General features: G+C 35.8%; 10 protein-coding genes and 4 pseudogenes across 10 annotated transcripts in view; 6 read left to right on the forward strand and 8 right to left on the reverse strand.

The window, feature by feature from the left end:
* Positions 1-21,485: 21,485 nt before the first annotated feature.
* On the forward strand, positions 21,486-23,278 carry LOC132170154 (uncharacterized). The gene is made up of 7 exons (XM_088514317.1): positions 21,486-21,750; positions 21,872-22,113; positions 22,209-22,361; positions 22,571-22,663; positions 22,739-22,843; positions 22,950-23,218; positions 23,269-23,278. The coding sequence occupies exons 1-7, from the start codon at positions 21,498-21,500 to the stop codon at positions 23,276-23,278; spliced, it is 1,125 nt and encodes a 374-aa protein (XP_088370443.1). The 5' UTR covers positions 21,486-21,497.
* A 787-nt stretch (positions 23,279-24,065) lies between these two features.
* LOC148586762 (ATP-dependent 6-phosphofructokinase 5, chloroplastic-like) lies at positions 24,066-25,117 on the forward strand. Its single transcript, XM_088514133.1, has 4 exons — positions 24,066-24,111; positions 24,361-24,477; positions 24,553-24,657; positions 24,874-25,117. The coding sequence occupies exons 1-4, from the start codon at positions 24,073-24,075 to the stop codon at positions 25,009-25,011; spliced, it is 399 nt and encodes a 132-aa protein (XP_088370259.1). The 5' UTR covers positions 24,066-24,072; the 3' UTR covers positions 25,012-25,117.
* A 1,274-nt stretch (positions 25,118-26,391) lies between these two features.
* Positions 26,392-32,597, reverse strand: LOC132174701 (phospholipase D beta 1-like). Its single transcript, XM_088514150.1, has 10 exons — positions 31,641-32,597; positions 31,153-31,272; positions 29,874-30,071; positions 28,413-28,640; positions 28,233-28,307; positions 27,987-28,134; positions 27,732-27,880; positions 27,057-27,233; positions 26,774-26,971; positions 26,392-26,685 (listed from the first exon to the last, which is right to left on the reverse strand). The coding sequence occupies exons 1-10, from the start codon at positions 32,595-32,597 to the stop codon at positions 26,392-26,394; spliced, it is 2,544 nt and encodes an 847-aa protein (XP_088370276.1).
* Positions 32,598-54,510: 21,913 nt separating this feature from the next.
* Positions 54,511-56,919, forward strand: LOC132174367 (L-type lectin-domain containing receptor kinase VIII.2-like). The gene is made up of 3 exons (XM_059586034.2): positions 54,511-55,672; positions 55,930-56,077; positions 56,277-56,919. Exons 1-3 carry the CDS (start codon positions 54,511-54,513, stop codon positions 56,917-56,919), a joined length of 1,953 nt encoding a protein of 650 aa, XP_059442017.2.
* A 3,207-nt stretch (positions 56,920-60,126) lies between these two features.
* Positions 60,127-66,692, forward strand: LOC132175732 (phospholipase D beta 1). Its single transcript, XM_059587758.2, has 10 exons — positions 60,127-61,177; positions 61,643-61,759; positions 62,332-62,526; positions 62,919-63,167; positions 63,276-63,344; positions 63,448-63,595; positions 64,334-64,482; positions 64,618-64,794; positions 64,921-65,118; positions 66,133-66,692. The coding sequence occupies exons 1-10, from the start codon at positions 60,221-60,223 to the stop codon at positions 66,424-66,426; spliced, it is 2,553 nt and encodes an 850-aa protein (XP_059443741.2). The 5' UTR covers positions 60,127-60,220; the 3' UTR covers positions 66,427-66,692.
* Positions 66,693-70,383: 3,691 nt separating this feature from the next.
* Positions 70,384-73,547, forward strand: LOC148586763 (uncharacterized; annotated as a pseudogene).
* Positions 73,548-75,419: 1,872 nt separating this feature from the next.
* LOC132174366 (uncharacterized) lies at positions 75,420-77,022 on the reverse strand (annotated as a pseudogene).
* A 5,954-nt stretch (positions 77,023-82,976) lies between these two features.
* LOC132173951 (phospholipase D gamma 1-like) lies at positions 82,977-87,477 on the reverse strand. The gene is made up of 10 exons (XM_059585643.2): positions 86,494-87,477; positions 86,253-86,369; positions 85,833-86,027; positions 85,371-85,661; positions 85,210-85,278; positions 84,955-85,102; positions 84,655-84,803; positions 84,374-84,553; positions 84,090-84,287; positions 82,977-83,383 (listed from the first exon to the last, which is right to left on the reverse strand). Exons 1-10 carry the CDS (start codon positions 87,475-87,477, stop codon positions 83,075-83,077), a joined length of 2,640 nt encoding a protein of 879 aa, XP_059441626.2. The 3' UTR covers positions 82,977-83,074.
* A 4,126-nt stretch (positions 87,478-91,603) lies between these two features.
* Positions 91,604-93,725, reverse strand: LOC132174365 (sugar carrier protein C-like). Its single transcript, XM_059586032.2, has 4 exons — positions 93,596-93,725; positions 93,148-93,473; positions 92,245-92,874; positions 91,604-92,080 (listed from the first exon to the last, which is right to left on the reverse strand). Exons 1-4 carry the CDS (start codon positions 93,723-93,725, stop codon positions 91,604-91,606), a joined length of 1,563 nt encoding a protein of 520 aa, XP_059442015.2.
* Positions 93,726-100,576: 6,851 nt separating this feature from the next.
* Positions 100,577-103,312, forward strand: NRS/ER (nucleotide-rhamnose synthase/epimerase-reductase). Its single transcript, XM_059586409.2, has 2 exons — positions 100,577-101,239; positions 102,541-103,312. Exons 1-2 carry the CDS (start codon positions 100,784-100,786, stop codon positions 102,991-102,993), a joined length of 909 nt encoding a protein of 302 aa, XP_059442392.1. The 5' UTR covers positions 100,577-100,783; the 3' UTR covers positions 102,994-103,312.
* Positions 103,313-103,899: 587 nt separating this feature from the next.
* Positions 103,900-111,279, reverse strand: LOC148586764 (cucumisin-like; annotated as a pseudogene).
* Positions 111,280-123,098: 11,819 nt separating this feature from the next.
* On the reverse strand, positions 123,099-126,603 carry LOC132174364 (cucumisin-like; annotated as a pseudogene).
* A 7,104-nt stretch (positions 126,604-133,707) lies between these two features.
* LOC132175460 (transcription factor TCP19) lies at positions 133,708-135,566 on the reverse strand. The gene has a single exon (XM_059587413.2). The coding sequence runs from the start codon at positions 134,999-135,001 to the stop codon at positions 133,898-133,900; it is 1,104 nt and encodes a 367-aa protein (XP_059443396.2). The 5' UTR covers positions 135,002-135,566; the 3' UTR covers positions 133,708-133,897.
* A 7,264-nt stretch (positions 135,567-142,830) lies between these two features.
* The window catches only part of HMGS (hydroxymethylglutaryl-CoA synthase / HMG-CoA synthase / 3-hydroxy-3-methylglutaryl coenzyme A synthase), a 6,506-nt gene continuing 5,157 nt past the window's right edge, over positions 142,831-144,179 (reverse strand). The window contains exons 11-12 of the mRNA XM_059587010.2: positions 144,020-144,169; positions 142,831-143,309 (exon numbers count right to left, since the gene is read on the reverse strand). Coding sequence (XP_059442993.1) covers positions 143,118-143,309; positions 144,020-144,169 — 342 coding nt within the window. The 3' untranslated portion in view covers positions 142,831-143,117. The remainder of the gene's footprint in view (positions 143,310-144,019; positions 144,170-144,179) is intronic.

Below are 144,179 nucleotides of genomic sequence, written 5' to 3' on the forward strand. Positions count from 1 at the left end.
GAGCTGGTGTCCTACAACTAGGAGATGCATAAAATCATTAAAATGAAAATTCATGCTTCCCCTCACTTTTTAGTATGCAGATATGCCACATAAAACATTAACCAATATATATATATTTTTTTAATTTTATTTTATTTTTTTAAAAAAAATAAAATACTAAAAGAACAACTAACACAACAAAAAAAAAAAAAAAAAGAAAACTAAAATTTAAAAACTCACAAAAAGGACTAAAAATAAATTTTTTGGCAAAGATCTACGAAACTGCTGCTTTTGCTATGAGTGCGTTTGATCGCGCTGATGTGCGGAAGGTGCTGCGGCAGAACTGTAAAACAAGCCAAACAAAACAAAAAACAACAAGAACAATCTTTTTTTTATTTTTTATTTTTTTATTTTTTATTAATAACACGAATAAAACAAAACAAATTGCAGAAAAATAAAATCCTAAATATAACTAGTAAAAGAATAAAACTAATTTAGAAATAAATTGGTTTAAAAAATTGAACAATTCCCCGGCAACGGCGCCAAAAACTTGTTGTGCAAATTTATTGAACTCGCAAGTGCACGAATCAATTGTAGTTTAATGGATTGCAAGTGCGAGGTCGATCCCACAGCGAATTGTATTTTTGAAAGAGCAATTTATATCTAAACTAATTAAATCCTAATCTAGTTCCAAAAGGGTTTTAATTTTTGAGTTTTGAAAATTAAAGAATAAACATAAACTAAATAAAATAAGTAAATCTAAGGATAAAGGTACTAAGGTTTGGAAATTCACACTCACCAAATCATAACAACATACTTTATGTTCATCAATATTAATCCGAAGTTCTCACAAATTAAATCACATATATGTTTTACTATGCTTCAAAAAATTAATCAAAACCATCCCATGTATCCATTCATTGACCAAATCACAAAAAGAATCCAAATTCAATTGAAACACCAGATGTATCCGTAAAACAAATCACAAGGGATATCCAATTTTTATGAGTTAAAAGCCAAGCAATCAATCATATGAAATTATCTCAAATCATCACATGTATCCTTGAATCACAAGAGATATCCAAGAATTACTCCACACAATTGATTAGAAGTAAAACAATTGAAATATAAAACCCAATAAAATCAGAATAATAAAAACTTACATAAAAGTGATGTTGTTCTTCATCGGTGAGGCTTCATCCCCAACCTTAGTTGGGAATTTAGCTCCACATAAAAATAAAATCTAAACCTAAACCTAAACCTAAACCTAAAGAAAAACTAAACAAAAGAATTTTGCTCTCTGAAATTGTGTATCTTTTCTTGAATGCAAAGAAGTCTATTTATAGGCTTAGGGAAGTCCTAGAAGCCCAAGTAAACTTAGATAATTCGGAGGTCTATTTCCCAGTCAAAATAGAAGTCTGAAATCGGAATAGGATTCGTTCAGATTTGTGTCCTTTAATTGCGGGGCGATTTTGACATAGTAACTGTACGAATTACGAAAACCCTATTTCACAACAAATTGTAGTATTTTGAGCTGGCTTTCTAATGCCGTTTGAATCACTTCAATCCGATATTTGAGCAGAGAGTTATGGTCAAAATACTAAGACGTGTGCAGAATCTGAATTTGAATCCGATCCGAAATCTTATCCAATCTGAACTTTAATCTGATTTAACCTTTCCTTAGATTTGGTTAGACTTAACCACACAATCTAGGTCTTCTCAAAGTATGCTTTCTTCCAAACTTCGCATTTTTCCCTTTAAAGCTGCAGTTTTTCTTCAATGACCTACAAAATACTAAAAACACAAAACTAACACAAAATATTAAATAACGACACAGCTAAAGGATTAACTAATGTAAATAAAGGGGTCCAAATATGCAATATTTGACACTTATCACTGGTCAACCTTGCATTCTCCACGGCCATGTACGCCTCCGTTGCATTGGCCTCCTTCACTTCCTGCTTGAGCCTATCCACCTTCTTCTTGGAGTCTGCCTGCTCCCAATCGAGCTTGGAAATGCGCTCCTCGCAATTCCGAAGTTCTCCCTGGAGCTCACCAACGGTAGCCTTCAACCTGCCGATCTCAAGGGCGGTGAAGGCGAGGCGGCAATCGTGAATTGAGAAAAGGCAGGCCAGCTCCGCCGATTGCTATAATAGAAACTCATTAGTTGACCTCAGTGAAGACGCAAAAAAAGAGAAGAAGCAGCAAGATGCTTACAAAAAAGAACCGCTGTCGCTACTCTTCCAAGAGATCCAAACCCTTGCTCGCGACAGCGGTGACCCTAGAAGGAAGTGTCGTTGCCAAGGCAGCACAAGAATCCGCCAGCAAAACCTTGGAGGCCTACTAGCTTGACTACCCTGCTTGGTCTCCTGCTACCCCCTCCTCTTCAGGAGGAGATATGTGTACTTCCTCTGCGCTCACCCTGTGAGGGGACGACTGATCATGTATGTCCCCTTGAGGGATGTTTGCACCGGATGCAATCTCCTTTACCAAGGGAGATAGCGAATCCATCCTCGCCTCATAATCATCCTTAAGCGGGGAAGGGGGGTTGCCCGCTACACTCTAAGCCCGCGCAGCTGGGGAAGCAACCTCTTCAACTGTCCAAGGCACCTCTTTTCCTTCTGCCAGAGCCAGCAAGCCACCCATGGGAGATGCCATCGATAGGGGAATGGTGCCGATCACGGTCTCAACCCTCGATGAGGGGGTTCTTAGATCAGCTTCAACCCCTTCGTCCTCCACAAGAGCCTCAAGGTCTACCACAGGGAGGTTGGCTTTCGACAGAGCGGTATCGCCTTGAGGGGTAACCTTCGGCTGGGCACGAGGGCAAGGGACGCTTGGATCCATCCCCTCTCCTTGGGCCAGCATCTCGCTGAACACGCGGAGGTTGGACTCGTAGCAAGATCTCTTCAGTGAGGTCTCCCCCTAGGGGGCCTCCGGCCCTCTCTTCACCGCTTTTGGGGCTCCGCCTTTAGAAGTTTCCGTTCCCCTCTTCCTGGCCGTTTGAGATTCGTCCTTCTCTTTTTTATACCAAGGGAATCGGCCTCGCAGGGGATCTCTTTCCTTCGGCAACCCCCACCGTGAGAAGCCCACGGAGAGTGAAGGTCCATTGGTCTTGGGGATAACCCAGGTAAAGCTCCAAGTTTTCCTTGGTGATAAGCTTCTCTGCGTGAACCTCATCCATACTGCAACCTGTGGAGTGTTGCAGTACCTCTCCCTCGCAGACAACTCCCAAAGAGTACTTGAGATGAAAAAGAAGCCCCACTTGAAGTGGTCGCCAGGATGCCACTTCTTGTGCAGAACAATAAGCTTCGAAGGGCGCCCCTGGAAGCCCCAGTCATGTCCAAACCTTGATGGTCTATAGAAGCTCAAGAACTCTCTCATGGACGGTTGCTGATTAGGCCCGAAGATCATGGGCCACAAAATATTAAAGGCCACTAGCAGCACCTAGCCGTTGGGCTTGATCTGGCTCGGGGCTAGGTTTAGCTTCGCGAGGAGCTTGCGAATCATGGTTGGAAGCAAGAGGACCAACCCCGCTCTGAACATCACCTCATAAATGGCAACCTCCCGGTTATATGAAGAAGGGGTCGCCCCCTCGTTGCCACTTGGAATCCGGACCACCACGTCTTCAGGGATGGTGTAGGTATCTCATAAACGCCGCACGTCCTTGGCGGTGAGCGTTGATCACCATTCAAGGCACGTGTCAGGAGCTTCTTCGACGGTAACACTTTTCCCCTTGTCTTGGCCTGAGGCCACAGGCAACTCCGACTTCCTCTTACCCATGAGAAAGGCAATTTTCGGCACTAGTTGTGGGGGAAGGCGAGTAGTGCGGGATTGAATCAAACAGTGGGCGACACTTAGAGGCAAGCGATGGACTACTGGCTGGAGAAAAGGAAGAAGTAAGTCTAAAAAGGGGGACAGAGGGTTGGAAGAACCGAGGAACAGACGGTAATCTGAGATTTTGGAGACTGTAGTGACTAGGTACACTGCTCTGTTGAAATAGAAAGGATGGAAATTGCACAAGTGATGGTGTGAAGAAGACAAGATTTGACGGTTCTCCAGGATGGCCAAAGTGAAAAATGTGCATTCGACGCCGGTTCTTATATAGGCATGGCTGAAAGCGCGAAGAATCCTAAAGGGCGCAAGATGGATTCGCCACGTGGAGCACAGCCACGAGCTGCCAGAAATGGAAAAAGGCACAGTTGTTAGAATCGCGTATGATGGCCAAAGGACGGTTGGTGTCCTCGAGAAGATGTGCTGTCTAAAACACACCATCAATGTCAAGTTTTCGAAATTCAAAATTCGAAATTCATACGCTTTCCCTCTCGAGACCCGAAACGGTTAGATGCGAGAATTTGGGGGGTAACTGTTGGAGAAAAAAATGGCTCGGCATAAGCGAGGCGAGGGCTCTCCTAGAGCAGGTCGCCTTGAGCCCCCTTTGCCTAGCAGACGTATCTCGCGGGGCCCACAGCATGGCCGGGCCATCCCCACATCAGCACAAGGACGTTCGTATGAGGAGGATGTCCAATCTGACAGGCGCATGTCCTTGCGCCACCTAACAAAAGATTTCGACCATCCCTTGTACGACACTATACTGTGTACATGTATGTGAAACGTGCAATGGTCAGACGTATGCATGTATATATGTAAAATGTGCATCTTTAATAAACAAGAGGAATTCTTTGATAAACTGAGCTCTGGTTCTGAACATCTTCCTCACTTCTTCTACCATTCTACTTAAAAAGATATTTCTCTAATTGCATATGGAACCCAGTGTTCTCCATCATCTTAAAATAGTCCAAGTTCTCCGGGATAACCGAAAACTGTGTTAACAACTTTCAAAATCATGAGCATCTTAAAAGTTCTCCTTCTTCTCCTCTTCCTTCTATCCAAGAGTTACAGAGCCTTGCCAAATCTCCATGTGCGGCCGCAAAAGCATCCCTATTCGATTTCCCTTCCAACAAGAAGGCCAAAACTGTGGTTATCCTGGTTTCAACCTGAGCCGCATCGGTCAGAGTATAACGGTTCTAAAACTTCCTTCTGCTGGAGCTCAACCCAGACCTCTCCAGTGCTCCCTCTCTCTCTCACACACACGCAGAGAAAAAAAGCTGCCCAGTGCTCTCTCTCTCTCACACACACGCAGTAGCAGAGAAAAAAATTTATGTGCTGCCCATTGCTCTCTCTCTTTCTCTCTCTCTCACACACACACACACTAGAAATGGCGATGTGCTGTGCTTGTAGAAGATCACATGGGTTTTGAACTGCCCCAGTATACTTGATAAAAAGACTACCTATTTTTTTTTTTTTTTCCTTTTCTTGGTTTTTTGGGAGGGGAAAAGTGGCCAGGAAATGTATAGAGAGAGAGAGCACTTGATTTAGGTTTTACACAAATTGAAACACAAATTTTTGGTGACTCAGAAATTTTTTTGTTCTCTGATGCCACCGGTGAGAATGAGACATAAAGAGAAGGAGCACCAAGAGCACCTTTGGTTTTCTTTTTTCCTTTATTTTTTAATATTTTTAGTTTTTTAATTATTGATTTATTTATAATTTTTATTTTTTAATAATTTATTTATTATATTTTATTGAGTGGTGGGGCCCACCCATTACCCATCCATTAATTCCTTACTGCAGTACCCCAAAACTGCACCAAAACACTACCGCATAGAAGCCGAATCGGTAGTTCATATATATATATATATATATATAAAGCAATTTGAATGAATTTGATAAGTTCATCCAATAAAGCAGCATCAAGTATGGTCTATATGGTCCAGGTTTTACTCCTGTTATGTGCTTATGATATATTGGGTTTGTGTATTCAATTGACACATGGGTTGGGCTAAGACTCTTACTACAACCACCCGAAAGAAAGCCAAGCTGGCAAAGACATGTACTACAACTAGGGGTGTAAACGAGCCGAGCTTGGGCTGTCCAAGCTCGGCTCATTTATTTTTGGGCCAGGCTCGAGCTCGAGCTCGAGCCCGACTTTGCTGCTCGAGCTCGGCTCGACAGGGTTGGAACCCTGTTCGAGCTCATCAATTTTGCTTGAGCTCGAGCCCAGGCTCGAGCTCGAGCTCGACTGTTTGTTTTTTTTTTGTTTTTTTTTTTTGGTAATTTAAGTGTATTAGATTACAAAAATCATCCATATAGAATATTTTGCACCTTAAAATACTAAAGAACATTAACAAACATAACAGATTAATGTCAACCTTACAATTAAAACTAACAAAATCAACTAAAATGCTAAAGAACATTAAACAAACATAACAAATTAATCCCAACATTACAATCATCCATACAGAATCAACTAAAATGTTAAAGAACATTAAACAAATATAACATATTAATCTCCACCTCACAATTCCATACATAAAGAACTAACATAATCAAATTAATGATAACACATATATATATATACACACACATATGCATAAATAAATTTTTTTTTTAAAAAAAACAAAGCTATATAATATATTTGTTATTATTGAGTAAATGAGTAATGTTGATTATATATTATTATTTGTTACTTGATAAAAAATATACGAGTCGAGCCTAATAAGCGAGGCGAGCCTTATACGAGCCGAGCTCACGAGCTGCTCACGAGCTTAGCCGAGTCGAGCCGAGCTTGCTTCGTTTAATATTCGAGCCAGGATTTGTGTTCACGAAGCGCTTCATTTAATATTCGAGTCGAGCACGAGCCGAGCTTATGCAAGCCGAGCTCGAGCTTGCTCGCGAGACGCTTCGCTCACTTAACAGCCCTAACTACAACTGGTTCCTACAAATCCTTCACTGATCATAACAATTAGGGCCCATAAGGGGATTCTAATTACAAGTTAACCAAATTAAATCCAACCTAAAATTAATGTAGTAGGCAGGTTAATGGTAGCTAGCTGAGCTAATAGCTTGCACTTTTTTTTGGGAAAACTTTATAAAGGAACTTTGAATTATTACGCAATTTGAAAGACCCCATAAATTTTAAAATCTCTTAATTTCATCCATAAACTTTTAATTTGATGCAATCTATCACCCTTTGTTAGTTTCTGAAAGTTAAAAGTACCAAAATAACCTTTATACCCCGAAATTTGACAAAGAAGTACTAGAAAGAAAAAGAAAATGCATTATCAAAAAAAAGTTAACCAAATAGGCTAATGAATTTAAGTTCAAATTATATGTACTTTCTGATACATTAGAAAAAGATGAATAAATATAGGTCTTAAAATATCATGCAATCATGACATGAAATACTGTTAATTTTCAAATTAACAATAGCTAGGTAGAAGCACACTCTTTAATCTTTATTGGAGAAGTACTTAACACTACAAGAAAGTTGTTCATTAGGGGCGACTTATTAGGGGCGACTAAAAAGTCGCCCCTAATACTGAACTATTAGGGGCGACTTTGAAAGTCGTCCCTAATAGTTCAGTATTAGCGTCCACCTAATAGCCGACGCTAATAATGGGTCGAAAATTGCACTATTAGCGTCCACTTTATAGTGGACGCTAATAAGTCGACCCTAATACACGCGCGGGAATTATCCGAGGGGCGGGAAAAATTTAAGCGGCAAAAAAAAAACTTTTAGGGTCCATAATAGTCGACCCTAATAATTAACAAATAGCGTCCACTTAAGTGGACGCTATAAGCTGGGAAAAAAAAAAAAAACAAAAAAAAAATCACAAAAAAGTTCAATAGGGTCGACTCTAAAAGTCGACCCTAATGCTTATGTATTAGGGTCGACAAAAGTCGACCCTAAAGAGACCGTAGTAAAATAAAAAAAAGTTAAAAAAATTAAAATAGATGACTAATAGCGTCCACTCTAAGTGGACGCTGAAGATACATCATTAGGGTCGACTCTAAAAGTCGACCCTAATGCATATTTATTAGGGTCGACAAAAGTCGACCCTAAAGAGTCCGTAGTAAAATAAAAAAAAGTTAAAAAAATTAAAATAGATGACTAATAGCGTCCACGATAAGTGGACGCTGAAGATACATCATTAGGGTCGACTCTAAAAGTCGACCCTAATGTGTATGTATTAGGGTCGACAAAAGTCGACCCTAAAGAGTACGTAGTAAAATAAAAAAAAGTTAAAAAAATTAAAATAGATGACTAATAGCGTCCACTCTAAGTGGACGCTGAAGATACATCATTAGGGTCGACTCTAAAAGTCGACCCTAATGCGTATTTATTAGGGTCGACAAAAGTCGACCCTAAAGAGTCCGTAGTAAAATAAAAAAAAGTTAAAAAAATTAAAATAGATGACTAATAGCGTCCACTCTAAGTGGACGCTGAAGATACATCATTAGGGTCGACTCTAAAAGTCGACCCTAATGTGTATGTATTAGGGTCGACAAAAGTCGACCCTAAAGAGTACGTAGTAAAATAAAAAAAAGTTAAAAAAATTAAAATAGATGACTAATAGCGTCCACGCTAAGTGGACGCTGAAGATACATCATTAGGGTCGACTCTAAAAGTCGACCCTAATGCGTATTTATTAGGGTCGACAAAAGTCGACCCTAAAGAGTCCGTAGTAAAATAAAAAAAAGTTAAAAAAATTAAAATAGATGACTAATAGCGTCCACTCTAAGTGGACGCTGAAGATACATCATTAGGGTCGACTCTAAAAGTCGACCCTAATGTGTATGTATTAGGGTCGACAAAAGTCGACCCTAAAGAGTCCGTAGTAAAATAAAAAAAAGTTAAAAAAATTAAAATAGATGACTAATAGCGTCCACTCTAAGTGGACGCTGAAGATACATCATTAGGGTCGACTCTAAAAGTCGACCCTAATGCGTATTTATTAGGGTCGACAAAAGTCGACCCTAAAGAGTCCGTAGTAAAATAAAAAAAAGTTAAAAAAATTAAAATAGATGACTAATAGCGTCCACTCTAAGTGGACGCTGAAGATACATCATTAGGGTCGACTCTAAAAGTCGACCCTAATGTGTATGTATTAGGGTCGACAAAAGTCGACCCTAAAGAGTCCGTAGTAAAATAAAAAAAATTAAAAAAATTAAAATAGATGACTAATAGCGTCCACTCTAAGTGGACGCTGAAGATACATCATTAGGGTCGACTCTAAAAGTCGACCCTAATGCTTATGTATTAGGGTCGACAAAAAGTCGACCCTAAAGAGTCCGTAGTAAAATAAAAAAAAATAATCCATCTGTTATTGCGATCGATCGCACACAATGTGCGATCGATCGCAGTAACAGAATGTTGAAATGCAATATTCGATTACTGCGATCGATCGTAACCATGGTGCGACCGATCGCAACAACAGAAAGTTGGAATCAAACTTTCTGTTACTGCGATCGATCGCACATTGTGTGCGATCGATCGCAGTAACAGAAAGTTGGAATCAAACTTTCTGTTATTGCGATCGGTCGCACACAAGGTGCGATCGATCGCAGTAACAGAAAGTTTGATTCCAACTTTCTGTTATTGCAATCGACCGCACCCATGCAGAAAAGCTCAAATATATATATATATTTTATTGCTGCCCAATAACATCTACTAAAATTGTGTATATATATATCACTGCATTATTTAAAATTTTGAAATAAAGTGACACAATATGCACCGTCGATTCCATCCTCCTAAAGAAAGATTTTAAATTGTATATATTTGCCATTTGGTTAGTTGTTACATATGGACTAATTTGAAGAGTTAATTCTCATTTCATAATTCATATTAAATTTTACAGATCTAATAGTGTATATATATTATATGATGAATATATTGATACCTTATGGAAAGATTTTACACTGTTAAATATAACAAAATAAAATCTAAACCGTAAAATAATTCATCTAAGTTTTAAGTGAAAATATATTGATACCTTGCAATTCAAAAACCATCTATGATGTGCAAATACGGGGTCATTCCCATAAGAAAACACAAAAGCAAGTCAAAAGAAACAAAACTAAAGATAAATAAAAAGATTAACTTAAAACATACTAAACAAAATAAAAAGGGTAAACTATGGGGTGCCTCCCATGAGCGCTAAGTTTAATGTCTTCAGCCAGACGATAGTCCCTGCTTACTGTTGTCTAGAAGATGATGCTCCTGCAGATGGTGGTGGCAACCGGTTGACAATGGACTGCATCAATTCTTCTAAGGCGCCTAGGCGTTTGTCCATTGATTCGTAATTTTTCCGAGCCTCCTTTCTTTGGCCAGCCAACTCTCTCCGAAGGCCCGCTATTTCTTCACTAACTGAGCGGTTTCGTGCTTCACGAAAAATTCTCGGGGCCTCCTCCTCAGCTGCCTCTGAATCAACTATTGGTTCATCTTCGGCCATTGGCTCGGCCTCATACTCTTCCGCAGCAGCTGCTGGTGCTGGAGCTACCTGGGGCATGTGGGAGAGGCTCTTGTTCCATTGGCGAATGCCAAATATGGGAGTAGTAGTGACTGGTTCATCAGCTGCGGTACCCTTGACGCCTTTCTTCCGGAGGATGTAGGAGATTAAGTATGGGAAAGGCAACCCCCATGAATGTGTGGACCCCGCTCCTCCAACGTGCACCCCATTCCAAAATTTGTAAATTTGCCTCCAAATTATGTCGGGAATGGAGTACCAAGCACCTTTATGGAAGGCGTAGAGTGCTTGAAGAAATTGATCCCGCCTCTGACTTTTGTGCCCCAAGGGAAACGCATTACGGTGTAATACGGAGTCCACAAACCAAAGCCGTTGAGGTAGCTTTGATCGGCTGGCGGCATTATGGTGGGCATCGGCATACATCCCTTCGCACATGTCGTCAATAATTTCCGCCACGTAGAAGCTGTCCGGTTGGTCAGCAAGTTGTGCGGCTTCTGGAGGTTGCTCATCATTGCATTGAAGGGCAGCAGCAATGTCGGCCCGTGTGATGTCAATAGCTTTGCCTTGCACTTTCGAAGAGAGGGCAGCTATGTTCCTGCAGTCATGATATAGGTGGACATAAAACTCGATCACCAATTTTCTGTAAGCAGTGGGGGTGACCGGCTTGAAAAGCTTCTTTAGCCCCCGTCGCTTGAACTCGGCGACCGCCCATTGAGTCCCCTCAAGATTTTCAAAGTCTTCGCGAATGGCGAAAGTGGTCTCAAATAGCAGCTCCCGTTCCTCAAAAGTGGGCGGGGGAGAAGTGGCTCGGGTATCAGACCCTCGGGAGGATGAAGCTCGAGTTCTTGGCATGATGAGCGTGATTGGGGACTTTTGTCGAACACCTGGCGTGCACTAGAGATAGGCAAAATTGCAAAACAACACAACTTCGCTCAAAACCCCCTGCAAAAACATCCAAACCCAATCACAACAAAGCAATGTGGGTGGATGAACACCCACAATTGCAGAAATATGAGAAAAAAAAAAATCTCGTGAAGGTGCTCGTGGTTGGGGTGTTGATGGGAATGGGGAATGGGGTGTAAAGTACTAGAGGTGGTGAAAACGTACCTGGTATGGTTGCCGGAGAAGACAACCGTGTGGTGGTTGTGTGGTAGAAGTGATTGGCAATGGTGGACGAATTAGTTGTGCCGGAGGTGCGTGGAGCAAGCGTTGGAGAGGTGTACGGCGCAGTGGGGAGAAGGAAATTTTTGTGGAGGTGGGGGGAAAGTGACCTAAAATAGGTCACGTGGTGTGCTGTCCGAGTGCGATCGATCGCACACCTAGTGCGATCGATCGCACTTGGCCAAGGATCCGCGTGTTTGATTCTGTGATTGCGATCGATCGCACCCAATGTGCGATCGATCGCAATCACAGAATCACCATACATACATACATATATATATATATATATATTTATATTTTATGCAATTATTATTTTTTTTAATTTTTATTGCATAATGTACAACAACTTCGATTATGATATGATCAAATGTGAGATCAAACTTGAAACAATTGAAATTGAATGTTTGATTAGACATCCAATTGGTCCAACCTAGTGCATTCGTAAGATCGATCGTGATAACATCAAATAATCGAACAAAATTCAAACAAATTAAATGTTCGATCGAACATTTAATTGAACTCTAAGCATTTTCTATTATATTAGTGCATTACTTAAATTGATCGGGATACAATCAATAAAACTTGACATGATTAAATGATCGATCAAACATCCGGTCGATCCTAATGAATTAGTTCGATTGATCGCGATATGATTAAATGATCGATCAAACATCCGGTCGATCCTAATGAATTAGTTCGATTGACCGCGATATGATTAAATGATCGATCAAACATCCGGTCGATCCTAATGAATTAGTTCGATTGATCGCGATATGATTAAATGATCGATCAAACATCCGGTCGATCCTAATGAATTAGTTCGATTGATCGCGATATGATTAAATGATCGATCAAACATCCGGTCGATCCTAATGAATTAGTTCGATTGATCGCGATATGATTAAATGATCGATCAAACATCCGGTCGATCCTAATGAATTAGTTCGATTGATCGCGATATGATTAAATGATCGATCAAACATCCGGTCGATCCTAATGAATTAGTTCGATTGATCGCACGGATATCCTATTAGTGTTATAATTTATTTACTTCATTTTTGATCTATCAAACATCCGATCCGATCGATCCTAATAAACATACAAATTAGTGTCATATTTATTTACTTCATTTTTTATTCTTTTTCACTTCTCTCATTCTATAATTCTAGTGCAATTTTTTCTTTTCTTTTTGAATTTCCCTTTATTGACAAATCAGGGCATCTGTCTCCAACACTAATCTAATATTCAACTGTCCACGTATCAGGCCATTTTTTTATTTTTTTTTTAACAAAAATTTAAAAACAATAACAAAATATCTCAATATATAAAATACTAAAACCTTAATTTTATATTATATTACAACCAAAGCAAAAAAATAAAACACACACACACACATTTTAAAAAATATTAAAATTTAGAGCATCTCCAGTAGTATTTTTAAACTAGCTTTTTAGTTAAATTTAGCTATTTTGTTAACTTTTCTTGCTCCAATAGACACTGTAAAATAGAAGATTTTCCTATTACTGCTACAATGAACTTTCAAGAGCATCTTCACCAGTAAGATGTATTCTACCTAGTCAAAGCACAATTCTATATTTTAGCTACTAATTTTTTAATACCAACTCCATATTCTTTATTTTATTAAATATTATTTTTTAATCTTTTTTTTTTTTTTTTATTCGGGATTGCTTTTGCATCATCTTGTAAATTGCAATAGAATTGATTCACGTAGGATATCCGTGTGTTATTTTTATTAAATGTTTTTTGGAAGAAATAATAAATAATTAATCATTGTAGTTTACCTAAATTACAAATTTCTTCATATCGTATTAAAGTAACCGTACATTTGATTTTACTTTGTTAAAAGAATAGGGGTATTATAAAAATATAACAAAATAAGTAGACTTTTTGATACAATTTGATAGTTTGACAGGCTACTGTAGTTATTTATATTTTTTTCTTTTTTTTTTTTGTAAATAAAATACCCCAAATATTTAGTTGCACAAAAAAGTTTACCAATAGCTTTTTTGTGAACTAAATTTTGCTGAACTAAAAGTGGTATCTGTCTAAAATTTTGCTGAACTAAAAAAATTTCAGAATTGTCTGAAAGTGGCGGGGGTTCTAAAATTTTGGGCACTGTTTATATTGTCTGAAGACCTCCCGCGCGCCACTTTTAGTTCCCCACTCTCACGCTAGCTGTCTCTCACTCTCACTCTCACTCTCACGCTGTCTCTCAATCTCACTCTCTCACTCTCTCGAGCTCACTCTCACTCTCTCCCTCCCTCTCTCTCGAGCTCTCTCTCTCTCTCACTCACTCCACGCAAGTTTCTCTCTCTCCGGCAGCTGTTTCCGGCGCACCTCTCTCACTGCCAGCTCTCACTCCAGTGTTCATCAACTCTCTTGTAGCTCTCTCAGGTATGAGTTTCTCCTAAACCCTTGCAAACCTTAAATGCCTCTCAATCACTCAATAATATCCATGAATTGTGATTTGAAGAAATGGGTAAAGAAAAGGAGCAAGAATGGGTAAAGAAAGTTATCACAATTCTTATAAATTCACACTCTAATAGCTCAAGAATGGGTTAATAATGAATTAGTTTCACAATATTTCTTTACCCATTCTCAAATGAATTAGTTTCACAATATTGCTTCATTTATCATGAAATTGCTTGTAAATGCAAACTCTAATAGCTCAAGAATGGGTAAATAATGAATTAGTTTCACAATATTGCTTCATTTCTCATGAAATTGCTTGTAAATTCAAACTCTAATAGAGGTTCTAGATGGTACGTTTGATTGTCTACTTGTTGCTTTTTACACCATCTTATATTGCTTCATTTCTCATGAACCTCTATATACATTTAATTGGAAGATAGATAGTGGACTATTGGACTTATAGTGGGGTGGTTGGTTGATTGTGATAATTTGCACAAATGTTGTGAGATCTTGGATGTTATTTCGTGCTTAAAATTTGAAATTATTGATATTCATTGATGTAAAAAATTATTGATAATTTACTTAAGAAATACAATTTTCATTTCATTTAGGCTAACTTGGTAGTGTTCATCAACCAATAAATCCTTGGTAACAAAGAAACGAAAATTAAGGATCGATGGAAATGTCATATCAACTTGGTGGGATGAGAGTGTAGTTTTAGTATTTCTTAAGTAAATAATATTAATAAACTTTTACAACTCACAAAGATGAAGCAGAAACTTTAAAGCGGCCAACTTATATCAATGTTAGATGACCTTTCATTTAAAAATTGGATGTTAGATGACCTTTCATTTATTGGGCATATATGTTAGATGACCTTTCATTTAGAAAATTAAAAAAAAAAATCACTTAAATGAAGCTTTTTTTTTTTGTATAAGCTCCTCTGCTACCTCCATTGCCTTTTAGAAATTAGGTGGGTTCGTTTATCTCAACTTATAGAATGTTGTGACAAATTGATGTTTCATATCACAAGTAGAAAATAAAGAATAAAATAAGTTCATAAAACATACTAAGATTTACATTATTCGTCTTAACAAACTTATATTCATGGACGAAAATAATAAGAAACTTAAAAGAGTTGTATATCCCTACGAGAATTTTGAAGGCAGTCAAAAGAATCACAAAAGGAAAAAAGCAAAGTTACTACTTGGGTATTAGAGGACCCTTTAATCTTTATGTACCATGAGAGAGTCCAATTCCCCCCTTTTCTCATTACACAAACAGTCTTTATGTGGCTTTGATCCTTATACACTAGACATGCCCCAACATCATCTTTTTCTTATCTTTCCCCCAATAGAAAGATTCTATCTCTCTCTCTCTCTCTCTAGGGTTTGAATCACAAGCCAAACAGGGAGCCACCATGGTGTGCATGTGAAGTTATCACTAGGGATCTTGGTCACCCCTCCTGTTACCTGAGCAAATTACAAAAAGGGTTTGCTTTTCCTATTTTGAAAGATTTGAGTTTAAGATATTACTTTCCACCCTTTTATATATTGGGGAAATTAAGAAGAATCATGACAAGCGTTCGATTGAGTTTTGGGATGTAGCTAGTGGCTACAATCTCCTATCCAGATTGCAGTCCATAGCTATTGTGAGAGGCCCCTAATACCCAATAAATGAAAGGCAATGGAGGTAGCAGAGGAGCTTAGGGCCAAGGCCAAGCAGGAATTGGATGGCTTTGAGAAGTATGGTGAGAGTGTGGTACCTCTTTACAGCTTTGTGGATTATGCTGCTGGTAGAGGTTTTAGTGTTGGTGGTGCAAGTTAATGGATAGAATTATGGCCAATGATTCTGGTTTAGATGAGGAGTCCAAGAGCTTTGTGGTAGCTCTTGGAGAAACGATACTATCGGAATTGCATAGGAGAGAGAGGCTCAAAAGCGGGATCTACGAAAGCATTCTATTTTAGGCAATTGTTTGCTTGAAGAGGACTCAACAATTCTTAAGAGCACACCATACTCTATGTCCTTAGCTGATGTTGGATTAAGTCCCATGATTTCTTTTTCGTATGAGTATGTTTTTTTTTTTTTTTCTAAAGTGTTAACTAAACCGGAGGAAATGGAATTGGATGAAATTAATCTTTGCAATTTTTCTCTTCTCAAACACATCTGTTAGATGACCTTTGATTATATATTTATTTTTCTCTTCTCAAACACATCAAATAATTGAACTGGATTTTGATTAATTTTATGAAATTAATCTTTTGTATAAATAAAGGTTATTGCATATATGTTAGATGACCTTTCATTTAGAAATCATGGCCCTAATATGCATTACAACTTCTTCTTCTTCTTGTTTTCTTCCCTAATCAATACGATTAAAATTCAAAAATAAGGTCCTCTATTTGTGTATAAGGTCCTCTATGTCTGGTGTATAAGGTCCTCTATTTGTGTCCACAGAAGCAGGAAGATGTTCTGCAAACGCCTATCTGCGATCGATCGCATCAGGCCTGCGATCGATCGCAGGGTACTCTGTTTCTCAGTTTCAGCTTCTGATCCTGCGATCGATCCTGCGATCGATCGCAGCATCAGTGTGTTCCTCACATTGAGTGTCCGATCCTGCGATCGATCCTGCGATCGATCGCAGCATCAGTGTGTTCCTCACATTGGGTGTACGATCCTGCGATCGATCCTGCGATCGATCGCAGCATCAGTAGGTTCCTCACATTGGGTGTCTGGTACTGCGATCGATCCTGCGATCGATCGCAGCATCAGTAGGTTCCTCACATTGGGTGTCTGGTACTGCGATCGATCGCAGGATCGATCGCAGCATCAGTAGGTTCCTCACATTGGGTGTCTGGTACTGCGATCGATCATGCGATCGATCGCAGTTTGCTGTGATTCCGATTAGTTAAGTTTAATGGATTAAAGTAAAGTTTAATGGATTAATGGATTAAAGTAAAGTAAAGTTTATTGGAACTTTGCTCATGTAATTGCTAATATTAGGCTTTAAAATTAGGGTTAAATACGAAAGTGGCCCATGTGTTTTTGAGTTTTTAAAAATGGTAAAATTAGTCCTTGTATTTTTTGACACTTTAAAATCAATCTTTCTATGTATTTTCGTTAGTGGGCCATTTGTCACGTGTCAAAAAAATCAATTGGTCAAATCACGTTGTGTTATGTGTACTATCTCCGCATAATCATTTCCCGACAATAATCAAATACTTCCAAATCAATTTTTCATCTTGTCCCTAGCTCCACATGGATGGGTTTCTTTCACACCTAACCCATCCTCGTTGCCCTAGCATTGCCATTCTTCCCATATTTAGTCAATTTAATCTTACAAATCAAATATTATATTTGTGGACTTATGTTGACTCCACATAAATCAATGGTGGACTACATAAGTCTAATAGTTGATCTCTTGAGTGTGTAAGAGAATATAAGCCAAATATCAAAAACTTATTGACCGCTAACATTTCTCTAAAAAATGTAAAACTGTCATTGAGCTAAACTAGTAAATAAATTACAAATAGAAATTTGTTCTAAACTAGTAACCCACTTCTAGAATATTTTGTTAGGTAACATCGCATTGAGCTAGCATCATTTCGTATATATTTGTTCTAAACTAGTAACCCACTTCTAGAATTCTCTCATTACTCATGCTCCTTTTAAACTTTCCCTCTCTTAATATTTGAGAACAGACCTCCCATTTAATTCTATTAATTCAATTCTTAAGAATCTGATCTTCTAATTCCCTTGTGTGCGTACATGTACGTAACGAATAACCTTTAATAGGGACATCAATATGGATAGGAGTTGGATGCGGGAAAGTACGCGATGTTCAGAGCGATTTCAAAAAGGTGTGGAAGAATTCATGGGAATGGCAGTTAAATCAGTTGATTCACGTGATATGACAAAGTGTCCATGCCGTGATTGTGCAAATCGATATTATTCTCATATTAGCGAGGTGAAGGGTCACTTGTATATGAATGGATTTACTCCGACATACACTAGATGGATATTTCACGGGGAAGATCATTTTAGGGAAAACACTTCTACAAACATGCACACACATACAAGTGAAATGATGGAGGAGGTTGATGCAGTTGAAGAATTGTTAGACGATGTATGTATGGGGACATTTGTTGATGCTAACATCGGAGAATCCTCTACTTCACAGGGCCCCACAACTGATAATCACGAACAAACAAGCTCCTTCTACCAATTTTGGGAAGATGGTTTACGAGAACTTTATCCAGGCTGCAAGAAATTCACACGAATTGCTTTTATACTGAAGATGCTTCATATAAAGGCGTTCTGCAACATGAGTAACAAGGCGTTTGATATGATGATTGACTTGATAAAGACGGCCCTCCCAGATGGAGAGACATTGCCACGCTCGTATAGAGAAGCAATACAGTTTAGGCGACACTTGGGATTCGGTTACGATAAGATACACGCATGCAAGAATGGTTGTGTGCTTTTTTGGAAAGAACATGCAGACAAAGTGGTATGCCCAAAGTGCAACAATTCAAGATGGATTGATGGCGAAGGCAGAAAAAGTAATATTCCTCAAAAGGTCTTACGGTATTTCCCAATAAAATCGAGGTTACAACGGTTGTTTATGACAAAAGAAATGGCCAAGGAAATGCGGTGGCACAAAGAAGGTCGAGAAGATGATGGCAATACTCTCAGACACCCCGCCGATTCTATTGTATGGAAAGAGTTTGATAAAAGACATGAGTGGTTTGCAAGTGATTCCCGCAACGTGCGGCTTGGCTTAGCAAGTGATGGTTTCAACCCATATGGTAATATGAGTACAACATATAGCATATGGGCAGTAATGTTAACGGTGTACAATCTCCCTCCGTGGATGTGTATGAAGAGTCCAAATTTGATGTTGCCCCTTATTATCCCAGGGCCTTCAGATCCTGGAAAGAATATTGATGTATATTTGCGGCCATTGGTTGATGACTTGAAAGATTTATGGAATGAAGGCATACGCGTGTACGATGCATCAAAGAAAGAGACATTTCAATTGCATGCGACATTACTATGGACTATAAATGATTTTCCTGCATATGGAAAATTATCTGGGTGGTCTACAATTGGAAAGCTTGCATGTCCAGTATGTAATAAGGATACATCGTTCAGGTATTTGAAGTATGGGCATAAGGTGTGCTTCATGTGTCATCGTCGGTGGCTTCCTCAAGAGCATCCATGGCGCAAAAGAGGAGATTTGTTCGATGGTACAGAGGAGCATAGATTGCAACCTGAAGAATTGTCTGAAAGTCAATTGTTGAAACAGCTAAGAGATGCTGAGGGTTTGCAATTTCGAAAAACAAGCGGGAGAAAGAGAAAGAACACAGATGTTGTGTTGAATTGGAAGAAGAGAAGTATTTTCTTTGAGTTGCCTTACTGGTCAAGCTTGAAACTACGTCATAATTTAGATGTAATGCATATTGAGAAGAACATATGTGAAAGTATCTTAGGTACGTTGATGAATATCGATGGGAAGACCAAGGACACAGTCAAGGCACGAAGAGATTTACAGTTGATGGGTATACGTAAAGAATTGCATGTGCAGCCAAATGGTGAAACTTATAGGATGCCACTTGCGAAGTACACCTTGACAAGAGATGAGAAGAAGAGTTTATGTGAGTGGTTGAAAGGTGTTAAATTTCCTGACGGGTATGCATCTAACATTGGTCGATGTGTGAACAAGCTTCCTGGTAAAATTTCGGGTATGAAAAGCCACGATTGTCATGTCTTCTTACAGCGCTTGCTTCCTGTTGCAATTCGAAATTTCTCTACGTCGGAAATACGAACAACATTGACCGAGTTCAGTACATTTTTTACGCAGTTATGTGCACGGACGTTGAAAGTTGATATCCTAAAACAAATGAAAGTCGACATTGTAACAATTTTATGCAAAATGGAAAAAATATTTCCGCCAGCTTTTTTTGATGTTATGATCCATCTAGCACTTCATTTACCTCGGGAGGCCGAGCTTGCTGGTCCCGTACAAAACCGTTGGATGTATCCGTTCGAAAGAGAACTTGGAAGATATAAGAAGTGGACGCGTAACAAAGCGCGTCCAGAGGGGTCTATTGTCGAGTGTTACTTAGCTGAGGAGAGCTTGACCTTCTGTTCCAGGTACCTTCGGGGGATTGAGACAAGATGGAACCGTGAACGGAGAAATGTTGACGTTGATGTTGTAGAATTGAGCCAGCGCTTGGATGTGTTCTCCCAACGAGTTCGGCCGTTAGGAGCAGCTAAATTAGTAACACTGGATGCTAATGATTTTGCTAGGGCACGATGGTATGTGCTTACCAATTGTAACGAAACAGCCTCATATTTGGAGTAAGTTTAGTAATGGCCTTTGTGTTTTACTTGTTACGACATGTTATAATTGTAGGGTTGATGATCATTTACCAATACGTTTATTTTTCATGCAGTGAACATTATAATATGATCAAAAGAGAAGGCGGCCGTGACATTGATAAAAAGCATGAAGCTAACTTTGAACGTTGGTTCCATAAACGTTTATACAATAGTGGGCGTACTGCAGCCAATGACTCAAAACACTTATATGATCTTGCATGTGGGCCTGATCGTCATGTTCATTCGTATAGAGGTTGCATCGTGAATGGGGTTAGGTATCACACAAAAGAATGTGCAGAAACTCGTACTACTCAGAACAGTGGTGTTTCTGTTTCAGGTGAGGACGAAACCTCAATAACGGAGTATTATGGTGAGTTAAAAAATATTCTAGAGTTACGTTACCCTGGCCAAAATCTCGTGTACTTGTTTGAGTGTGATTGGTGGGACACTGGGAGTGCAACAGGAGTACGAATGGACCAAGGCTTCACGATTGTGAATACTTCTCGTAAATGGTGTGAATCCGACCCGTTCATCTTAGCATGTCAAGCTTCGCAAGTGTTTTACTTGGATGATCCCAAATTGGGTGGTAATTGGAAAGTGGTGCAGAAGTGGATCAATAGAGACATCTATGATATTCCAACAGTACAAAAGGGAGATAATACAGAAGATGACCAAAGACTCAGTGATGACGTATACCAGGAAGGTGAATGTGTTGGGGGTAATATGGTCTTTGTTGATGAAGCGAATGTTGAAGCCTCCACTCAATTACGTAGAGATGATGCGACAATAGCAATTGACGAATTATATATTCAACTTGATGCAAGCATGTTTGCCAACGATAACTTGCCAGACGAGGACCATTATACAAACTTTGATGAGGAAGAGGAGTTATGTAGCGACAACGATATAGACTCTGAATACGAAGAGGACTCTGAACACGAACAATCATCTTCAAGTAACAGTGCTACAGATTCTGAATATGAATCTGATGATGAAATATGTTGAACACATAAGCTCAAATTTGGTGTAAGTACAAAGTGTATTAGCATATTTAATGAAATTGATGCTCTCTCTCTCTCTCTCTCTCTATATATATTGTGGTGTTTTTATTTTTATTTTTTACTAGCATGATTATTGTATGTTTGTCAAAAATATTGAACATGCTATATGGTTATAAATTGACTAATATAATTTTGTGGTTTTTGACTTGTTAGCAGATTGATCATAACAATGACAACAACAGGACGCAAACGTGTTCCAGCAGCACGAGGCCGAGGCCGAGGCCAAGGTCAAGGCCGGGGCCTTATTGACGAGCATGAGAGTCCGACTCTCAATTCTGGGTTTGGTGATACAGATATGCATGTGTCGCCCTCGCCCCCCCTCCTCCTCGAGTCAGTGGATGGGCATCCTTCGCATGAGTCTAATAATCCTATTCACTCAGTGGCAGGATTGGATTCACAGGGAGCCGCCCCTACTGCATCTTGTAAGTTCATGAATTTTATATTTATGAACTGTTATTTTTGTATTATTTTGGTTTGTTATAGACATTTGACAATATACTTTTCCAAATATAACTTACTACGTTACCATGTTTTGCATAACAGCTACCACGTCTGTCAGAAGTGTAAGGGGTAAGGCCAAGTGTAAGAAGTTGAGTGACCATGTACTTAAGCATGGTCCCGTAGTGCTAAACATCCCAAATAGACACCGGGCACCTGTAGGCGAGAATGCATCATGGTTTGCAAGCAAGATTGGGGAGATTATTCGTAACATGTGCGAACTCCATCACGGTGAATGGAAAAAGGTCCCAGCTGAAGAAAAGAGCAAGTTGTTGTTTCATGTTCAGGTATGAATATCAATGTAATGTTTAATAATATGTTTCGTATGGAAAATTAATGTGACACATTTTTTACCATTGTTTTCTTATCTATTATGTATCAGTCAAACTTCGCACTGAATATGGAACGATACGAGCACATCAAAGCTGTTGAAAATAAATTGGGTCGTGCATATGCTAGGCTTCGTTCGAACTTGTATAGGGATCATTACAAGAAATATTTTGACGGCATTGATAAAGACGATGATGAGGGGATTGCCAGGGCTAAGGCTATTGGGAGGGAAAACGTGCCAGCAGGGTATGGTCCTCAACAGTGGAACCTAATATGTGACTCATTTGATGACGGTAAATGGAAGGTAAATATATATTATTATACTGATTAGAATATTCAAATTGATATAATTTGCATGCACTTGAGGACATTTTATGAATAATTGTGTTTTTTTTTTCTTTCCAAATTTCATAGAAAAAGTCTGAACGAAATACCCTAAACAGAAGCAAATTGGAAACAAATCACACAGCTGGGACTTGTTCATTTGTCAATGTCATTTACAAAAAGGTAAGTATCTCGTACCATAATTTAATGAAAGTAACGTTATTTAGTGTAAACTTTGATTATATGTATTATGTGTAGGAACAAGAAACAAAAGTGAAGCCTAATCCTGTTGAACTGTATGAGGTTACCCATACAAGAAAAAAGGATAAACAGTTTGTGAACGACAAATGCAAAAGTCTATATGTAAGTAATTGTTTACGCTCCGATCATTAAGTTGATTAGTGAAGAACATGAATAGTAAACTTGCATGAAGTATATGTTAAACTAAGGCCAACTATGACTTGTGCAGCTTCAAATGCAAGAATTAACAACCAGTGAGGGCTTAGAGGAAGGCAATGTGGAGGGAACAAGTGTGGATGACCGAATGCAAGAAATAGTCACACAAGTACTAGGGGGCCGACGAACTGGGCACGTTAGAGGAATGGGATGCGGTCTTATTCCTACCCCTTTAAGAACTTCATCTCAAGCGTTCACCCAGTTCGACAACCACGATGAGTGTAGGAAAAGACAAGAAGATACTCAAAGCGAGCTTCAACAGACTAGAATTGAACTTCATCAGTACAGAGAGAATTTGCAAGCCAACGTTGAGGAAACGAACAAATTAAAAGCCACTGTTGAGTTCTTAATGTCACGTATTGGAGGGTTAGTGAAACTTTACCTATGCATTAATTTTACAAAAACACACATACTAAGTAATCGTTAAAAAGCTTATTGATCATTATATGAAATTTTATTCTATTAGGTTTGGAGGGAGCTTGCTTGGAGGTGCATCAAGTGAAGCCAACAATTGAGGGAGCTTTGGAATAACTTTATTTAGGATGTACTCTTTGATAGCATGTATTTGTGATATATTTTTTGATACTATGTATTTGGATAGTTGTTGGTACTTTCTATTTGCTAATGTGTATTTGACTATTTGTTGATCGTGATCTGTTTGGTAATGTATATCTGTTGGTACTTTTTATTTGGTTTATATTATATTAAGATATTCGCAAAATTTTTGGTTCAACAACTTTTGAGTTAGTAAATCTCCCTTGACATGGTTATCAAGGTTAAAGAACTTTGAGTAAACAATGCAAGGGAGTAATAATATCTTTCTAAATTTTATTTTTAAGTGTATGCAGGATGACAAGAGTACAAGAAAGTTAAACCGCCCAAGCAGGTTCTCGCTTTAATATATTTCATGAAGAAACACATTTTTAGTATCTCTTTCTCTATCATTTTGGGTTTCATTTTCATTGTCTTTGATATTATATATTGGTTCATTGTGGTAGATTACTCAAATTGCTTATGAGGATGAATTGGCAAGGAAGAGAATGCAGATAAGTACTTTATTTTGGGTTTTGGAATTTTGCTGCCCATGAATTGTAAAACATATATTTAATAGTTTTCTCCCTTGACAGGTTTGGTTAATGGGGCAGTTCTCACATATTTTTTATGATTTTGATGAGGTTAGTCATTTTGAGTTATGTTTCTTGTGGGCATTTAGATTAGTTTGATTATTTCATATATTAATTGATTCATCAAAGAATGTTGTTGTGTACTTAAACATAAATGCAATGTTTCTTATAGAGGTACTCTACGTGCATTTTATTTGCCCATGCATGGAGTTATGTTTCTCCGGATAAGTTTTCCTGCTGAATTCTTTTAGTGTTGGTTTCTTCATAGTGAACTTTTTTTTTTGGCCTCAATCTTGTTAGGCGCACAATGCTTATCATGGTGTTGGCATTGTCAAATTGATGGGCCGTAGCAGTAGATATATAGCTATGCATGCATCCCTAGCTAGTGGACAAATTGACATATGTTTGATTCATGAGGTACTTATTACTAGCAATTAATTGGATAGTTATCTTTGTGAGCTGTTACTGATTCTACTGATATGCACATCTAAGGTATCTTTTAATTTGCACGGGCCTCATGGTGTTTTGAGTCATCTGAAATACCTGATTGAGACAAAGGGTTCGGCTGTTATTTGTGTCGCAGAGGGAGCACGGCAGGTGAGTTACGTAAGGAATTCATATTTTCGCTTTTGGGTTGAATACTATTAATTGATCAGGAGATTTTAATTGTGCAGTTCTTTTTTGGCTTCATGAAATACTGTGAAAAACTGCCTGTGTTCATTTCATTGCATTGCATAGATCTTATAACTTCTTCATTATATTTTTCCCCAAGATGAAGAGTAAAATTCAGTATGTTATTGTTTTTTGATGCAGAATTTTATTCAGAAAACTAATGCTAAAGATGCGTCTGGGAACATTGTATTTGGAGATTTCGGTGTCCACATTCAACAAGAGGTTGGTGGTTGTATTTTGACTAATTTCATGTGGTCTTCATCTCTCCATGACTCTTGAGACAAGTTAAGTGGGTTGATAAATAATGAGCTGACTAAAAGTCTAATTTTTAACATCATTGATATGTGTTGCATGGATAAGAATGGACTGCACTTTGGCGTTTTAGTTGTCATTTGTCAGAGTTACAAATATGATATATTTTAAGCCATCAAGATCTTACTCTATTAGTGACTCTTTTTGCTAAGACTAGTCAGTTGCTTTTTTGATGTTCTTTGTGTGAATTGAGAATCACTTGAACTGGAAATCATTAGAAAACGTACTGATGCTGCGATCGATCGCACTTGGAGTGCGATCGATCCCAAAATTTCGAAAACCTACTGATGCTGCGATCGATCGCACTCAAGTGCGATCGATCGCAGCATCAGTAGGTTTTCGGAAAATTGCGATCGATCTCACTCCAAGTGCGATCGATCTCCAAATTCCGAAAACCTACTGATGCTGCGATCGATCTCACTTGGAGTGCGATCGATCGCAGCATCAGTAGGTTTTCGGAAAATTGCGATCGATCTCAGTCCAAGTGCGATCGATCTCCAAATTTTGAAAACCTACTGATGATGCGATCGATCGCACACTTGTGTGCGATCGATCGCAGTTTTTTTTTTTTTTTTTTTTTTTAAGGACCATTAGGGTCGACAATTGTCGACCCTAATGGTCAACTAATCAGCGTCTACTTCAAAGTGGACGCTGATAGTCAATTTTTTTTTAATATTTTTGGACCATTAGCGTCCACAGTTGTGGACGCTAATGGTCAACTATTAGCGTCGACTAATTCTTTTGTGTACATCATCTTTAGAGTCAAACACATGTATCTTTTAGGGTCGATAAAGTGGACGCTAAAAGTCATCATTAGGGTCGACTCTAAGTGGACGCTGATAGTTAGTTTTTTTTTTAATTTTTTAGGACCATTAGCGTCCACTTTTGTGGACGCTAATGGTTTAACTATCAGCGTCCACTTTTATTTGGACGCTAATAGTTATTATTATTATTTTTTTAAAAGGGATATTAGGGTCCATAAAGTCGACGCTAATGGTTAACTAAAAGTGGACGCTATTGCTTGACTATTAGGGTCGACTTTCGCTCCCGTTTACATCATCTTTAGGGTCCAAACATTGCGACTTTTAGGGGCGATAAAGTGGACGCTAAAAGTGATCATTAGGGTCGACTTTTAAGTGGACCCTGATGATCAGACGTTTGATCATTAGGGTCGGACTATTAGGGTCGACACTTTTAGGGTCGAAAAGTGGACGCTGTTGCCAACAGCGTCCACTTTAGGGTCTTTAGGGGCGACTTAAAGTCGCCCCTAAAGAGCTAATTTCTTGTAGTGTAAATTGGAGTAAACTGCAAGCCTTTCTCATTCTGAAAGGAGTACCATCAAGTAGATTAGATAGTGAGATCTTTGAAAATGAGAGGAACATCCCCTGTTACATTCCCGCCCACGTCTGGGAATGTCTCACAGCCAGGAAGAGGCTTCACTTTGACCGTTCGATCAACTTCCACAGGATACATTAATAGGTGACCCTTCATTTCTGTTACATCATCATCTGCATATTGTTTCGAGTTGAGCTCACCCATGAGCCTTAGCCGTCTCACACATTCAAGGCTCTCTGGTTGTTTGAAGCATTCCTCCAACACTCCAGTATGCTCTGCCCATAATGACATCCTGTATCCATAGATCTGTACCCGGCCATATATTAAAAGATAGCCACACATTATTGAAATAACACCAAAACAATTATAGAAAGTTGTATTTTGTTAAGGTTACCTGTCCATGGGGACTAGACTGTTTTGTTTTCCACGTATGATTGGGTTGAAATGCACCCATTGCTATTTCAGTGTCTCTGGTGCCTGACATTGACCGGTGGTTGATATTTGCAGACCCTAGTATGACATACTCATCATCCACAATCATTCCTTTTGAGTGGACATAAATCATAAAACGCCTACTCTTCCGAGTAAGAGCCTGAAACATATATATAAATGGAAACATGAGATTTGGAAAAAAAGAGTTGAAGCTGTAATGAGGCATATGCAGATAAGGGAAATACTTGAGAAGTTCTTGCAGCAGTTGGATTTCCTGTATCTAAACTGTCTTTCCTGTCTGGTGCCTCACGATTGCCAAGGCAAAAGAAATTCAAATAGTCTTGTGGCTCGTACTTGTTCTCTAGTCCAACCTCCTTTAAAGCCTTGTAAACAATTTCATACATCATTTGCATTGTTTTATGCTGCAGCAGCCAATTAAGAATGAAATTAATTAAACCAGGTGGAAAAGATGTTGCAATTGTTAGACACACAAATAATGTCATGCTTCTTAACTAGCTAGTAGAAAAAAGAATAAAATTTTTACAAAAGACTTATGAAATATCACGTGATTTGAAAAAACTCTTCAAATTTTAAAATCTCTCAATTTGATCACCTCCAAACTTTCAATTTGATGCAATCTATCTCCGTTGTCAGTTTTTGGACATTAAAAGTGATAAAATGACCTTATAGTACCGCTGAAACTTTTATAAAATTTTAAATTTACCCTTCATTTTTTAATATAAAGAGATTTTTTTTTTTTTTATTTACGGCAAAAATTGACGGACGAGGTCAATTGCATCAAATTGAATGTTTAGGGGACAAAATTGAGAGTTTTTAAAATTTGGGAAAGTCTTGTCAAAACACCTGATAATTTAAAGATCCTAAGTGAAGTTATCCCAAAAAAAAAAATAATGATGTACCTGCCAATAGAGAATCTGCTTATTGACAGAGTCTGTAGGGTCACCTTCTGGCCGCATTGGGATAACAATATATGCAGAGAATCTCTCATTGGCTTTTATTTTGTTGGCGATTTTGAGAGCAATTTCCATTGGTATTAAATTGTTTGAACCTGTAGATAAATAAATAAATATATATATATATATACACACACGTAGTGTTCCTTAATTTGTTCTTAATCTCATATATATATATATATATATATCAGAATCCCTCACCTATATCTTTGTGAGAATCCCAGTTGAACGAGGATCCGAGGAAGAACTGGTTCTCAATATAAATGAATTTTTGGGCAGCGCGGATTGCATTCACATATGCTGTATGGATGCTCATGTCTATGAGCACATTCTTCCCGTATACAAGATTCTGTCACAAGAATATTGTAAACACGTACATTGGTAAATCAAATGCATATTTTTATAATAGGCAAGCTAAAAAAGCCAAAGATTTTCCTTTTTCCTCACCTTTTCCATAGCACCTTTTGAGTCCTTCAGATCCGGAAATCCTTTCACAGAAATGGAATCAATTGAACGAAAAACCTTCACAAAAAGATGAAGAATTGGGAAAAGATGAAGAATTGAAAAATCTAACTCCCATATCTGTAATATATATAGAAGATTGACATCCAAATCCAATATACCTACCTGTACATGCCAATCCTCAGGATCATTGTGACTTTGGGAAGGAATATCTGCCATCCCATTAATGATATCAGCATAATAGCTTTCAAATTTGTGTTGCGCATTATCATGTTGTTTTGATGCCCTCAACCAGCGCTCCTTAAAATTGGTGAGGATGTCACATGCAGCAGGACCATCAATACGAGAATGCAAATCATGCCATGGTTGTCTTGGACAACCAACAGGAGGCTCCTGCATGCATATATGTTTAAGTTACAAATCAAATATGTTAAAATGGGGGTAAAAACCCACGTGCCACGTGGTGTTCATCATTATACTTTAATTAAAATTGATCGCATCTCAAAGCAGGTACGTAAAATGAGAAAAACTAATTAACATACCAGCTTAGAGAACTTTTGTGACACCCGGCCCCTAACGTTAAACCCCAGATTAGCATGTAGGTTAGCTAGCTTAGAGGAATGGATTAAAGACCCCTTAATAAAACATGCAATATTATATATACTTATAAAGCTTAGTTTTACCTAATATAAGTAAACAATATGAGACTTAACACCCATAATCGAGCATCTTTTATAAACCACACACTCTTTATGTGTGCTACTTATCTTTCTAATATGTGACGATGGTGTTAACCAGGGACGGAGCCAAGAAATTTTATGGAAGGGGGCCAACTAAATTTTTTTTTCAGTTCTTTAAAATTTTTTTATTAAAAAAAATTATTTTGGTTGTTTTTTATGAACTAAAGACTATTGTAAGGGCTAAAAAAAGTGAACATTTGAAAGTAAGGGCCAAAAATAAAAAAACTTAGTGGGTATGGGCCAACAAAATTAAAAATAGGGCCAAAAAATTTTATTAGATATGGCCAAAAAATTTAAAAATAGGGCCAATTTTTTTTTTTTTTTAAGGGGCCAAATGACTAAAATTAAAACTTTAATTTTACTTTTTTTTATTATTTTTTTAACTTATAATTTTTTTCCTTATTTTTGGGGTTTTTATTATTTTTTTTACTTAAATTTTTTTTTTCCTTATTTTTGGGGGGGGGACCATGGCCCACCCCGGTCCCCCCCTCCCTTCGTCTCTGGTGTTAACGTAAATGGTATCTAAATATATTTTTTTAAAGGTGTAAATTGGTATGATCTATTGTTTTGTTTCTATTTAATTTTTTTGTTCCAAGCTATGGTGTCAGTCTCTTATTAAAGGGTACAAAAAGCCTTGATTTGTGACAATACCTTATAGAAGACATTATCTTTTATTAGCGTAGAAATAAAGCGACTGCATTGGTGTGTATAAGGGACAATAAACTCTTTTAGCTGATTTCAGTTACATGCATTAAGAGAATAAAATTCTTATGCATGCATGAGCTTTGAAAATATATATTAATTCAGGATAAGTAAAGGAGAATATGGATCGACTAAGTACGTACAATAAATAAGGGACATGGAGAAAATTAATTGATTGATTTACCTTGAAGGTAGGGTTATTATAGTCGTCTTTGTGCACAGTTTGTAAAGTCCTGAAAAGAGGATGTTTTGGAGTGTCATATCGGCCAATGCATAGATCAAGACCTCCAATAAATGCTACTATCTTTCTTTTCTTGTGACCTGCGTCAGCATCCACAATCACTGTTTTCTGATGGTGGGAATAGATACATTTGCGAAATTCCTTTAAAAAAAAGAAAAAAGAAAAAAAGAAAAAAGGTCCAAAGAATTGTTAGTATATATATTAACGTGGCGGAGCCAGAGTTCTGGCTTAGGGGGTCAATTTTTTTTTTTTTTTTTAATAAATTAAAATTGAACAAGAATTGATTAAAAATATTAAAATATATAACTAACGAAAGAAATAAAATAATTCAATAAAATTTAATTATTGTTTAAAATATATAAAGGCAACATACACGTTACTTTATTCAATTATCTTCGACAAGTCTTCATAATTGGTTGACAACGCCTTTTTTGTAGATATACACTTCGGATTTAGTCGTCTTTATGATTGGATGGCAATCTGATTTTTTTTTTTTTTTTTTTTTTTTGAAATAAGAATTTGTTTTTCTTAAGCAAAGATCTACTAGCATATTTGTTAAATCTATCTCAGTATGAGCTCGTTTAGAATTTTATTGGAGCTTAATAGAATTATTTTTTCTCTTTATAATCTCAGGTAATTACAATTATATATTTTATACAATTAAAATATGCAACAATATATATATAAAATAAATTTAATTAAGCAATCTAAATATAAAATCTTAATTAATATTAAAGTTTAATTACATACATTAAATTTTTTAAGAAAGGGAAATTGTCAAAAAGCAATTAATTTTAATTGTTGAAAAAATGGCAAACTAAAAGAATGACTTCAGAATTTTATTTTGTTATATATATATATATATATATATATATATGATTTTATTGTCATTGATTATAATTAATCAAATCAAATCAGATTTGAATATATTTATAGGGACTCCCTGTATTGTAAATTCATAAAGTAAAATAACAACAAATGTAGCTAGCCTTAGGGTCTTTATCTGTGTACTTAACGTAAAATCACTTGTCTCTTTTTTTTCCTCTATTTATTTCTTTTTCCATTTAATTATGATTTTCTTTGAAGAATTACTAAAGCAGAAAATCATATTTGCTAACACAGTCGTGTATATATATATAAGCAATTTCAATGAAGTTGATAATTCAGTTCATCCAATAATTAAATAAGATAATTATTAGATAAAAATATATATATATCCAACCAATTTCTCGGTCCAGCTATGATTGGTCCAGGCAGGTCGGAGGCACAGTTGCACTTGCACCTTAGTGTGCTTGAAAAAATCGCGAGTCTCGGCATCGTTGGTTTTCATTTTGCCTTCCTGCTCATTAATATAGAAATCAACGAATACATACACAAATATAATTCCACTTGATGCAAGAAAAGTTAACAATAATATATACGAAAAAGAAAAAGAAAAAAAAAATTACTTGAATATATATTAACAGAAAAGTAAACAATAATAAGCGACTTGGGGTCAGATACTTTTGAATTGTGTTAATTTCACCGTCCATGCAAAAGGAAAAGAAAAAAGCGAAAGATAAATAACAAGCTGCGCTGTAGCATGCAGAAAAATATTAACTGCATATACATTGTTTGGTAATTGAAATTTAGAAGTTAAAACCAGCATTGGAGCCAAAATTATGGTATTAATTAAAATCTCTTAATTAATTAGACGTTCCTTACTCTAACTTTATATCCCGCAATGCTGATAGAAGAAGGATCATTCCATACAAGGAGCAGCACCCTTACACCTTGCTGTGCTTTGGCCTTGAGCAGATCCCCCAACATGCAATCATCAGTTGTTGCAATATTACCATCTCGAATCAGTCTAACATTGTGGTTCACCGACCACCCTGCAATGTATATCAAACGTTTTGCCTGTTTTATTGCTTCATAGATGTCATGCCAACAATCCCTGTGCTCATATTGAACATCACCATCAAGCTTCAAATTGGGAAGGCAACCATGTTCATGATCATCAACATGAACATGTGCATCTTGATAGAGTGTCACTTTTCCACCTCTCCTAAGTGGAAAGTAGGTACCTGGGACCCCTTGATAAAGGTTCATGACTTTCTCCACTTGGGTGTACTGAATCGACAAACTCAATGCAGCACCAGCCTTACAAGGCTCCCCGCTGTCACTAAGAATGGGGAAGGTTCCATCAATCTTCATCCCAGAGTATAATTCCTCCACTGGAATTCCCACAACACCTATGATATCGGAACCAGTAGGATCCTCGTCATTGACAACAAAAAGCACTTCAGCAGCAGAATGTGCGACGGGGACATTAAAATGCTGCATCCAATCAGGGTTTTCACTGTTAGGAATCACACGAGTCCTGGCAATTATAGCACCTGATAGTGAGACTACGACATAGGGATCACTGGTCATTTTCTTAGACATCTGGTCTTCTATATGGCTGACAACTTTCCCAGGCAATATCGAAAGCATTTGTCCTAGATTTTTAGGAACATCCATGTTGGGAAGGTTTTTGGCCTCCCTGATCCAAATGTCCAAGTTCCCATGCAACAGAAAAACCTTGAGAGAAGCCTGCAGGTTGGTTAGAAATGGCACAGCTTGTTGACCCAGACAATGGTCTCCGGCCCCAAATGACAGACATTCAGTTAAAGCAGGATTACTCATATCGCAATATATCCCTGAATGACAATAACAGAATTCAGATTAATGTAAGTGCACTTGTATGTGAGTGTTGAGTTTCACATTAAGAAAATATAAAATAAAATAAAAAATAGTAGTTAAAATATATAAGTAGAGCGTTGAGTTTCTTATTAGCTTTAAGTTTTTTGGCTAGAGTGGTTGTTCAACTATCTACATTAATGTACTCTGGGTAAAATTTTATAACCGCTTTATCTCTCAACATTGAGAAATAAAATTAGCCCGAAAATAAAACCACAAAAATGAAAGATATATAGGCACACAAATGGAGTCACAATATTGTTGGGTATGAGCTGCCTGCCATAATGGTGGTTAAATTATTTAAGACCAGAAACAATAAAATATTTGTGTGTGAGAGAGAGAGACAGATCGTACCTGGAATGTGGGAAAGGAAGAGGGAGAAGAGCTTCCAAGAAGAAAGGAGGCCAGGAGGGATCTCAACAACAGAACTTCAAAGAAGAAAGTGGATTGTCTTTCAAATCTCAATCCAACACCTAACCCTGACTAGAGCTTTATAAAGAAAAAATATGCCGGCGGCGTTAAGTAAGACTAACGCAAGATACAATTAGGGCCATTGTAAAGTGAGTTCTTTGCTTTTTTGACGAATCTCTAATAAGTTCTCGAGGTTGTGATGGTGCAGGAAGATTTGTTCGCATCCCAGAAAAAAGACAATGCATGGTTTCTTGCACAAAAAGTCTGCATGCATCATGCATCATAGTTGATCTCCTTGGACCCAACATCCAAAAATGATACTGTTATAGAGGATTAGGTGCACATGATTTATAAAGTGAGTTGTTCTTTTTTTGGTGTGTATTAGAGAAGCTATTGAAGCTTTAAAGTTAAAGAATAAACATACTCTACCGATTTTGGCTTAATTGGGAAATGACATGCATGGTTTATAAAGTGAGTTGTGTTGTTTTTTTTTTTTTTTTTTTGCCTTTTTTGCCTTTTTTTTTTATTAGAGAAGCTACCGAAGCTTTAAAGTTAAAGAATAAAGATACTCCCGTGATTTTGGCTTGAAAAACTCTAAACAGATAAATATCACAATTTTATACAGAATTAACGGATAACAAAGCAAACAATTACCAAAATATGAACAATCACACACAGATATTTTGGTTACGAAGAGGAAACTTTTTAGAAAACGTTCTAAAAGTAAAACCTCTCCGGGGCAGCCAAACCCAGGAAATCACTATCAAAAGATTATCCAGAGATTACAGACACTAGGAACACTTGCAACCCTATGTAAGACCTTGACTCTATAAGATCGACAAGCCTCCAACTTGTCTCCTCGTTCACAATCTTCTTCAACGTGATTCTCCTTTATCGGACCCTTCCGATAGACTTCAATTAAGCACACAATCAATACTAACAAAAATCCTCTAAGAGGAATCAATTTGGCTCACAACAAAATAATCACTCAAGCACAGCCTCACACGAACTCTCTGGGGGTGAAAATTCGTGCTTCTCTCTTCTATAATGATGTATATATACCCCCGACAAAACCCTAGACCTAACCTACTTAAAATCATGTTTTTGGGCCTAAAACTTACGGGGTGTCCGGACATGTTAATGGGCTGTCCGGACACGGCTTTGCAGAGCAAAATTTGAGTTTCTGGAAATGAGGTCTGGACCCGGGGAAGGCATGTCCGGACATGAGTGAAACAGCATTCTGGAAATGCTGTCCAGTCTTGATCAACAGCTCCGATCGATGGGCGTTTGTGGTCCGATTGAGCTGAAATTTTGTAGGGACGTTCATAACACATGAATCTACATTATGAACGGTGGAGATTGGATTCTGAACATTCTATATCAGTTTTTGAGCCCATAAACAGTAGTCTCTGCATTTTGAAACTGAATTAAGCCAACACAAGAACTAACATTTGGCTTGGGAAATGCTATGGTTGATCTCCTTGAAATGTGAGGACCCAACCTCCAAAAATGGCACTATGGATGCTACGTGCATGTGGTTTATAAAGTGAGTTTTTTTTTTTTTTTTTTTTTTTTTTTTTTTTGTACTAGAGAAGTTAGCGAAGCCTTAAAATTAAAAGAATAAAGATACTCTTGGCATTCTCGCTTTCATATTTTCATTTTCACACTTCGGTGCAGCAATGCATGGTTTCTGACACACAAAGTCCACATCCATCATTGTATCATAGAAAACCATGGTTAATCTCCATGTAAGGTGAGGGACCAACATCTAGAAATTGTAATGTAGGGGCTAGCTAGGTACGGCGCACATAGTTTATAATGTGAGTTGTGTGTTTTTTTACTACAAAGCTAGGGAAATCATAAATTTCAACAATGCAGACACTTAGAGTAAAAAATAAAGAGACTTTGAGTATTTTGTCGTGAGAAATGATTTATACACTCTCACTTTTCTATTTTCATTTTCACAGTTTTGTGCAACAATGCATGATTTCTAACACACAAATTCTTTATGCATCATTGCATTGTAAAAAACCAACAGTTCCTCTACTTGTAATTTGAGGGACCCAACATCTAGAAATGGTACCGTGAGGGCTAGGAGCACAAGATTTATAAAGTGATTTGTGTGTGTGTGTATTTTTAATGGAGAAGCTAGCAAAGCTTTAGAGTAAAAGAATAAAGACACTTTGAGTATTCTGCCTTCATAAATGGTTTACACACTTTTACTTTTATATTTTCATTTTTGTACTTATGTACAACAATGCATGGTTTCTAACACACAAAGTCTTCATCCATCATCACATTGTAGATAACCATGGTTCCTCACCTTGTAATGTGAGGTACCCAACATCAAGAAATGTTACCATTAGGGGGGGGTGGGCTAGGCGCACATGATTTATAAAGTGATTTGTGTGTGTGTGTGTGTGTGTGTGTTTTTTTAATGGAGAAGCTAACAAAGCCTTAGAGTAAAAGAATAAAGACACTTTGGGTATTTTGTCGTAAGAAATGGTTTACACACTCTCACTTTTATATTTTCATTTTAACACTTATGTACAACAGTGCAAGGTTTCTAACACGCAAATTCTTCAAGCATCATTGCATTGTAAAAAACCAACGGTTCATCTACTTGTAATTTGAGGAACCCAACATCTAGAAATGGTACCGTGGGGGGCTAGGAGCACACGGTTTATAAAGTGATTTGTGTGTGTGTGTGTGTGTTTTTAATGGAGAAGCTAGCAAAGCTTTAGAGTAAAAGAATAAAGCCACTTTGGGTATTCTGCCTTCATAAATGGTTTACACACTTTCACTTTTATATTTTCATTTTTATACTTATGTACAACAATGCATGGTTTCTAACACACAAAGTCTTCATGCATCATCGTATTGTAGATAACCATGGTTCCTCTACTTATAATGTGAGGGACCCAACATCTAGAAATGGTACCGTCGGGGAGGCTAGGCACACACAGTTTATAAAGTGATTTGTGTGTGTGTGTGTTTTTTTAATGGAGAAGCTAGCAAAGCCTTAGAGTAAAAGACTAAAAACACTTTGGGTATTCTGTCTTCATAAATGGTTTACACGCTTTCACTTTTATATTTTCATTTTCATACTTATGTACAACAATGCATGGTTTCTAACACAAAAAGTCTTCATGCATCATCGCATTGTAGATAACCATGGTTGCTCTACTTGTAATGTGAAGGACCCAACATCTAGAAATGGTACCGTCGGGGAGGCTAGGCACACACAGTTTATAAAGTAATTTGTGTGTGTGTGTGTGTGTTTTAATGGATAAGCTAGCAAAGCCTTAGAGTAAAAGAATAAAAACACTTTGGGTATTCTGTCTTGAGGAATGGTTTACACATTCTCACTTTTACAGTTTCATTTTCACATTTTTGTACAACAATGCATGGTTTCTAACACAAGTTTTCATGCATAATTGCATTGTAACAAACTAGCAGTTCCTCTACTTGTAATGTGAGGGTCCCAACATCTAGAAATGGTACCGTGGGGGCTAGGCGCACACTATTTATTAAGTGATTTGTGTGTGTGTGTGTGTGTGTGTGTGTGTTTAATGGAGAAGCTAGCAAAGTATTAGAGTAAAAGAATAAAGACACTTTGGGTATTGTGTCTTGAGAAATGGTTTACACACTCTCACTTTTATATTTTCATTTTCACATTTTTGTACAACAATGCATGGTTTCTAACACACAAACTCTTCATGCATCATCGCATTGTAGATTACCATTGTTGATCTCCTTGTAATGTGAGGGACCCAACATCCAGAAATGGTATTTTGGGGGCTAGGTGTCTATAGTTTATAAAGTGTTTTTTTTTTTAATTTTTTAAATGGAGAAGCTAGCGAACTCTTGGAGTAAAAGAATAAAGAGACTTTGGTTATTTTGCCATGAGAAATGGTTTACACACTCACTTTTATATTTTCATTTTCACAGTTTCGTACAACAATGCATGATTTCTAACACACAAAGTCTTTATGCATCATTGCATTGTAAAAAACCAACAGTTCCTCTACTTGTAATTTGAGGGACCCAACATCTAGAAATGGTACCGTGAGGGTTAGGAGCACACGATTTATAAAGTGATTTGTGTGTGTGTGTGTTTTTAATGGAGAAGCTAGCAAAGCTTTAGAGTAAAAGAATAAAGACACTTTGGGTATTCTGCCTTCATAAATGGTTTACACACTTTTACTTTTATATTTTTATTTTTGTACTTATGTACAACAATGCATGGTTTCTAACACACAAAGTCTTCATGCATCATCACATTGTAGATAACCATGGTTCCTCACCCTGGTAATGTGAGGTACCCAACATCAAGAAATGTTACCATTAGGGGGGGGGGGGGGGCCTAGGCGCACATGATATATAAAGTGATCTGTGTGTGTGTTTTTTTTAATGGAGAAGCTAACAAAGCCTTAGAGTAAAAGAATAAAGACACTTTGGGTATTTTGTCCTAAGAAATGGTTTACACACTCTCACTTTTATATTTTCATTTTAACACTTATGTACAACAGTGCAAGGTTTCTAACACGCAAATTCTTCATGCATCATTGCATTGTAAAAAACCAACGGTTCCTCTACTTGTAATTTGAGGGACCTAACATCTAGAAATGGTATCGTGGGGGGCTAGGAGCACACGGTTTATAAAGTGATTTGTGTGTGTGTGTGTGTGTGTTTTTAATGGAGAAGCTAGCAAAGCTTTAGAGTACAAGAATAAAGACACTTTGGGTATTTTGCCTTCATAAATGGTTTACACACTTTCACTTTTATATTTTCATTTTTATACTTATGTACAACAATGCATGGTTTCTAACACACAAAGTCTTCATGCATCATCGCATTGTAGATAACCATGGTTCCTCTACTTATAATGTGAGGGACCCAACATCTAGAAATGGTACCGTCGGGGAGGCTAGGCACACACAGTTTATAAAGTGATTTGTGTGTGTGTGTGTTTTTTTAATGGAGAAGCTAGCAAAGCCTTAGAGTAAAAGACTAAAAACACTTTGGGTATTCTGTCTTCATAAATGGTTTACACACTTTCACTTTTATATTTTCATTTTCATACTTATGTACAACAATGCATGGTTTCTAACACACAAAGTCTTCATGCATCATCGCATTGTAGATAACCATGGTTGCTCTACTTGTAATGTGAAGGACCCAACATCTAGAAATGGTACCGTCGGGGAGGCTAGGCACACACAGTTTATAAAGTAATTTGTGTGTGTGTGTGTGTGTTTTAATGGATAAGCTAGCAAAGCCTTAGAGTAAAAGAATAAAAATACTTTGGGTATTCTGTCTTGAGGAATGGTTTACAAATTCTCACTTTTACAGTTTCATTTTCACATTTTTGTACAACAATGCATGGTTTCTAACACAAAGTTTTCATGCATAATTGCATTGTAACAAACTAGCAGTTCCTCTACTTGTAATGTGAGGGTCCCAACATCTAGAAATGGTACCGTGGGGGCTAGGCGCACACTATTTATTAAGTGATTTGTGTGTGTGTGTGTGTGTGTGTGTGTGTGTGTCTATGTGTGTGTGTGTGTTTAATGGAGAAGCTAGCAAAGTATTAGAGTAAAAGAATAAAGACACTTTGGGTATTGTGTCTTGAGAAATGGTTTACACACTCTCACTTTTATATTTTCATTTTCACATTTTTGTACAACAATGCATGGTTTCTAACACACAAACTCTTCATGCATCATCGCATTGTAGATTACCATTGTTGATCTCCTTGTAATGTGAGGGACCCAACATCCAGAAATGGTATTTTGGGGGCTAGGTGTCTATAGTTTATAAAGTGGTTTTTTTTTTTTTTTAATTTTTTAAATGGAGAAGCTAGCAAACTCTTGGAGTAAAAGAATAAAGAGACTTTGGTTATTTTGCCTTGAGAAATGGTTTACACACTCACTTTTATATTTTCATTTTCACAGTTTCGTACAACAATGCATGATTTCTAACACACAAAGTCTTTATGCATCATTGCATTGTAAAAAACCAACAGTTCCTCTACTTGTAATTTGAGGGACCCAACATCTAGAAATGGTACCGTGAGGGCTAGGAGCACACGATTTATAAAGTGACTTGTGTGTGTGTGTGTTTTTAATGGAGAAGCTAGCAAAGCTTTAGAGTAAAAGAATAAAGACACTTTGGGTCTTCTGCCTTCATAAATGGTTTACACACTTTTACTTTTATATTTTCATCTTTGTACTTCTGTACAACAATGCATGGTTTCTAACACACAAAGTCTTCATGCATCATCGCATTGTAGATAACCACGGTTCCTCTACTTATAATGTGAGGGACCCAACATCTAGAAATGGTACCGTCAGGGAGGCTAGGTGGACACAGTTTATAAAGTGATTTGTGTGTGTGTGTGTGTGTGTGCGTGTGTGTTTTTTAATGGAGAAGCTAACAAAGCTTTAGAGTAAAAGAATAAAGACACTTTGGGTATTCTGCCTTCATAAATGGTTTACATACTCTCACTTTTATATTTTCATTTTCATACTTATGTACAACAATGCATGGTTTCTAACACACAAAGTCTTCATGCATCATCGAATTGTAGATAACCATGGTTGCTCTACTTGTAATGTGAAGGACCCAACATCTAGAAATGGTACTGTCGGGGAGGCTAGGCACACACAGTTTATAAAGTAATTTGTGTGTGTGTGTGTGTGTGTGTGTGTGTTTGTTTTAATAGAGAAGTTAGCAAACCCTTAGAGTAAAAGAATAAAAACACTTTGGGTATTCTGTCTTGAGGAATGGTTTACATATTCTCACTTTTATATTTTCATTTTCAAATTTTTGTACAACAATGCATGGTTTCTAACACACAGTTTTCATGCATCATTGCATTGTAACAAACTAACAGTTCCTCTACTTGTAATGTGAGAGTCCCAACATCTAGAAATGGTACCGTGGGGGCTAGGCGCACACTGTTTATTAAGTGATTTCTGTATGTGTGTGTGTGTGTGCGTGTGTGTGTGTGTTTAATGGAGAAGCTAGCAAAGTATAAGAGTAAAAGAATAAAGACACTTTGGGTATTGTGTCTTGACAAATGGTTTACACTCACTTTTATATTTTCATTTTCAGACTTATGTACAACAATGCATGGTTTCTAACACACAAAGTCTTCATGCATCATCGCATTGTAGATGACCATTGTTGATCTCCTTGTAATGTGAGGGACCCAACATCCAGAAATGGTACTGTGGGGGCTAGGTTTCTATAGTTTATAAAGTGATTTTTTTTTTTTTATAATTTTTTTTTAAAAATTTTTTAAATGGAGAAGCTAGCAAACTCTTGGAGTAAAAGAATAAAGAGACTTTGGTTATTCTGCCTTGAGAAATGGTTTACACACTCACTTTTATATTTTCATTTTCACAGTTTTGTACAACAATGTATGATTTCTAACACACAAAGTCTTTATGCATCATTGCATTGTAAAAGACCAACGGTTCCTCTACTTGTAATTTGAGGGACCCAACATCTAGAAATGGTACCGTCGGGGCTAGGAGCACACGGTTTATAAAGTGATATGTGTGTGTGTGTGTGTTTTTAATGGAGAAGCTAACAAAGCTTTAGAGTAAAAGAATAAAGACACTTTGGGTATTCTGCCTTCATAAATGGTTTACATACTCTCACTTTTATATTTTCATTTTCATACTTATGTACAACAATGCATGGTTTCTAACGCACAAAGTCTTCATGCATCATCGCATTGTAGATAACCACGGTTCCTCTACTTATAATGTGAGGGACCCAACATCTAGAAATGGTACCGTCAGGGAGGCTAGGTGGACACAGTTTATAAAGTGATTTGTGTGTGTGTGTGTGTGTTTTTTAATGGAGAAGCTAACAAAGCTTTAGAGTAAAAGAATAAAGACACTTTGGGTATTCTGCCTTCATAAATGGTTTACATACTCTCACTTTTATATTTTCATTTTCATACTTATGTACAACAATGCATGGTTTCTAACGCACAAAGTCTTCATGCATCATCGCATTGTAGATAACCATGGTTCCTCACCTTGTAATGTGAGGTACCCAACATCTAGAAATGTTACCATTAGGGGGGGGGGGGGGGGGGGGCGGGCCTAGGCGCACACGATTTATAAAGTGATTTGTGTGTGTGTGTGTGTTTTTTAATGGAGAAGCTAACAAAGTCTTTGAGTAAAAGAATAAAGACACTTTGGGTATTTTGTCCTAAGAAATGGTTTACACACTCTCACTTTTATATTTTCATTTTAACACTTATGTACAACAGTGCAAGGTTTCTAACACGCAAATTCTTCATGCATCATTGCATTGTAAAAAACCAACGGTTCCTCTACTTGTAATTTGAGGGACCTAACATCTAGAAATGGTACCGTGGGGGGCTAGGAGCACACGGTTTATAAAGTGATTTGTGTGTGTGTGTGTGTGTTTATTTTTAATGGAGAAGCTAGCAAAGCTTTAGAGTAAAAGAATAAAGACACTTTGGGTATTCTGCCTTCATAAATGGTTTACATACTCTCACTTTTATATTTTCATTTTCATACTTATGTACAACAATGCATGGTTTCTAACACACAAAGTCTTCATGCATCATCGCATTGTAGATAACCATGGTTCCTCTACTTATAATGTGAGGGACCCAACATCTAGAAATGGTACCGTCGGGGTGGCTAGGCGCACACAGTTTATAAAGTGATTTGTGTGTGTGTGTGTTTTTTTAATGGAGAAGCTAGCAAAGCCTTAGAGTAAAAGACTAAAAACACTTTGAGTATTCTGCCTTCATAAATGGTTTACACACTTTCACTTTTATATTTTCATTTTCATACTTATGTACAACAATGCATGGTTTCTAACACACAAAGTCTTCATGCATCATCGCATTGTAGATAACCATGGTTGCCCTACTTGTAATGTGAAGGACCCAACATCTTGAAATGGTACCGTCGGGGAGGCTAGGCACACACAGTTTATAAAGTAATTTGTGTGTGTGTGTGTGTGTGTTTTAATGGATAAGCTAGCAAAGCCTTAGAGTAAAAGAATAAAAACACTTTGAGTATTCTGTCTTGAGGAATGGTTTACACATTCTCACTTTTACAGTTTCATTTTCACATTTTTGTACAACAATGCATGGTTTCTAACACAAAGTTTTCATGCATAATTGCATTGTAACTAACTAGCAGTTCCTCTACTTGTAATGTGAGGGTCCCAACATCTAGAAATGGTACCGTGGGGGCTAGGCGCACACTATTTATTAAGTGATTTGTGTATGTGTGTGTGTGTGTGTGTGTGTGTGTGTGTGTGTGTGTGTGTGTGTGTGTGTTTAATGAAGAAGCTAGCAAAGTATTAGCGTAAAAGAATAAAGACACTTTGGGTATTGTGTCTTGAGAAATGGTTTACACACTCTCACTTTTATATTTTCATTTTCATACTTATGTACAACAATGCATGGTTTCTAACACACAAAGTCTTCATCAATCATCGCATTGTAGATGACCATTGTTGATCTCCTTGTAATGTGAGGGACCCAACATCCAAAAATGGTATTGTGGGCGCTAGGTGTCTATAGTTTATAAAGTGTTTTTTTTTTTAATTTTTTAAATGGAGAAGCTAGCAAACTCTTGGAGTAAAAGAATAAAGAGACTTTTGTTATTTTGCCTTGAGAAATGGTTTACACACTCATTTTTATATTTTCATTTTCACAGTTTTGTACAACAATGCATGATTTCTAACACACAAAGTCTTTATGCATCATTGCATTGTAAAAAACCAACAGTTCCTCTACTTGTAATTTGAGAGACCCCAACATCTAGAAATGGTACCGTGAGGGCTAGGAGCACACGATTTATAAAGTGATTTGTGTGTGTGTGTGTGTTTTTAATGGAGAAGCTAGCAAAGCTTTAGAGTAAAAGAATAAAGACACTTTGGGTATTCTGCCTTCATAAATGGTTTACACACTTTTACTTTTATATTTTCATTTTTGTACTTCTGTACAACAATGCATGGTTTATAACACACAAAGTCTTCATGCATTATCGCATTGTAGATAACCACGGTTCCTCTACTTATAATGTGAGGGACCCAACATCTAGAAATGGTACCGTCAGGGAGGCTAGGTGCACACAGTTTATAAAGTGATTTGTCTGTGTGTGTGTGTGTGTTTTTAATGGAGAAGCTAGCAAAGCCTTAGAGTAAAAGAATAAAAACACTTTGGGTATTCTGCCTTCATAAATGGTTTACACACTTTCACTTTTATATTTTCATTTTCATACTTATGTACAACAATGCATGGTTTCTAACACACAAAGTCTTCATGCATCATCGCATTGTAGATAACCATGGTTGCTCTACTTGTAATGTGAAGGACCCAACATCTAGAAATGGTACTGTCGGGGAGGCTAGGCACACACAGTTTATAAAGTGATTTGTGTGTGTGTGTGTGTGTTTGTTTTAATAGAGAAGTTAGCAAACCCTTAGAGTAAAAGAATAAAAACACTTTGGGTATTCTGTCTTGAGGAATGGTTTACACATTCTCACTTTTATATTTTCATTTTCACATTTTTGTACAACAATGCATGGTTTCTAACACACAGTTTTCATGCATCATTGCATTGTAACAAACTAACAGTTCCTCTACTTGTAATGTGAGGGTCCCAACATCTAGAAATGGTACCGTGGGGGCTAGGCGCACACTGTTTATTAAGTGATTTCTGTATGTGTGTGTGTGTGTGCGTGTGTGTGTGTGTGTGTTTTTAATGGAGAAGCTAGCAAAGCTTTAGAGTAAAAGAATAAAGACACTTTGGGTATTCTGCCTTCATAAATGGTTTACACACTTTCACTTTTATATTTTCATTTTCATACTTATGTACAACAATGCATGGTTTCTAACACACAAAGTCTTCATGCATCATCGCATTGTAGATGACCATTGTTGATCTCCTTGTAATGTGAGGGACCCAACATCCTGAAATGGTACTGTGGGGGCTAGGTGTCTATAGTTTATAAAGTGATTTTTTAAAAAAAAAAATTTTTTTTTTTAAATTTTTTAAATGGAGAAGCTAGCAAACTCTTGGAGTAAAAGAATAAAGAGACTTTGGTTATTCTGCCTTGAGAAATGGTTTACACACTCACTTTTATATTTTCATTTTCACAGTTTTGTACAACAATGTATGATTTCTAACACACAAAGTCTTTATGCATCATTGCATTGTAAAAGACCAACGGTTCCTCTACTTGTAATTTGAGGGACCCAACATCTAGAAATGGTACCGTCGGGGCTAGGAGCACACGGTTTATAAAGTGATTTGTGTGTGTGTGTGTTTTTAATGGAGAAGCTAACAAAGCTTTAGAGTAAAAGAATAAAGACACTTTGGGTATTCTGCCTTCATAAATGGTTTACATACTCTCACTTTTATATTTTCATTTTCATACTTATGTACAACAATGCATGGTTTCTAACACACAAAGTCTTCATGCATCATCGCATTGTAGATAACCATGGTTCCTCACCTTGTAATGTGAGGTACCCAACATCTAGAAATGTTACCATTAAGGGGGGGGGGGGGGGGGGGGAGGGGGGGGGGGGGGGAGGGGGTGGGCGTTCCTAGGCGCACACGATTTATAAAGTGATTTGTGTGTGTGTGTGTGTGTTTTTTAATGGAGAAGCTAACAAAGTCTTTGAGTAAAAGAATGAAGACACTTTGGGTATTTTGCCCTAAGAAATGGTTTACACACTCTCACTTTTATATTTTCATTTTAACACTTCTGTACAACAGTGCAAGATTTCTAACACACAAATTCTTCATGCATCATTGCATTGTAAAAAACCAACGGTTCCTCTACTTGTAATTTGAGGGATCCAACATCTAGAAATGGTACTGTGGGGACTAGGAGCACACGGTTTATAAAGTGATTTGTGTGTGTGTGTGTTTTTAATGGAGAAGCTAACAAAGCTTTAGAGTAAAAGAATAAAGACACTTTGGGTATTCTGCCTTCATAAATGGTTTACATACTCTCACTTTTATATTTTCATTTTCATACTTATGTACAACAATGCATGGTTTCTAACACACAAAGTCTTCATGCATCATCGCATTGTAGATAACCATGGTTCCTCACCTTGTAATGTGAGGTACCCAACATCTAGAAATGTTACCATTAAGGGGGGGGGGGGCGTTCCTAGGCGCACACGATTTATAAAGTGATTTGTGTGTGTGTGTGTGTTTTTTAATGGAGAAGCTAACAAAGTCTTTGAGTAAACGAATAAAGACACTTTGGGTATTTTGTCCTAAGAAATGGTTTACACACTCTCACTTTTATATTTTCATTTTAACACTTCTGTACAACAGTGCAAGATTTCTAACACACAAAATCTTCATGCATCATTGCATTGTAAAAAACCAACGGTTCCTCTACTTGTAATTTGAGGGACCCAACATCTAGAAATGGTACTGTGGGGGCTAGGAGCACACGGTTTATAAAGTGATTTGTGTGTGTGTGTGTTTTTAATGGAGAAGCTAGCAAAGCTTTAGAGTAAAAGAATAAAGACACTTTGGGTATTCTGCCTTCATAAATGGTTTACACACTTTCACTTTTATATTTTCATTTTCATACTTATGTACAACAATGCATGGTTTCTAACACACAAAGTCTTCATGCATCATCTAATTGTAGATGACCATAGTTGATTTCCTTGTAATGTGAGGGACCCAACATCCAGAGATGGTACTGTGGGGGCTAGGTGTCTATAGTTTATAAAGTGATTTTTTTTTTTTTTAATTTTTTAAATGGATAAGCTAGCAAACTCTTGGAGTAAAAGAATAAAGAGACTTTGGTTATTCTGCCTTGAGAAATGGTTTACACACTCACTTTTATATTTTCATTTTCACAGTTTTGTACAACAATGCTTGATTTCTAACACACAAAGTCTTTATGCATCATTGCATTGTAAAAAAACGACGGTTCATCTCCTTGTAATGTTTGGGACCTAATATTTAGAAATGGTACTGTGGGGACTAGGTTTTCATGGTTTATAAAGTGAGTTGTGTTTCTTTTTACAGAGATGCTAGCGAAGGCTTAAAGTTAAAGAATAAAGACTTTTTGGGCATTTTGGCTTGCGAACTGCTACACTCGCACTTTTATATTCTCATTTTCACACTTTCATACAACAATGCATTGTTTTGTTTTTGTTTTTTTTTTGTTTTTTTTTTTTTTTTGACATGGACATGTCTGCACAAGAGGGGAGATGAGGTATTCGAACTAGTGACCTTCGCTTCATGAGGCGTGGTCTCCAACCAATTGAACTACCACTTGGAGACTACAACGATGCATTGTTTCTAACTCAAAGTTCACATGTATCATTGCATTGTAAAATGCGATAGTTCCTCTACTTGTAATGTGAGGGACCCAACATCTAGAAATGTTACCGTATGGGCTAGGTGCACACGGTTTATAAAGTAATTTTTTGGCTTTGCTACGGTTGCTAGTTATATTTGAAAAGCAATTGTAGCAACTCCAAAAATATTGTAGCTTTGGAGAGCTAGTATGGGATGATTTTTATAAATTATATGTAAATTTTAGCTATATTTTGGAGAGTCCACAAATAGTTGATTTAATAATTTAATTAATATTTTACAACTCCCCTCAAATGTGAGCTCAAGCTCTCTCTTCGTAAGTAAAGTTCAATACATAAAATATTTAATTGAAATAAAAGTTAAATGATAAAGACAATGTTCAAAGTCAGAACATTTGATATAATACTATATTAAATTACGAATTATCTTAAAAACTTAAGTTAATAAAAATAATTACATTTATTATTTAATTTTTATTTTAATACTTTTCTAGGCCACTACCAAGTGGGAGGCCTATATGGTACAGTTTTGACTCCTATTATGTGCTTATGATATATTGGGTTTGTGTATTCAATTTGACACATGGGTTGGGCTAAGACTCTTACTACAATTGTACATTTGTGTATTCAAATTTTGATATGTTTTACTGTTCATGCGTCACTATTTACGCGCAAATAATGACTCATGAATAGTACACTATTCAAATGTCACTATTTTATGAATAGTGGTGTTTGAACAATTAAAAAGTCACAATTTAGTGACATTTTCTAAAACGTCACTATTCAAATGTCTTTAAATGTGGAAATTTTTGTAGTGGAAGCTAGCAAAGCCTTAAAGTTAAAGAATAAAGACACTCTTGAAATTATGTCTTGAGAAATGTTAAACGCACACTTTTACACTACAAAAAAATTACTATTTTCTGACGTGGCAAAAAATGCCACGCCAGAAAATATTTTCCTGACGTGCTAAAAATAACACGTCAGAATTTTCTGACGTGTTGAAATAGCACGTCAGAAAATTCTGATGTGCTAATTTAGCACATCAAAAATTCTGACGTGTCCAACTGGCACGTCAGAAAATGTCACAAAAAAATGGGTGGAATTTTGAAAATTTTCTCTCTTCTTATTTTCCCTCAACTTTTTTTCTCTTTTTATTCTTCCCTCTTCATTTATTTTCTCTACACTCTCTCTCTCTCCTCTCTCAATCTCCCTTCTCTCCATGGCAGATCAAAGAAAGCAGAAGAAGGAGAAGAAAAAAAAAAAGGAGAAGAGAAGAAGAAGAGAAGCAGAAGAAAAAAAAAAAAAAAGAGATGAAGAAGAAGAAGAGAAGATGGAGAAAAGTGAGAGCTGGCCGGAGAAAAGAAGAAAGAGAAAGAAAAAATTGAGAAAAGAAGAGAGCCGACCATGCCGTGTAGAAACGAAAAAATTTTCTCCAAAATTTTTTCGTTGTCGAGCGGTGCAAAGAAACGAATTTCTGGTGCAGAGAAATTCGTTTCTCTGCACCACTTGAGTGGTGGAGATAAATTACCAAAAAAAAATTAAATTAATACATTTTTTAATTGAAAAGAAAAATTCCAGAAAATTTTTTTAAAAAAAATAATAATAATAATTTTTAAATTTCTTGATGTGTAAATTTTGACATGTCAGGAAATTTCTGACGTGTTATATTTTAACACGTTGAAAAATTTTCTAATGTGCCAAAATTGACACGTCAGAAAATTCTGACGTGCTAAACAGTAACACGTCAGGAAAAAAAAATTCCTGACACCTATGCTTCTGACATTCAACACACGTTAGAAGCGCCACGTCAGGAAAAAAAAAATTTCCCTGACATGTTAGAAAACTCCAGTGAGAAAAAAATTATTTTTTTGTAGTGTTACTTTCAGGCATTTCCATTTGGCTAAATCACCCATGCATAATTGGTCGGTCTGGAGGTCGCTAAACCACCCCCATGAGCTTTGGGGGTGGTTCGGTCAGCCCTTGTGCCCTAATGGGGTGGCTCGATCATCTTCCACATTTTATTTTTCTTTTTTTATGTTTTTCTTTTTTAATTTAAATATAAGCTTTTTATTTTAAGTTTTATTTTATTAATTTTTTTATACTTTACCCCTCAAGGGTATTTTCGAAAGTTTTGGTTGAAAAAGTCACTTGTCATGCACATACGTGACTTGGTTTCCGTCTCAAAGAGGCAGGCAAAATGGACGTATGGTATTTTTTTGCCAATGTACGTGAGATATATTGGGAGGTCGATTGTTGATTTTTTTAATGTAATCGAGTTTATTAAAGGAGAATGAAAAGTATTCAAGTTTATGCTAGTTATTTTGAGATGAATTTCTGTTTAATTTGGAGATGGATTTATCTTTGTGCTTTGGTGAGACTCCATAGCTGTGTGTTTTTTTATGAGTTCTTTTACTGTTTGTGTGAATAGGTTACGCCATTGCAAAAGGAGCATAGACAATTGCATCAAAAGCTACCCAAACATCCCACCCGCCACCAGCAGCCACGGCAAGTTAATAACCGGCCTCAATTTTACCCATCGATCGCACCAGTATTAATTATCCGTATTTCACTAAAGAACACGAACCAGGACACATTTCACCCCCACTATCGTTCCCTTCAGTTGCCACATCGACCCACACACCATGGCGCCGCCACGATCTGGATTTGATTTCTTGGGGTATCGCTCCACTGTACCACCTTGAGCTCTCCCGTGTAACCGCCCTAAAAACTTTTGAATTCATTTTAATATGATAGGGAACGATTTATAATTTAGACCAATAATATAAACCGATTTTAAATTTATTTTTTTAAAAAAAAAAAAATAATTTAATTAATATTTTAAAACTTTTACAAAATGAGAGGTCTATATGGTCCAGTTTTCACTCCTGTTACATGGGGTGGCTAATTAGACTCTTACTACAAGCACGGTGAAGCACCCTAAAGAAAGACAAACGGGCCAGACATCTACTAATTAACTACTACACCTGGTTCCTACAAATCCTTCAGTGATCATAGCAATTTGGGCCCATAAGGGGATTCTAATTACAACTTAACCAAACCCAACCTAAAATTAATGTACTTGGTTCATGGTAGCTCAAAGAGACTGGAACAGGAACCTACAATGAATAAAGATTCTCTCAATTTTAAATAAAATAGATACTATTTATTTAGATACTTTATATTTTAATTGGTGCATTTAACGGTTTATATAAAGTCAATGTTGCATTTTTTTTTTAAAAAAAAAAAATGTGAAACCATCCACCATTGAAATGGAGAGGATCATTTTCACCCTTACAATCGGGGTTACGGTTATTCTTTCTTTCTTGGACAATAACTATGAGAGGGGACCTTTTGCTCGAGCAATAACTCACTTATGTACTCAAGTAGTTAAAACTTAAAACCTCTCTCCTCTTTAGGCAGTGAGTTATAAGAAGGGCCTTATGTTTCGGTAAGGGCTCCCATTTAAATATTCTTTCAAATAAATGCTAATAAAAAGGGAGAGAAAAGTAAAGAACAATAAAGCATTTTTTATTTATTAAAATGAAGGGAAGGGAAGCAAAAATACCACCCTAGATCTAGGCTAATACTTTCGGACTTGGTTTCCTTTCGTTTAGGGAACATTAAAGTATGTTGCAAGAGGCTGTTTTGGAATTTTCCCTACATTAATTTAAGATATAAAATGAGAATTATGGAGTCTATTGCTAGTTCTTTTAAAGTATTAGTAGTTAGTGTTAGCGGCGGCGGCATATTTTATGCATATTTATTCTATCTCTCTACCAAATTAGCGAAGAATTCCATAAACTGAGAAATAAATTGAGAAGTGGTAATGCGCCTTTTGTTGTTATAAGGTGACAGGTTCTCCAAAAGGTGAACGTACAAGAAATGTGCTAATGCTACATCCACCACTGCTTCTCCTGCAACATAACTGGTTATCATTTCCCCTTCCCTTCGTATCTCACAGAAAAAAAAAAATTAAATTAAAATAAAAAGATAACTAGATATCATATAATTCATATATAAGGAAACAAATCAGATACATTTGGCTCGATCAGGCTTGCTTAAAGTCTAGACCCAAAAATTTGAGAGGACCCAATTGCTAAAGCCAATGTCATTTACTGGGTATATCTTAAGAAAAGAAAGTGAAAAGCTAAAAGAAGCATAAAGATTATAATGAATATTCTCATTATTCCCTTTATGCTTCTTTTTACCTACCAATAAAACAAAGAAGCTACTGAATGAGCTAGCTAGCTAGATAGAAGGCCCCATCACCTGCTTTGTAGTTTTATTTTATTTTATTGTTTTTAACTGTATACATGATATGGGGGGATATTAAATGCTTTCCTGATGTACATGTCACTTAAAATTTTAAATGAAATGACCATATATATATATATATATAATCTGAATTATAAAATAGATTCTCTCCATGGAAACAGAAAAAATCTTTACCTAAAAAATCTTTACCTACTTTTTTACTCAGAATAGGATGCTCCATTTCATTTAATACACAGGACCCGTTACTTTTTAAAATATGAGGACAATTTTGTCTCACTTGATCTTAAATTTTTCTGACCTAACTAGATCGTCTTTATGATGATCCTTTTTCCCATTGACTTATCATAGGGTGTGTCATGTGTGTACGTTTTCCCATTATTAATGATATTTTCTGAAAACTCTCTATTTGATACATTAGTGGTAGACTTGACTTAAATCATAATAATATAGGGCATATACGAAACCAAATCTTCTTTTATATGCATAGTTTTCTCAATTAAAAAAAAAAAAAAAAAAGCTTTAGAGCACATTAATTTGGTATGTGGGAATAGACCTAGAAATAAAATAATTATTCCAGTATTTGGGGTTTCGCATGATCATTACTTTCCCTAAAAATGAGAAATACTAGTTATTCCTTAAAAAAAAAAATTGGAGGAATATAAAAACTGACTTTAATCTGCCTTTGTAATTTTCTCCTTTTCCTTTGTTGCTCAGAAAATAAAAAATAATAAAAAAGGAAGAAGCAAGGGACTCCACCAAGTTCTTTGAAATTGCATCAACCTTGCAAAAATGAAAGGACCACTAACTTTTCACACAATACAAAACGTTTTTCATGCATGTGAGCATGCCCCATTATTATTTACAATGTATTTTCAAACAAATGATATGTTGGACGGCCCTCTTAATGGGTGATCCATTACAGTTTAACGTACGGAAGCATACAAAAATATATCTAGCTCCCAAGTTGCCTTTGCTTTAAGATTCTTAAAAATATTATAAACACAAAAGGTAATCTGCTTAGGAACACTTTTGGATATGCCTTTGTGTGGTGATAGCTTATAATAAATATATAATCAAATACATTACTCTCCCAATATTGTGTTTGGAAAAATGCTGGGTTTACAAACAAATTTTACAAAAAAAAAACTTTTATAACATAACGTGGCACAATATGATTGGGTTTCTCAAAAGTTGAATTTATCTCATTTCCAATCATGTTGTGCCACATCATGTTATAAAAGTTTTTTTTTTTGTAAAATTTGTTTATAAACCTAACATTCTTCTTGTGTTTGTACCACTTCCATTTTAGTTAATCAACCACCAATTTCCTTCAAGGTACATGTCCAACAATGTATATATATTTATATATATAGTGCGGATATTTGCTAATTAGCTGTGCATTACTAATATTCCAAATCCACAAAAGTTGAACTCCTCATCCACTTAAAACTCATAGAGTTGCAATTCATGTTCGAGTGTTGGTCTTGTCAAAACACGGATATAAGACTACATAGGTTAATCCTAATTCATCCCATTTAATTAAACAGTTTAGATTCATAAACTCTAATCCGCTCATTTCGTATTGAGTTCGTGTCGGAGACACAAGTTGTGTCAAAAATTGAGTGTCTTATAAGGTGTGTTGATGGGCATAGGACTATATAAGTAAATCATAACCCGACCCATTAAATTAAACAAGTTAATTCCTTCACCCTAACTCGCTACTTTTGTACTAAATTCGTGTTGAGTTTACGAATTATGTAAAAAAATTGTTAGTATTACCTAAAACTCCATTGAACCGATCTGATAATTATTTGAGGCCAAGACTCCAAATTTGTGTATAAGACAAAGAACTTAGCAAAATAGTGAAAAGCGACCAATCATGAACCTTCACTTATGAATAAGGATATCTCCCACGATTCAAGAGCACTAAACCACATCCTTCATATATATATATATATATATATATATATATATATTTGATAAGTACCTTCCCATATCTTTACCATTCTCTTGTGTTAGGGCAGGCTTAATTAAAGGGGTAGGTTACGATGACCCCGTCTAAGCTGCGCATGAAAAAAAAAAAAAATTAATAAAAGCTACCTAAGAAATAAAGTTTCTTAAAGAAATAAAATAACCTAGGAAATAAAGACTCATAAAAATAGTCCAAGAATAATAATTAAAGTAACCAAACAAATGGAATATGTAACGACCCAGAAAAAATGCTAGCCACATTTACATTATCACTCCAAAAAATTTAGTCAAGTTATAATTAAAGCTTTTTAGAATCACTTATAAATACTAGTAATGAACCAATCATGGAACTTATAAGCACCCATATGCTCATTTACAATCTACTCACTTCATGTGGGTAATTCATCTTTCTAATGTGGGATTAACTTTCTAAAATATCACAAATTAATAATTATTCCATTCTAGGCTCTAATGTGCGCACAACCCTTAATTATCGAGTTAAGTTGGGCATAACAAACCATGCCTATGGAGACTTTGATCCAATGTTGCAGGAAGGGCTGTTAAGAGAGCAAGCCGCTCTCTCGCGAGCTTGGCTCGGCTCGCATAAGCTTGGCTCATGCTCGACTCGAATATTAAATGAAACGTTTCGTGAATACGAATCCTGGCTCGAATATTAAACGAAGCTAGCTCAACTCGACTCGACTAAGCTCGTGAGCAGCTCATATAAGGATCGAATTAGTAGTTATTCACATAATTCTTCATATTAATATTAAAAAATGATGATTTTTTTTTTTTTTAAGAGCATCCTTTTATTATAAAAGGATGCATATCCTCTCTTTTCGAAACCAAGTACCTTGCTGTATTGACTCGGACTCCATACTTCACTAGCTAGACTTAGCAAATGCTCATATGCAAGCTGGCTTCTTGAGCCGTTTAAGAGTACTTGAAGTTTAAATTTATAATAAAAAAATTAAATAAATTAAATTAAATATAAGAGCCAGCTCGTGAACTGGCTCGGCTCGGCTTGACTTATTATGAGTTCGAGCTCGATTTCTTGGCTCGGCCTTAAGCTCAGCTCGAGCTCGAGCTCGAGTAAAATTTAAACAAGCCGAGCCCAAACAAGGGAAGCTCGCTCAAGCTCGGTTCGTTTACACCCCTAGTTGCAGGGATGATAATTTGTATTCCCATATCAGATTCGGGTCATGTCGAGTCATGGATATAAGATTATATAAGTCAACTTTAATTTGACTCATTTAATTTAACGGGTCAAATCTATCTACCTAGTATGCTAATTTTGTACGTGTTGGACTAGTTTAGACCTATTAATGTTAAATTACCATTATCCCAAAAGCTTAAGCTGATAGGAAAAGGTAAATTTAATCACTTAATCATTACTTTAACATTCTCCTTCACGTGTGAGCTCAAACTCCTTTTTAATAGGTGAGGCCCAACACGTGAAATATTTAATTAAATTGGGATAATTTAATGGAGTCAAAGTTCGATCCCATGACCATTTGGCTCTGATATCATATTATAAATTACCAGTTATCCCAAAAGTTTAAGCTAATAGGAAGAGATAAATTTAATCACTTAATCATTACTGTAACAATTAACTCTAATTTGTTAATTTCATATTGAGTTGGTGTCAAATTCACTCGTCGTGTGAAAAATTGTTAGCCGAACGATAGAGCACTGGACGAATTCATGCTTGCTATATATAAATCAATAGGACTATCACATTCACATGTCCCCCAACTCACATCATCAATGGATTCTCGTCCATGTTTGGGGTGTCTGCTAGTATTTTGGGCCACATTTTTACTTCTTCTAATGCGAAAACAACTGGTAGCAGCACATTCACTGCACCACATCCACCACCCTGGAACTCCAACATACGTGACCAAGAACCTCTTCTTCCCAAACTTTAACGTAAACCTAAACCCTTATTACTCCATTCAGGACATCAAGCTTTTAGGAAACGCCAAAGTTTCAGAAGATGCCATTCAAATCCCAGATGTATCAGCAACTGTTGATCCTACTTATCAAGCAGGCCGAGCCATCTACGCCTCCCCTATCCGCCTTTTTGACCCTTTAACCAAAACCCCAGCTTCCTTCCAAACCACCTTCTCTTTCAAATTCACCTCCACCACCACCACCACTGCTAACGCGTCAGTTTCCGATGACCTTCATAGCGGAGACGGCCTCGCTTTCATCATCGTGCCGGACGAGTATAGCATCGGGAAACCAGGCCCTTGGCTCGGCATCCTCAATGACGCATGCGGCCACTACAAGGTCTTTGCAGTGGAGTTCGACACGTGCCACGACCCAGGATTTGGAGATCCCGACGACGACCACGTCGGCATCAACCTCGGCAGCATCGTTTCCTTCAAGACGGCGAGTTCCTCGAAAGCCAATGTTTCTCTCCACAACAATACGACCCACCGAGCTTGGATAGCATATGATGGTCAGCGTAGAAGGATCGAAGTCCATCTCGGACTGGACGGCGATCGTAAACCCTCAGAACCAATACTATCTTCGCCAATAAATCTCTCTCCTTTCCTTAAAGAATACATGTTTGTTGGGTTCTCAGCCTCCACAGGAAATTTAACGCAAATAAATAGCATTTTATCTTGGAACTTTTCCTCTACAAATCTAGCTTTGGTTCAAAAACCTTCGGCGAAAATTTGCCATAAAAATGTTGCCCACCAAGTCTCCAAATACACCCGTATAGGTTACACCGCACCGAGCAGCTTTTTGATCTTTGTTGCTGTAATTGCACTTTGTACGGTGGCTTTAATCTGTTTCTATTTCAGTAGCGCGCGCAGCGATCATGCCAGCACAGTTAATTTTATTCTTCTGGTTGATAAGAAGCAGAAGCCCACGCCGCCGAACAAGCCTCGCCGGTACACCATCGTGGAGATTTTCAAAGCCACACGGCGTTTTAGCAAATTAGAAATCTTGGGAAGTGACGTCAGAGGTGTATTGTATAGAGGTACGTCCAGTTAAATCACCAGTTATTTCAAAAATTTAAACTATTAAGAAATGCATTTAATTATTTAGTTTTATATCCAAACACTCTTCATAATGCCAATCAAAACTCCTCAATAATAAGTGGAGCACAAATCGTGTAATATTCTAACACTCTTCAGGAACTATGTTTTGATATAATATTAAATTATTATTTATCTCTAAAGGTTAAGCTAATTATAGGAAGATATAAATTTCAGAATTTAATTTATATTCTAATAGGGACACTCCCTAATGGGTGCCATGTGGCGGTGAAGCGGTTCTCGAATCAGTTCTTGAACTTATCACGCTTGTACTCGAGCCGAATTTTGAAGAGAATCAATGAATTATCCCAAATATCTCATTCAAGTTTTGCTCCAATTCGTGGATGGTAAGTTTGGTACCTTAACCATTTAATTTATATTCTAACAATCCACATTCACATATGTTATATTTAATTGAAATGGAAGGTAAATGACCGATTCATAGTTTGAATTCAGGACTTTGATTTGTGTTAAATCACGATTTTTCTCAAAACCTTAAACTATTAAAAAATAATAAATTTAATCATTTAATTTATATTGTAACAGGTGTTGCGACAACCGAGAGACGATCATCGTGTACGATTATTTCGGGAACGGAAGCCTAGACCAATGGCTATATGGACCAGGTGTTCTTCCATGGAGTCGGCGAGTCAAACTCATAAAAGAGATTGCGGAGGCGCTGTGTTTCCTCCACTCAAAAGGACTCACTCATGGAAACTTAAAGACGAGCAGTGTCTTCCTCGACCACAACTATCATGCTGTATTGGGTGATTACGGTTTCCTTTTCTTTCTTGGTACGGCTGAATTGGCCGTTTCTGGCAAGAACGGTGACGTGTTTGGGTTCGGTATGCTTGTGTTGGAAGCCATTGCCGGAAAAAAGATGTCGAAGTTGAACGGAGGCGAGGGAGATCAGACGAGTCTGTTGAGGTTTGCATGGAGCACGCATGAGAGGGGAGAGAAGGCAAAGATGGTGGAAGAGAGGGTGGGAACGTGCGATAACTCAGAACAAGCCGGCCGGCTTCTGGAAATCGGTCTGAGTTGTAGTTTAAGTGAGAAGAATGGGCGGCCGTGTATGGAAGAGGTGGTGCAGTACTTGAATACGCAAAAACCGATTCCCAAGCTGCCGCTAAGACGACCTCCCGAGTTGTTTACGAAACAGAGTACTGCCGGGCTTGGTCTCTCCCCATAGGCATATTGTGTTGTCTTTGTGTATATATATATATATATATATATATATATATATATATATATATATATATATATATATAGTTTTTTATAATGAGGAACTCTCTAAGGCATGGCTACTTTGTCTAGCACCCCTGTTACTCGTGTAAAGCACTCCCTTCAGACGAATTGAGTAATACTCCAGTTTCGCTGGCGGGTTGGTCTCAAGAAATTGTTTGCGCCTGAGAATATTCGAATCTTAAAGATTATGGACTACAACAAAAACCAAAGCTCTTACCATTTGAGCCAACCCTTGCAATTTTGTGTGTCTATATATGTATCATGTAAGGCTGTAAAGGTCACCTACTTTGAATAAGTAAATCTGGCACCCTAATATGTCTTAAATAAATGGGTTCTACGATTAGGGGTGGGCAGATTAATCATTTACTATCTACTGACTACGATTGAACTGACATTAACCACCTACCGTCAGAAGTCAATCGGTAATTGATTATGGATTTTTATACCAACTTCAGTTTGGTTTGGTTCGGTTAATCAGTATAAATATTTTTTTTGTCGGTTAATTGAATTAATCAATAATAAATATATTTTTAGTAGAATGATGATTACAAGGGCATTAACGAGATTTTTTTAATAGAACATATGAGTTGGTGGATTTTAGAACCAATTTATTAGTAGAACATATGGATGGTGGACTCTTATTGTGTTAATTAATGAACCCATTCAAAATTTGTTTAGTTTAATAAGCTATTTTGGCAAAAAAAAAAAAAAAAAAAAAACAATTTAGGTCCCCAAAACAATCAATTTTTGACCTAATTAAAAAAGTCAGCGGTTAACCTAACCAAATCGATTTTAACTGAAATATCTATTTAGCCGAAGCTTTCGAAATAAATCCTTATCGAAAAGTAAATTAAATAATTTAATTGACCATTTATGTTAACTGAACCGAACCGATACCCACCCCTATTTGCAACCCTTCAACTTAATCTACAAGAATTTCAATAAAATTTGAATAGCCTGATTTAAAAAAATCCTCATCCCTAGCTATAGCACAAAAGGGACACACTCAATCCACTAACCACCACCTGCCCACCTGCCCAACTGCCCAAGTCCCAACTTTCCACAAAAACCATAAAACTCGACCAACACATCAAAAACGGAATTCCCAATAATTTTTAATAATTGAAAGCTCATGAATCACAACAATAAGGTTTGGTGGCACCACATCAACCACTAAAAAATGGGTTTATTGAGAATCAGATGCAGCATAAAGAATGTTAATTATAGTTTTGAAAATTTAGAAGATCATTAGAATCAGTCCAAAATCAAGGCTGTACAATGGGCCGATAGATTAATGGCTTGGGCCTACTTAGGGATCTACTTAATCCAAATTCCACATTATTATTGAAATTGAGTTCCAAAGTTTCAATTTTATACAAAATAAAAAACTAAAAAAATGACATCGTTTGGACACATACAAATTTATTTGAAGAAATACGATAGTACCTTATCTGCTGACACATCCTGGATATAAATGATGAGTAGGAGTCTCATATTTTATTATAAATAATTAAATGTACCTTAAATAATAAAAAAAATTATATATGTAATTTAATGTAACTATGCCACATGGCACATGCAATGGCGTAAATGATGTGTTAAACGAAAGTCACATTATATTAATTGATTTGTCTAACGTAATATATCATTAATTAAGAGTGATGTTATATAGCAGATTGCTATAGGTCTATCAAGTCTACCATACAACTTAATGACATGGTAATGAAAATCATCATTTGGTTCCATGTTTGTAAAAAAAAAAAAAAAAAATTGTTAATTTATACTGCTACGTCATCTCAATTATATAACAATTTACTAAATAACAAATTACATATTAAAAAATTAGATGGTCGGACCATAAGATTGTACCATGTTAAGGTACAAATAAACCGTTATGAATATGAATATTTAGTCTGGCAAGACTCATTTTGTCACACACTCTCATTCTGGCACATCATTTTGTCTCGCTCTATGCCACGCTGCAATTAGAATGGTGCATTTTAAGAGCAAATGATACACTATCATCCGTAACTCTTTTATTACACTCGCTTCACATTAGTAACAAGGTATGAGCTAAATGTAGGTACAATTTTCTTTTTTTTTTTAAGTCAACCTATTCCATGATAAAATGAGCAGGAAGAATAGATCTATTCGCATTTTCCTTACTCTTGAGGGTGATTCCCTTACTTATTATATCCTTGTCATAAACAAGTTTTTCTTATTTTCTTTTTTATTTTATATTATTTTATTGGTCTTTTGCACTAATCATTTGTCATCATTTTATAACTTGGATATCGACTTCCCGTAGTTCTAATTATAGAGCACGATCAGTTTGTCAAATGGGCTAATTTTAATTGTATTTTTTAAAGTATTTTAATGTCATTCGTTAGGAAAGGATGGGAAAGAACCAATTTTGTATTGTGCATTGAAAAAAATAAAATAAATTAAAAATTACTATGTATTATATATATATATACTATTATAGTTGGGCCAATTAAGTCACATTTATGTTTTATCTTTTCCCTCGTTTTCTCAGTCACATTTCAGGGGCTACCCTAATATGGAGGGAAGGTAGAAGGAACTCAGTACAAGTTTTCTTCCCTAAGGGCCGGCTGAGGTTGAAAGAGGCTATGGCTTTCCTTTGACTGAGAAAACGAGGGGGAAAAGAGACGAAAATAATTATCTGAGGAAGGTCCTCTGAATTGTCCATTCTGACATTCTCCTCTGTTTTATAATGAATAAATTTGATTATTTTCCACCCTCTCTGCACTCATTCAGCATTGCATTTGAATTTTTTAATCCTTCACTCCATGATTCAAAGCACCCATTTTCAGACTTTCAAGCCTGCCGTCCACTTTCGTTTGCCCAGTCAAACCTCCCCATTGAATTGCATACCCTTAAACCCCACGTTCGTATTTCAATTTTCTCCTTCTGGAATCTCAGATTTTTATTATTTTCAGCATATCCGCCTGGTTAATCTTTGCTTCTCATTTTCTCATTCTCAAGTCAAATACCCAGTTGCCAGAAGCTCTCCATATTCATATTGGTGCCGGTTCTTTCTATGGTGTTGACCAACACATTTCAGTGCCTATTTTGATTGCCTATTTCCAAATTGCGATCTGGAATTCTGTTTTGTTTTTTTTCGGGCTACTTTAGTCTGTCGGAGTTATTGATTACATATTTTGAGACATAAGATTTTTCCATAAAATTCAAGCTTTTGGAAGTGGTGAAGGATTTATTGTGATATGGCTCATTATGCTGAATCTCTGTCATTTGGGGGCTCAAACCATGGTCAGGGTCAACAAGCTGTGCCATTTCAGACCAACAAGGCTTCTCTCAAGGTTTGTCTGTTACATGGGAACTTAGATATTTGGGTCAGGGAGGCCAAAAACCTTCCTAACTTGGATATGTTTCATAAAAGTTTAGGGGACATGTTTTCGAAATTGCCTGGGAATTTTGGCAGCAAAGTAGAAGGGCAGATGTCTAAGAAGATAACCAGTGATCCCTATGTCATAGTATCAGTATCAGGTGCTGTAATTGGGAGGACTTTTGTGATTGGTAACAGTGAAAACCCTGTTTGGATGCAGCATTTTAATGTTCCTGTTGCACATTCTGCTGCAGAAGTGCATTTTGTTGTCAAAGACAATGATGTTGTTGGTTCGCAGATTATAGGTGCTGTGGGAATTCCAGTGGAGCAATTATGCTCTGGCATGAATATTGAGGGAACCTTCCCCATCCTTAGTGCTAACGGGAAGCCTTGTAAGTCTGGTGCAGTATTGAGTTTATCGATTCAGTACACCCCAGTGGAGAAAGTGAACCTTTATCATGGAGTAGGTTCAGGTCCTGATTCCCCAGGGGTCCCCGGTACCTATTTTCCACTTAGGAGAGGTGGGAAAGTGACACTATATCAAGATGCCCATGTTCATGATGGTTGCCTTCCCAATTTGAAGCTTGATGGTGGTGTTCAGTATGTGCACGGGGATTGTTGGCATGACATCTTTGAAGCAATAAGTCAGGCACGCCGTTTGATATACATTGTCGGGTGGTCAGTGTACCACAATGTTAGACTAATTCGAGATGGTAATGCCGCAACCAATTGCATGTTGGGGGATCTTCTCAAGACCAAATCACAGGAAGGTGTAAGGGTGCTGCTCCTTGTATGGGATGATCCTACTTCTAAGAGCATTTTGGGATATAAAACAGTAAGAATTTTAATAGTATATGCCACCACTACTCTTTTCTATAGCATAAATTAGGGCTCAAATATCATTCGATACTATGCTGGTTTTGATTTTTAAATTCAAATACTAAAATGGTCAGTGAATTTATTTTTCATTCTAGTTTTTTGTTTTTTTGGATCTGCAACCTTTATATCATTTGTATCATTCCTCGAATAACCTTTGTGAATTCAGTCAATTACGAAACAAAGTATTATGCAGTTAATATTTATCTTTTGCTTAATTATTTTCCTTATGTATGGTCCACATATGGCAGGAAGGTGAAACACAATTCAATAGTGTCTAACCCCAAGTCGCTTATAATTGTTTAATTTCTGTAATCTCTGCTTTATATTCAAGGACATTTTATTTACTCTTTCTTTGTTCACCAGTGCCTTTCTTGCATCAAGCACTTATTTCTATGTATTCATATATTTCTATAATATGCAGGACGGCATCATGCAAACCAATGATGAGGAGACTCGCCGTTTTTTCAAGCACTCTTCGGTGCAAGTGCTACTGTGCCCTCGATCTGCTGGAAAAGGTCATAGTTGGGCCAAGAAACAGGTTGGACATCAATAAGGCACCATATATTTATCCATTTTATACCTACATGCTGTTTCTTTGAAGCAAGAGCTATATATTTGTATCTCATAATCTTACTTGATGCTGCTTTATTGGATGAACTTATCAAATTCCTTGACATTGTTTCTATTTGTTAGTGTGGTGTTGAAGATTTGCATTTTACTTACTAGGAGTGCTGTTTATGAGAACAAGTGGAAATGCACAACAAATCTGACATTTGCCTATGGGGAGTAACATGCTAAACCTTTTGGCCCACTTTCTATATGTTGTTGGCTAATATATGCAGAGCAATTTTTGTTTATTTTTTTTGTTAGGACTTGGAACAATGAAAACATGTATCCTGTTGAAAGTTGAGCAAGTTATAACCATAGTTGACCCATTTCCGAATAAATTTATCTATATTATGGGTGGTTCAACCTTCTTATTTCAAATGTTCTATTAATTTTTGGCCTTCAAGGTTATGTTAATTAGATATTCAACTTAGATTTGCTTTAATTTTATCTTCAGATTTAGTAATTGCTTTGGACCTCGTTTTTTTTATTTTTGATTGTCAGGAAGTTGGCACAATCTATACCCATCATCAGAAAACAGTGATTGTGGATGCTGATGCAGGTCACTATAAAAGAAAGATCGTGGCATTTGTTGGAGGTCTTGATCTATGCATGGGCCGGTATGACACTCCAAAACATCATCTTTTCAGGACTCTACAAACAGTGCACAAAGACGACTTTCATAACCCTAACTTCACGGTAAATCATTCAATTAATTTTCTCGATTCCCCTTATTGTAGTTCATCCATATATGGGAATCTTAATATTCTCCTTTATTTATCCTATGAAATACTCAGGCAAAGATCATGAATATTTATTTTCAAAACTCATGGATACATATTGGATTCTGTTAGTGTAACTGAAATCAGCTAAAATTGTTTATAGTTGCCTAAACATGCACACACCGGATCAGTTGCTTCATGTACATGCCTATAGGATGTAACACATGGGTAACCCTGCCACTCGGTCCACAGGGATAACATACTGCTGATGGTTCATTAAAAATTAATTTTAAAGTATAATGATGAACGGTGAACACCAAGTGGGTTTTTTTCCCCCATTTTAACATATTTGATTTGAAACTTAAATAGGACCCTCCTGTTGGTTGTCCAAGAGAACCATGGCATGATTTGCATTCTTGTATTGATGGTCCAGCTGCATACGACATCCTCACCAATTTTGAGGAGCGCTGGTATAGAGCATCAAAACAACATGGGCTTCAGAAGCTAAAAGCGTCTCATGATGATGCGCTACTCAGGATTGAAAGAATTCCTGACATTATTGGGATGGCAGATATTCCTTACCAAAGTCACAACGATCCAGAGGATTGGCATGTACAGGTATATTGGGTTGCAATCTTCTATTGGAGTTAGATTTTTTAATTCTTGATCTTTTCCCAATATGGCTTATTTCTTTCTTTCTTTTTGTAAAATTTTCCACAAGCGAAGGTTTTTCGTTCAATTGATTCCAATTCTGTCAAAGGATTTCCAAAAGACCCAAAAGATGCTACGAAAATGGTGAGGAAAATCTCTGGCTTTTTAGCTTGTTTTTAAAAATAATGCATTTGATTTTGTTCAGAGTGAACGTTGATGGACTAATGTGTTTACATTCTTATAACAGAATCTTATATGTGGGAAGAATGTGCTGATAGACATGAGCATACATACAGCATATGTGAAGGCAATCCGTGCTGCCCAAAAATTTATTTATATTGAAAACCAGTACTTCCTCGGATCATCATACAACTGGGATTCTCACAAAGATTTAGGTGAGGGCCTCTGTCTTCTAATATATGAGATTCAGAATAAAGGAAGAGTAGATAGTGTTCTGTAACCCTAGAACATGTTGGTATAAGGATCACCTTTGCTACCTTTTTCCTTTATTGAAATTTTATTGACAGCATGAAAATGGGATTGAAAGTGATTCCATTTCTGTGCTAGTGTTTCAGTCCTCGTGTATCTATTACTTATATGTAATGTTGGGCTCAATGAGTGACCAGAAAATTAAATTTTAAAAAATGTAATATTTAGGCCAGTCAGACTAAGCATAAATAGTCTGTCAATTGATGGTTTTGACAACCTATTTACTGCCTTGATTTTGATTTTACTAATTTGGCATCACTGGTGTTCTGGAGTGAGAATTTTCAATCTCCAGAAAGCTAAAAATAGGCATGTTTTTGTTATCTATTCTAGATGTGATCCATTTAATCCTTGGATGTGGTCTCAAGACAATTAGGATTGGTGATAAGAAACCATGTCTATTTATATTATTAATATACTACTTGAGCTTTTAAGTGTGATGCTTGGATGTTCTACAGCAAGCTTACTTGCACTATTTTATCCTATTATACACCATTTTTTGTAACTTATCTTAGTGGTAGGTAAGATACGCTCCTCTCAATTGTTTGAGGGGATATTGGAAAAATAAATAAAAACATGGGTCTCATATCAGATGGTGGCGTGAACATCATTGAATTTGTGGTTATACAAAATATATTTCTCTGCAGGTGCAAACAATTTAATACCAATGGAAATTGCTCTCAAAATTGTCAACAAAATAAAAGCGAATGAGAGATTCTCTGCATATATTATTATCCCAATGTGGCCAGAAGGTGTTCCTACAAGCACTGCCACTCAGCGGATTCTCTATTGGCAGGTAAACCATTATTCTCTTTTCTATTGTCATGTCTACTATTTAAGAAGGCAGCATTGATGCTTTAAGACATTATGGCATTATTTGTGGCTTTATTGCAACATCTTTTCCACCTGGTTTCATTCTTGACTGGTGCAGCATAAAACAATGCAAATGATGTATGAAATGATTTACAAGGCTTTAAAGGAGGTTGGACTAGAGAACAAGTATGAGCCACAAGACTATTTGAATTTCTTTTGCCTTGGCAATCGTGAGGCACCAGACAGGGAAGACAATTTAGAAGCAAAAAATTCAACTTCTGCAAAGACTCCTCAAGTATTTCCCTTATCTGGTTGATTACAGTTTCAGCTTTCTCTTTTCCAAATGTTATTTTTCCATTTACCGGTTATCTTTTTTTTCACCCTTTTCTGTCTTGCTATGTATTGTATGTCGGTAACCTAGGCTCTTGCTCGGAAGAGTAGGCGTTTTATGATTTATGTCCACTCAAAAGGAATGATCGTGGATGATGAGTATGTCATATTGGGGTCTGCAAATATCAATCAGCGGTCAATGGAAGGCACCAGAGACACTGAAATAGCAATGGGTGCATACCAGCCTAATCATACTTGGGAAAGAAAACATTCTAGTCCACATGGACAGGTAAGCCTAACAAAATAGAGTTTTCTGCATTTACCTTGCCACTAGATATGTCTGTCCATATGCATATGACAAAGAATCTAAGTGAACCAAAATGTCACTAGTATAGGGAAAAAAGCATTCCATGAAGTTTCATGAAAGTTGGGGAAGATTCTGTTGGCATAATAAATAGTAATCCATTGCAAGATTACTTGAGTAATTTTTTATTGAGGTACATTACTAGTGAATGTTTATAGGAATTACTGTTTGGCTGTTTGCTTATCAGTCTCTAAGGCTTATGTCTTCGAAGAATAACATGTTTGAGGCTTGAGAAAACTGTTGGTGTCAGTGTTGCTGCTCACCCAGCAATGTTTAAGGTTAATATGTCCTAATGTCCATTTTCAGTTCATGCTTTTGAGACAAAATACAAGAGGGTGCATATAACTTCTAAGAATGTCAAAACTTGGATATTGTTTCTCAGTTGTCAACTTTTGACGACCTAGAAAAAGCGCTAGCCAAATCTGAGCTATCACTCTAAAAAGACTAATCAATTTAAGACTTCTCTAAAATTACTTTTAAATCTCAATCTCATATAGTAAGAAACTAATGTGAGACTTACCACCTATGAATGCTTATATAATTTACTCACTCTATATGTAGTATTCATCTTTTCAATGTAGGACTGGGATATTACAATCTCCCTTCATTAAATCCCTAATGTTTTCGCCAAAGCCACGTCATGCAGTGGTCTAATACCACTAGGAAAATGCTAGCTATATTTGCGCTATCACTCCAAAAGAAATAGTCAATTTGGACTTTTCAAGAATCACTTATAAAGGTCAGTCTCACCTTGTAAGAAATCAATATAAAACTTAGCAACTATGAGTGCCTTTATAATCCACTTACTCTGCGTGGGCTATTCATCTTATTAATAATGTGGGACTAGGGTATTACACAACTTTTCATTATAGATCATCAAAGCGCTTATCATTCTATTATATCAATAATGCATGACTATCTGTCAAAATATGGGTGCAGATCTATGGATACAGGATGTCATTATGGGCAGAGCACACTGGAGTGCTAGAGGAATGCTTCAAGCAACCAGAAAGCCTTGAATGTGTGAGACGGGTACAGTCCATGAGTGAGTTCAACTGGAGACAATATGCATCCGATGAGGTATCAGAAATGCAGGGTCACCTATTAAGGTATCCAGTCGAAGTTGATCAAACAGGCAAAGTGAAGCCTCTTGCTCGCTATGAGACATTCCCTGACGTGGGCGGGAATGTAACGGGTACATTTACAGTCATTCAAGAAAATCTCACCATCTAATCTACTTGATGATACCGATTCCAGAATGGCTGACAGTTTACTCCAATTTAAGTTCACCAATGAAGAGTGTGCTTCTATCCAATGTTTGACAAATAGCAATATTTCATGTCATGACCCAATCGTGCAGTATAAATATTTTTTTATCTATATTGTTTGGATACATATCCTCAATAATTTTGTTGCTCGGATTGCTATCAGTTCGGCCAACAAATGTGAGATTTGGGTATTTGAATCCTATTTGTTCATCTTTTTCTAATGTATAAGAAAGTAGAATTTGAAATTACATTCATTAGCCTATTTCTTCAACATTTTTTTTGAAAGATTTTTTTTCTTTCTTTCTTTCTAATATCTTTGTCAATTTTGGCCTTGTGGTATTTGAATTAAGGTTTTTGATTCAAATTTTGGTCCGTGTTGGCAGGAAGAAAATGTCGGACCTACAACTCTTTTACAATTATTTTACAACATATTGACACGTATTAGTATGTGATTGGAGAATGATAATTTTATTTTTTTTAAGTAAATGATGTTGCTCAAATCACACACGGACATATGTCGGCAAGTTGTAAAAGAATTGTTAAAGGGTAGCAAGTCTAGCATTACTTTATCGGGAATAATCATATATATATAAAAGTCGAGTTTTGACGTAGGGAGTGCTTAGAATTGCGATACGTGTCCTCTTAACTCCATCTAACACGTCTGTCTCTTCCTCTATCTCCACTTAAATGTCTTAAATTAATTATATGGTTTAAAACATTTAATTAATTGTGCTAACTCTCACTCCCCCATAATTTATGTTTCAACTGTTTTTTGTTCTCTCTCCCATAATGTCTTAACAAATTGGTTTGTTTTGTTTTGTTTTTTTTTTAATTAATTTTGCTAAGTCTCACTCTCCCATTATCTCTCTCTCCCATAATTTATGTCATCTCCCATGTTTCTCTCTCTCTCTCCCATAACCGAACGCATTTTTTTTTGCATGCCCCCTACCTTTTTTTTTGGCATAATTTTATATCTTAATCTTTTTTTTTTCTTTAATTAATTGTGTTAAATCTCACTCTCCTATAATCTCTCTCTCTTCCATAGTTTATGTTTTAACCGTTTTTTTTTTAATATAATTTTATGTTTGAACCTTTTCTTTTCTCTCACTAAAGTAATTCTATGGTTTAAGTGTCTTTACTATTTCTCTCTCCCATAATCTTATATCTCAATCGTTTTTTTTTTTTTGTTTTTTAATTAATTGTGCTAACTCTCTCTCCCATAATTTTATGTTTCAACCGTTTTTTTTTTTTCACAACCCAACGCATGTTTTTTTTTTTTGCATGCCTCCTACCCTTTTTTTTTTGGCATAATTTTATATCTGAATCTTTTTTTTCTTTTTTTCTTTCATTAATTGTTCTAACTCTCATTCTCCCATAATCTCTCTCTCCCATAATTTATGTTTCAACCTTTTTCTTTTTCTTTTTTTTACATAACCCAACGCACTAACTTCCTTGCAACATTCAAAACTTTTTTTTTTTTGCGCTTTTTTTTTTTTTTTTTTCTTTGCGCATGCCTCCAGCCTTTTTTTACAAGTTACAACATCCAAAATTCCAAATCACTCTCTTCTCGTGTTTGTCTTTTAGTGCCTGTCAACATCCAAATCTCTCCACTCATTTTACTAAGTGAACAATCTCGATCTCTCAATTTTGTTACCATTCTTTAGGTTAGTGTGTTTTCGTTTGACTTTTAGTTTGTCATTGAGTATTATTTGGATTTAAGAATCAGCATTTATCTTGTGTTTTTGTATTGTTAATATATTGTTAATCTGGATTAACGATTTAACTGGATTAACGATTTACGAGTGAGTGCTTTTGCGTTCTTTGGAAATAATTTTTTCCAATACATGTTGAGGTATTTTCATTATTTTTCTTAAGTTTTTCATTAATTTGTTTACTTTGGTTTGTAGCATTAATTTCTTTATGTTGTGAGTATACAATTTTATCGATACATTTTGTATGTAATATATTGCATTATGTTGATTATACCCTTTAGTTAAATTAGTTTGTTATTGAGTATTATTTGTATTTAAGAATCAACCTTTCTTAAGAGCCGTTGTTGTTTTTAAATACAACAATAAAATTTTTTAAAAATCATGAATTTTATTTATATGGTTTCTTTACTTTTTTTTTGTATCATTACTTTATTAAAGGATTTGCAGGTTCAATTTTCTTTAATTAAAATTGCATTTTCAGAATTAAGATAATATACTTTTTAAAATATATTATTGTGCTGATGGAACATTATAATGTGTTTTTATTTGAGTTTTGTGTTTTATATTGTTAAATTGGATTAACAATTTTACGAAAAAAATTTACATACTCTTTTTTGTGTTCAATATCAATATATAGATATGAAATGCATGTTTTTTTGTGTTACTTTGATAAAAATACCTCAACCCTCTTAAAAAAAAAAAGAAAAAAAAATGTAATTGGGTATTAACTATATTTTGTTTTTGTGAACTTTATAAATGAAGTGTTATATAATTATACTTTTTAGTTGAAATATTGAATTAAATGATACGATTTAGAAATTTCTTTTAAAAATAAATCAATCGTTGAATTTTATTGTTTATTTTAAAAACATAAACAAACTAGATGTTTTGTCTCCCATTGATATATCTTAAGTTTTATTGTTAACATAAAATATATCAACCTTTTTTAACAGCCAATAAACTGTTGTTGTTTTTGAAGACAACAATTATATATATATATATATATATATATATATATATATATATATATATATATATATATATATATATTATGATTCGGTATTAACACTATTTTGTTTTTGTTATTTTTTTTTTTCTTCAATTAGTACTCTTTTTGTATGATTTAGATAAAAATTGCAACTTCATAAGTAATACTCTGTTTCTATTTTCATTATTATTCTTACAGTTTTTTTTAATACATCATCGTTTAACTTTATTGTTTTTTTAAAAAAATAAAGAAATTATATGTTTTGTCTCGCATGGCTATATCTTAAGCTTTATTTTAAAAAGACAATATATCAACCTTTTTTAACGGCTGATAAATTGTTGTTGTTTTTATATACAACAATAAAAAAAAATTAAAAATCTAAAATTTTATTTATATAGTTTCTTTACTTTGTATTGTAAAGTTAATTTATTAAAGGAATTGCATGTTCAATTTCTTCTTTTTTTCTTTTAGTCTGTATGTGCGCGTTTTTTTTTTTTTTTTTTTTTTTTCAATTAGTATTCTGTTTGTATGTTTTTTCTTTGATAAAATTTGCAACTTCATAAATAATAATTTGTTTCTATATAATATTTTTTATTCTTTGTTTTTGTAACATTAATTTCTTAATTTTCCTAATTTCCTTTTCCAGGTATCATTTATAAATTTTAAAACATTAGTTTGGTAGGAATTATAAAACATTACTCAAAACATGAATATACACCAATGCACACGACTATCATTTATAACATAAATTACAGTAACTATTTACAATATGCATTATAATATTATGTAAATTGTCTCTTAAATTAATGTCTGTAACTATTGAATACAGGTGATTGCTTTTGCGTTCTTTGGAAATAATTTGCAATAGGTGTTGAGGTATTTTCATTATTTTTCTTAAGTTTTTCATTAGTTTGTTTACTTTGTTTTGTAGCATTAATTTCTTTATGTTGTGAGAATACAATTTTCTCGATACATGTTGTATGTATTATATTGCATTATGTTGATTATATTCTTTAGTTAAAATAATATTATATATTTTAGTTAAATTTGATGTACTAAATGATAGGATTTATAGATTCGTCATGAATTTTTTTTCCTCACAATTATGCAATAGGAAAATAGAAACAAAATGGAAAATACTAAACTTCCACGACATCGAAGGTGGATGATTATGAATGCAAAAAAATCTATGCAATTTAGGGATTGCGACAACGTTCAACCAATGGATTCAATTAGTCAAAGTATGACAAATAATATGAATGAAATGGAGAATGAGAGACATTCACAACATAAACGACGTAAAACAAATCAAGGAGTTATTAGTGTGGATAATGGAAGTGGCTCTAGCCAAGTTAGGGATGTCAACTGCGTTTAACCAACATACTCAACTGGTCAAAGTGTGACAGAAGGCGAATCCAGCTATAGTTCAGGCACAGAAGATATTACAAGTAAATGACTTAACTAAATTTATTTGATAAAAAATATGAAAAGCTTAGAACAATGTTAAATTTAATCCAACATTTCTTTCTTTCTTTACTTCTATTTCATACAGGGAAATTTGTTGAACCTTGGAATTTTGGTGAACCATCATGTGTATGTGAATATTGTGGTGTGATAGTATAGTATGAAGAAAGAACAACAAAATCTAGGAAGCCTCCTAATCCTAAATTGTAGTGCCCCAGAATTTTCAAAGCTATTTAAATAGATTATTTTGATAATGATGTTATTTTAATATCCATTGTAGCTAAGGATTTTAATTCTTGGGAAATTTATGAGAGTGGTAATTAGAGAATGGTAATTGGTGAAATAATAGGATAGTAAATGGTAGGTATAAGGATGGTAGAATAAGAAGGTAGAATAGTATAGGGTAGGTAGAATAGTATAGGGTAGGTAGAATAGTATAGGGTTGGTGAAATAGTATAGGGTTGGTGAAATAGTAAAATGAGGGTATAATTGTAAATTGAAGGTAGAATAGTATAGGGTTGGTGAAATAGTATAGGGTTAGTGAAATAGTATAGGGTTGGTGAAATAGTAAAATGAGGGTATAATTGTAAATTGAAGGTAGAATAGTGTTTGATTTTCTCCTATAAATAGAGCTCTTCTCCTTCACAATTTTCACCACTCATCTCCTCTCCCATCTCTTGCATATATTCTTCCTTCTTCCGCTTTTTACTCGGTCTTTCTTCTTTCTAAAAGTGTTTACTCAGAACAGAGAGAGAAAGGGCGAGACCAAGCGCTACAAGAAAGAAAGAACACAAGAGATAGCGGACTTTAGAAATTAGTTTCAAAGATATACTAGTGGTGTTAGTCATATTGGAGCAACTAGATTCCTTCATACCACTTTTAGCTTCAGTCTAGAGGTAAGTAAATTCACTACCCCTTCTAAAATTACTTCATGTCATGCTATTTATTCATTCTTTAGTAAATTGTAAATGATTATTTTATTTACGTATTATGAAGTTATGTTGCATGCATGAAGGATTTCTAAAAGAATTATCTAGAAAGTTTCTATTTATTTAAACGCTTTCTAAGTACAACAAGTTTATATTTGAAAAGGTTTCCATTTTGAGAAAAGAAAGTTGAGAAATGATGATGATTATAAGAAAGAAAAAAGATGATAAACCCTCCTACATGTTGCCCTAAGATGCATCAAAAGAAGTACAAAGAAAAGTACAAGAGATGAGATAAATGTTTATGAAATGAGGGCACATGTATGGAGGAGAGTATTTTTGGCCTCAAGATAAGTAAAGATGAGAGTTCGGTACCGATACTCGGATGGAGGCGAAACCACTGAAGGAGGCTATGCCAGAAGGTGGTATTCCATCAACAGACCGTTGAGTGCACCAAGAAAAAGAGTTAATTGACGGTCGGGCATGGCTGAGGCCACAGTTCAGTGCCATGGTCACAAGGACACGCAACCCTCGTACACAGGGGTAATAGTGTACATGGGCCTTATTATGAGAAAATGATACTATATTTTCAACGAAGATATGCTAAGATGATTTACAAAGATTATTTATAATGATGCATTATGATGATGATTTATAAAGATGATTTACAACGATGATCTATTACTAGATGTAATAGTATGTATATGTTACGGGAGATGCAACCGTACGTACATATATTATTATGGCTGGATGTATATTTATTTGTGAAAACGATTTTCAAAACTGAGAACAAGGAGTAAAACTATTTATGGTTATGGATTTTACTTGCTGGGCCCCCTTTGGGCTCATTCAGTTTTATTTCTTGTTTTCAGGTAGAAAGGATGCTGGAATAGGAGGCCGGAATGGGGACGGGAATAATTATTAATTTTCAAAGTCTTTTCATATCAGTGATTATAATAATATGATATTCCGCAACTAAAGTTTAATGTTTTCTAATTTCGCTTGTAATAAAATCTCTTGAATAATGTTTTATACATTTTTTGTATCCTTTAAAATCAAGTACTCTGATAGACCTTATAGATCTTTGCAAGAACTTTTGTTGTAAAAGAAGAAAAGTGGCAAACTCAGCCTTAACGGGCTGGGGATGTTACATAAATTTTCTCTATGTTGTATGGAAGGTCAAGCCCAGTTTCCTTTGCTTAAGAAACCACCTATTATTCTTGAAGACTTGCTAAATCCTGCTAGTGGGCAGCGTTCAATAAACTTTAAGGCACAAATAAGAAGTTATAATTTTATGTTTGTTATGACATCAATGGGTGGGAATGTGGATAATAGTTTTAACGATAGAAGAGATCGTTATATTTTTCGCCTTAATGGTCAAAACCACCACAGAATTGGATCATTACTCCCAAATGACGGCTTGAACTCGCGTTTTGCGCAATTATATTTTTACGACACTGAAAATGAAGTTCCAAATAGAATAAATTCCTTGAATCGCTCTGACAATAACCTTGACCGATCTATTGTTGATGTCCTGGTCCAAATGCTAGATTAATCAAATGTATTGGTGAAGATCTTTCATATGGCTAGAGATCGTTTTAGAGAAGATAATGTCTACCACTTAAGATTACGTATTATTGAATAACGATCAACCAATGGAAGAGAGCACAATCTTCCCACATGTTCTGAAATTGCTACAATTATTGTCGGTGACATTGGTGTTGAGAATGCACACCGTGATGTTATTGTGGATTATAAAGAAGGTGGATTACAGAGGATCAACGAGTTGCATCTGTCGTATATGGCATTGCAATATCCTCTTCTATTTCCATATGGAGAGGATGGATTTAGGCTTGGCATTTTACATAGAAGTGTTAGTGGAACTAGACATAACACAAACAATTATGTAACAATGAGGGAGTACTATGCATACTGGTTGCAAGAACGTCAAGGTGAAGGAAATACTTTGATATATGGTGGCCGTTTATTTCAATAGGTTGTTGTTGATGCATACACATGTATTGAAGGAATGCGGCTTATGTGGATAAGACGTAACCAAAGTGTATTGATGATTGAATTGTACAGTGGTCTGAGGGATGCAGTTATGAGGGAAGATACCACCCCTACATCTATTGGGAAAAGAATTGCTTTGCCTTCGACTTTTATGGGAAGCCCAAGATATATGATTGAGAATTATCAAGATGCAATGACAATTTGTAGATGGGCAGACTATCCCGATTTATTTATTACTTTCACTTGCAATGCGAAATGGCCGGAGATCGAAAGCTTTCTATCTATGAATCCTGGTCAGAAACTTGAGGATCGACCTTATATACTTGCATGAGTCTTTAAGTTCAAGCTTGATCAGCTATTATATGACTTAAAGCATGTCCGACACTTTGGGAGATTACTGGCTGGTATTCTAAACTAACCATTTTTGTTATCTTCTAATTTTTAATTTTTATACCCAACATAATTAAATTTCTATTGTGCTTACAGTTGTCTACACTATTGAATCCCAAAAGAGAGGATTGTCTTATGCTCATATATTGCTTTTTCTACATCCCGAGGACAAACATCCAACACCAGTAGAAATAGATAGGATAATCTCTGCAGAAGTTCCAGATTTGATAAAGAATATTTCAGTTTGCTTGTAGACTCTTTATCATCATCAAGCAAACCAAGAGCGTAACATGCTGACTTGAAAGTTGGGTACAACACACTATTTACAGTTCTTATGTCCTCAAAAGACCGAGATCTTTTAACAATGCTAAGCAACATTTGCAAATAAAATCATTCACCACATCTAGGATGAGAGTAGAATATCCGTCCTATACATAATCTTTGCTTCCTCAATTTTCATTCCTTGTCTTTGTTATGCCAAACCCATTTGGAAGGGAAATTAGAATAAGTCAATTCTCTTGCTTCTTCATACAAAGCATTTGTTTTCATCCATTCAGTAAATTTAGTCTTTCTAATATTCGGTTGATTTAAAACATTATCTAAGTAATCTGAATCATCAAACATGACCGGTTGTTCATTTTCAAGATGAAAATTTAATCTCTCAATTGCAGGTTCTCGATAATGGATTTCAAACTGAAAGATTCTCCAACATGCCTCTATAGCCGACACATATCTGCAATCTAAATATGCTTTTATTTCATCAATATCTATCACATGTTGTATTCCAGTAGATCCATCGACGTGTAGATTTTCTTCAAGAATTAAAGTTCACGATCAGGTCCTTTATTTATATATTTGAATAAGTACTTGATAGACCTTGAACGATTACACCACTCAACATTTATGTGTGACTAATATTTCACCAGTAAGTCAATATTGTAAGGAACTATAAATCGATTGTCAAGTTTGACACCATTTTTTTTTTTCAAATCTTCCATTGTTCCTCCTTTTATACATTGGAAAGCCATCTTCATCAACTGTAGTTTTAGAGTAAAATCTCTTTGAAAAATGCTTGTTACATTTGTTGCCAATCATACAACTTGATTTTGGATTTATAGAGCCGCAAGGACCATGTACCATAAATTATTTGACAACATCATAAGCTTAAGGATCTTTGTTCAAATCTGGAACTTCTGCGAAGATTATCCTATCTATTTCTACTGGTGTTGGATGTTTGTCCTCGGGATGTAGAAAAAGCAATATATGAGCATGAGGCAATCCTCTCTTTTGGGATTCAATAATGTAGACAACTGTAAGCACAATAGAAATTTAATTATGTTGGGTATAAAAATTAAAAATTAGAAGATAACAAAAATGGTTAGTTTAGAATACCAGCCAGTAATCTCCCAAAGTGTCGGCCATGCTTTAAGTCGTATAATAGCTGATTGAGCTTGATCTTAAAGACTCATGCAAGTATATCAGGTTGATCCTCAGGTTTCTGACCAGGATTCATAGATAGAAAGCTTTCGATCTCCGGCCATTTCGCATTGCAAGTGAAAGTAATAAATAAATCAGTATAGCCTGTCCATCTACAAATTGCCATTACATCTTGATAATTCTCAATCATATATCTTGGGCTTCCCGTAAAAGTTGAAGGCAAAACAATTCTTTTCCCAACAGATGCAGGGGTGGTATCTCCCCTCATAACTGCACCCTTCAGACCACTGTATAATCCAATCCTCAATGCACTTTGGTTGATGGTTACGTCTTACCCACATAAGCCGCATTCCTTCAATACATGTGTATGCATCAACAACAAACTGCTGAAATAAGCGGCTACCATATATCAAAGTATTTCCTTCACCTTGACGTTCTTGCAACCGGTATGCATAGTACTCCCTCATTGTTACATAATTGTTTGTGTTATGTCTAGTTCTATTAACACTTCTATGTAAAATGCCAAGCCTAAATTCATCCTCTCCATATGGAAATAGAAGAGGATACTGGAATGCCATATATGACGGATACAACTTGTTGATCCTCTGTAATTCACCTTCTTTATAATCCACAATAACATTGCCGTGTGCATTCTCAACACCAATGTCACTGACGATAATTGTAGCAATTTCAGAACATCTGGAAAGATTGTGCTCTCTTCCATCGGTTGATCGTGATTCGATAATACGTAATCTTAAGTGGTGGACAATATCTTCTCTAAAACGATCTCTAGCCATACGAAAGATCTTCACCAATACATTTGATTCATCTAGCATTTGGAATAGGACATCAACAATAGATCGGTCAAGGTTATTGTCAGAGCGATTCAAGGAATTCATTCTATTTGAAACTTCATTTTCAGTGTCGTAAAAATATAACTGCGCAAAATGTGGGGTCAAGCCGTCACCTGGGAGTAATGATCCAATTCTGTGGTGGTTTTGACCATTAAGGCAAAAAATATAACGACCTCTTCCATCGTTAATATTATTATCCACATTCCCACCCATTGATGTCATAACAAACATAGAATTATAACTTCTTATTTGTGCCTTAAAGTTTTTTGAACTCTGCCTACCACCAGGATTTAGCAAGTCTTCAAGAATAATAGGTGGTTTATTAAGCAAAGGCAACTTGACTTGACCTTCCATACAACATAGAGAAAATTTAGGATTAAGAGGCTTCCTAGATTTTGTTGTTCTTTCTTCATATCATACTATCGCACCACAATATTCACATACACATGATGGTTCACCAAAATTCTAAGGTTCAACAAATTTCCCTGTATGAAATAGAAGTAAAGAAAGAAAGAAAGAAATGTTGGATTAAATTTAATGTTGTTCTAAGCTTTTCATATTTTTTATCAAATAAATTTAGTTAAGTCATTTACTTGTAATATCTTCTGTGCCTGAACCATAGCTAAATCCACCTTCTGTCATACTTTGACCAGTTGAATATGTTGGTTGAACACAATTGACATCCCTAACTTGGCTAGAGCCACTTCCATTATCCACACTAATAACTCCTCGATTTGTTTTACGTCGTTTATGTTGTGAACGTTTCTCATTCTCCATTTGGTTTCTATTATTTGTCATACTTTGACCAATTGAATCTGTTAGTTGAACGTTGTCGCAATCCCTAACTTGCCTAGATTTTTTTGCATTCATAATCAACCGCCTTCGATGTCGTGAAAGTCTAGTATTTTCCATTTTGTTTCTATTTTCCTATTGCCTAATTATGGGGAAAAAAATTAATGACGAATCTATAAATCCTATCATTTAGTACATCAAATTTAACTAAAATATATAATATTATTTTAACTAAAGAGTATAATCAACATAATGCAATATAATACATACAACATGTATCGAGAAAATTGTATACTCACAACATAAAGAAATTAATGCTACAAAATAAAGTAAACAAACTAATGAAAAACTTAAGAAAAATAATGAAAATACATCAACACCTATTGCAAATTATTTCCAAAGAACGCAAAAGCAATCACCTGTATGCAATAGTTACAGACATTAATTTAAGAGACAATTTACATAATATTATAATGCATATTGTAAATAGTTACTGTAATTTATGTTATAAATGATAGTCGTGTGCATTGGTGTATATTCATGTTTTGAGTAATGTTTTATAATTCCTACCAAACTAATGTTTTAAAATTTATAAATGATACGTGGAAAAGGAAATTAGGAAAATTAAGAAATTAATGTTACAAAAACAAAGAATACAAAATATTATATAGAAACAAATTATTATTTATGAAGTTGCAAATTTTATCAAAGAAAAAACATACAAACAGAATACTAATTGACAAAAAAAAAAAAAAAAGTGCACATACAGACTAAAAGAAAAAAGAAGAAATTGAACATGCAATTCCTTTAATAAATTAACTTTACAATACAAAGTAAAGAAACTATATAAATAGAATTTTAGATTTTTAATTTTTTTTTTAATTATCGTTGTATATAAAAACAACAGCAGTTTATCTGCCATTAAAAAAGGTTGATATATTGTCTTTTTAAAATAAAGCTTAAGATATATCCATGCGAGACAAAACATATAATTTCTTTATTTAAAAAAAAAAAACAATAAAGTTAAACGATGATGTATTAAAAAAAAAAAATGTAAGAAGAATAATGAAAATAGAAACAGAGTATTACTTACGAAGTCGCAATTTTTATCTAAATCATACAAAAAGAGTACTAATTGAAGAAAAAAAAAACATAACAAAAACAAAATAGTGTTAATACCGAATCATAATATATATATATATATTATCGAAATTCTAAATTGAACATACACAAATATATACGGAAAAAAAAAAGATACAAAATAAAGTAAATAAATTAATAATACAAAATAAAGTAATGAAACTATATAAATAAAATTAATAGTTTTAATTTTTTTTAATTGTTTTCTTTAAAAACAACAACAGTTTATTGGCTGTTAAAAAAGGTTGATATTTTTATGTTAACAATAAAACTTAAGATATATCAATGGGAGACAAAACATCTAGTTTGTTTATGTTTTTAAATAAACAATAAAATTGAACGATTGATTTATTTTAAAAATAAATTTCTAAATCGTATCATTTAATTCAATATTTCAACTAAAAAGTATAACTATATAACACTTCATTTATAAAGTTCACAAAAACAAAATATAGTTAATACCCAATTACATTTTTTTTTTTTTTTAAGAGGGTTGAGGTATTTTTATCAAAGTAACACAAAAAAAAATATGTATTTCATATCTATATATTGATATATGAACGCAAAAAAGAGTCTGTAAATTTTTTCGTAAAATTGTTAATCCAGTTTAAATATAAAACACAAAACTCAAATAAAAACACATTATAATGTTCCATCAGCACAATAATATATTTTTAAAAATATATTATCTTAATTCTGAAAATGTAATTTTAATTAAAGAAAATTGAACTTTCAAATCCTTTAATAAAGTAATAATACAAAATAAAGTAAAGAAACCATATAAATAAAATTCATGATTTTTAAGAATTTTTATTGCTGTATTTAAAAACAACAACGGCTCTTAAGAAAGGTTGATTCTTAAATACAAATAATACCCAATAACAAACTAATTTAACTAAAATATATAATATTATTTTAACTAAAGAGTATAATCAACATAATGCAATATATTACATACAAAATGTATCGAGAAAATTGTATACTCACAACATAAAGAAATTAATGCTACAAAACAAAGTAAACAAACTAATGAAAACCTTAAGAAAAATAATGAAAATACCTCAACACCTATTGCAAAAAATTATTTCCAAAGAACGCAAAAGCAATCACCTGTAAATTGTTAATCCAGTTAAATTATTAATCCAGATTAACAATACATTAACAATACAAAAACACAATATAAATGTTGATTCTTAAATATAAATAATACTCAATAACAAACTAAAAGTCAAACGAAAACACAATAACCTGAAAATGGTTACAAAACTGAGAGAGCGAGATTGTTCACTTAGTAAAATGACTTTTGGATGTGGCAAGGCACTGAAAGACAAAACAGGCAAAAAGAAAATACAGTTAAATCATTAATCCAGATTAACAATACAAAAACACAATATAACCTTCCATTAGCACAATAAAATATATTAAAAATTTATTTTAAGTCTGAAATTACAATTTTTATTAAACAAAAAACATATACACATACAGACTGGAAAAAAAAAATGAACATGCAAATACAGTAAATAAACAATCACAATTTTTTTGCAAAGAGTTGTGCTATTATTGAATTCTTGTAATACTCAATTACAAAATAGAAGTCAAAACAAAAACACACTAACCTGAAGTGTGGAGAGATTTAGCTGTTGAAAGGCACTAAAAGACAAACACGGGAAGAGAGTGATTTGGGATTTTGGATGTTGTAACTTGTAAAAAAAGGTAGGAGGTATGCCAAAAAAAAAAAAAAAAAAAAAGTTTTGAATGTTGCAAGGAAGCTAATTAAGGTAGCGCGTTGGGTTATGGGAGAGGATAAAATTTTTTTTAAAAAAAAAACGCCTGAAACATTGGGAGAGTGAGAGTTAGCCCAATTAATTAAAGAAAAAAAAAAAAAAAAAAAACCGATTGAGATATAAAATTATGCCAAAAAAAAAACATGCATTGGGTTGTGGAAAAAAAAAACGGTTGAAACATAAATTATGGGAGAGAGAGAAAGAGAGAGTTAGCACAATTAATTTTTTTTTTTTAAAAAAAAAAAACCGATTGAGATATAAAATTATGAGAAAGAGAAATAGTTAAGACACTTAAACCATATAATTAGTTTAGAGAGAGAAAAGAAAAGGTTCAAACATAAAATTATATTACAAAAAAAAGGTTGAAACATAAATTACGGAAGAGAGAGAGATTATGAGAGAGTGAGATTTAGCACAATTAATTAAAGAAAAAAATAAAACCGATTTAGATATAAAATTATGCCAAAAAAAAAGAAGGGGGGGGGGGGGGGGGGGGGTAGGGGGCATGCAAAAAAAAACATGCGTTGGGTTATGGGAGAGAGAGAGAGAAACGTGGGAGATGGCATAAATTATGGGAGAGAGAGATTATGGGAGATTGAGAGTTCGTAAAATTAATTTAAAAAAAAAAAACGATTTGTTAAGAGATTATGAGAGAGAGATTTAAAATTATAGGAGAGAAAACAAAAAACGGTTGAAATATAAATTATGGGAGAGTGAGAGTTAGCACAATTAATTAAACCATAGAATTAGTTTAAGACATTTAAGTAGAGATAGAGGAAGAAAGAGAGACGTGGGAGATGGAGTTAAGAGAACACGTGTCGTAATTCTAAGCGCTCCCTATGTCAAAACTCGGCTTATATATGTACTGAGTTTTAGAAACAAGAAAATTAAGTATACATGTTAGAGTTCATTTTGGATTTGGATAATCAGTAAATTAATAAATTGTAATGAGCTAAAAAGGAAGGATAAAAGAATAAAACTACCTTTTTCTTGTAATCCCTTTTAAATTAATTCATCCACCGACAGACAATTAAATACGATATAGAAAAGGAAAACCTTTATTAATTATCGAGATAATCAAGTTAGAGTCATATGACATTACTTTTTTGTAGCAGAAGCAGGCTACAGCCTCCAGGTTTGTTTCTAAATCACAGTTATGTTTAGTCAACCTCCGGAGTCTTTTAAGAAATCTCTAATTAAGTAATTTAAACCCCAAGTTCCTATTTCAGTCTTCACCTTCTGGAACCTCAGATTTTCATTATTTTCAGCATATCCTCCAGGTTAATCTTTGTTCCAGTATACTCGGCTTACGTAAAATATTCAATTTATTCCCAAGTCAATTTTAATTAGAAAGGGAAAAAAAATTAATAGTAAATCGAGCATATCACGTTAGCCAAGCATGCTAAGAGAATACAAAATATTAGTTCTTTTTCTAATTTTTTGTGCAATTTTAATTTTAATAAGATTTTTGGTTCTGATGTTTTTCTTTGATTTCAAATAGGTTCTTCTATCAACCTATCTATTAATTAATTAGCCATATGTCACGTCATGTGGATTTCAGCTGATTTGTACCTAATGTACATGTCATGTGATATATTACATTAATTTACATATATGATTTGTAATTTTAAATTTTTATTTAGAGAATCATATATTCATTCATATATAAAAGTCGAGTTTTGACTTAAGAAGTGCTTAGAATTACGACACGTATCCTAAACCAGATTTCCCATTATTTAAACAAAAGCCATATTAAAAACGTACATTTTAAAAAAAAATGCTTGGGTTATCCAACAATTGCAATTTAAAGTAACTTTTAAGTTTACAAATAACCCAATTAGCAAATGACCTTATTATTTGCGTTGTCAAATCACCATGATTGATCATATGATGAGCAGAGAATTTTTCCTCTTTCAAATGTTGGTCCAATAACCCAATCATCAGAATATTCTGTCCAGAATAATGCTAGATCAATAATTCTTTTATGACATGTTGACATATATATGTCAACAAGCAATTGAAGCAACGTCAATGACTTAATATATATTTTTTTAATATGCTTCATTTACTTACCGACATGTGTCAGCATATTATAAAAGAGTTGTAAAGGAGATTTAAGTTTAACATTTTCTTCCAACCAAAATTAACTCAATAGAAGGTTGTGGGAAATTTGAATCAAACAACATTAATTCAAATTAGTTTGAAATTCATTACAAAATTGATGTAGGTCGACGAGCCTTGTCTGCAAGCTCGTATGGACAGTCCTCAATCCGAGAGCCTCGTCTGAAGTCCTCGCCTGGAGACTGTCCAGACACTTACGTTTATTTATAGTTTTTACACTTTATGTCCGGACGACATTATGTCCTGTTTGAACGGGCATCGTATTTTCTTTATGTTTAGGTTAGGTTACGGGTGCCGTTGCTAAGTTTATGTCGTGGCCGTTTGGACGACCTTATGTTCCATCTGGACGAGCTCCATAGAAGTTCAATTCCGAGTTTATTTCGTATTTTAATAAGGTTTGGGAGCCTATAAATACATGCTTATAACCTCAAGAAACGCAAATTTAGATTATTATTGAGTTTGTTTAATAAGAATTACTCAGAGTTGAGTTTCTTCTTTGTTTCCTTCAAAACCTAGAGAGTACTTAGCTTTTCAAGAAAATTTCTTAGATTACTTGATAGAATGAAGATCTATAAATACATATCAATTCCTTAATGTTGTTATTCACTGCAGCCCCCTAAGTCACGCTGCATCAAAAATGGAGAGAACTATCTAAAGAAAAGTTTCAATTTTGATTGATAAAATGGTAATAGAATACCAAAAGGCCCAAAACATAAGGCCACATTTGACAAAGAAGTACTAGAAAGAAACAGAAAATGCTCTCTCATAAAAGTTAAACAAATAGGCCAATGGATGTAAATTCAAATTCTACTTTCTGATACATTAGAAAAAGATGGATAGATATAAGTAAAAAATATATTGTGCACGATTAGATCATGGCACGACAAACTGCTATTTGTTAAACAATGTGTAAAAGCACACTCTTCACTTCCCTGGAGAACTTAAATTGGAGTAAACTGCCAGCCATTCTGAAATGGGTATCATCAAGTAGATTAGATGGTGGCATTTTTTAGAGTGAGATTTTTTAGATCGCGTAGAAATGTCCCTGTTACATTCCCACCCACGTCTGGGAATGTCTCACACCCATGAAGAGGCTTCATTTTGCCTGTTCGATCAACTTCCACTGGATACCTTAATAGGTGACCCTTCATTTCTGTTACCCCATCAGCTACATATTGTCTCCAGTTGAGCTCGCTCATGGACCGTACCTGTCTCACACATTCAAGGCTCTCTGGTTGCTTGAAGCATTCCTCCAGCACTCCAGTGTGCTCTGCCCATAATGACATTCTGTATCCATAGATCTGTATCCATATGTTAGCAGATAGTCACGCATTATTGAAAAATTATAATATACAACAACATTGATGATCTATAATGGCAAGTTGTGTGACACCCCGGTTTCTTACTCGGAAGATGAAAAGTCTATGCAAAATGAGTGAATTTTTTAAAGTATTCATAGATGCCGAGTCTCATATTGGTTTTTTACTAATTTGAATAAGTGAGACTGGACTTTATGTGATTCTAAAAAAGCCCCAAATTGATTAATCATTTTAGAGTAATAGGTATGGATGTAACTAACGGTTTTTTTGAATCCTTACAAGTTGACAATTGAGAATCCAAATTGACTTTCTTAGAGGTACACGTACACCCTTTTGCATTATGTCCCAAAACTATGAACTGAAAGGGGACCACAGGACATTGCTGGGTGAGCAGCAAGACTGACACCAACAGTCTTTCTCAAGCCTCAAAACATATTATTCTTGGAAGACATAAGCCTTAGAGACAAATATATAAGCAAACAGCCAAACCAAGCTTGACACAATGTTTTGTTTCTTTAATTCAAAAACTTGTGGCTTTGATAATCACCAAGTGAGACAACCAAAGAGTAATTGTTGGCATTTTAGTGACATTCTGGTTCACTTAGTGTCTTTGCCATATATATATATAGACATACATATCTTGTACGTAGCAAGGTAAATGCAGAAAGTTGTATTTTATTAGGCTTACCTGTCCATGTGGACTAGAATGTTTTGTTTGCCACGTGTGATTAGGCTGATATGCACCCATTGCTATTTCAGTGTCTCTGGTGCCAGACATTGACCGCTGGTTGATATTTGCAGACCCCAGTATGACATACTCATCATCCACAATCATTCCTTTTGAGTGGACATAAATCATAAAACGCCTACTCTTCCGAGTAAGAGCCTGAAACATATATAAATGGAAATATGAGATTTGGAAAAGATCGAGAAAGCTGAAACTGTAATCAGGCATGCAGATAAGGGAAATACTTGAGGAGTACTCTGTTCAGCAGTTGAATTGCTTTCGTCTAAATTGACTTCCCTGTCTGGTGCCTCACGATTGCCAAGGCAAAAGAAATTCAAATAGTCTTGTGGCTCATACTTGTTCTCAAGTCCAACCTCCTTTAAAGCCTTGTAAATCATTTCATACATCATTTGCATTGTTTTGTGCTGCAGCAGCCAAGAATGAAACCAGGTGGAATGTAATAAACCCACAAATAATGCCATGCTTTCTTAAGCAACAATAGACAAGAGAATAATTAATGAAGTACCTGCCAATACAGAATCTGCTGAGTGGTAGTGCTTGTAGGAACACCTTCTGGCCACATTGGGATAATAATATATGCAGAGAATCTCTCCTTCGCTTTTATTTTGTTGGAGATTTTGAGAGCAATTTCCATTGGTATTAAATTGTTTGCACCTGCAGAGAAATATATATACTTTTTATGATGACAAATTCAATGGGATATCCCATTTTCATGCAGTCAAGAAAATTTCAAGAAAGGAAAAAAGTAACAAAGAACAAATCTACTGTTCCTTTATTCTTAATCTCATATGTTAGAAGCCCTCACCTAAATCTTTGTGAGAATCCCAGTTGGATGAAGATCCGAGGAAGTACTGATTCTCAATATAAATGAATTTTTGGGCAGAACGGATTGCATTCACATATGCTGTATGGATGCTCATGTCTATAAGTACATTCTTCCCGCATACAAGATTCTGTCACAAGAATATTGTAAACACATTAGTCCATCAACCTTCATTCTGAACAAAGTCAAATGCATTATTTTTATAAGCAGGCTGAAAAAGCCAAAGATTTTCCTCACCGTTTTCGTAGCATCTGTTGGGTCCTTTGGAAATCCTTCCACAGAATTGGAATCAATTGAACGAAAAACCTTCACTTGCAGAAAATTTTACAAGAAGAAAGAAATAAACCACATTGGGAAAAGATGAAGAATTGAAAAATCTAACTTCAATATGAATATACCTGTACATGCCAATCATCTGGATCATTGTGACTTTGGCAAGGAATATCTGCTATCCCAATGATTTGAGGAATTCTTTCAATCCTGAGTAGCGCATCATCATCATCATGCGATGCTTTTAGCTTCTCAAGTCCGTGGAGTTTTGCTTCCTTTAAAAAGCGTTGAATTCCGTGGAGTTTTGCTTCCCTTAACCAGCGCTCCTCAAAATTGGTGAGGATGTCATATGCAGCTGGACCATCAATACGAGAATGCAAATCATGCCATGGTTGTCTTGGACAACCAACAGGAGGCTCCTGCATGTTTAAGTTACAAATCAAATATGTTAAAATGGGGAAAAAAAACCCACTTGGTGTTCATCATTATACTTTAAAATAGATCCCATCTCCGAGGTATTCTGAGGAAATTCCCCTTCATATTACACATCACCAATAAGGGGAATTGAGAAAATTAATTGAATGATTTACCGTGAAGTTTGGGTTATGAAAGTCGTCTTTGTGCACTGTTTGTAGAGTCCTGAAAAGAGAATGTTTTGGAGTGTCATATCGGCCTATGCATAGATCAAGACCTCCAACAAATGCCACCATCTTTCTTTTATGTTGACCTGCATCAGCATCCACAATCACTGTTTTCTGATGATGGGTAAAGATTTTGCCAGCTTCCTGACAATCAAAAAGAAAAATGGGTCAACTATGTTTATAACTTGTTCAACTTTCAACAGGATAAAGGCAGGTTTTCATTGTTCAAAGTCTTGTTAAAACAAAAGATGCTCCGAAAAATGTTAGCCAACAACATATAGAATTATGAGATAAATCAGCATCAAGTAACATTACGAGATACAAATATATAGCTGTTGCTTCAAAGAAACGGCATTATCCATATCTAACCATTTTCTTGATCCAGCTATGACGTTTTCTACCAGATCGAGGGCACAGAAGCACTTTCACCGAAGAGTGCTTGAAAAAATGGCGAGTCTCCTCATCTTTGGTTCCCATGTGGCCTTTCTGCATATTATAGAAATAAACGAATACATTGTAATAAAATCTCCTTGAATATAAAGAAGAGATTACATAAAAGTAAACAATAATAACGCAAAAGATAAAATCTCTTTAATTAGACATTCCTTACTGTTTTATATCCAAAAATGCTGCAAGAAGTAGGATCATCCCATACAAGGAGCAGCACCCTTACACCTTCCTGTGATTTGGCCTTGAGAAGATCCCCCAACATGCAATTATCAGTTTCGCTTTTACCATCTCGAATTAGTCTAACATTGTAGTTCACCGACCACCCTGCAATGTATATCAAACGTTGTGCCTGTTTTATTGCTTCATAGATGTCATGCCAACAATCTCTGTGCTCATACTCAACATCACCATCAAGCTTCAAATTGGGAAGGCAACCATCATGATGATGAACATGAGCATCTTGATAGAGTGTCACTTTTCCACCTCTCCTAAGTGGAAAGTAGGTGCCAGGGACCCCATGATAAAGGTTCATGACTTTCTCCACTGGGGTGTACTGAATCGATAAACTCAATACAGCACCAGCCTTACAAGGCTCCCCGCTATCACCGAGGATGGGGAAGGTTCCCTCAATCTTCATGCCAGAGGCAGAGCATAATTCCTCAACTGGAATTCCCACAGCACCCATAATCTGCGAACCAACAACATCATTGTCTTTGACAACAAAATGCACTTCTGCAGCAGAATGTGCAACAGGAACATTAAAATGCTGCTTCCAAACAGGGTTCTCACTGTTACTTATCACAAAAGTCCTCCCGATTATAGCGCCTAGTACTGATACTATGACATAGGGATCACTGGTTATCTTCTTAGACATATGCTCTTCTATTTTGCTGCCAAATTTCCCAGGTAATTTCGAAAGCATGCCACCAAATCTTTTTTGCTTCCCATGCAATTTCGAATACATGTCCACTAAACTTTTATGAAACTTATCCTTGTTAGGAAGGTTTTTGGCCTCCCAGACCCAAATATCTAAGTTTCCATGTAACAGACAAAACTGGAGAGAAGCCTTGTTGGTCTGAAATGGCACACTTTGTTGACCCTGAGCCCCAAATGACAGAGATTCAGTATAAGAAGGATGGGCCATATCACAATAACAGAATTCAAGATCGCAATTTGGAAAATAGGCACAGAATTGTCTTGTTATTCAAGACGAAAGCAAGAATTGGCACTGAACTGTGGTGGTCAACTCCACAGAAAGAAGTCGCACCAAAATGAATCTGGGATAGCTTCTTCCCCTGGCTTCACAGCAGAACCAGGCTCAAGCCTGCAGGTTTTTCAGTCTAAAAATAAATCACAACTTCACAAGTATTTGCTAGTCAACCTCCGGAGTCAATTAAGAAACCTCCAAGAAATTTTATGTATCTCCCTTCAACATCTTCCCCATTTTTTCCTTTGTCATGTCTCGTACAAATATCTCGTCATCGTCATAGCTAGTCGTTTTCTTTGTTTATGTTGACAGCGAGAAATTTTGGTGAAGCTCCAGAGTTCATATATATTTTTTCAGTGGCTTTGAATGATCTGGCGTTCAATAGTAGTAGAAAGTTCTTTATTATGGATAAATTTCATTGCTTTTCACCTTCTCTTACTCATGCAGAAAATTGCATTTGGGTTTTTCGATTTTCTACACCATTATTCATATTACCCGCAGGCCACCCCAGGGGTTGGCAAACCACCCCTTGCCCTGTTGCCCACCCCTGGGGTGGCTTGCGGCCACCCCATAGTGGCCAGGGTGGCTTCAATTTTTTTTTTTTTTTTTAATATTAAAATTTTAAATTAAATTGATAAAAAAATTAGTATGCTGACGTGGCAAAACGGTGCATTTTGATTGGGACTAACGGGCGTTATGAAAATTTAACAGTAGGGATTTATTTAGCATTTTGATTAACTCATGGAGTAAAAAGTCTAAAAAAAAAAAAAAACATAAGGAGTTTTTAGTTTTAGCGGATTGACTCAAGAACTTATAATATATTTACCCTTTTTAATTTTGATTTTTGATTTTTTTTTTTTATTGAAATTGATAAAAATACATTATATATATATCCAGTCGAAGTTGATCAAACAGGCAAAGTGAAGCCTCTTCCTCGCTATGAGACATTCCTAGACGTAGGCGGGAATGTAACGGTTACATTTACAGTCATTCAAGAAAATCTCACTATCTAATCTACTTGATGATATCGATTCCAGAATGGCTGACAGTTTACTCCAATTTAAGTTCACCAATGAAGAGTGTGCTTCTATGCAATGTTTGACAAATAGCAATATCTCATGTCATGACCCAATCGTGCAGTATATATATATTTTTTATCTATATTGTTTGGATACAGAACCTCAATAATTTTGTTACTCGGATTGCTATCAGTTCGGCCAACAAATGTGAGATTTGGGTATTTGAATCCTATTTGTTCATCTTTTTCTAATGTATCAGAAAGTAGAATTTGAAATTACATTCATTAGCCTATTTGTTCAACATTGTTTTTGAAAGATTTTTTTTTCTTTCTAATACTTCTTTGTCAATTTTGGCCTTGTGGTTGGGGCTTTTGGTATTCTATTATCATCATATCAATCAAAATTGAAACTTTTTCTTAAAGAGTTCTCTCAATTTTCTAATGGATTTCAAATTTATTTGAATTAAGGTTTTTGATTCAAATTTCGGTCCATGTTGGTAGGAAGAAAAATGTTGAACCTACAACTCCTTTACAATTATTTTACAATTTGTTGACACGTGTTAGTATGTGATTGGAGAATATTAATTTTGTATTTTTAAGTAAATGACGTTGCTCAAATCACATATGGACATATGTTAGCAAGTTGTAAAAGAATTGTAAATTAAAGAGTAGCAAGTCTAGCATTACTCTATCTGGAATAATATTTCTAATGAAAGGGTTATTGGACCAGCCATTGGAAAATGATAATTCTCAGCCCATCATATGCTACATCATGGTGATTTGACTATTCAAATAATTGGATGATTTGCTAACTTAGAAGCTACTTTAAATTGTAAATCTTCAATAACCCAAGCATTTCTCATTTTGTCTTCCTCATATATTGGATATCGGATATAAAGGGTGCGTTTGGGATTGCAATTTCATAAAAATAATCTGCATTTTTAAAAGATATTGTAAAACGTAAGACGTTTGACATTGCGATTTAAAAAACACTTAATTTAAAATAGGAAAAAAAAATATATGTGATTTCTATAAGTAGGCTAAGGGTGCTTATTTGAAAATGTGCGAATGAATAACAAATATTTGATTAAAAGTACTTTTTAACATGTTTTACCAAACACTTTTACGATTTTAAAAAGTAGCGATTTTAAAAACGCAATTTTTAAAATCGCACTTATTGAACTCGTCATCTCAAATAGACCCTAATTATCAATATTTAATACACTTATTGTAGGAAGAGACCTAACAAAAAAAAAAAATGTTGTCCATGTTACATACAGAACAGGATCTCCATAAATTTGTTGGTCAAATTGCTAACAATTTTGGCAACAATTATAACAGAGATCATACAGAACCCACCTACCTAGGTAGGTACTAGGCAACCTAAAATTTGTTTGGGCTAATGGATCTTATATGGGTTCTCTTACATTTTGCTAGTAATTTAGGTAGCAAATTGCTGAAAATCCTAATCTGTCATACACATGTTACAACTAGAATTTTAGGTTAGCAATTTGGACAACAATGCTAGAGATCCTACTGAGTTAAACTCAAGGAGGAACTATAATTTTAACATATATACCACATTTTTATCTGATGGACCCGTCCAAACTCCAATCCTTTGATTTTATTTTTAATAATGACTAATTCAATGGTGGATTAAGACTAGTCAAGATTGTTGAATAAAAAATCAAGTTTAGAACAAGAAATTTCGGGGGATGCACTCATTTCAATTCATTATTTAATGGCGGGTGAGGTAGAAAAATGCTCTGCTTTCCTTTGACAGGGAAAACAGAGACGCAAATAAGTCTCAAAACCAGGGTCCTCTGTTTTTGTCCCATTCTGAGATCTTCCTCCGCAGACAATAGGGACTGGATTGACTCGTACGTGGCTTGCTATCTTCATTCTCGGATTATAAGTCTGTTTGCTATTGGATATATACTTTTCTTACCCCGGCTTCACAGCAGAACCAGGCTCAAGCCTGCAGGTTTTTCAGTCTAAAAATAAATCACAACTTCACAAGTATTTGCTAGTCAACCTCCGGAGTCAATTAAGAAACCTCCAAGAAATTTTATGTATCTCCCTTCAACATCTTCCCCATTTTTTCCTTTGTCATGTCTCGTACAAATATCTCGTCATCGTCATAGCTAGTCGTTTTCTTCGTTTATGTTGACAGCAGAGAAATTTTGGTGAAGCTCCAGAGTTCATATATATTTTTTCAATGGCTTTGAATGATCTGGCGTTCAATAGTAGTAGAAAGTTCTTTATTATGGATAAATTTCATTGCTTTTCACCTTCTCTGTACTCATGCAGAAAATTGCATTTGGGTTTTTTGGATTTTTTACACCATTATTTACCCGCAGGCCACCCCAGGGGTTGGCAAACCATCCCTGGAGTGGCTTGCGGCCCACCCCATAGTGACCAGGGTGGCTTTGATTTTTTTTTTTTTAATATTTAATTTTTAAATTAAATTAATAAAAAAATTAGTATGCTGACGTAGTAAAATGGTGCGTTTTGATTGGGACTAACGGGCATTACAAAAATTTAACGGTAAGGATTTATTTGGCATTTTGATTAACTCAGGGAGTAAAAAGTCTTCAAAAAAAAAACATAGGGAGCTTTTAGTGTTAGCGGATTGACTCGGGGACTTATAATATATTTATCATTTTTAATTTTGATTTTTGATTTATATATATATATATATATATATATATATTAATTTGTTTAATTTTAAGGGTATTATATGTAATTTTTGTTTATAAAGTTAGGATATTTAGGTCATTTCAAATTTTTTACGAGTTTCATTGACTGAATGAGGGTTTTAGGAGGAAAATAGTAGTTTAATAGGGTTAGACAGTAAGATTAGCAGTTCATGAGAGAATATTGACGTAGCATAGTAGTTTATAGGGAAAAAGGTAATTACTCCAACTATTTAATAATATTAATTGAAAAATTATAATCACAATTGTCAAAAAGAGCAAGCAAATTAATTACTTGCTAAAAAAAAAAAATCAACTAAAGCCTCCGAAATTGTTTAACTATAATGTTTCAAGCGATCTCTACTCTTTTGACCATCTGAACATCTCCCTCTAGGGCCACGCTTTCATCGGAACAGACAAACTTGCTCCAGAAAGGGTGATTCCGCCACACAACTGTCATTTCTTCAATCGGAACACCCTTGGTCTCCGGCAAGAACTTGAAAATGAAGAAGCTCATTATCACCACCCAGCATGCAAAGAAGATGAAGAGGCCGAACTTCATATGGCACAGCATTGACGTGAAGACTTGTGCAATGGCGAAGGTGAAGATCATGTTTACTGAGACATTGATGCTCTGAGCTGCTGACCGGATTTCCAGAGGAAAAATCTCACTGGGTACCAACCATCCTAGAGGCCCCCATGACCATGCAAATCCAGCAACGTATATGCAGATGAAGAACACCAACCCAAAAGCATACCATTGGGGCAAATCTCCAGGATTTCCAGTCACTCCAAATTTTACAGCAATTGCAATTGTAATAACAACCTATAAATACACAATTGTATATTGTGTTATATCAAGAATCTTTATGGACTATGATCCTTTAACATTTGAAAGAAGGAGTAATTAAGCAAGTTGAAAATCTACAATTTTAAAGAAAAAAAATGAAAGATATATAAGAGGCTTATGAGTTGATGGAATAATTATACCTGACAGATGAACATTTGAATGCCACCCTCAAGGAAAAGAGATCTTCTTCCCCACTTATCAACACTAAAAATGGAAACTAAAGTTGCCAGAGTATTAACGCTACCGGTGATCACGGCAGACATGAGCGAAGCATTGTTCCCGAAACCAAGTGTTTTGAACAGAACGGGGGCGTAAAACGTGATCACGTTCATGCCAGTGAGCTGCTGGAAGAATGGAATGGCGATCGCCATCGTCAGCTGAGGCCTGTACTTCCTTTCCAATATGGCAACCCATGGATGCTTCACTTGTTTCGACCCTTCGCTGGCTGTGACGAGATCCTTAAACTCCTCTTCCACTTCGGAAATGCCGCGGATGGTCACCAGTTGCTCCTTTGCTTCTTCGTAATGGCCACGTTCGATCAACGAGTTTGGCGTGTCGGGCAGACAAAAGGAGCCGACAATCATTATCAGAGCAGGCACGACGGCGCCACCTAAGCTCAACCGCCACCCCCAACCACCGTGGATATGAGAGAAGAAATAGTTTAGAAGATTGGCGACGAGGATGCCGATTGTAATTGCCAGTTGGAACATCATGTTCAGAGCACCTCGGTATCTGTACGGAGCCATCTCAGAGACATAGATTGGCACGGACTGTAAACAAAAATATGAGAAAAATTAATCCGACAATATGTAAATAATCATCACCATTAATGAAAAATAAATAAAAAGGGTTCAATAGTAACATAATTTCTCTAAGACATGCTTAATTTTGGACAAATTTATTACAAACCGACTCATCTAATAAAGTGACATGTGTCCCATAACTATTAGTTAGATGAGTCTGTATGAATTAGCTACAAATTAATTCGACATCAAAACGAAGTGGTTTTTGTTTGAAAATTAAGAGAGAGATATAGAATATACCTGATTGGCACATCCAATGCCAAAACCAAGAAGAAGGCGACCGACAATGAGCATCCAGACCCTTTGAGCGAAGCCATTGACAAGTGCACCGGCGCAAAAAAGAACTCCGCCGCAAAGCATCGTAGTACGCCTCCCAAAACGCCTGGTTATTGATGCTGCACAAATCGATGATATCAAAGCCGCAAGATACAGCGACGATGTGAAGAGCGTCAACGTTTGATTGTTAAATTTGCAGTACTGATCGTCAGATGCTTTAGCCGACGCTTCCTTTCTGTACACTGCCGGAAAAAACTTTTCCAAGAACGAATCCATGGACGTAACTCCACCTATAACATACCATAAATATTAGTAATTCAATATTGCATAAAAAACATATCCAGAAACAAAAAGAAGAAGATAAATAATAAATAATGATCATATAATTAAGAACAAAGCTATTTTACGTTACCTGAAATTCCAAGATCGTAACCAAAAATCAAGCCGCCCATGGCTGCGACAATGCAAGTTACTAAGACCTTGCAAGTGAGTTTGCCCGGGTAGTCCTTTCCATGCGACGAAACAATAACTCCTCCTCCCATTTTAACCTAATAATTCTTACAAAAACTTCCCGATTAATTGCAGAGAAATTAAGCAGACAGATCGAGAAAGAAGGAGAAAGTTAATTGAGAAGCCAATCGGATGTACGTGAAGCTTATATAGGCAGTGCCTGAGATCTCCTATTATATTTCTGCTAGGATTATATATATATATGGATAATGGTATCATTGTTCTATAACAATTCTATTCTTATCCAATTTCAAATTATCACGTAAATATCTACTTAATTATATATATATATATATATATATATATATAGACTGAGTTTTAGAAATAAGAAAATTAACTATACATGTTAGAGTTCGTTTAGTATTCGGATAATCAGTAAATTAATAAATTGTAATGAGCTAAAAGGAAGGATAAAATAATAAAACCACCTTTTCTTGTAATCCCTTTTAAATTCTTCCACCGACAGACGATATAGAAAAGGCCAGGAAAACCTTTTCTTGTAATAATCCCTTCTAAATTACAGTTAATGTTTAGTCAACCTCCGGAGTCGTTTAAGAAATCTCTAAGAAATTTATTGCATCTCCCTTCAACATCTAGCTTTTTATTCAATTTTAATTTCCATAATTAGGTTCTTATGTTTTTCTTTGATTTTAAATAGGTTCTTCTATCAACCTATCGTTTAATTAATTATCCATATGTAACGTCATATTAATCAATTCATGCCATGTGGATTTCAACTGATATATATATATATATATATATATATATATACCCAATATACATGTCATGTGACATAATTACATTAATTTACATATATGATTTGTACTTTAAATTTTTTATTTAGGGAATCATATGTTACATATAAAAAGTCGGGTTTTGGCTTAGAGAGTGCCTACAATTGCGACACATGTCTTTAGTGAATTTTAGTAACAAAACCGGATTGAATAGATTGGTAGATTTTCATTTATACCCTTCTCAATAAATGTACATTCCAGTGAAAGTTTACTTCGTTTAAAGCTAAAATTGCGGTATGCATTGTGTTTATTCTATCTCTACCTTTTTGTCACCAATTTTTTATTTTTTATTTTTGCTTATGTTGTTCAATATGGTATAATGTGCAAATTTCATAACTATCACAGTAGAGAAATTTGAAAACTAACCCATAATCTATGTCCATATTAAATTTCACCTGCATAAGGCAAAAATTATAAATTCTAAACCTCATTTTCTATAATGCCCTTAATAATAGTCCAATTTATGTTTTTGAAATGTTTTAGTGTTTAATTTTGCATAATTAAGTTAATGCTTTTTTAGGTTCTCTCTCAGAGTGCTAAGAACTTGGCGGTTTTCAAGAAAGTGAAAACACCTTTGAAGGTAAAGAACTCTCGAGTTTTTTTATTTGCGATATTTGCCAATTTAGATACTACGTTTGTGGTATTTGACCAATTGGGTGCTGAGAAATTTGACCAAATTGTGTTTACGCCCAAATGGATAATAAAATAAATTATAGAATAATATTATTTAAGAAACTGTTATATGATTATCATACAGCTGAAATAACGTGACAATGAAAATCAACTCTAAAACTGGTACCCGTAAACAAAATAAATAAAATAAACTAATAGCTGATTTTTATTACCGAATTATCTCAATTATATGAAAGTCAACATAAATAATATTACTCAATTATGCTTGAGATGTGTTGTCTCTCTAACCAGCCAATATTAGGGGTGTCAAAAATTACCGGGGAACCGGAACCGGAACCGGAAAACCGGGAAACCGGAAAACCGGAAACCGGGGTCCCGGTTCCGGTTCCGGTTTGAAAAATCTAAAAACCGGGTACCCCGGTTCCGGTACCGGTTTTTGGTACCCGGTTTTTACCGGGAATACCGGAACTGGGTTTCCATTTTATTTAATAATATTTATATATTATTATATTTATATATTAATATATATATTATATATATTAATATTTTTTACACTTAGGTTTAGGTTTAGGGTATTTTAAAAAATTAAATTTTTATTTCTAAGGCCCAAATAGGCAAAAATAATGATTTTTTAGGATTTTTGGACTTTTTAAGGTTTATTTTTTAATTATTTGGAACAATCACAACAAAGCCCCTTTAATTTAGACAAATAAACTAATAGATTTTTAAAAAAATGGGCCAACTTATGAAAAAAAAAATTGGCTTATTTTAGGCCCAATACCTAAAATAAGCCCAAAAATCAATTTAAAAAAAAAAACCGGTTACCGGACCGGGTAATACCGGAACCGGCCGGTAACCGGGACCCCGGTTAACCGGGGTCCCGGTTCCGGTTCCGGTTTCTCAAAATTGAGAACCGGGATACCCCGGTTCCGGTTCCAGTTTTAGGCCAAAAACCGAGAAACCGGACCGAGTTGACACCCCTACCAGCCATTACTTTTAGACAATGGAATTGGTGCCGAAGTCAACCATCAAAGACAGTATAACAATACAGTGCTGTGCAACAGCATGATAGCCTATCCTCCGCGCACGATAACAAGTCGCTATCCAGCGGATCACAGGGGATGGGCCACACTTTTCACATTAAATACATATCATACCTTAAAAATAAAAAAAAAACACTCATTTGATGCAATTTCTTTAATTGTTGGACAAAATTTTCTTAAATTAGGTGAGAGATTATTTTTTAATTGATATATGTTTTTAAAACATGTAATTTTTGCATGTATTTTTAATAAGATTAACAGAGTATTTGATTAGCACAGCTACATCAACAGAATAAAAGTGTAATTATTAACATTAATTTTTTAAAAATACATATAAGAATTATGTGCTCTAAAAATATATGTCAAATTATCAATTTAATAGATTGAATTAAAAAAATTTACTATAATTTAATTTGTCCAAAAACTTCATCCTTTCTTTTTATTTTTCTAATTCTTTCTTGGTTTATAATTACCATGAGTTTTTTTTTTTTTGTACTCGGGGTTTAGAATCTTCAGATTTTTGCTAATTACGAACTTCATTGAATGGGTACATCCATGACTAGATATCTTATATTGGCCACGTATCTTACGAGATCTACTTTGTTTTAATTTTTTATTAGTTGAAGAGCTAAACTTTAGATCTATAGTTCCAATTTTATGCCCATTTATTCGACCTTTTTCTATCTACTATGCCCAAATGAAATAAATAAATAAATAATGTATCTTTACTCCCTTTGCCCCATTTCAATTTACTCTTTAGGTTTTTAAATTCGACTTTTACCCTGTTATGTTTTTCATTTTTTATTTTAGTCCTTTCATTTTTTTATTTTATTTTTGTTTTAGTCCTTTCTTCCAAAATCATTTAACACTATTGCATTAATGCCAAGTCAAATTTTTGTCGCATTAGTTTTTTTTTTTTTGAAGTATTTTATTAAAATATATTTTTTTTTAAGGAAAAATTACAGTTTACCCCCTAAAGTTGATTTTACCCCCTAAAGTTGATAGCGTTTTTCAATTCAAACCCCAAATTTTCAATTTTTGCAATCCACCCCCCCAAAGTTTCAAATTTTTGCAATTTGATTAATTGTATCTAAAACTTTCCATATTGCCCCTAATTTTTATTTTTTATTTTTTATAAAAAATTTAATAAAAAAAAATTCGGGGTGGCTACGGCCATTTGGCCATTTTTGCACTCCCAAATTTGTTTTTTTTTTTTCTTTAGAAAAAAAAAAAAGAAGTAAAAATAAAATAAAAATTAGGGGCAATATGTGAATTTTGAGATAATATTGGTCGAATTGAAAAAAAAAAAATTAAAACTTTGTAAGGGTGGATTGCAAAAATTGAAACTTTGGTGTTCGAATTGAAAAACGCTGTCAACTTTGGAAAGGTGAACTGTAATTTTTCTCTTTTTTTTTTTTTTTTTTTTTTTTTTTTTAAAAAAAAAGGTATGGCGAAGCACCCTTTGTGGAGGTTTTTTTTTTTTTTTTACTTATGACGTGAAGTGATAGCTGATGTGTAATCTTAGCTGGTGCCATAAAATAATATGAAAAATCCTAATTGTCATTTTTGAAAGTAAGAAATTAATAATAACACGTGTCATGTTTTTATTGGGTATAACGTAGCAAAGCGACAAATTTTGTTAAATTTTTAACGGAAATTGATTTTAGGGAGTAAACTGTTATTTTGGCATACATTGAGGACCTATAAATTATTTTTTATGCTACATGGAGTTATTTGTAATTTATATACCACATGGAGTTATTTGCAATTTATGTCAACCACAAGGACCAATTTTGCAGTTATCCCTAATTAATATATCAACACTCTTTTAACGAGCATGTTTAAACTCTTGATCTCTAAATAAGTGAAGCTCAACACGTAAAATATTTAAACTTTTGCTATGATACTATGTTATATCAAAAAATTATTCCAAAAACTTAAATTAATTGAAAATAGTGAATTTAATCACTTAATTAACACATTCACAAATACAAATTTGAAGCAATCGACAAATCATACAATTCAATTAGTTTGATTAGATGCTGTAAAGCCTGACTTTCAGTCCCTCTCTCAGAAAATTATCTAACTTAACTATCAAAGGCTCTCCATCGGCTCCAAGTTGGCATCACTCAGTTGATAATTTCTTATTTTGCAGGTACCCTTCATTTTGCCTGGCTTTGCAAAAATATGTATCAACAGACAAATTGATTATTGTTCTTTTTGCCTTGAATTTAGCTTTTTTATTTATTCGCATCCTTTATTCTCAAGTCATGTAATTATATGCACCTATCGATCATTATAAAAGTGGTGGTCCTAATGAATCCAGACATTTTCTTGCTGTTTTCTTGTTGTTGTCATAGTATTCTTGAGCCACCAAGAAAATCTCAAATAGGGATAAATTAATAAGAAAAATAGAATGAGAAAAAAAAAAAAATAGAGAGTGAGAGCAAAGATTCTATTTTCATTTTCATTAATAAGAAAAATAGAAGAAGAAAAAATTACAAACTTAACAATAGCATGAGAATGGTAGGTATATCTCAATCACGATTCTCTAAAATTCTTAGAATATTAATCATATAAAACTCCTTAAATCCTAATCATTATTATTATTATTATTATTAGATGATTGATATTTTATTATATAAATATTTATGATTTTATTAATTTAATATTTATTATCTTAGTATTTATTATATTTTAAAGTGATCAATAATAATACAATAAAATCAATAATTGGATAGCAATGTTAAAGTTAAAGAATAGAGATTGCAGGACTCACCTGCCCGATTCCTAAGCTTTGCAATTTCAATAAATTTCAAACAGCCCAATAACAAATAATCTCAATTTAGGGTCACATTCTCATATTGGTAAAAATTTGAATAATAAATATGAGAGGATCTTTATTAGACTTACTTGAATAGATCTCGAAGAGTCTGTCTTCTTATTCAAACTCGAATAATCTATTTAGGGGCGCTCAAATGGTTATAACCGGCAGTTATTGACTATAATCGCAACCATATTAGCAACCGCCTTGGGCGGTTATTGATTTTTAATAACCGCAACCGCCTAGACAGTTAGCAGTTATTTTATAACCAGTGGTTAGCGGTTATTCAATTTAATAATCCGCGATTTTATATGGGCTTTTAGGCTTTTTTAAGTGTTTTGGGCCTTTAATTAACCTTTTTTTTTTTGCTTATTTTATGGGATTGGCCTATTTTTTGTGCTTATTTTAAGAGTTTAAGGCCAAAATGTTTCAAAAAAAATGAAAAAAAAAAAAAAAAAAAAAAGTTTTTTGGGCCAGCCAATATTTTTGAATAAGGTTTAGCTCAAAACATCACATACTACATTATATATTTCACGTACATAATCATAAATAGCCTAAGGGCCCGTTTGGGAGTGCGATTTCAATAAGTGCGATTTTAAAAATTGCGTTTTTAAAAATTGCGTGTTTAAAATCGCTACTTTTTAAAATCGCACAGGCGTTTGGTAAAGCATACTAAAAAGTACTTTTTTTATCAATTGAATGTTTGGATAACATTAGCATATAATTGCGGTTTCATGACCAAATTACCAATAATAATGAACAAGATAGAGATGATGAAGAAAAAAAAGAAAAGAAAAGAAGGGTTTTAATATATTTTAGGTGGGTATTATTGGTATTTTTTTCATTCCCGTTCTAAAAAAGGTAACTATTGCGCCAACTATCTTTTTAATAGAAATCGTGATTTTGTTTTAAATTCGCACTTTTTCAAATAAGCACCCTCTAATCAGCTTATGGAAATCGCAGATTTTTTTGCGATTTTAAAATTTGCGTTTTTAAAATCGCAATCCCAAACACCTTAAAATTGCGATTTGGTTTAAAATCGCAGATTATTTTTTTAAAAAAGTGCACCCTAAATCCATTAATTCAAATACAAATGAAAAAATTAATATATAAAATATTTAATATGTATTTATATTATTATATATAAATGAAGGCGGTTAACGGTTATAACCGTCTTGCCCTATTCTTAAAATCGCTAATTGAAACCACCCTAAGCGGTTAACAGTTTTTAATAACCGCTTACCAATGCAGTTAGCGGTTATAAGTAGTTAGTAGGACGGTTATAACCACCCAGTTTGAGCAGCCATATTCTATCTTCTTATTCAGACATATACATATAAATAAATTTTATAAGCATCCTCTTATATTTATTGTCTAAATTAATAATAATTTGGACAATAAAATTTCTGAATCTCTGTCCCGATTCAATGTCCAATATCTTAAAAATTATATATATATATATATATATATATATATATATATATATAATTAATGAAAAAAATCTATAAGATGGCGTGCCCATGTCAAGAGCAGTGAAGTTCCCTCTTCTCACCGTACCTCACATTCTTTTTTTTTTCTTTTGAAAAACCATACCTCACATTCTTCACACAGAAGTAGAGGCACCACCCCACCTCCTGGGGCTGGGGGCCACCCATTTCTTGTCCAAACCACTGAAAAAGCTAAGATTTAGTAGTATATATAGACGCATTTCCAAGATCCCAATCTCCCCATCTGTTTAATCTTCACACACATATCCCACAAGATCCAACGTCACTCTCTCAATCTCTCTCTCTCTGATGGGTTTCCCAGCAAATGGCGCGTCGGCTACCGACAAGCCGCTCAAGTTCCTGATCTACGGCCGCACCGGCTGGATAGGCGGCGTGCTTGGGCGGCTCTGCCAGGCCCAGAGCATAGACTTCACTTACGGCTCCGGCCGTCTCGAGAACCGCGCGTCGCTCGTCGCCGACTTGACGGCCGTGAAACCCACCCACGTCTTCAACGCCGCCGGAGTCACCGGCCGACCCAACGTGGACTGGTGCGAGTCCCACAAGGTCGAGACCATCCGGACCAACGTCGTCGGAACTCTGACCTTGGCCGACGTGTGCAGAGAGAAAGGCCTGGTGTTGATCAACTACGCCACTGGGTGTATCTTCGAGTACGATTCGGGTCACCCACTCGGGTCGGGAATCGGGTTCAAGGAGGAGGACACGCCCAACTTCATCGGATCTTTCTATTCCAAGACCAAGGCAATGGTGGGTTTTGTTTGATTTTTTATTTTTGTTGATAAAAATTATTAATTTGATGTGATTTGCATAGCTAGATTTGGTATGTGGTTGCGATAATGGGGTGCATTGAGGATGCACTTGGAGCTTGTGACGTGTTAGATTTAGATCTGGCTGTTTTGATGTGATTTAAGACTGTTTGTAGTTTGTACTAGGAAACAGCTTTGCATGTTGCACACGTGTGTGTTCGTATCTTTAAGCAAATGTAGATCTGACAGAGAGTGTCCGTACTTATGATGACATGGGCTTCTTGAATCTCTCACTTGTGCATGCAATTTTGAGCTGATTGGGATGCTTAATTATGTGGGTTTCTATAGGTTTGAATTGTTTTGTGTCTTGAAACCATGCATGAAGTGTCACATTTGCTTGTTAGGCTTGTTGGTTCGTTTCAGTTTGAAGTAGTGTTACTGCTTGTGATTTGTACGGATTAAGATCTTCAGTAATTTTGGGTTAGCAATTGTCAGAGAGTTTACGTAGAACCTATCCGTCTAAATAAATTTTGGACCGATCAAATTACCTATTTGGGTAAATGGGTCTCATAGAGCTCTCTCACATTTACCGGCCAAATTAGTAGCAATTTGGAAAGCAAAATTGCTGGAGATTTCTATCTAATGTGTACTGCGTGGCAGTTTGTTTTCTATCTTGATCAAATGAAAGTTCTTGTTCATCCCAGAACAAGATCTTAAATATTTATTGTCACAGAATGATACTTTTCTTTCTTTTTTTCTTTTTTCTTTTTGTGATTTTGTACATTTGTTGGTATTTTGGAGGGCGTCTTATGGTTTTTGGTTTGAAAAAGTGTTTTAATGCGACATAAATGTGAAAAAAATGCTGTATTTTGAGTTATTTGTTAATATATTTGTCTTGAAAACAAAGAACAAAAGGATAGAAAACCAAAAACAAACACAGCTAAGTTTCTAGAGAGAGTGATGCTATTTAATAAATTACTATACGTTATACAATTGGATGATGTGGCAGTGCAAATCAGTCCTTGATCAACACTTGTAAAAAATAAAAAAAAATTCAGGGTTAATTTTCATTGCCACGTTATCCTAGTTGTGTTTCAGTCATGTATCGATATACTAAATAGAATTACTTCTCTAAAAAACATTATAAGCATGAGTGGTAAATATAACACAATTCGACGCAATGTGTCATTCTTTTGTAATGTATTTCATAGGTAGGAATGAAGAACAAGATGTATGGTTGATGGCTGTGCTATACATGCATTATTATGGTACTGACTGTGGCTCCAATTTGATATTTTAAAGGTGGAAGATCTTCTCAAGAACTATGAAAACGTCTGTACCTTGCGTGTTAGAATGCCCATCTCAGCCGATTTATCCAACCCACGCAACTTCATCACAAAGATCACTCGATATGAGAAGGTGGTTGACATTCCAAACTCAATGACGATATTGGATGAACTCCTGCCAATCTCCATTGAGATGGCAAAGAGAAACCTCACTGGAATCTGGAACTTCACAAACCCTGGCGTGGTCAGCCACAATGAGATATTAGAGATGTATAGGGAATACATTGACCCCAACTTCACATGGAAGAACTTTACTCTTGAGGAGCAGGCAAAGGTGATCATTGCCCCAAGAAGCAACAATGAGCTTGATGCAAACAAATTGAAGCAGGAATTTCCTGAGCTCTTACCCATCAAGGAGTCCCTCATTAAGTATGTATTCAAACCGAATCAAAAAACTGCTGGGGCTTGAAAGTTTTAGGTTCGAGTTTCTCAGTTTCTCAGTTTCCCTATTGTTATTTGTTCCATCTGTTCGTTTGGGTTGATGCGATCTATCCACCATATGGGTTTCCCCTCTTCCCCATGTGACATGCATGATTGCTCTATTTGAATTTGAATTTTGTATTTGTATTTTGATGATGAATAAACTAGATGGAAGTGATTTTTCAAGGTAGACATTTCTGTAAGTTGTTTATGAAATATAAGTTATTGATGAAAGGGACGAAGCACGAAATATTGGTCCACCTAATTTTATTGAGGTCATATTAATCAATGGAGTCATTAGTATTTTATTTTCAAGAGTCAAGGCTGATTTTGTAATTCAATAAATGGTGTTGCTCTAGATTATTTTGGTTATTCAATAAAAGGGCGTTGCCCTAAATTATGTCAATAAATGGCGCTTGCTTTAGATTTAGTTGAGTCTATTTAAGGATGATTTGTATTCTATTTAAGAATTGATCCTTCTCTCTCCCTCCCTGGTTATTCGTCTCTCCCTTTTAGCTTCTTTTTTCTCTCCATATTTTTCCTACTTTCACTTTGTGATTATGGTGATTATTATTTGTCCTGCATCAGATATTTTTGTTACTGCTTTGTTTGAGATGGGGTAATGACTTGAGTAAGGTAATGATGGTTCACATTCTGCATAAAGCAATGACTTGATCAGGCATTTTTTTGGGGGTTTATACCTGCTCTCTTCCGCCCTTCGTGAGCAATGCCTATGATACATGAGAGAGAGAGAGAGAGAGAGAGAGAGGTGCTATGAACATTTAGCAGTCTTGTTTGAGTTTTATTTCAATCTTGTAGAGGCAGTACAAAGCTGACATGCCATCTTAAATGCACACAAACCACTTTATGGTTTGAAAGAATCGATGGATGGGATTCATTTGTGCTCAAGGATCCCGTTCTTGTGATAAAAGGAGGAACCTTTGAAATCTGGTTTTCTATGAGACATGGAGAAGGTAGAGAATGCAGAACCAGGGAGAATCGTGTAGACCACAACTGGGCTTCTCACCGCATAAACCCCATCAGTCCACACTATTGCTCCTGACATGATAGGCTGCTGTGCAATATTTGGCCCATAGACCTTAACTGTGAACGATTTCTTCTCTCCAATGGCTGAGAAAGACAGGACAGACGGTTCAACTGTAACAGTAATAGGGCCAGGCATGTACCCAGTGATGGTGTAGGTAGAGTATGGTAAGCCAACGTTGGTGACTGTCCTGGTGAACCTAGCTTTAATCGGCTGGCCGTCTTCCACGGCGACAGAGAACGAGGGATAGTTAAGGTCCCAAGCTCTTCCAAGCTGTGTGGTCTTGCAGTAGCTGCTGTTCTCCCCGGTGATGAATTTAGTGTGGTTGTGTTGTAGCCTTGCTTGCAGAGGAAGTCTATGTAGTCTGCCTCATATGCATCATAGACGAGCCCAGGTTCTGTGGCTGGCAACGGGTTGATGTGACCAGATCCGTAAGCAAATTCAAGGTCTTGATGCTTCTTTGAATCCACAATAAAAGCTATTCATGATAGAAATTTGGTTAAGTGAGAGAGATTAAACTCTGCCTTGTCAAATCAAGTTTGTTACTTCACCTGTGGTCATGAGGGCGGATTTAATGGCGGCAGGGGACCAGTTGGGATGGGCAGCCTTAACATATGCAGCTGCACCACTAGTGTGAGGGCAGGACATAGAAGTCCCTGAAATAATGTTGAATTTGACGCTCCTAGTGTCCTTGAAGTCAAGGGAAGGCGGTGCCACCGGAGAGCAAGCCGCAAGAATGTCCACTCCCGGGGCAGTTGGATCGGGCTGCATATCATCCAAACAGGATTTAGACACATCAAGACGTGTTCTAAAACTAAATTTACAGTTGAGAATCATTATGCAAATTAAAGTTTTCAATTCCTAGATCACCTTGATAATGTCGGGTAATACGGTTGGGTCCTCTGGAAGAAAATGATACAACTTAAGGTGCCATGATGTCCTTCCATGTCTCACCAACCAGAATAGTTGCATTTGGGTTTCTATCAAGATTTTGAATTATTTCATTAGGATAACGAAGAAACTATGCTAGGAAGAAATTTCTACCATCAGTGATTGATTTAATGAGAATTAGCATAGAAATATTTACTCAGTTGATCTGATGTAGTCCAAAACTTTGAGGCCATCTTCTGTGCTGATCAGTGTTGCTGGTAATTGGTAATTGAAGGCAAAATCAGTAATGGTCGAGTCAGCCATAATAGTTCCCACACCATTTGCCATTAGAATGCCACTGCCGTCAAAGAGGTTTTCACAAAAGACAATCTTTCCTCGTACTTCGTATGAATTCATGGTACCGGTTGAGCAATATTTTGATGTGTCCGGGTCAACGCCTACAGAGTAGTTTGCAGCATCTCCACCCAAAATCAAGGGAAATGATTTTCCACTGAGGTCGAAGCTATTGATGGAGAGACCCTTCATTGTATTTTTCAAGAAATTAGCATAGTATTGCTAAATGACTACTCTGCTTTGGAATAAAATAACTTCCAACGGAAAAACTAGTGTAGACTTGTCCGTTGCCGAGCACAACTTGGGCAACAAATTTCCTGTCAATGGTGCTGGCAGCAACAGTCAATATCCAAGGCGCATAATTGGCGATGGTTGATGGCGAAGGCCCTGAGTTTCCAGCAGAACATGAGGTCAAAATGCCGTTTTTCATGGCGTGGAAAGACCCAATAGCAATCGGGTCTTCAAAATATGGGAGAAGCCCGCCAAAACCAATGGATACTGAAATAATATCAACTCCATCTGCTATTGCATCGTCAAATGCTGCCAGGACATCTGCTGAGGAACGTCCGGTCGACCAGCAAACTTTGTACATGGCAATCCTTGCGCCGGGAAGTCCACCTCTTGCAGTTCCTTCAGCTAGCCCGAAGTAGCTCGCTCCAGCTACCTCCCTCCCTGCAGCGGTTGAGGAAGTATGGGTTCCATGACCCTCAGAGTCCCTTGGGGATTTGAACTCGGTGACGTCGTGGATGTTTTTGCTGTTGTAGTAACGGGCTCTGATGATCTTGCTGTGATTATAAAACTTCTGTTGAGTTGCCAAACTCAGATGAAAGCCAGAAATGTGAATGGGAGGAAGAGAGCTCACTTGTCGCAGGTGAAGTTGGCACCTTGGCATATACCCTTCCATTTACTGGGTGGAGGGTTAAGCCCTTCTTCACTGAAGCTATCAGATTCTGGCCAGATTCCTGCAACACAAAAAGAGACATGAAAAAACCTCATATTAGAACATTGTCTTTGGTGCTCATCATCATGCAGTGAAAAATGGTGAAAATTGTGTGCTTAATATAATAACCTGTGTCAAGAAGCCCAACAATGACATTTCCTTGTTGAGGGATTCCAACTTTTCCTTTTGTGAAACTCATGTGAAAAACTCTAAACAGATAAATATCACAATTTTATGCGGAATTAACGGATATTTATCAAAGCAAACAATCACCAAAATATAAACAATCACACACAAAGATTTTGGCGACGAAGAGGAAACTTTTTGGAAAACGTTCTAAAAGTAAAACTTCTCCGGAACAGTCAAACCCAGAAAATCACTATCAAAAGATTATCCAAAGATTACAGACACTAGGAACACTTACAACCCTTTGCAAGACCTTGACTCTGTAAAATCGACAAGCCTCCAACTTGTCTCCTTGCTCACAATCTTCTTCAACGTGATTCTCCTTTATCGGACCCTTTCGATAGACTTCAATTAAGCACACAATCAAAACTAACAAAAATCCTCTAAGAGGAATCAATTTGGCTCACAACAAAATAATCACTCAAGCACAGCCTCACACGAACTCTCAGGGGGTGAAAATTCTTGTCTCTCTCTTCTATAATGATGTATATATATCGGTACATCAAACCCTATACCTGGGCCCACTAAAAACATGTTTTTCGGCATAATAGGTATGGGGTGTCTGGACAGGTTAATGGGCTGTCCGGACACAGCCTTGTGGAGCAAAAATAAGGTTTCTGGAATTGCGGTCCGGACACTGGAAGGCCTGTCCGGACCCGGCCTGTCCAGTCTTGATCAAAAGCTCCGATTGATGGGTGTTTGTGGTCCGATTGAGCTGAAATTTTGCAGGGACGTTCATAACACATGAATCTACATTATGAACGGTGTAGATTGGATTCTGAGCATTCTATATCAGTGTTTGATCCTGTGAACAGTAGCATTTGCATTTTGGAACTGAATTAAGCCAACACAAGAACTAACAAACTCCCCCTTTAGCAATTCAATGACAAAACCAAAATGTCGAGCCAATCCCATCATCTCCCCATATTTACTCCCCCTTTTTGTCACAGAATGACTAAAGGTCTTCATGTTTCCTGAAACACTTCACAAAATACATCAAGGCATATGTGGAACAAGAAGACATAAATAAAACTCATAATAAAAAAAATGACGTAGAATGCATGATCATAAAGAAACATCAGCAAAACTCCCCTTAATGTATGACTCAATTAACAACAAGAAACTGGAAATGCAAAACATATTTCTCCCCTCAAAAGTCAAATAAACACACATAATATACACATCAATGACTCATGTATTACACAATGAATATCCCAAACATGCCCCAAATATGCAAAATATACATGAGACTAGAAATGGCAAGAAACTCATATTGCTTAACCTAAGCCAAGAAAATGTTCCATTCAATCCATGCTTGTGTGGTGTGTGTGTGTAAGAAATCCAAAGAGAAAAATTTTCAACTTACAAAATGAGGAGAAAGTTTCACCAAAATAAGGTTTTGACAAGTATATCAAATCAAAAGTCAAACCTTATCATACTAGGGCCTAGTCACTCTCATCCTATACATTTCTCTTTGTAAAACAATTTGCACAAGTTTGATACAGTGAAATAAATTCCTTTTGGAATATAATCTTTTGATTTTATTTGTTTCACTATTTTGTTTATTTTTCTCTTTGAGAAAGTGTCCTTAAACTTTTGGTGCTTATCACAAAAGAGAAAGCATGAATTTTTAAGCCCTAAGTTCAACTAGCATATGGTCAATTTGAAAAATATGACTAGTTAAAAACCTCATATGGTTACCTAACAGACCTCACAAATAAAGTGAAACAAAACCTCAATTTAAGCTTAAATGTGCACAAGAGATAAAGTATAGGCAAAATGTACCACATAAGCTCAAGCTTTAGGTAAACACAAAAACAAGTCCATTAACACAAATTTTCATCTCATGCATATTAAGAACATTCCAAGACGCAAGGAATTAAATCCATGAAAGCAACATGAGAAATTAATGGACTATCTAGGTGCATAAGACAAAAGAAAGAAAAGAAAACAATCAAAGTAACATATTTTTGTCTTTTTGAAATTTTTCACAAAAGAAATGTACATGAACGAAAACAATTTCAAAACAAAATAAAACAAAGATGCAATGAAAAACGAAAAACAACATGCTCTAGGATATACAAAGATATGCAAGAAAATCAATCCTAGGCATGTGGGTGACTCACCTAACATAAGCTGAGATCATCACCATTCCCCTTTAAGGGGTGAATGGTATCATCCTTCCTAACCCAAACTTGAGAAATCTTAGGTCTAGACTTATGACTTTGCTCAAACTTATCTAGGCTAGACAACACTTCTCTCATCATTATGATCAAACCCTCACTTTTTTTCATAGAATAGGAATTTTCATTTATATGCACATGAGGTTTCAAATTAAAACAGTGAAGTCGAATGTGACCCACTTTGCCACAGTGATGACATGTAGGGACAAACCTTTGAGAAGGTAATTTCCTAGGAGGATGCACGACTCTAGGTGTAGGGTAAGATGCATGATGCTCAATGTAGATTTTCTTACCTTTCTTACCTTGAGGAGTCGGAGCAACTACTTGCTTTTCTCCACTTGAAGATTCTTCTATTTTCACTGGTTTAACAAAAACAGTCTTTGAAGTAGAAGCACGGTTAGAAGACAAATAAGCACTTTTATCAAATCCTAAGCCAGATCTATCGCTAGAATGCTTTTGAATATGCAACATTTTATCAAGCTTTTCACTAGAGAATTTACTCAAGTGATTTCTAGATGCAATCAGATCATTTTGAAGGGATTTATTTTTAGCAATTAACACATGATGTTCAGATTTGAGAGTATTGCAAACAGCATGTGAATTACTCAAAGATTTCAACAAATTATCCCTTTCAAGCTCAAGATTCTTAAAATCCTTAACAATTTTCAAGTTAGTATTTCTAAGCATAGAAAACTTTTCCATTAAATTGTTAAAGGAGTTTTGAAGATCATTAACCCTATTTGATTCATTATCAGAGGCAGACTGAACATCTGATTGATTAGAATCATCAGAATCATAGGATGCAACAAAAGCCATATAATTAGGAGTTTCTTCCTCATCGGTGTCACTCAAGGTAATATTGAAGGCTTTTTTGTCTTTTAGCTTATTACTCTTGAGATTAGCACAATCATTGCGAACATGACCATAGCCAGAACACTCATAATATTTTGGACCACGTGGGTCTCTTTCATTTCTTTCCTGAGTACTTCCTTTTTGTTTTCCAAATCTCTTGGAAATTCTATGTTCATTCTTATAAAACTTTCTAGCTATCAAGGCAAGTTCCTCATCATCTGGTGATTCCTCATCAGATAACTCATCAGAGTTCTTCCTAAGAGTTCTAAGGGCAAGATCCTTATTTTTCCTAGGTTGAGGCAAAGAAAACTCATAAGTCTGAAGGGCACCAACTAACTCTTCTATCCTCATGGTTTCCAGATTAGTGCATGACTCAATGGCTATTACCTTCATTCTGAATCTTTTAGGGAGTGATCTCATGACCTTTCTAATAATCTTAGCATCAGAAACTTTCATTTAATGTCTCATCCTCTAACATTTTAATTTCCTCAAACTTAGAAACTAACATTTGAAGTTTTGAAGCTTTAACAGGATTTGTTCCTTCATAAGTAGTTTCTAGGATCTCTCATGCATCTTTGCCACTATCACAATTTGAAATTTTGGAGAACTCAGTTTGTGAAATTGCCAAGTATAGAGCATTCATAGCTTTGTCATTCGCCATACGAGTTTGTTTTTCATCATTAGACTATTCAGCTGTCGGCTTATCTAGAGCTTTAAATCCAGATTCAATGACATGCCAAACGTCTATAGATTTTAAGAAAAATCTCATACGGGACTTCCAATAGCCATAATTTGATCCATCAAAATTAGGCACAGTGTTAAGGGTTTGAGACATCTTAAACAAGAAACAAATATCACACTCAGGAATTTTATCCTTCACGGAGTGAACCCGCTCTGATACCAATTGAAAAACTCTAAACAGATAAATATCACAATTTTATGCGGAATTAACGGATATTTATAAAAGCAAAACAATCACCAAAATATAAACAATCACACACAAAGATTTTGGTCACAAAGATTTTGGTGACAAAGAGGAAACCTTTTAGAAAACGTTCTAAAAGTAAAACCTCTTCGGGGCAGCCAAACCCAGGAAATTACTATCAAAAGATTATCCAAAGATTACAGACATTAGGAACACTTACAACCCTTTGCAAGACCTTGACTCTGTAAGATCGACAAGCCTCCAACTTGTCTCCTCACTCACAATCTTCTTCAACGTGATTCTCCTTTATTGGACCCTTCCGATAGATTTCAATTAAGCACACAATCAAAACTAACAAAAATCCTCTAAGAGGAATCAATTTGGCTCACAAAAAATTACTCACTCAAGCACAGCCTCACGCGAACTCTCCGAGGGTAAAAATTTGTACCTCTCTCTTCTATAATGATGTATATATATCAGTACATCAAACCCTAGACCTGGGCCCACTAAAAACATGTTTTTGGGCATAATAGGTATGGGGTGTCCGGACATGTTAATGGGCTGTCCGGACATGGCCTTGCGGAGCAAAAATAAGGTTTCTGGAATTGCGGTCCGGACACGGGGAAGGCCTGTCCAGACCTGACCTGTCCAGTCTTGATCAAAAGCTCCGATCAATCGGCGTTTGTGGTCCGATTGAGCTGAAATTTTGCAGGGATGTTCATAACACATGAATCTACATTATTAACGGTGGAGATTGAATTCTGAGCATTCTATATCAGTGTTTGAGCCTGTGAACAGTAGCCTCTGCATTTTGGAACTGAATTAAGCGAACACAATAACTAACACCATGAAATCCCATGATCTTGTAGTGTGAAGCTGCAGTTTATGGTTTGGAATCACTAAAATTACACCTTCCATCTCTGTAACACATACATGTCTATTGCTTTAAGCACAGATCGAACATGGAAATAATATAGTTCATTCCTTGCTACTTGTTAGACAATCTCATCACCTGAGAATTTTGCAACTTCTTCATCAGTTAATTTAGCTGCAAATCCGTTAAAGCTCTTCCCATACCTGTAGATTAGTGACTCTTTGGCCGATGAAGTACTGCAATTGGAAAAAAAAGGTGTATGCTTAAGATAATTCATAAGCAACGCAATTCTAAGCGGGCCAAGGGGGTGTTTGCCCTTTCTCTACCCTTCTTGCCTCCACCATTGTGAAAAAATGTTATAATGTGACATAAAGGTAAAAATTGCTTTAATGTTTTTAAGAGTGTATTATATTTTTAGGTTTTTGTTAATATATTTATCTTGAGAACAGAAAACAAAAGACCAAATAAAATCACAAACAAACGTTGCCTAAGAATAAAGGCTAAAAGTAGTAACCTTCCAAGTACTCTTTCTAGCATGGAATAGTGGGTTGATGAACCAAAAATACCTCGAGGCCTCTCTCCCATGTATACAATGTGAATCTATATTTAGCACAATTTAATTCCTAAAGAATCCCATGTTGAATAGCTTTGGAGTCTTGACATTCAAAGTAGTATTACATGTGACTGAGAAGAGCAATTTACCTTCCTTTCCTGGCCATGGCAGCTCTGCAGAAGAACTGCAAGCAGTAATGGGTACAGAAGAACATGTAGCCCTGCATTGGCCATTGGCATTAAGCTTTGTTCAACTACAGAGTGTTTAGTTGATGCCATGCAAAATAATATGTCCAAGGTTTTTATATAAGAGATATTGAAACTCTTGTTGTCTCCTCTTTTGTTGTTTCTCACTTTATTATTATCCCCAAATTATGTTTTTTTTTTAAAAAGAGCTAATTTGTGATCTTGGTTCCACAATATTTGGACATCAATCATCTCACATGACTAATTGGACAGAGTTGTGCAAATACCCTCTACATTAGCAGCAAAATCAAATAAATTTTTCTTCTTTACTCAAATAAATTCTACAATAACTTCTCTTATGTTTTCTCTATAACATTTAAATATTCTTTAAATTAAATGTTCGGAAAAAGAGAGAAGAAAGATAAATCATTTAAATATTGTTTCAAATAAACGTCAAGAGGAAAAAGAAAAGAAAGAGAAAGACTTTTTTATATTAAAATAATGTTAAGGGAACCAAATGTGATACCATAAATCTAAGGTAACAATTTTGCTTTCGTTGGTGTTCCCTTGGTTTATGAAATACTACGAGAGATTTTTTTAAGAGATTTTTTCAACATTTAGGAAAGCTGTTGTTACTGCTCATATCATTTTTGTTAAATTGGATTGACATTTCCTAACTATTATACTCCGTTATCATATGTGTAAAAATACAATTATTTCTTTTAGATAAAATAAAGTTCTTTTTTTTTTTTTAAATTAAAAAAAAAAAATCCACCCTATATATATATATATTGGCAGACCCGGTAAAAAAAATATTAAAAAATTCTTTAAACATTTTTATGCCAAAAATTTAAGCGCGCCCATGGTAATTTCAATTCTTTGAGCCAGATGTGGGTCTATCATGTGCTACAACTTGCCCACTATCTCATTTTAATAATAAACAATTAGTCCATCATATGCTACAACTTCTCTCCTATATTAAAAATAATTTTCTCTCTCTCCATGCATGTGCTACAAACCGTTGGATGTTATTCACCGGTTTTGATGCTAGAGGGAAAAAATAATAAAGAAAGAAAGAATAAAAAAATGAATAGAGAAATAATATTTAAATGATAGGAAAAGATTATTTAAATGAGATAATAAAAGTAATAAGTTAAAATGCTGAGCTGGATGTGGGTGTTTTAAAAAAGTAGGTAGCTAAAATAGATAAATGCGGTTTTTTTGGCAAAATTTAGACTCTAGTTTCTTCTCTGTAGACTCCAATCTCTAATGTGATTTATGCTTTGAGATTTATGGCTTTTCTAAAAGAAATAGTTGTGGCTAACAACCCACTAAAAGGTACTCATTTTTCTTAGACACTACTAGTCATTTAATTGTGCTTAGTTTATCTCGCAAGTAGTTTAAATTATTATGTGTTTGTGACGTTGTTAGATGAAGATTTTTAATAGTTACTTTGATTTTTATTTTTTTACATATATTATGGTATAATTTACTTTTTTATTGTATTTACCATATTATAGGAAAAAAATTATCATTATGTTTTATTATTTTTTTGCGCCCCCTAGTAACTCCAATTTCTAGATCCGCCGCCAATATATATATATATATATATATATATATATATATATATATAGTGGTTAAATGTTTACTTTTCCTCGTTAGTAACAATATAAGCATCATGTTTGTCCTAAGTTTTGCAACAACGTTCCCTTGAGACTTGAGAATTAATGACCGTCCCTCCCCATTTTCACTTTGCAGGCTCCATTAAGTTACGGAAATACATTTTTTAATAAAACTTTTTCTGTCTCCTTTTTATATATTTATGCTAGATAATATATTTTTATTTATAACTATTATTTAATATTGATATAGTAGTCACAATCTGGGATCGAGCTGGGATGACCGATATAGGCCAAAGCCCCCCAACTCGTTTGAAAAATGTGTTTTTGAAGGCCCTACCGATACATTTTGTGGCCCTGCCCATTAAAATTTCCACACCTATGCAAGCACAACTACTCTGTGTTTGTACATGTGAAAGGGAGAGGGAGAGAGAGAGAGAGAGATGAAGCAATTAAGAGCAAGCCTTGGGACAGAACTCAAGCTTCCATGTCCATGGGTGGTGATATAAGTGTTGAGTTTTTCATCTTTTTCAGGAGACCATAGACCTGTTTGTTGCAGCAACAATTGTAACGCCCCCAAAACTAACATTGGCCAGCTTGGCAAAGTTAATGGCAATTGCCCCACAATGAGTCAACTAGTGACTAAATGAGGAATCGCCCATCTAGGCATTATCAGAGTTAATGCATAAGAAGGTGAAAGATAAATCCGAGAAACTTTTAAATATCATGGAACAAGTATATTCCTCGAAATTAAAGACATAGAGCAACTAACAACAATATAAACAAACTTGATGATAGCATGAAGATTCTTAAACAAAGACCGTAGCGGCATCCGCGCCACTTCTGGGTTTTAGAAACACTCCCTAAAAGAGTAATAACAGCGTAAGTCTAAAACTTAGTAAGTAACCTTACAATTAGAGATGACATGAGCTTGTTATTATTATTATTATTGAGCTGAATAAACGTGCAATTTTTAGTAAACATTTAAAAAGAGGTGTTGTCTCCATTAATACATCAAAAAAATATTGTTTGGTTAATAAAAGAGTGGTGTACTCTCGGCGGCAATCGCCTAAGTATTTTAATGCATAAAACTAATGATTTATAGGTCGTAACTATCATATATGGTCTACCCGAGATATTACCCATTCTTAGTAGGGTTGGTGTCGTCCCAAGGGACCTGTAATACAATACCGATGTCTCGAATATTGTACGCTACCGTACATAACACTAGTGGCATGACGAAGTCCGACCTTGGATAACCCACACCATTAATGATATCCGTTATGTAGTGACCGCCCATTAAAGCTTAACTGGTCACGAAATAACCATTAGATCCAAGGCTCATATAACATACACACATTTGACCATAAAATCAAGTCTATATAGTAAGCCCATTGTCATTATACCGCACGTACCGGTGTACCATGTCATACAATGCATCTTATCAATGAGTTATTAAGCAGTTACCAAATTATTATAAAAAGTAGACATGTTCATATTATGCGTGTGGTCAATCAATTGACTTATCCTACATTTTTAAGGAAAGTGTTCATAAATGGTTACTTACCTTGTACGCTTGCTTAAGTTTTCAGACATTGCGAATCCCTGTTATAACGAAACATGACTCATAGTTATAAGCTGTACTAAAAAACTCTAGGGGGTCCATATATCGAAAAAGGGTGTTATGACCCTGTAGGCATTTATGGGGTTAAGGAGCACGAGAGCCAGCCTTTAGTCGAGTGCTCATTCCCTAGGACGATCGTTCGTCCAGGGGCTACGTTTTAGCCAAAAAGTGCCTAAATACTCCTAGGCTCCTATCTAAAACTATGGGTTGGCCCTTCTTCCTAATCTCCTAACAAGGCAAGTAAAATACAAGAATTCAAGAGGAGTTTGAAGCTTTCTAAAACACTTTTTGCATATGCTAAATGGGTCCGTTTTAAGCACAAAAACATAACACAAGTGTTCCTAATGGCATCTTTCAAAAACACTTTTTGAAGCAAGTCTTATTAACAAGAAAATGACACAAAGGCTTGCCATAACACCAAAAGGTTTAAAACATTAAAGGAATATTTATGACTTTAAGGAAATGCTTAGGCTCATTATAAAACAAGAACTTGACAACATAATAACAAGAAGGTGTACAGATTACTTCAACAAGTAAGTTCCTTAAGAGTGCTCTTCCCTTCTTCCCAAGTCACTCACACGGCTCACACACTCTCACTAATCCAACAAGGTTTTCCCCAAGGTTTCTATAGCTGAAAAATCGAATGAGGTTGGGTGGTATTTATAGGGGAGGAAAGCTGAGGGCAAAATGAGAATTCTACCAGAAAGGAACGAGCGCTCGTGTGGTCCTCAGTCGAGCGCTCGTGTACTGTTCACAACAAGCCAAAAATGCTTTTCAGATGTGCATTTCGGGTATTAACCAAGTGTCTAAAAATGGTTAACGAGCGCTTGTGTGTACTATTCATGCGAGCGCTCGTGTGCTATTCATAAAAAGCCAAAAGTGTTAAAAGTACAGTTTTCACGAGGGTGCGCATGAGGTTCAAACGAGCGCTTGGTGTAGTTCCCTGGGCGAGCGCTAGTCCAAAGAAGGTGGACTTGGGCTTTGCTTGCAGAAAGGCCCTAAAGGCTTTGGCTCATCAATGAAGATTTTAAGGCTTCTATTTTGGGCTTGTTTTTTCATAAATCACTAGCTTTAAGGAATTTTTAATTCTTTCATAATCACCTATTTATGAAAGATATTTAAGATCCACAACAAAATAACAAAAATGTATTGTTTAATAGAGAGATAGAGGAAATACATGGTGACCACAAGTGCATGAACTCTAGACTATTGAAAATGAGTAAGGGCTTATGATTAGGAAGCCTATTTTTTCTAACTTCTCATTTTTTTTCATTTTTTCTTTGTTGATTTGACATTACTTTTTTTCAATTCAACTCAAAATTTTACAACTCAACTCAAGAATTTTTTAGTTCAACTAAAAAAATATAAGTAATAAAAATTTTAAAAATCAAATATATATATTTGGAAGTGGCTTTTTTTTTTTTTTTTTTTTTTCATTTATACTTTGGCCTTACCCATTACACTTTCTAGCTCTATCCTTGGTCACAATTATAGACCATCTAATCTAATGATTGATTGAAACCGTTGCATCACCATTGTGAGATAATTGTGAGATAAAAATGTGATTAATTTCTAATATTACCCGTTTGTATTTTCTTTTTAAGTAATGCTATGTATACAATGATCTCAATAATTTTAAAGAAATTATAAATTCTCAAATTATATAAATTAAATTTTTTTTTTCTAAAACAACGTGAAAAATGCTACCAAATAAAAAAGTGAAAAGTTATTAATAAAAATTGAGTATATTTTTATCTGGTTCTTGCCCTTAATGTCGTAGAAAAGTTTTAAGCCAAAAACTATTTTTTGATTTACTAAGAAGTGTCTCTTTAAAAAAGGATCAAAAATAATAATAATAATAATAATAATAATAAAAAGCCTTCTAATATATATATATATATATATTTTTTACTTCTTGGTGTACCATCTTTCTTTTACGGCAATGGCTTCTGACAAGGCTAGGAGGGCTGCTTCATCTAAGATTTCTCTCAATTCTTCTTGAGGCAATACATGTCGATGGTGACTTGTTAGAGGGTAAATCCCTCTGCAACTTCTTGAGACTGGGCATCTTGATCTTGAATTTCTGGTAGTCTCCATATGTGAATCTGGACTGCTGGGAGGAAATCTTCTAATTGCATATGCTAAGTGACTTCATCCATAACGTGGATTTCTTCAACAGAATCTTGGACATCTGTGCATGCAACTAATCCCAAATTAACAAGCTCATTAAGCTCACATTTATTAATTAGGGCAGGGTGCTTAACCCAAAGCATATGGTATTATTGTTCATGATATCCATGAACTAGCACGGTTCCGTCTATGAGTTCTTCTCTAAAAGACTTTGGATTATGATCTCCAATAATTTCAACTCTCAAATTTCAAAATTAAAATGGCTTTGAAAGTCCTCCGATTATAAAGGTGATGTTATCTATAAAAATTGAGCATCTTTTTACCATGTTCTTGCTCTTTATATTTTCTAGCTGTCTCCGGCTGAAAGCATTCTTGCTGAAAAATCCATGAATAATCTTTTCTTTTTTTTCTTTTTTTTTTTCTTTTTTTTTTTTTTTTTTTTTTTTCATGATGAATAACAATTTCATACCACACAAAGAGCAAACCAAGCTCGAACAAGCAACTAACAAAATCCATCAACAAACACCCAACTATATGTTAGGAAATTAATCATATTTCCCAAGACCCGTGAGATGCGAAAAATAAAAGAATGCGGAATAATAAAGATAAGCAATCACACACGACACAAAGATTTAAGTGGTTCGGCTTAACAAGCCTACATCCACTGGCGGAGACGACCCAGAGAAAATTCACTATCAAAAGATGAGTACAAGAGAGTAACAGGGTGAGAAAATCACTCAAACCCAAAGCCTCAAATACACCCAATTCTCACTTTGCCCAAAGGAGAATAATAACAAAAAGGGAAAAACAAACTCTCTCTTTTTCTTGCTCTCACCTTTTCTTTCTCTCAATTGCTTTTGGCACACCAAAGCAAATATTACTTTGATTTTTTGCACACTTCATTGCTGCACAGCACTTGCCTTTATATAGGAGTACATAGTCGGTGCTTTTTTCCTACTAAAAGTCTAACAAGAAGACCCAAACGTGTAGGACAAAGACTCCAACTCCAACTATGAAAAGGGAACTCCAAACCTTGTATAACACAACAAAACCTCTTGGGTCCCACCCCTAGATTCAAGGCACACGTTCCCAACAATCTCCCACTTGACTTGAATCCTACCAAGTCGCAACATAGTGAATCTCCTCCGGATGTCTCCTCCGCCTATCTTCAAGCTCGAAGACCAACTGAAGCTGCGCATAGCTTCAGTTTCTCAATAGTCACACCTTTTGTCAACATGTCTGCTGGATTCTCAGTTCCACGAATCTTCTCAAGTAACAATTGTCCACTTTCAAGAAGAGATCGAATGAAGTGATACCTTAACTGTATATGCTTTGTTCTTGAATGATACGCCGGGTTCTTCGCAAGAAAAATGGCACTCTGATTATCACTGTGTAGAATGCCCTTCTCATTCTTCTTTCCCAACTCATCCAAAAAACCTTATACCCAAACCATCTCCTTTCCAGCTTCTGTCACGGCCACATACTCCGCCTCTGTAGTGGAAAGAGCTACAATTTTCTGTAACCTTGAGGTCCAACACACAGCAATACCTCCTAGAGTATATACAAACCCTGTAGTACTTTTTCTGCTATCAACATCACCCGCTATATCAGCATCCACGTAACCCTGCAGCTTCAATTCTGCACCTGTGAAGCAAAGGGACATATCTGAAGTTCCTCTCAGATATCGCAAAATCCACTTGACTGCCTCCCAATGCTGCTTCCCTGGATTACTCATGTAACTGCTCACAACTCCCACTGCATGTGTAATATCCGGTCTAGTACAGACCATTGCATACATCAGACTTCCGATAGTTGAGGCATAAGGTACCTTGCTCATGTATGCTTTCTCTTGATCTGTCTTCGGTGACTGATCCTTGGTTAGTCTAAAGTGACTCCCCAAGGGTGTGCTCACTGACTTAGCTTCATTTATGCTAAATCTGTTGAGAATCTTCTTCACATATTCTGTCTGTGAAATCTTCAGTGTACTATTGGCCCTGTCCCTGATGATTCTCATCCCAAGGATTTGTTTAGCAGCACCCAAATCCTTCATTGCAAACTGCTTTGACAGCTGGTTCTTCAACTTGTTGATGTCTTCCATACTGGCCCCTGCAATGAACATATCATCTACGTACAGAAGTAGAATAATGTAAGAGTTCTTAAGACTCTTGACATAGCAGCAATGATCTGCATTGCATCTTGTGAACCCAGTACTGCACATGAAACTATCAAAATTCTTGTACCATTGTCTTGGAGCTTGTTTCAGCCCATACAAGCTTTTCCTCAGTTTGCACACTAAACTCTCCTTCCCTTGCACTGTGAATCCCTGTGGTTGCTGCATATAAATTTCTTCCTCCAACTCACCATGAAGGAACGCCGTCTTCACATCTAACTGCTCTAGATGTAAGTTCTCCACCGCCACAATACTCAGCACAATTCTGATGGTTGTCATCTTCACCACTGGAGAGAATATGTCTGTGTAGTCAATTCCTTCTTTCTGCTGGAATCCCTTGACTACCAATCTTGCCTTGTAGCGTTTGCTACCATCATGTTCACCCTTTATTCTGAACACCCATTTGTTGTGCAAAGCCTTTTTACCTGCTGGCAACTCAGTCAGCTCCCAGATCTGGTTAGTCAATAATGAGTTCATCTCATCCTTCATGGCTAACTCCCACTTGATTGAATCTTCAACCTCCAAGGCTTCAACAAACGTCTCTGGCTCACCGCCATCCGTCAACAAAATATGAAATAGGGAGGGTGAAAAACGCTGTGGAGATCTAATGGTTCTAGTAGATCTACGGACAGCCATTGTCGGTGTACCCTGTTCAGTCTCTTGATCTACTGTTTCTTCAACTTCTAGACCATTTTCAGTTTCTGAATCCTTATCAACTTCTGAATTCCTTTTCTGAGCTGCACCTTTCTAACACAACAAAACCTCTTGGGTCCCACCCCTAGATTCAAGGCACACGTTCCCAACACTATACACAGAAAATCTCTACTATACAGCTACAACAACAAAAGAACCACTAAATCCGAGAAGAAATAGAACTCCAGAGACAGCAAGAAACACTAAAACATCCCTTACGTCAACAAACACAAAACCTCATATATAAGGAATCCATCTTTGTTCAACAATTCTACAACCAAATTACAGAATAACAGGCTGCATTTACAAGGAGGAGGATGAATCTTTTCCTCCTTACAAGGATGGCATAAACTTGATGCCCCAGCCTCACAAAATCTACCTCTCTGAAATTGCAAGCAAAAGCAGCAACCAGTAAAGAACAAAACAGCAGGCACCATAAAACATTAACAGCCAGCAGACTCCAATGCAGAAAACAACCCCATCCAGCAGATCGGCACAGAAAATCAACAACAAAAGTGCAATAAACCAGCACCACAAGAAACCAACAAAACAATCCAGCTACAAGAAAGCCCAAGAACAAAACAAACCCTCTCCTCCAACTAAGAGTTCAGCAGCAAATAGCAATACAAAACAATTTGAAACAAAACAACCAGCCAAAACCAACTAGTAGCATCAACACCACCTAGACCTCCCAGCAGAGGCAGAAACCCCACAGAACCTCCCAGCCCATTCACACTAGAAGTTCATTGACTGTAGAAGCTTTAAACTTTCCCTTTGCCTTCCCCATAATTCTGGTACTTATCTCCCATTGAATCTGAATCATAATTTGCTTTTAGTCTTCAGAATCTGAAGAAGTATCTTCATAATTTCTATTTATCCAATTTTCTGCAAAAATTTCATCTATGCTAAGCCATAGCAAAGTTAATTCTTTCTCCAAGTGTATCTACTTTAACTCCATTTTCCCCTGTCCATCTACTATAACTGTATAAAAGGGCATCTCCAATCAAAGGAATCTTTCTAAAATAACCATCTAGGTAGTATAGGGTAAATTCTCCTACCTGATAGTACAATTTACAATAATTGTTCGAGTAAGGTAGAATTTCTTCAATGTCACGAATTCTTAGTAAACTAAGCTGTCTTTCAGCTCGTTCCTTTTCTGATTCTACTCTAAACCCTATGAATTCTGCTTCAATGAGTCTCACGTAAGCATCTACACTTCTTTCTTCACTCGATTCATTAACAAGTCCTTCTTTTCTAGCAACATGCTTAGGATCTTTGCTTTCCTTCAAGGATTTAAGGAACTGTGCTACATTTCCTTTTAGGCTAAGTTCTGCATATCTATGGCAATTCTTTGCATCCCAACTTGGATAGTGAGCAAAGCATATCTCCATATGACGTCTCCATTCTTCTAAGCCTTGTTTCTTATTTTCAACATTATCTAGATTAAGGTATATTCCTACGGTTGTAATAGGAATAACCGGCATCTTCGTCTGATTTTCTGGGTAAGCCATCTTCTTCTGATTTTGATAACGAATTCTTAGAAAACTAAGCTGTCTTTCAGCTCGTTCCTTTTCTGATTCTAGGCTAAACCCTATGAATTCTGCTTCAAAGAGTCTCACGTAAGCATCTACGCTTCTTTCTTCACTCGATTCATTAACAAGTCTTTCTTTTCTAGCAACATGCTCGGGATCTTTGCTTTCCTTCAAGGATTTAAGGAACTGTGCTACATTTCCTTCTAGGCTAAGTTCTGCATATCTATGGCAATTCTTTGCATCCCAATTTGGATTGTGAGCAAAGCATATCTACATCTGACGTCTCCATTCTTCTAATCCTTGTTTCCTATCTTCAACATTATCTAGATTAAGGTATATTCCTACAGTATTAATAGGAATAACAGGCATTTTCTTCTGATTTTCTGGGTAAGCCATCTTCTTCTGATTTTGATAACGAATCCTTCGGTTCATCTAGGCACAAATCTATAAACACTTCTCTAATAATAAAAGTAGGGTTCACCTGGCTTCCGCAATTGCCACTCCCTCAAGTCTCTTTCTCGGGAATTCTTGGTCATCTACCCCTTTTCCTGCTCTTGGGACTGATCGTCTTCTCCGATTCCGGCCACCGCCTTAACGCCTATACACGGCTTCTCAGGTCACTGCTACCCTAGACTATAAAGGGTGTTCTTTGCCGGACATACTAGGAAACAAACTTACAAAGGTAAGACTAGGTTTTCCGATGATCTTTCATCTTGAACCTCTTACAATATAATTTATAGACGGACACAATAGGCATAAAGGTAAAAATATCCAGGGAAGCTGACAGTAGCACATGGGTCATGGGTGCCTGCTGTGACGTCTACTTTTCTTCCTTTACTTGGGAATCCAATGTTGTTAAGTTTAGACTCATGCCAATTTTGTTAGATTTTTAAATATTTGAAAAGTAACACATATTAAAAAAGTTGTATATATATGTAGTTGAAAATTAAGTATATTTTCTTAACATTGTAAAAAAGTTCTTTTGATTTTCTGCAGAAGAAGGTCTCTATAAAAATAAAGAAAAAGCTTTTTTTTTTTTAAGAAAAAAATTGTTTCTGAGTATCTCAATCACATGCCAAAACCTGTTCAAGCTCGAACATCCATTGGGTTCATTTTATTTTCCGTTTTTCTCTGTTTTTTTTTTTTTTTTTAAGAAGTTTGGGTTTTTGGTGATATCTTCTGCCCTTCGTGAGCAATGCCAATGATCCGTGAGAGAGAGAGAAAGAGAGAGAGGTGCCATGAACATTTAGCAGTCTTGTTCGAGTTTTATTTCAATATTGTAGAGGCAGTACAAAGCTGACATGCCATCTTAAATGCACACAAACCGCTGCATGGTTTGAAAGAATCCATGGATGGGTTTCATTTGTGTTGGAGGATCCCGTTCTTGTGATAAAAGGAGGAACCTTTGAAATCTGGTTTTCTATTAGGCATGGAGAAGGAAGAGTATGCAGAACCAAGGAGAATCGTGTAGACCACAACTGGGCTTCTCACCGCATAAACCCCATCACTCCACACAATTGCTCCTGACACGATAGGCTGCTGTACAATATTTGGGCCATAGACCTTCACTGTGAACGATTTCCTCTCTCCAATGGCAGAGAAAGACAGGATAGATGGCTCAACTGTAACGGTAATAGGGGCAGGCATGTACCCAGTGACGGTGTACGTAGAGTTTGGTAAGCCAACGTTGGTGACTGTCCTAGTGAACACAGCTTTAATCGGCTGGTCGTCTTCCACGGCGACAGAGAACGAGGGATAGTTAAGGTCCCAAGCTCTTCCAAGCTGTGTGGTGTTGCAGAAGCTACTGTTGTCTCCGGTGATGATTTTTAGTGTGGTTGTGTTGTAGCCTTGCTTGCAGAGGAAGTCAATGTAGTCTGCCTCAGATGCACCATATATAGATGAGCCCAGGTTCTGTGGCATTGAATGGGTTGATGTGACCGGATCCATAAGCAAATTCAAGGTCTTAGTGCTTCTTTGAATCCACAATGAAAGCTATTCATGATAGAAATTTGGTTTAGTGAGAAAGATTATACATTGCACTATCAAATCAAGTTCTGCTCTTCACCTGTGGTCATTAGGGCAGATTTAATGGCTGCAGGGGACCAGTTGGGATGAGCAGCCTTAACATATGCCGCTGCACCGCTTGTGTGAGGGCAGGACATAGACGTGCCGGAAATAATGTTGAATTTGACGCTCCTAGTGTCGTCAAAGTCGATGGAAGGCGGTGCCACCGGAGACCAAGCCGCGAGAATGTCCACGCCGGGGGCAGTTAGATCAGGCTGCATATCATCCAAACAGGATTTAGACACATCAATCATTATATATACAAATTAAGTTTTCATATTTCTACATCACCTTGAGAATGTCTGGGGTGATGGGGTTGGATCCTCTGGAAGAAAATGATACAACATAAGGTGCCATGCATCCTTCCATGTCTCACCAACCAAAATAGTTGCTATTGGGTTTCTGTCAAGTGTTGAATTATTTCATTAGGACAATGTAGAAGCCATGTTAGGATGAAATTTCTACTATCAATGACTGATATTTACTCTGTCGATCTGATGTAGTCCAAAACTTTGAGGCCATCTTCTGTGCTGATCACTGTGGCTGGTAAAGGGTAACTGAAGGCAAAATCGGTAATGAATGAGTCGGCAATAATGGTTCCTACCCCGTGGCCTATTAGAATGCCGGTGCCATTCTCCAAAGTTGCCTTCAGGGTTTTCACAGAAGACGATCTTTCCTTGTACTTTGATTGAATTCATGGCACCAGGAAAGCAAAATTTTGAAATGTCCAGGTCAGCACCTGCAGAGTAGTTTGCAGCATCTCCACCCTAAATCAAGGGAAATGATCTTCCACTGAGGTCGAAGCTATTGATGGAGAGACCCTTCATTGTATTTTTCAAGAAATTAGCATAGTATTTGATAAAAAACAGTATTAATCCAATGTCTGGTTTTTGCTGTCACGTCAGAAGTTTTCCAAATAGAACTGAGTAAATGTCAATGGAATAAAATAACTTTAAATGGAAAACTCGCAGTGTAGACTTGTCCGTTGCCAAGCACAACTTGGGCAACAAATTTCCTGTCAATGGTGCTGGCAGCAACAGTCAATATCCAAGGTGCATAATTGGCGACGGTGTATGGAAAAGGCCCTGAGTTTCCTGCAGAACATGATGTCAAAATGCCGTTTCTCATGGCGTGGGGTCTTCAAAATATTGGAGAATCCCATCAAAACCAAGGGACACCGAAATAATGTCGACTCCATCTGCTATTGCGTCGTCAAAACCTGCAAGGATATCTGCTACAGAGCACCCGGATGCCCAGCAAACTTTGTATATGACAATCCTTGCGCCGGGAAGTCCACCTCTTGCAGTTCCTTGAGCTAGCCCAAAGTAGCTAGCTCCGACGAACTCCCTTCCTGCAGCGGTTGAGGAAGTGTGGGTTCCATGACCCACGGAGTCCCTTGGGGATTTGAAGTCGGTGACGTCGTAGAAGTTTTCACTGTTGTAGTAACGGGCTCCGATGATCTTGCTGTGATATGAGAATTTCTGTGAGTTGCTAGCTCAGATGAATGTCAAAAACAAAAAATGCCATTTTTCATGTCTCATTTGATATTTTTCTCTAATGGTGTTTGGACTCGTGGCTGTGCTCAAATAAGTACTGGGGAGAAAGAAAGCTCACTTGTTGCAGGTGAAGTTGGCACCTTGGCATATACCCTTCCATTTACTGGGTGGGGGGCTAAGCCCTTCATCACTGAAGCTATCAGATTCTGGCCAGATTCCTGCAACACAAAAAGAGACATGAAAAAACTTCATATTAGAACATTATCTTTGGTGCTCATCATCATGCAGTGAAAAATGGTGAAAATTGTGTGCTTAATATAATTATAACCTGTGTCAAGAAGCCCAACAATGACATTTCCTTGTTGAGGGAATCCAACTTTTCCTTTTGTGAAACCCATGAAATCCCATGATCTTGTAGTGTGAAGATGTAGTTTATGGTTTGGAATCACTGAAATAACACCTTCCATTTCTGCAAACATTTCAATTACTTTTAGCACAGAACAGTATTAAAATTTCATTCCTTGCCACTTCTTATATAATAATCTCACCTGAGAACTTTGCAACTTCTTCATCAGTTAACTTGGCTGCAAATCCGTTAAAACTCTTCCCATAACTGTAGATTAGTGACTCTTTGGCCGATGAAGTACTGCAATTGGAAAAAAGTACGCGCTTGAGAGACAATTCAAAAGGTAAAAGTCTATTACATCAAGGGCTTTTTAGCTAGAAAGTCTAATTCCGTAAGCTTTTTTAATTCAACAATGTGGCAGTGGTAATAGGAAGGACCCACTTCAGATATACGTCGGATGGCTAGGCAAGCATTGTGGGCTTTTGCATTATCCAAATGAAAAATGCTAGACTTACAACTAATTTACAACTTGCTAACACGTGTCAGCATGTAATTGAAGAGTGTTAAATTTTTTTAGTAGCTAACGTGACTCGAATCACATATAAGCTCACAACATTGTTGTTATAGTGTGAAATATCATAAGGTATCAACTAGACACATTAAGAAAAAACAAGCTGAAATTAGTAACCTTCCAAGCACTCTTTCTAGCATGGAATGGTGCATTGCTGCAGCAGAAAAATCTCCTTGAGGCCTCTCTCCCATGTACACAACATGAACCTGTAAGATAGCAAAAGTTCCTTAAAGAGAATTTCCCATGTTGAATTACTTTTGACATTATTCAAAATGTTACAAATGACTAAGAAAACCAATCTACCTTCCTTTCCTGGCCATGGCAGCTCTGCAGAAGAGCTGCAAGCAGCAATGGGTACAGAAGAACATGTAGCCCTGCCTTGGCCATTGCTATTGAACTTTGTTCAATATAGAGTGTTAATTAAGTTAATGACTTGAGAAATAAAAGTTTTAAGGTATATGTTTATATAAGAGAAGTTGAAAGTTGTTGTGTCCGCCGTTTGCAGCATTTCTTATGGAGCTTCACCGGCTAATCTGTGGATGTTTCTGGTTTTGTTATTGTCGACAAATCATGTTAAACAACAGAAGTTGAAGATAAACATAAACTAGGAATTTGTTGTCTTTGCGTCGTCTATTTAAGTTCTAGTATATGTCGTCACTTGCTCAAAAATCATATATATATATATATGTGTGTGTGTGAACTGTACGTGATTTTCTTTTTGTTGTTATCGACAATTTTAAGTAACGTTTGCAACAATGTATGATGCATATCTTGAACTCAATTACCGGCCGGCCCTTGCAATTTTGGAGATTCCGTTCACTTTGTTTTACAAGAATGAGAGTACAAAACTATTTATTCCGTTCTAATACCATGTTAAATCTGTTATGTTACGTACGTATCATGTTAAATTACTAGTTGCCCAACTTAGACTAATAAGAAATGATTGATTTAATTATTTAATTAATACTCTAATACTCCCCATTAATAAAAGGTGAATGTAGTGTAGTGACTCAAGGAAAACGCTAGTCAAATTCGTGCCATCACCCCAAAATGACTAATTAAGTCAATTTGGAGTTTCCCTAGAATCACTTATAAAAAACAGTTTCGCATAGTAATTTTTTTTAGTTTTTATTTTTCGCAATGTTTCACATAGTAATTAGTAAGTAAATAATGTGAGACTTAGTATTCATAAGTGTCTTTAGAAACCACCCACTTTATATGAGCAACTCATCTTTCTAATATGGGACCGAGGTGTTACAATTCTCCCATAAGCCTATGACTTCCTTATCAGGGTCATGCACTACATGGCAATACTAAGTGGCTTTAATACCATTTTTAACAACCTAGGGAAAGCGTTAGTCACATCTGCACTATCACCCTAAAGGACTAATCAATTTTGGAGTTTCCATAGAACCACTTATAAAGTTAAGTTTCACCTAGTAAGTAAGTAATGTGAGACTTAGAAGTTAGCACCCATCAGTGTCTTTATAAACCACCAACTCTAGATGTGCAATTCATCTTCCTAATGTTGGACTGGGATGTTACAGTTTCCCATTCCCCCACCCCCCCTAAACCCCTAACTTCTTCATTAGGGCCATGCTATTTAGTGCTCCAGTACCACTCATAATTACTAAGTGGCCCTAATACCATTTTTAACGACCAAAGAAAAGCGTTAACCACATTTGCACTATTACTTCAAAATGAATAGTCAATTTTGAAACTTTTCTAAAACCACTTATATAGTCAAGTTTCATCTAGTAAGTAAGAAATGTTTAGACTTAACACCTATATGTGTTTTTATGAACCACCCACTTTATGTAGATGACTCATCTTCCCCATGCAGGACTCTGATGTTACATCGTAAACAACTCGAGTTCAACTCATATAAACTCGACTCAAGTTCGATTTGTTTAATAAATGAACCGATATGAAACAAAACAAAAAAACTAAACTTATTTCTTAAACAAGCCAAACTCATATAATTTCATTTTTATTATTTTTTAACTTTGTAATTAGAACATCTTAAGTATTTAAAAGAGAATAACTTCAATTAGGTCTTGGTGTAGACCGGGTGTTTTACACTCTCAAATATGAAGCAGACACCTAAGCTTAAAACACCAAAAAATAATATAACCTTTCACACCAAATAATTATCATTCTCTGGACAAAATATCTCATTGACTAAACTATAGAAGCCACTATCTTGGTTGGTTTTTAAGACTCTAGTATCGATGTGTGTGACATCTCTCATAAAAAATTTGTTAGTTTATTAAGTGTTTTGTGTGACTTTTTTTTTTAATGAATTCATTATTGCTTTTAAAACAAATTCAACATTTTTAAAAAAAAAAAAAAAAAAAAAAAAAAAAAATTGAGTGTCAAAAATGTTATAACAAATGGGAACTTCATGACTTTTTTCCCTTCTGGCCAAAAACACTCAATGGTCTGACTCTTTTTATTTATTTATTTTTGTCGTGAATTTCATGAATTATTAAAATTTATTATATTTAATCTTTTGTTGGAAAATAAGAAAAATATAACCGTCAAGAAAAGACGAATTTTAAAAAATATGACCATTAGAAAAAAGGTAAAGCTTTTAAGTTGATAGAAAATATCAAATTTAATCATTAAATTGATATTTCAACACTCTCTCTCTCTCTCTCTCTCACACGTGTGTGCGCGCACGCGTGCGCTCTCCCATTAGATGAGACTCCTCAATATATTAAATTTTTAATTGAAATATGAGACAAATTAGGAATACACAATGAATTTAGGACTTTTGTTGGTATATTGTTTAATTATGAGTTATTTCAAAAGCTTATTTCGATTAAAAAAAAAATTAAATTAAATTAAATTAAAATTTTTAAAAAAATTTTAAAAAATCATAACTTTTTTTATAGATAAAAAAATATGAATTTATTCATATCTAATTAATATTGTAACAAGTACAACTCTCAAACTAAATTTTCAGGCCTATAGATCTACATTATTTACTTCACCAACCTTCTCTTAAATGGAGAGGAATCAAGAGGATCATATTCCATTAATATTTGCTTATGTTATGTGCTTCTCTTCTCCTATTTGACTTTTTGAGTATTCGGCTCTTTCCGAAATCAAGAAGACAGCCCAACTATCTTGGGCCCACTAGTGATATAGCTTTGGGCCCAACGATGGGCCCCCTTCTACAGCTGTCAATAAATATTATGTTTGAGTGATCTGACAGCTTCAACTCCTGTAGGCCCAGAAACACTTTCAAGGCCCACTTTTATAGGGTACTGTTTAGTTGACAACTTTTCATTGCTTCAAAAGCTCTGATTTTTTTTTTAATCATTCAAGATTACCCATCTTGAATGATTAGATTTTAAATGTGTTAAGCCTATATTGATTTCTGTTAGAAATATAGACGGCGGAATAAAATAAATGCAGTACCTCATGCATAGATCTTCAAACGGGGGAGCATACTACTAGATCGATATCCACAAAATCTATAGTCTAAGTGCTCCGCACGCTCAGAAAAATCAAACAGAGAGAGCATTTTCACTTGCACAATGCTCATGCCAACACAACCTAGCTAATTGTAACTTCACTAATCCTTTTAGATTAATAGATCAATGTAACCTAATAACATGTGAGACCAAGCTTAATTAAATATTAAGAATGACCTCTCCCATCGTAATGAAAGTGAAATCTAACCCCGAGTTTCTGAAAAGCTCATCAACATTAAAAATCATAATTTACACTAAAAATGTGGAGGTCCGTATCAAAATCTTTGTCTTCCAACCAAAATTTTATGTATCTATCTTCAAAAGGTAGATCAATCGGCTGGGACCACGCCTAATGAAGTAGAGGTCACTAGTTCGAATCTCCCTCCTCCCTCTTGTACGGACATGTCAAAAAAAAAAAAAAAAATCATGTATCTTTAGAAAGGCAATATGTGACAAAATTTATTTGCTTTTCAAGGTAAGCAAAAAGTAAGTAGCCATATCAAACCTTGGAGAGGGTTTACAAATAGGAAATACGATATTTTAATAATAGCTTTGTCTCCTCACCTATTTTAAATACGAATAGAGTAATTTTTATTTTATTTTAAGTAGTTTATTTATTTATTTGTTTGTTTTTAAGTGATTGATGTGAAAAGTTACCTAAACTACTTCACATCGACTAGTATGAAATTGATGTGATAAATTAGTGTCAAGAGTACCATTACTTATATAAAACAATACTAGTCAGCTTCTCTCATGTAAGGCTGGAGGTGGTTGGCCGCTCCAGTTAAACCTCCAAGGGTAATTGCGCATCAAATTTGGTGATTATGGATGGAACCGACTAAAAGGGGGTGGTGTGAACATTTTTTTTTAGCTGACGTGACATGGCAATATCAAAGAATAAGGTGGGTGGGAGTATGGCCATTGCTCAATTGTTCAATTATAGATGGAATCAATGAGTCTAAAATCAATTATAATTAATTGGAGCTTAATCTTTGTAAATTAGATGATTCATGTATAAAATGTAATTAGCACAAAGAGCAATACTATACATTACTACTTTATCCCCCAAAGTTTACATGGTATGGTTCTCCTATCATTTGATGCATGAAAATTGACTTTTTGATTGAAGAGACTATGTCATATAAGCTTTGGGGGTGATGTGAGGGGAATGAGATGAGTGATGAATAGAATTACACTAACATGAAAGGGCTCTAGCTTTAGTGTTGAATAATAATGGACTCACGTAACACATCTTGAAAATTAAATAAAGTTTACATCTAAACCCCAAGGGTTGAGGGCTCGTTTTGAACATTTTTTTTAGCTGACGTGACACAGCAATATCAAAGAATAAGGTGGGTGGGAGTATGGCCATTACTCAATTGTTCGATTATAGATGGAATCAATGAGTCTAAAATCAATTATAACTAATTGGAGCTTTATCTTTGTAAATTAGACGATTCATGTGTAAATTGTAATTAACACGAAGAGTAATACTCTACATTACTACTTTATCCCCTAAAGTTTACGTGGTATGGTCCTCATATCATTTGATGCATAAAGATTGACTTTTTGATTGAATGGACCATGTCATATAGGCTTTGGGGTAATGTGAGGGGAATGAGATGAGTGATGAATAGAATTACTCTAACATGAAAGGGCTCTAGCTTTAGCGTTGAATAATAATGGGCTCACTTAACACATCTTGAAAATTAAATAAAGTCTGCATCTAAACCCCGAGGGTTAAGGGCTTGTTTAGTTTAGCTTTTGAGATCCTAAAATGCACTTTTAAGCACGTAAAAAAAAAAATTCTCAAAAGCACTTTTGTATATCCCAAAAAGCACAAAATTGCATTTTAAGAAAAAGCTTGAAATTGATCATTTTTCAAATCGTGCTTCCAAAACTCGATGCACAACATGATTCTTGTTTAATGAAATTTACGGATGGACAAAAATATTCATACAAATTTCACGTAATTACAACCATGTCATTTTATAAAACACATATAGTTTTATGTTGGTCCAAGATTCGAAATTCTACTTGCATAATAATCTTCTTGAAGGGAGTACTATGCATGCTCGAAGGAGTAATCAAAAAGAAAATCCCAAATACCCTCCGCTCTTAAAAAAAAAAAAAAAAAAAAAGGTTGAGTTGAATAAATTCTTTCGACCCGTCAATCCGATGATACCAAATTTTATACTCTTGAATTTTACTACAAGTCACTTACAAAATAAGAAGAAAACCACCCACCCGAGTGGCTTTAGGTCATGCTCATTTTTTTTTTTTTTTTTTTTTTTTTTTATCTACATCACAATTTATTAAATTAATATATATTTTTTAAAATATATAAAAATACACATGAGAATTACGTACACTTTTTAAAAAAATAATGATGATAATAAAGTAATAAATTGAATAGAAAGAATTTGCTCGACCTTTAATAATTAGAGAATATGTATGGCGGACGAGGACCCACGAGGACCGCAATATTCCAAGCATGGTCCCATACAATGAGGTGGACCACTGCGACCCAAACATAAAAAAAGAAGGTGGACCCGGGACCACACGATATACAATGGCCGTCTATATAGTAGACTAGTAGTACAGAAGCCGGGGGCCCCACCGAAAAAAATGGTTGATGAACAGGCGGTGGAGCGGTGGAGCCCCATGCTTTTGTGCTTTCATCTCAATCGTCAAAGCCACCGGGCCCCACCACCCAAAAACCCCGGTGGGTCCACAAATATCGAGCCCCACCCAACCCGATAGAGAAGGGCAACCGGTTGGACCCCACGGCCCCTCGGTGCACGCGTACCTCATCCATGACAGCTTCAACGTAGCCCCCACACTACACGGGCATCACATTTTTAATCCCACTCCACTCCCACGCCCTTCCTGCTAGCGCGTGTGCCTACACTTTTTCAACAAAATATCGTGCTGATTGGGTGATTGTTCTGAAACGATGGACGCTGAGAATTGACGTGTCGGTCACATCCACTCAGAGAGCGTGGGGTGGCGGCTGGGAACTTTCTATTGGGCTTGTTGACCCACCATTTGGAGGTGGACCACCCCACCCCCCAACGAATTCGCACGTGGAAGCTTTGATCTCATTTGCGTACGGTCAAAATGACTTTTTTAAAATACTCTTTTTTTTTTGCCTTTTTAATATAAGTGACTTTTTTAAAATACTCCCGTTAGGGAAAATTCTTCTTTCCAAAAGATAAACCCAATTGTCTCTGCTCTCTGTTAACTCTCCATTTTTTTTATAAAAAAAAAAAACACACACACGCACACAAAATGGTAGGAGGTTGACATTATTTGTGAGTACAATTTCAAACGAAAATTAGGGTTTATGGTTGGGTTCGTATCGAATTATGAATATAAGATAAGAATATAACATGTTAAATTAATCGTATCAAAATTCCTCCGAAAGAATATGAATATGATCCTAAGTAAGATAGAGAAGAACTATTTTATGATTTATTTATTTTTTTGTTATATTTAATTGTATAGATAATGTCATATCATTTAAAAATGATTATATATTTATTATGTAATAACATAAAAGTTATTAAATCTGTAAAATTTAATCTAAATTATAAAATGATGCATTTCCAATTCACTTTAAAATCAAGGATAGAACAAGAGACATTCTAAAATTTTATACTTTATTATTATTATTTTTTTTTGAAATGTAATAACCCCTTCAAAAGTAACATTTTAGCTTTCCAAGAGTAATTTCACCTCACTTGAAGTGGCGAACATCCTAATTCAAATCTTGTTTAGTTTAGGTAAACGGGTAACACAACACTATTTACATAATTTGTTTAATATGAATGAACTTGAAAGAGAAAGATCTCTTTCAAACATGCTTAATTATTCTCCTATAATTCATGCTATATAAAAAGACAAATGTAGATAGAGGTTTCCAACAGCACCATGCGTGAGAATTGTTTTAATAGGAAATTATAAAAAGGAAAAGTTGTTCTTGTTCATGGCTACCGAGAAAATTGGAAGAGAAACAAAAACATTAACATCACTAATCCATTTGGTAACACAAATGAGGAACAGGAAAATTATTTAAGAAAAAAAAAAAAAAAAACCCTACATTTGTTTCATGATTCTTATTATCTTGTTCTTGTGCAGTGGGAAATTGCACCCAAATTGCGAACGCTAATTAATCCACTGTTTCTCTCCCTCCATTTTCATGGCTTCGAAGACGAAGAAAGGGTTTGCTGGTTCCCAGCCCGACCCATCAACTGCAACTCCTGCTTATCGTAAATCTCCAACGAGAAGTCCCTCAGCATCTGAGCCTTACTACTCCCACCACCCGAACTCACACTCGCCGCCATCGTTGACGACGAGTTCTTCGCCACCTTGGCCCCGATGGAGGTCGTGCTCACCGCAGAGTTCGACAGCTCCACGCCGGTGGGAACATTTACGTTGGCGTCGATAAAAGATGAGATAGGCCTGGCCGACATGTTGAAGACCGTGGGAGAGAAGGCCCATATCTGGGGGCTTTGGTTCGAGGAGGGTCCAGGCTGGGCCTGGGGGATCATCCAGAACGCGTTGGCTGGGACCATCATGCCCGAGTTCCCCACGGCCCAGACCGGGACCAGACCCTGAGGAACCGCGGGCGTGGCGGGCTGAACCGGCGCCAGAGTCGACGGCTGCGACACGGCGTCGTTTATGTCCACGAATTCGCTGTTCGACGGTCGTTTTCGTTTCTTGGTGGATGTGGTGGTGGATGAAGGGACTGTGGTTGTGTTGGAGGTAGTGCTGGTGGGGATTTTGAGGGTGCCGCCGACTGATACGGCGATGGCGGGGACGGTTCCGGTGCCGGTGGCCTCGATGATGGCCTGCTCGGCGTGTTCGAGCAGCCACCGGACTGTCTCGCCGTCGGACTTGTGGCCGAGCTCGCGGGTCAGCTGGAAGATCCGGGCGGCGCAAGTGGCGGGTATTCGGATCCTCCGGCCACGACCCTCCACCTTCGTATGCCGGTCCTTCGTGGACGACCGCCTCGCCGCCGGCACTGGCATCCCGACGGGGACCATCCCGATCGGCTGCGCGGGGGTCACCGGCGGGAGAGCCTGGTGGTTCTTCAGGTCCGGGTCCGGGTCCGGGTCCGAGTCCAAGGGCTCTTCTTTCAACGGGATGGCCTGAATCGCCATCGTATTCTCGAAGTTTGTTGGTTTCGAGAGGCCCTTGTGATTAGGGTTCTCCTCCGGGTCCCCGGTGCTGGTGCTGAGATCGGAGGTGCTCCCTCCGTCGTCGTCTTGATCCATGTCCTGCTCTTGATACGACGTCATTTCGGGGGAAATTGGACCGTTTGTTTCCCGAGAATTCGAGGGAAAGTTAGGGCTTGGTTTTGGTTGAGGTCAGAGGGAGTTACTGAAACGGTAATATAACAGAGAGGACATGGACGATAAAGAATCAGGCCCCTCGGATTTATTGGCTTTGGGATGGTATGATTGGACGGTGTAGATTCGATCAGAGAAGGTTTGTGGTGGTGATGGGGTGCCACGTCTTGGGTCCCACTGGGTGACCTTTCGGATTGTCATCTGTCCCAACTAGTGGACCACTGTGGGGAAGGTGGGCCCCGGTCTCAACCAATTGGGTCACAGAGTAGTGTCAGAAAGGTCTGGAAAAGGTTTGTCTTTCTGGCTTAACAAGTGGATTTTATTGGTTGACACCACCTCTCTTTGGTGGTCCATGCACTAGCGGAAAGCAATACCACCTCTCCTCCTTCTCCTCCTCCTACTCCTCCTCCTCCTTCTTCTTCTTGTACGATTGCTTTGCCATATTTTCTGCAAGAGGATAGGTGAATTTCATATATCACCAATTCAAGTACACGTACGCACGTACTTGTAGATGCAGGGCTTACCTATCTTTTCAATTCTCACACGAGTATCTTGTATTATATACAATATAAATAGTTAATTACACTCAATTTTTTTTTTTTTTTTGACATGTCCATACAAGAAGGAGAAGAGAGATTCGAATTAGTGACCTCCGCTTTATGAGGCATAGTTTCCAGCCGATTGAACTACCTCTTGAAGAACATTCGATCTTGTTTCTATTACCCTAGTCATTGCTTTAATAAATATTTTTTCATGAAGTAATAATTGTTGGCATTTTGCCTTTGATTAATGTGAAAGGGTAAGCAAGTCTCACACCTAGTCGAACAAGTGCCCCAGTAGCTCAAGTAAGTGCATGCAGTTGGCCGAACAGGTCCAGGGCTCACCTATTCTCTCACTTTAGTGTCCTATATATTGAACCCTGTTTCGTTTGCTATATAGTCACAGATCCAATAAATATTTTTTGATGAAGCAATAATTATTGGCACCTTACCTTGGATTTGAATCAACTGTCATTAGATATCGGTATTGCAGAGAATGTAAGAGAATAGGTGGGTCCTTCACCTGCTCGAGCAAGTGCCCCAGTAGCCCGAAAAGGTGCTAGTCTCACCTATCCTTTTACATTAGTATCATGTATTACATGCAATACGGTCAACTAATTATACTCGATCCTATTTCTTTTGTCCTAGCCTTTGCTTCGATAAGCGCCTCATATAATGCTTTAAGATTCAATGTGATCGGGTCATTATTTTGTGTGTGGACAAGGGAAAAACACATGTTCAAAAGATTAGTCGGGACAAAACATTAGTCGTGCAGCTCTAATTTGCTTAATACATATCAGAAGAAAAGTCTTAATTGGCTTTTGTCCAAGATAGAAAGAACCAGGTCATTTTTTTACCAATTATTCTATTATTGGTTTGTATTTTCTGTACTGTATTTTATTTTTAGTCTTTTGTTGGGAGAGCTCACCCATTTCTGTTTTGGATCCCATGTAACTCTTCCTTATTTGATTAGGGAAAAAAATAATAATAATAAAAATCCTCCTTTAGAATATCGAGGGGGCTGGTAAGAGAGGAAATGTATAATATTGTAGCTAGACGCTAAGTAATGGATTTGATTTCTCTTGGCTAAAAACATAAATTTAATTTCTTCTTCATCTTATTTGAAATGCCCTAGAAAATGGAGAGAGTAAGTTTTGCAATCATGAGACCTATTGTGCAAGAGTTTCAAGGTGTAGAATCTCACGTTGTTTTGGTAAAACTTTTCATTTTAGTCTCCAGTTACCAAATGCCTCTGGGAAGACAATTTGTGTATGATTTTTTTTTTCCTAAGAAATAAATGGGGAAAGGATTACATGGTCTTTTTCACTCTTAATCTAAATGAAAAAAGAAAATGGGAAAGAATATGAGAATGCTTCCGAAAACTTGATGGGAACTAGGAAGCTACCCATTTAGCAATAATGTTTGCCTTAAAATTGGCATATCTCAAAACTTTGAAAGTAGTCCAAGAAGGAAGCAAAGGCAAAATATGATGAATATCAATATTAATCAGGCCAATGTTTCAATATGAGAAGAGGTGGGCCTTGTTGATTGTCAAAATAACTAAAAGTGAGGGGAGCAGTCCAAATTTCTTGGTCCTTAGAGGCAGATTTCCAAGCCTTCATGTGAAAGTTGAAAGTAACAAGAATTTGCTTTATTTAGCTTTGAATGTCAAGGGCAACACTCGTACGAATGATTTTATTCTTGCACATCCAAATTAAATCCATTGTAATTGCTGCATTCACTTGGAAGGAATGGGTGTGTTCAAGTGGAATTGTCACAATGAAATGGGGCTTGAGGAGAGCTTTGATCCAAACATCAATAGGTTTGCTTACAAAGGCTTTTGATGTAAAAAAATCCTATGAGGTATAATGGCCTTTATGCCACATTTATTTACGACTATATTTAATATAATTTCGGTTACGATTATATTTATTATAATTTTTTCAGTTACAATATCAAGGAATTTATTCTAGCAAAAGATGTTATGGAATTCAAAATGATGTTATGAAATTTATTTCATTGAGTGATTTTGCTCCTTGATGGGAGGAACAAAATCAATAACAATTACGAACAAAGGTTCCTGATCTACCTATACAAAGCCATTTGTATTCCATCATTTTACACGATATTATACTGGTAAGTATAGGTTAAAAGAACCTTTCTCTAAAATCTTGTTTTCCAGTTTTCTAGATTCTTTGTTGCTAAGAAGTTTTTTTTCATTTCGCTTGGGCAAAGCAATGGTTGGAGGTGATTCTAAAATCCTTTATTTTCGTTGTGTTTTCTATTATAGCATAATTTAGTTTATATGCTTACATGTGGTATCACAGCTTCCTCTGTGCTATTTTGTTCAGCATTAAGATTTGTCGTATTATTAAAAAAAAAAGGATTTGTCGTATTGCGAACTTTCAATTTTAGATATATTCATTGTTCACATACTGTTACAGCAAAGCATGAAAACTATTAACACTGTTTGTGTATTTTCATGTTTGAATCATTGATCTTTTTATATTTGTACTATGCAATTTCATCGAAAATTCTTGTCAGAGAGACCACCACTATGCATCCACACCTTCTATAAGTGATTAAGATAACATACAACTTCATAAGCAAAAGTCTGGTTTTAATCATCAGTGCAGAAAATTTTGCAAAGTTATGCTTTAATCACCATGCGCCACCTATAAAGGAAGACAACGGGCAGCCCTACAGGATGCCTATCGTTTGGCTGGAGTGCCGGCCCTTGGTGGCCGGCGCATCAGGGAGGGTGGCGGTTTTGGGGAGTTAAAGTTTTCCAGGTGGTGTTTCAACCATATAGAAATCGGATCAATAGGTTTGGACCACTGAATATGGCTTTATTAAGCCTGATTCATTTTGTTTTTTTAAAATAAATAAAATTAAAAAAAAAAAAAAAAAAAAAAAAAAAAAAAGTGTATATAGGCCCTCGTGTGGGTTTATATCTTAGGTTGGGTCCTTAAGTTGTAAAGGCCTAAGGCCACTTTCAAGACCATTAGGCTATGCAATTTAATAAGTTCACATGTCACATTTCTATTTCTCTTATGATTTAAATTGTTCACTATTAAATTAATGTTTTTTTAATGCATGAATTTGGGAATATATTTATTCTTTTAATTTATATTGTTTAAATATAAATTGTTTGATGCCTAGATCTAAGAATAATTAACTAAGCCACAAATATTAGTGAATGTTTATGGTACTATCCAAAATTGTAATGTCTAGGAAAATTCTGACTAAGAAAAGTCTTGGGATTTAAGTGTGCCATTGTGCGTGCCCTCACATTTCTGGGAACTTATCTGGTTGTACTTTGAAAAACAATGTTTACCCACTTACATGTTGGTTTGGTCTTTGTTCTTAAGAACTTTATTTTGGCATCTATACAGTTATTAGATGTTAATGAAGTCGTGGTTATCATAATAATTTTGGGAGAGCCACAGCATCCCAATTTTATAATGATAATTGCATCAAGATTATATATGTGAACTTCATAAAGAAAATTAGCATTACATTGTAATTAATTCATAAATTTAATTACTAATCCCCACAAGGACATTTTTATTTTTATGAATTAATTAGAATAAGATAGTAAATTTAACATTGAAAATAAAATTTTTCTTAAGCCCACAGGTATGGAAAAAATTTATTTATTAATATTAAATTTATTAGTCCTATTAATAAAGAGTAAATTTCATGCGTGATGCAATCTTTGCCTACAGGTAGGTTAAAATTTACTATTAAATTAGCATTGGTTAATTTCATAGCATTAAAGTATTTTATTTTCCTTGATTATTGCGGCTATTCCTAGCATTGTTATTGAAAGTACTGTTCCAATGCTAAATGGAAAGAAAATTTGCTTTTTTTAAAGGTAGGTCTCTGACCTACCTATAAAAAGCCTTGTGTATTCCATCATTTTACACGGTATTGTACTGGTAGGCATAGGTCAGAAGAACTTTTCTCTAAAATCTTGTTTTCTAGTTTTCTGGATTCTTTGTTGCTAAGGAGTTTTTTTTCATTTCACTTGAGCAAAGCAATGGCTAGAGGTGATTCTAAAATCCTTTATTTCCGCTGTGTTTTTTTATTATAGCATAATTTAGTTTATATGCTTACATTTGAATCCATAAGCCATTTAGAATTTCTCCAAATAATTATGGCAAAGGGGCATCCCGGGAAAATGTTTGTTTTTGATGTTTGATACCACATCTAAGATATAATTTATGATGTGAATCTGCAGATAACTTAAGAGATTGCTAAATTTGTTGATGCAGATAATCGCACCCAAACCTTATAACAGGAATACATGCAAGGGAAGGAGAAGAGTTAAGCTCAGAGACTCGACGGGGTTGCCATCGAGATACTTCTGATGCTTGAGTCGGTGAATATTTTTGAAAAGAAAGAAAGAGGGAGAAACCAAACGTCGCTTTATGCTCAAAATTTGTGTACCCGAATTAGTTGTCATTTCTTTATACCAAGCATGTTCCTGTACATTAGTATGGTCGGGTCACTCCCTAGTTAAATATATTTTTGATATACATAACACTCATTAAGTGTTGTGTAGTGACACTCCCCCACGTGTCGTTCACTTGTTGGATATGGTCCTAAGGAAAATGCATCCATGCTCACTAGCGTGTTATAGACTTAGGCCCCGTTTAGTTTGCAGAATGGGTATTCCATTAGGAAAATAAATAGGTATTACTGAGAATAGAAGAAGTTGGAATGGAATAATTATTCAAATTCTTTAGTTTGGTAATAAAAAAATTGAATCAAAATTACTAAAAGCTCCGCATTATTTTATTTTATTTTTGCAATTCATATTAGAAAAAATAAAAAATAAAAAAAATAGTGGGTGGTCGACCACCCAGCCACCCACAAAACCGGCCGGGGGTGGTGCGACCACAAGGATGGCTGCGGCCATTCCCAACGACCTACGGGGGTGGTCGCGGCCACTCCAGAGGGCTTTTGGGGTGGCCGCGACCACCCCAGTGCAGCTCGGCCACCCCTGGAACAAATCTGGGGTGCTACGGCCACCCCCGATGAGCATCAGGGGTGGTCGTAACCACCCCGAGATTGCACCACCCTCGGATGCCTCGCGCGGGGTGGGGGGGGTGTGCAATCACCCCTGCCTCTTTTGTGGTGGTGATCGACCACCCCTGGAACAAATCTGGGGTGCTACAGCCACCCCCGATGAGCATCAGGGGTGGTCGTAACCACCCCGAGATTGCACCACCCTTGGATGCCTCGCCCGAGGGGGGGGGGGGGGTGCAACCACCCCTGCCTCTTTTGTGGTGGTGATCGACCACCCCCTTTAATTTTCATTTTTTTTTTAAGTTTAAAATAAAATAAAAAATTTTAAGAGGTTTTTTTGAAAAATCTGTTCCATTCTATAAGAGCACTCCTTACAACCTCATCAAAACCATTTTTTTATTATTTTGGTGAGGCTATTTAACCAAAATGGCCTAAATGTCCAATTTTCAGCCACATTACTTTAATAAAAAAAAGTAGTGAGGTGAACATTGCTTACCAAATTTAAATTTACTATCCAGTCACCTATTGATTAAACAACTAATTTCTCTCTCTTCCTTCTATCTTTTCGTTTCTCTATCTTCCTTTAATAGTTAAAAAAATAAAAAACAAATTTTTGAAAAATAATATTTAAATGAAATAATGAAAGTGGATTGTTAAAATAGTGAGGCTGCTGGAATGCTCTAAAAAAGTGAGTTGTTAAAATAACTAAAAATGTATTTTTGGTTATTTTAATGAGTGAAATTTGGTGAGGCTGTTAGGAATGCTATAAGGAATAGTTATTTCGCTCATTTTTTAGAGAAATAGTTATTTTTGTGTGTATGAAATTAGTCATTCTGATGGAAATAACTATTCTCTAGAATAGACTCATACCAAACAAAAAAATGAATATTCCATAGGAATAACCATTCCATTCCAAAGGTCTATTTCACAAACCAAACAGGCCCTTAATTGCCTTCCAATTCCATGCCGAGAATATAGTTGACAATTGAGATGATGTGGCGGGGCAGTTTTTACTGCACCCTCTTCCCTTGCATTGTCCATACAATGGGTTAACTAGCTAGCCTAGCCCACAGGGCTGGCTGCTAGGCCCAACTCATAAAGTTGGATCCTCATTCTTTGCTTAGGCCCCATTGGGTGGATATTTGGTACACCAAAATCAATCTTATTACATAAAACTTGACATAAGTTACCCTTTACTTGATTATGTTGAAAGGTGTTTAGAATAATTTATCAAGTGGTTGAATGGTTAAACTATATATCAACAAAGTAGTAAGAAAAGTGAGTAATTGATATAACGTGGTTAAGCCCAAATCTGTGGGTTAAGTTTTTTAATTAAAGGCTATTCTAACATGTATATCAATGGACTCACAAGAGGACATGAGAAGTCCTCATATTAAGCTCCTACAAAGCCTTTGATCACATGTTTAGATGTGCATCTTAGTTGCTCTCTTTTTTAGGGTGACCTCAAACTTCTCTTCCTCTTGGCCGAGCAATGAGAGATTTTAAATTTGATTTATTAAACTGATATTTGTCCTTAAAACATGTGATTCTCATGTATCTTTTGAATAGAACATGTGATTCTCATGTGCATTTTTAATAAAACATGTGATTCTCACGTGCATTTTTAATAAAACATGTGATTTTCACATACATTTTTAATAGAACATGTGATTCTCATATCTTAGTTACTCTCTTTTTTGGGGCCGACCCCATAGTGCTCTTCCTCTTGGCTAAGCAATGGGAGACTTCAAATTCTATTTATTAAACTGATATATGTCCTTAAAATATGTGATTCTCACATGCATTTTAAGATAGACATCAATTTAATAGACTAATTTAAAGGAATTTTTTTAGCCCAATTTGAAGGAAAATTTTGTTCACTCACAAATAGTGAACTTTTTCCTCTCCTCTTGGCCCAACAATAGTAGACTCTAGGCCATCATTAAAGTATGGTGAAATGGCCATCTTTGATATAAAATGAAAATATAATTTTTAAAAATACAGCGATAGATAAAATCTATGATTTGAAAAAATAATGCCATAAACTCTTTCTAAAATTGTGCATTCTTTAAAAAATTCCCATTTTTTTTAAACGGACTCCCAAACATCACACAGTTTGCTATTTTATTTAAAAACACGTGTTTTGCCTGCAAAATCGTGGTGCCAAATGTAATCTTAATTAGTTCTTTACAAGACAATGAAAAGTGAAAGCAATACAGCCAAGCAGCACATTTTAATCCACTCAATTGAGTATAATATTAGGAACTTGAGCGTTTGTTACATTATCATCATCCAGAGAGAAGACATTTTGGTCTGGACAAAGGTGATAATTATTAATTATTGAGATAAACCTCATTGAACAGAGAAAAAAGAAAAGAAAAGAAAAGAAAAAAGAACCTTACAGCACTTACTGCTGAACAAACTACATGCTTTGGCATACAAACTTATGGAAGGATGTCCTACAGCAACACCTAAGAACACAAATGCAAACTTCAGTGACCATTGGAAAGAGAACCCTTCTCGCAGGCCTTCTTGGCATAGAATCTTCGGTACATGGAATCAACTTCAGTAAGATAGTATGTGCCTGGAGATAGAAGGCTACAGTCCTTGCTTGTCACAAAGTCCTTGGCTCCATACCTGTGCTCCATTAGCTTCATAGTTTCAACAAACTTCTCCGGAGGGAACTGCACGAAACCCGCACTCGCATTAAAATGCATGAAAACGCATCCAACAGTTTCTCTTATCTTAATTCTACATTGAGAAAATGAGTAACTCACATAGAGTTGGTGAATTATAAAGACACTCATACGTGCTAAGTCAAACATTAGGTGAAACTGAGCTTTATAAGTGATAACACCATTATAGCTAACATTTTTCCTGGGTCGTTACAATTCGCACCCAAATTGTGTTGTTTGTTCTTTTCTTTTTAGAGAACCTAAATACATGCAACCGCCAACCACCAAGGTCACTTAAACAAGGGGGAAAATCAAAGATCCCCATGTTGCCAAGGCTCTTAGGTAGCAAATACGAAGAAGTCATTCTATATGGGTATGTGAGCACATTGATTTAAGAGAAACGATTGATGTCAATAATTTGCTCATATTTTTCTTATATTCTCCTACAAATTTAATAGATCAACCATCAGATTTGTGAGGTCTGGTTGATTTGTAAGATGATATGGAAAAAATATTTACACCAATCATTTCTCTTGATTTAATGCCGTGAAATTGAATTATCGATCCAAAATCTTAGGTGGGGAGAAATTTTTCTGTTCTATTATTCCTTTAATTTTATATTTAGTAATGTTGAGGTGTGCTGTGTGCGTGTGCATGTCCAGTTAAAATTATTAAACCCCAGGAAATTTATTGTATCAAAAGAGGAATAAGAGAAATACCTCATGCCTTGACTCCAATTTCTTCCCGACATCCATCACACTGGCAATGTTTGACAAGCTAAAGGGATGTTGACCTTCGTTGAGTTTCAATGAAAACATTGTGGCAGATAAGCCGCTCCCATACGAGAACATTATTACCCGCTGGCCCGCCTGCCAATTA

Source organism: Corylus avellana, chromosome 3, assembly GCF_965113065.1.
Source record: "Corylus avellana chromosome 3, dhCorAvel1.hap1.2, whole genome shotgun sequence".
Taxonomy (NCBI): domain Eukaryota; kingdom Viridiplantae; phylum Streptophyta; class Magnoliopsida; order Fagales; family Betulaceae; genus Corylus; species Corylus avellana.

Coding starts and splice junctions, on each gene's coding strand:
- LOC132170154 (XM_088514317.1), top strand. CDS start 21,498: ATGACAACAACAGGACGCAAACGTGTTCCAGCAGCACGAGGCCGAGGC. Junction 22,664..22,738: donor TCAATGTCATTTACAAAAAG/GTAAGTATCTCG, acceptor TATTATGTGTAG/GAACAAGAAACAAAAGTGAA. Junction 22,844..22,949: donor ACAAATGCAAAAGTCTATAT/GTAAGTAATTGT, acceptor TGACTTGTGCAG/CTTCAAATGCAAGAATTAAC.
- LOC148586762 (XM_088514133.1), top strand. CDS start 24,073: ATGGGGCAGTTCTCACATATTTTTTATGATTTTGATGAG. Junction 24,112..24,360: donor TTTTTTATGATTTTGATGAG/GTTAGTCATTTT, acceptor CAATCTTGTTAG/GCGCACAATGCTTATCATGG. Junction 24,658..24,873: donor TCGCAGAGGGAGCACGGCAG/GTGAGTTACGTA, acceptor TTTTTGATGCAG/AATTTTATTCAGAAAACTAA.
- LOC132174701 (XM_088514150.1), bottom strand. CDS start 32,597: ATGAGTAATCCTGCTTTAACTGAATGTCTGTCATTTGGGGCCGGAGAC. Junction 27,234..27,731: donor AGCAGATTCTCTATTGGCAG/GTACATCATTAT, acceptor TGGCTGCTGCAG/CATAAAACAATGCAAATGAT. Junction 26,686..26,773: donor AGTCTAGTCCCCATGGACAG/GTAACCTTAACA, acceptor GGCCGGGTACAG/ATCTATGGATACAGGATGTC.
- LOC132174367 (XM_059586034.2), top strand. CDS start 54,511: ATGCGAAAACAACTGGTAGCAGCACATTCACTGCACCACATCCACCAC. Junction 55,673..55,929: donor CAGAGGTGTATTGTATAGAG/GTACGTCCAGTT, acceptor ATATTCTAATAG/GGACACTCCCTAATGGGTGC. Junction 56,078..56,276: donor TTTGCTCCAATTCGTGGATG/GTAAGTTTGGTA, acceptor ATATTGTAACAG/GTGTTGCGACAACCGAGAGA.
- LOC132175732 (XM_059587758.2), top strand. CDS start 60,221: ATGGCTCATTATGCTGAATCTCTGTCATTTGGGGGCTCAAACCATGGT. Junction 61,178..61,642: donor GCATTTTGGGATATAAAACA/GTAAGAATTTTA, acceptor TATAATATGCAG/GACGGCATCATGCAAACCAA. Junction 64,483..64,617: donor AGCGGATTCTCTATTGGCAG/GTAAACCATTAT, acceptor TGACTGGTGCAG/CATAAAACAATGCAAATGAT.
- LOC132173951 (XM_059585643.2), bottom strand. CDS start 87,477: ATGGCCCATCCTTCTTATACTGAATCTCTGTCATTTGGGGCTCAGGGT. Junction 86,370..86,493: donor GCATTTTTGGATATAAAACA/GTAAGGAATGTC, acceptor TATAATATGCAG/AAAGGCCACATGGGAACCAA. Junction 84,804..84,954: donor GGATTCTCACAAAGATTTAG/GTGAGGGCTTCT, acceptor ATTTCTCTGCAG/GTGCAAACAATTTAATACCA.
- LOC132174365 (XM_059586032.2), bottom strand. CDS start 93,725: ATGGGAGGAGGAGTTATTGTTTCGTCGCATGGAAAGGACTACCCGGGC. Junction 93,474..93,595: donor TTACGATCTTGGAATTTCAG/GTAACGTAAAAT, acceptor GGTATGTTATAG/GTGGAGTTACGTCCATGGAT. Junction 92,081..92,244: donor TTCAAATGTTCATCTGTCAG/GTATAATTATTC, acceptor GTGTATTTATAG/GTTGTTATTACAATTGCAAT.
- NRS/ER (XM_059586409.2), top strand. CDS start 100,784: ATGGGTTTCCCAGCAAATGGCGCGTCGGCTACCGACAAGCCGCTCAAG. Junction 101,240..102,540: donor ATTCCAAGACCAAGGCAATG/GTGGGTTTTGTT, acceptor GATATTTTAAAG/GTGGAAGATCTTCTCAAGAA.
- LOC132175460 (XM_059587413.2), bottom strand. CDS start 135,001: ATGACGTCGTATCAAGAGCAGGACATGGATCAAGACGACGACGGAGGG.